Here is a 144,179-nt window from a genome sequence, read left to right on the forward strand (position 1 = left end):
TCGAGACAGGGTTTTTCTGTATTGCTTTGGAGCCTGTTCTGGAACTAGCTCTTGTAGAGCAGGCTGGTCTCGAACTCACAGAGATCCACCTGCCTCTGCCTCCCGAGTGCTGAGATTAAAGGCTTGGGTAACCAACGCCTGGCGTGCATGCTTTTAATCCCCGCTCTTGGAAGGCAGAGGCAGGTAGATCTCTGAGTCTGAGGCCAGCCTTCTCTACAGAGTGAGTTCCAGGACAGCCAGGGCTACACAGAGAAACCCTGTCTAGGAAAAAAAAAAATCATTCCCTGCTGCACTAATTCAGATCTAGGTTAGGGCCGGGCAACTGTCTCTGGAGGGTCTTGCCTGAGCAGGCTCTCTGATAGGCTGACACTTCATGCTTATTCCTGCTGTGGTCAGTAACTTTGAAATAAAACATATAGCCAGGGAAAGGTCCCACCTCCTGAGCAGGGGAGCCTCGCCCCTCCTGACTGTGAATGCCTCTCAGCTCAAAGCAAGATTAGGAGAATCCAGTGTTGGCAACAGATAAAGGATCCGTGGAAGCAAGGCAGCAAAGGCCCCCGGAAATTTACATAAGCCTGGAGATGCAGCGGCTCAGAGTGGCAGAAGGGGCCCTGAGAGAAAGCAGAGCAGAAGAAAACATCTGGAATGGGTGGTGAGGGGAGGGCCGAGGAGCTGCAGAGGGCTAGAGCAGCCGCCTCTCCACCTACAGGACAATCGCACAGCTGCCAAAGCAAACCCTTGCGCAGCTGGCATTTCTTGTATTGTCATCCTTCCCTCCCAAGGCTGCGGAGCCTTTGAAGTTAGCCTCGGTGAGAAAAACTGGGAGGATGTGCACCCAAGATGCCCTTTGAAAAAGCCTTCAAGGGAGCAGCTAGGCTCCCTCCCAAGAAAGCAGTTGCAAGGTGGTGTGCATGTGAGGGGGGCACAGCCCAGACAGGCTGGCTTAACACTATCTAGATCTAGCTTTCTTTTTTTTTCAATTTTAGAAATAATCTTATTTTACATATCATTCCCCCCATTCCCTTGGCCTCCCATGCTCCCCACCACCGCCCCAACCCATCCCCCACCCACTCCCCCAAGGATAGTGAGGCCTTCCATGGGGGATCATCGAAGTCTGTCACATCATTAGAGCGAGCTTTCTTAAAGTGACAAGGCAAGGCGGACAGCCAGCCTCATGGGCCTCATCCAGTTGGAAACATACATCCCATTTCCCTCCTGCAGCAGTCGAGAGGGGGGAACACAGAGAGAGAGAGGGAGAGAGAGAGAGAGAGAGAGAGAGAGAGAGAGAGAGAGAGAGAGAGAGAGAGAGAGAAAGAGAGAAAGAGCCGGAGACTGCTCCCAGCTTCTGAGGACTTCCCAGTGGCCTAGAAGGGATCCAGGGTATTTTACATGTATAGAGAAAGGGAGAGAGAGAGAGAGAGAGAGAGAGAGAGAGAGAGAGAGAGAGAGAGAGAGAGAGAGATCCAGTCAATATGGGAGCTCATGAAGCCCATAGCTGCAGTTGGGGGCTGAGCCAGAATGGGGAGCCTCTGAAGGTCACCCCACTTCCAACAGGAGCGAGTATCTGGATTTTTGTGTTCCAGGAATGAGGCTGGAGGGGGGAGCAGTCTGTGAGCCCACTGTCTTCCCTTCATGAGTTCACCAAGGACTTTGAGAATGTTTCCCACAGGCACCAGAAAGGGGAAGATTAGGAACTCTGAGGAAGAGGGGATGTCCCAACAGAACTACATTTCAGCTTAAGAAGTACCGAGAGATCACTGGCTTCCACCCAGGCCATCCAGAATGCAGCACTGAGAGTTGCACAGTCCCAGACTAAGGCTGTTCAGAGCCCCAGGGCGAGCGGAGGAGGCACTTACTCAGGAGAAAAAGACAAATTCACTTGTCAGGGTCACCCAATTAGACAGGCCTAATGAAATAGATTCTTGCATAATGAAGAAGCATTAAGAGGTGGTGGCCGTGGCCATCTTTGTCGTTTTCTTCTGATTCCTGTTCAACCATGCAGAGGTGTTCACAGACTAGCACAATGCTCCCAATGGCATCAAGGGTCATGTTGGAATAGTCAATGAGTTACAGTACCCTTAAGTGTGTAGTATGTTGTTTTAAACCAGTGGTTCCAGGGGCGCAAGAGTCTCTCAGGGTTTTTTTCTTAATGATATTAAACATGTTTTGCCTTTTTAATTCTCATGTTTTCACGTTGGAGTTCTCCAAAAGGCTGCAAGACACTTCATGCCATCATGGCTCTGAGAGCTGATGGGAGTTATGCTTATGTGTTTTGTTGTTGTTTGCTTTAAAAACACGCCAATGGCCGGGCGGTGGTGGCACACACCTTTAATCCCAGCACTTGGGAGGCAGAGACAGGCGGATCTCTGAGTTCGAGGCCGGGCTGGACCGACAGCCTCCAAAACAATACAGAGAAACCCTGTCTTGTAAAAACAAAAACAACAACAACAACAAACAACACGCCAATGGGGGCTGGAGAGACAGCCCAGCAGTTAAGAACACACTGCTCTTGCAGACGACTCAAGTTCAATTTCCAGTGCCCACATCAGGCATCTCACAACAGGATGCAACTGTAATTCCTGGGGATATGTCTCCCTCTGCTGACCTCTGTAGGCACTGCATACACATACACACACCTGTACACAGACACCCATGTGCACACAATTTTAAAAATTTAAAAGTTGTTCCAGTATTAGTTACAATACACAAGTATTGAGAGACTTTCTCCACAAGAGCAAAGGCCTTTGGAGTCCTCAATAACTTAATAACTTAAAGGAGTCTTAAAGCCAAAAAATGTGAGCACTCAGGCCCAGGTGACACTGTGAATTCTTTGCATTAGCAACTCAGTAATAGACTTAGCATTGGAGCAGCAAAGGGTTTTATTTTTAAGAAAATATTTAATGTAATTGGGTCAAGTTTACTCAAGAAATCAAAAGTCAGTCATATTTAAATCTGATTTTGAAAGTTATCATGCATTGTAATTTATATATGCAAGTATCTAAGAAGGAAACATCCTTTTAACATAAAATAACTGAATTTTTAGATATTCAGTAGCATACTCTTAAAATTAAAATGTGCAATTTGTGTATGTTTTGAATAAAATATTTAAATTTAACTCAAGTATTTACTAGCAGTTAACCGTAAATCAGGCAAAAGAAAAAAAATCCTCATAAGATGAGGAATTACTGTCTACAGAAATAAGCATGAAATGAGGAAACAATGTATGAAATAGATAATTGTTTACTAATTACGTATTTTTACTTCATTGCTCTTTTTCTTGATTTTACTTTATATGTATGAGTGTTTTGCCTACACATATGTATATACAACATGTGCATGGCCTGGTGCCCATGGAATCCCAAGGAGGGCATGGGATCCCCTAGACTGGAGCTCAGATGGCTGAGAGCCACCATGTGGAGATGGGAACTGAACCCAGGTCCTCTGAAGAGCAGCTGGTGCTGTCAGCGGCTGAGACATTTCTCCAGCGCCATTTTGTTACTCTTATAAAAATGACCAGCCCACCATCAGAATAGCTATAAATGTGCAGTAACAAATCCAGTCATTTTTTAAACTTTTACATACATATAAAAGCCGCAGCTCAACACCAAGTTTTGATCTCCCCAGCATAAAGGTGGGCTTCACATATGATGACCCTGCGGAGAGTAACCATACATCCCATCCAACCCTCGAGATGAGAGCTTCATAGTATGAGCTTCCCCGGGCCCTGAAGTTAGGGGGCCTCGTACACATTCAGCTTCTCACCCAATAACCTTCTGAGACAGTCTTCATATTTCCACACTGCAGGTGCATTCGCTGATCCATAGGGAGAGGATCAGTTTTACCCAGACTCGTCCATTCATCCCCTTATGCTGGGCTCGGGTTCTGTCACGGACTGAGCTGCATCAAACCCCGCAAAGTCTAATAGACACGAAGTAAACAAGTGTAGGATCTGAAATATCACAAAGGGTGAAGGCACAGAAGATTGAGGTTCGTTTAGCATTGGGTTTTTCTGAGTATAAACTAAATATAGTTAACATATGGAACTTTTAATTTTATGTTTTTCCTGTGTATAACTGTTTTTTGCCTTCAAGCACTAGGTGCAAGCCTGGTCCCCACAGAGGCTAGAAAGGGGTTCTGGCTCCTCTGGACCTGGCATTATAGACAGTTATTAAGTCACTGTGTGGATGCTGGGAATTGAACCTGGGAGAGCACCCAGTGTTCTTTCTCACTGAACCATCTCTAGCCCTTATATCGAGCCCTTATAAATCATTTTTTTAGAACCAAATAATGAGGGCTGGAGAGATGGCTCAGAGGTTAAGAGCACTGGCTGCGGGACTGATCAAGACCCCCGAATGTGAGTGTCAGTGAGGAGGCCTAGGTAATCTATTGAGCCTTGGGCAGCAGATCAGTACCCATCCCGAGTATACACGCGGACTTTGGACTCCCATCCAACAATGTGAGGTGCACTCTCACCCTGAACTCTTGGGGGAGGGTCTAGGCCATGCCCTATATGAAATGACAGACTATGGACACCCCCATGGAGGGCCTCACCCTCCCTGGGGAAATGAGGGGATAATGGGGGGGGGGTTGAGGGGAGGGCACGGGAGGAGGGGAGGGAAAGGGAGAGGGCCCTGGAACTGACTTGTGAAGCAACCTTGTTTCTTATCTAAATTTAAACTGAAAAAAAAAAGAGCACTGGCTGCTCTTCCAGAGGTTCTGAGTTCAATTCCCAGCAACCACATGATGGTTCACAACCATCCATAATGAGATCTGGTGCCCTCTTTTGGCCCACAGGAATACATGCAGACAGAACAATGTATATATAATATAAATAAATAAATCTTTTTTAAAAAAGAACCAAATAATGAACTTACAAAGAAATAAAACACCTCTAAATCATCTGCAGCCCACTATTCAGAATAAGATGCCTTAAAATGTACAAGAGGATATTTCTTTCCAGTTTGTTTGTTTTGTTTGTAAATGCACACATGCCCATGCCCAATTACACACACTTGTAAAAACTTGATGGTAACATAGATCCTGTTGTAGTCTGTCATTCTGTGACCACCTTCCCACTTGAAGTAAATTGGAGATAACTGTCTGAAATAATGAAACAGCATTCCAATTCCATGGATGTCCCCTCTTATTGAGCCTCTCCTCTGTGATGAATATTAGACAGTTATTCTTTACATTTTCAAAATCTTGGTGTACTTATTTCGTTATTTTCTTGGGGGAAAATGATGATACAAAGTTTTGGGGTCATTTAAAGTCTTCTGGTGTCTTTGCCAAACTCCCTTAACAGCGGTTGTCTGGCTTCGAGTGGTCCTGGTTATACACATTTCGGAAGCCCTCTGCCTGTGCGGCATGTTATCACTCTTGCCTTCTTTTCATCTTCGCCAGTCTCGCTGGCCACTGTGATAGCTCATAACTATTTAATTTGTATTTCTCTGATTGCCAGTGAAATAAAATATATTTCATTATGCCTGCTGGCCACTTTCATTTTTTTAATGAACTGCATATTTTTATAGCCAGCACCTTTGCCTGTTTTCAAATCAAGATGAGTGTCATATTTTTAAAGATGATTTTCAAGAGTTTCTTTAACCTACTTTAAAGCCTTCGAGTTACTTTCAAAAGTACATATTTTCTTCCATACTAAGAAGTCTATGTATGTGTGGTGATAGATGTGTGTGTGAGTGTGAGTGGTATGTGTGTGTGATGTATGGTGTGTATGTGAAGTATTATGTGTGTGAGTGTGAGTGGGGGTGTGTGTGTGTGATGTATGGTGTGAGTGATGTGTGTGTGTGAAGTATAGTGTGTGTGTGTGTGAGTGGTGTGTGTGTGTGAAGTGTGGTGTGTGTGTGTATGTGTATGTATTGTGTGAGTAGTATGTGTGTGTGATGTATGGTGTGAGTGGTGTATGTGTGTGTGTGTGAAGTACATTGTGTGTGTGTATGTGTATGTATTATGTGAGTGGTGTGTGTGTGTGTGTGTGTGTATGCAGGTGTGCCTGAACGTGTGCTTGGGGGCCAGAGGAGGGCACTATATTTTCCTCAATTACTGTCCACCTTATTCCTTTGAGGCGGGGTCTCTCCCTGATGCTGGATCTCTCAGTTTCTTACAAGGCTGGTAGTCAGGAAGCCCTTGAAATTCTCCTGTTTCCCCAACAGTGCTGGGGTTACAAGCGTGTGTGACACAAGGCTTGGCTAGTTTTGAGGGTGCTTGGCTCTGAAGTCAAGCCTTCATCATTGCACAAGTGCTCTTAATCATCGAGCCCTCTCAAGTGGGCAGATATTAATGAATAATCAAATGTGAAAACACTGTAGAGAGAAGGTAAAACTGTCCATTATCTCCCCATATTATCTTTCTCCTTAAATTGTACAAACTAGACTCAAATCTCTTCCCTTCTTATCTCCACACTGTAGCTCTCTCAGCTTCTCAGTGTGTCTCCTCTCAGGGAAAGACTTTTCCATAGCAAAGATCCACGTGAGGAAACTATGTAAAATTCTTAATTAAATTTTTCCCATTAAACTTTCCATTTTTTCTTAGAAGATAAGTAAGTGTTCAATTTTATATTCTTCTGATAATTATATGCTTTCACTCTTGACAATTAACCTCTCGATTCATCTGGAATCTATAATGGCATATGGTGTAAGGCAATGATCTAATTCAGTACTGACTAAGTGATGATCCATAACATATATTGAATTATTCAACTCTTTAAAACTGGCTTCAGGAGCTGGAGTGGTAGCTCGGTGGATGAGAGGGCAAACTGCTCTTACAGAGAACCTGAGCGTGTCTCCCACCACCCACATCGCACGGCTTGCCTGTAACCCCAGCTCCGGGATGCAATGTCCTCTTCTGGCCTCTGCAGGCACCTGTACTCACAGGCACATACATGCACAAATGTACATGATGGGAGATGTAATTCCGTAGATCTGTCTCTTATTGGTTGTTGAATAAAGCACTGTTGGCCAATAGGGAAGCAAGATAGGTGGGACTAGGAGTCAAGGAGGATTCTGGGAAAGAGAGGCAGAGTCAGACATGATGTAGCTGCAACAGGAGTAAGAGGTCCGGACCCTTTTCTCCGGTAAGAGAAATACTTAGATTAACAATTATGGGATAAATACTTAAGTCAGAGATAGCCAGTAAGAAACCAAGCAAACGACCAACAGCTTCATAATTTTGGGGGGGGGGAAATGGTATTTGCCTATATAAATATTAAAATAAAATACTTTTTTTTTTTGGTTTTTACGAGGCAGGGTTTCTCTGTATTGTTTTGGAGGCTATCGGTCCAGCCCGGCCTCGAACTCACAGAGATCCGCCTGCCTCTGCCTCCCGAGTGCTGGGATTAAAGGCCTGCGCCACCACCGCCCAGCAACAGCTTCATAATTAATATAGCCTCCTGTGTGTTGTTTGGGGGACTGCAACGCAGCAGAGCCCAGGCAACTGGCAAGAAAAAAAACTACATTCTACACATACACATAAATAAAAATAATGAAAATAAATCTTTAAAACTGGCTCAGAAGTTACACTCATCCTTTTATCATTTTTTCTGTGTGATATCGGCTTGACAACCTTTAAAAACTCCAAGAAAGTAATACCATCACGAATCCTTTTCTAAGCATGTCACAGGCAGAATGTATTTAAAACGCATCTGGCCCTAAATTGTATTACCAGAAGAACACGGATGACCCTCACACATAAATGGACAGGTATAAAAATATTATATAATTTGCTCAGATATTTCACAGAAGGAAGACCATGCCTGACAGCCAAGAAATGCTTGAAAGATAAAACCCTTCATGGGCAGTGGTGCAGGGACAATGGTTACCATCTTAGCTACTGCATCTTCTTTAAAACATGTTCTGGCACCACCTGTTAAAACTCTCTGCTGGTCTGTGGAAGTGAGTGCAAACTAGTTCAATCGATTCAAAGAGTAATTAGACATTACTTGATAAGGCTATTCATCCTTCATAATCCAGCAGCTCTATTTACGACTATTTTCCCTAGAGAAGTGTTTGCACACCTCTCAAGGAAATACATGTTAGGACGTTCTGCAGTACTGTTTATAGTACTGGAAAACTGGAAGCAACTTATGTGTTCATTAATTGGAGATCCAGAATATACATCTATTATATCGTGGTGTGTCGCATTTATTGCATTGCATTATATTGTACTGTATTAGTGAACTTCCGTTCACTGTGACAAAATACCTAAGACAATCTAATTTTCACAACGGGGAGTGGAGGCTGGAGATGCAGCAGTGTCTAAGAGCAGTGGCTGGTCTTCCAGAGGACTCAAGGTCAGTTCCCAGTACCCACTTGGCCAGCACTGACCTATGAGGAAGCATTAACATGCCATAGTGCAATGAAGAAGAAACTGTCCTCATGGCAGCTGGGAGGCAAAGAGAGAGAAGGAAATGGCATGAGCTCCAAGATCCCCTTCAAGGGCTCTAGAAAGATCTAACTTCCTCTCCTGTCTATTACAGGCCCCACAGTCTGCCAGTGGTGCCCCAGGCTGGCAGCCAGACTTTCAACATGGGGTCCTTTGGGAGGATGCTTTCAATATAAACTCCAGATGTAGGTTGAGAAAATGTTTTCTACCGAGTCAAAGAAATCATCAGACTCAGGGCCTTGGGGAGCTGCTGTTGACGATGAGTCACCAAAAATGACTGTATGGAGGTTGACTTTTCGTTTCCTAAAAAAAACTGGACATTAACAGAAAGTACATGCTATTTTCCCACTGGGCTCCAGGAAGAAAAAGTCAGTTTTGCCAAAAGATGTTAGAATTGTTATAAGGTAATAAGAATTGCATGGTTCACATTCCTTTTATGTCTGTGCTTTCAGAAGGCCGAGGGAATGCACAATTAGTTGGATTCTGAATCTTATTTTAGATCCTAATCCTAGAAAACCACCTTCTGATGGATTCTTTATGTTATTGCGTTTTCATGTATTATTTACCTGCTCCATTTGTGTGTGCTCAGTCTTCCCGGGCTCCGTGTGGAATGAAGTGCGGGTTAATGTGATAAGCATTTCATTGTTGGGTAGGTCAGCGGGTAGATAGATTTATGAAGCACAAGGTTATATTATTAATTTCTCCTGAGAAATATAACTACCAAGTAGACTGAGACATTTTTTCATCTGCTCAATACATTTGCCTGACATAGGAAATCATTCTTAGGAAAAAAGCATTCTGGGGACTAACGAGATGGCTTGATGGCTTAGAAATACAGTGCACTTGCAGATGGCCCAGCTCCCATGTGGGCAGCTCACAACCCCTTGTAATTCTAGCCCCAGTGCCTCTGATATCTTTTCTGGGCCTTCAGAGGTACCCACACACATGTGACACACATTCACACAGGCACATTCATACACATACATATAAAAGTTAAAAGTAATGTTCTAATGTCATCACAAGCCCCAAACCTTTAAACGTTCCACATTCTCTTTGAACCTACATGAACATTCTAATCTGTGTGTCTTTGGTGCCCAATATTAGCTCTTTGTCTTAGCCAAATTGAAAAATCAGCAGTTCTCTGAGCGCACCCCACTTCCCAAATTCATCATTTAGAAATATTGGGTTTTTTGTGCTTCCCCCACAACAGAATGCTATTTGTGCCAAACCATCTATTTCAGAAGTAATTTAGAAGTAATAACAGATATTCATATTAACCTACTTAATTCTATACAGCTCTATATAGACAAGTGTTAGTGATCCCATCTTACAGACCAGAAAAACAAGCACAAGCAGGTAAATAACCTTTCCAAACGTAAACAGCTCAGGAGAGATGGAGCTGAGATAAAACCCAGCCCTAACATTGTGCTCTAGCCAGCGACTGTAAAGACTTTCCTGACTGTCGGCCCTTATGATGGAATGTAAGCATCCCATCCTCACAAGCATCTGATACTGATGTCTGCATCTCTTATCTTGTTGAATAGGAGTTGATATGTCTCTGCTTTTGTAGTAGGCAAGATCTCCAGCACAGAAGGAAGAGACTGTATGCCAGCTCAGTTGCTTATCACATATGTGGCTTTAGATAAGTTGCTTAACTTCTTAGGGCCCTAAGTCCCTCAACCAGGGTGTCCTAGTCAGTGTTCATTGCTGTGAAGAGACTCCATGACCATGGCTACTCTTATAAGGGAAAGCATTTAATGGGGTATGGTTTACAGTTTCAGGAAGCAGGGCAACACTTATGCAGACATGGTGCTGGAAAAGGAGCTGAGAGTTCTACATCTGAATCCACAGGCAGCAGGAAGAGAGAGAGAGAGAGAGAGAGAGAGAGAGAGAGAGAGAGAGAGAGAGAGAGAGAGAGAGAGAGAGAGAGAGAGAGAGTCACTGGGCCTGGCTTTAGCATGTAAAACCTCAAAGCCCACTACCAGTGACACACTTTCTGCAACAAGGCCACTAATAACCATGGTGGTTTGAATAGGGATGGCTCCTATAGGCTCATCTATTTGGATGCTTGGTCACTAGGGAGTGGCGCTACTTGAGAGGGAGTAGGTGGTATGGCCTTGTTGGAGTAGGTGTGGCCTTCATAGCATTGGAACACTAGGGCACAGAGACTGTGTGAATCTGTAATATTTGCTTACTGGTGTTCTTTTTTGACATTCTAGCAAGTACCCAAGCCATTCTTGCACTTAGTGGGGGCAGTGGTATTAAACTTTGGTTTATGGTATATACCAGAAATTCTGTCACCCACTGCCAGACTTGACCCTCAAAACTCCCCCTCAATATACTCTGCACGATTTCTCCTTTTATACACTCTTTCAGGGTACAAGAAAATACACTACAGCTCTAGAACATGGAAAAGCCACTAGACAAAGGGAATCAGGGTCCCTGAATGGCAAGTGGTTACCCACTCCACCTCCATTGCCACGGGACTGGAAAATGACTATGAATTAAGGCTTATTGAACTCAGCTGCAGAAAACTGGGACGTGTAAGTTAGTCTTATTATGCCTTTCTGATTTCACTGAAAAAAATCCCATAATATCACCATCATTAGGTTCTCTATAATCCCAGAATCCACATTCTGCTTTTTAAAAGTTTTATTACATTTTTACATATTTGTTTTGGTGAGTGAGGGTTGAAGGTATGCATGCCACAGCTCATGTGTGGTGGTCAGACCACAACTTATGAGAGTTGGTTCTCTCCTTCCACCACGTGGGCCCTGGGGTTAAATGTGGGCTGTCAGCCTTGGTGGCAAGAGCCTTAACCGACTGAGCCATCTTGCTCTCTCAATATTCTGCCTTTCTATAGCTCATGAGTTTGCTGGTTATAATGACTCCTTTGAACCTTCAGTCCTTTAGTCATTTAGTCTTTCACTTACTCTCAGGAGAACGCTCTGCTTCCTGTAACACAGGCAAAATAGGAGCCATGGGACGGTCCACTCCCAACCTTCTACTGTCCAGGCAGTGAGCTGAGAGCTACACCCACTCTCCTCTTCCCTTCCTTTGTAAGAGAAGAGGCTCTTCTCCCCAGGCTCTGGACTGTTATGCTCAGAGCCACAACCAATACCTGTCCCTTTTCTGTCTTCAACCCTCAGCTATTCCAAACCTTTGAATCAGCATTCTAACATGCCCTAACATTCCCATCTTAAAGATAATCGAGACAACTCTCTCTGGAACCCACTATGACCTCTACTTCTCAGCTAGGACTCCCCCCCGTTCACATCCAGGGTTTTGAAGAGTGTTCTGCAGCCTTTGGCTACTTCATCTTCCACTTACTGCACCACTTAGGCAAATCTAGTTTCCATCGATGTCACTCTATCCAAGGACTCTGCTAGTGACATTCAAAATCCCTCCTCAGTCATCAGCTCATGACACTCCACACAAGTCATTCCCTTTCTCCTTCTAGACCTGTCTTCTTCCTGTCTTGTATACTCCCTGGGCTTGATGGGTTTGTCCCTCTCATCAGGAACCCTGTTCTCAGACATCCCTCTTACCTGTTACCCTCTTCTCAAAAGACCCCAAGTATCCCATAGACTCAGTTACCACCTCTATCCTCGTAACTGTCAACAGAACACCTTGAGTCCTCAGCACCCGCCCACTAGCTTCCAGATTCAGGCATCAAGCTGGCTTCTCCAAAGCCCCAAAGAAATCTTAAGCTCACCCAATAAAAATAAACCCAACATTATTATGTGTAGGGAGAGATCTACATACCCATAGTGCTGACCGGTCACAGGTCATAGAACGTACAGGGTATAAAAGAGCTGGGGAAGGAGACCCTTTCTCTTCTAGGTTCTGGTTGCAGCCTGGAGAGCATCATGCAGACCTTTGGTTCTTGGCTTTCTTGGCTTCTCAGGTAAGTGATTTCTCCCTCAATAAGATATCATAGGACATCTCTTAAGGCCCAGTAATCAAGGGGGTAGAATGAAGCCTTGACTGGGGACAGTCTTCACAAAGTAATCAGGGTAAAACAGGAGTGAGTGAAGATTCTCTGCCAATATAATTGACGTCCTTAGAAAAGGGGAAATTTCACCAGGCATGATGGCTCACTGTAGGGAGAGATCTTACTAGGTACCTGTGTCACTGACCACGCCAGTTTGGGGGTGGCCACAGGTTCGTACGTGGGGAGGGATACCTGTAGATACTTGGAGGCTGAAAGCATGAAGCATGCTATAAGTTTGCACTCAGACTGTGCTTTAGAATGATACCGTATTTCAAAAATAGCGAAAAGGTGGGGCAACAGGGATGACAGGGAAGACTTTGGACACAGAAGACTTTAAGATGAGTATAACCATTATAATTGATAAATAAATTCTTCTGATAGCCAATCTACAAGATAAAACTAATGGCTGATGTTTCCAATGTACATGTTCATGGTTAAATAAACTTCACTGCTTAAACAAAGATTGTTAGCTTGCTATCTTAAAATTCATATTAACTCTTTCTGGCTTATCTTTACTTTTATCAGGTATGTATTTATTACTAATAAATATCTTTTTGTAAGGCTTGGAATTTCATGCATACATGGCTAGATATGTTCTTCCCATCAGAGTTTTTGTAAAGCAATTCTGTATTATTCCGTGGTCTTACTGCCATGTGAGCAGGTTAAAGCATCCATTGGGCACTGTGGTGGTTTGCAGTATATGAGTTTCTCAAATAACACTGCTATGGATGTTTTGTCTCCTGGTGCACACGCCCTAGACTTCCTTTAACATGTGTCAGTGCTAGGTGTATGTCGAGGACATAGCTAAGGGTAGACTCACTGCCAAATGATATGTCTACTAACTGGTCTCACTGATGCCAACATCTTAAAATCTGGCAATGTCTTGGCGAGATAGTGAAGTAACTGTAATTCCTTTGTAGTTCTACTAAGAGTACAAAATGGCACAACCATCCCAAACAGTGGTGCCCAGCAACAGATGGCATTTGTTAAAGGAACATTTCCCTTCAAAGCTGAAGGGACATATGAGTGTGATGGTCCTGGGCACAACAAAATGGGACCATTTGTGAGCAATCTGTGAGAGGCCCACTGCTCCCTGGGAGTTGTACACTGAGGCAGGGATGGTGGCCTTTGGGGTCATAGAGAGGCCCTAAGGTCAGAAGAGCCTCCTAGTTGGGAAAAACTTACTTCAGTAAGCCGCCTTGCTCTAACACCGGGAACAAGGGGTTCTCACTGCCCCCTGCACCTTCTTCCTGCACACGGGCCCAGCCACACTGCAGCTCAGTCACACCTTCCAGCCCTGACCTCTCCCCACGAAGCAATCAGCTGGCTTGAGAACAATGGTGTGTGTGACCAGAATACAAAGTGTTTCTCATTTCACTATGAGTAGACAGATGTTGTGTTGCGAACATCCCAAGACTGGCTTCTCCCTTCAATTTCCTTACGGCGTTTTCAGTAAACAGAAATTGTTAATTATGGCAGTTAAAGACCAATACACAAAATGTTACCAGTAACTTCCGTTGTTATTGGGGACAGTTTAAGGTGTCCTTTATTACCTAGGGAAAAATAGACCATATTCTAGATTTCTTCTGTTTTGTCTGTCACATTTTGAGACAGCCTTACTGGTATATATAAAATTTATACGTGTAAAATTACAGCTCTCTCATACTTAAGTATATATTCTCAGTTATATAGTCTAGTTAGAGAACATTTGTGGCATCTAAATATAAACTGTGGCTTGTTAGTACTTCCTGTCTCTCCTTGCTCTTTGTTCACGCTGAAGTCTGAAGGACATCAATCTACTCTCCAGATCTATAGCTTCACCTGTGCTGAGTGTATCATCTAACTGGGATCACACAGAGTGTGGTCAGTTGTGACTGGCCTGTGGGGGGCACACCCAGGATGTAGCATGTGCCAGGGCTTCTCACCTTTTTATGCCATCTGACACCCTACTGTGTGGAGCATACCTTCTCGTTTATCCGTTCATCGATCATGGATGTGGGCTTTCTACGTTTTTCTGGCTATTTTGAATACTGCTGTTATAAATGCTCACATACTAGCTTTGTGAGGACTTACACTCCTTTTTCCTTGGATGCACACAGGGGTGGAGACACAGGTCAATGGTAACCCCAAGTTTGATGTTTTGAGCCCGCATCTCTTATTCTGTCTGCAGATACACCATGTTCAGTCTCACCAGCAATGAATGAGACCTCCAATTCCTCTACTTTTTTTTGTTGTTGTTATTCCAGTAATCATAGTGGCGAAGAAGCTGTATCACGTTGTGATTTTAATGTGAATTTCTCTAAAGGTCAAACTTTGTTAATTCTTTTCATGTAGCATTTGCTTTTTGTTTATTCAGATAGGGCCTTGTGTAACCCACGCTTACCTTAGATTCACTACACTGACCTTGAATTTGATCCTCCTGCCTCTACCACCCAAATACTGGGATTACAGACAAGGTACACTATGCACTACTGCCCATCTCCAGCTCTTAGTGAACATTTGCATATGTCCTTTTGAAATTCTTTGCCCATTTTTAAAAGCAGTTTGTATTTTAATAATTGCTTTAAGAATTCTTTAAATGTTATGAATGTGCAACCCCAACACCCCTTAGTCTCTTAGTACATTTTTTAATGTAGGTGCATAGTCTAGGTAAGTTTTTCAAGCATACCTTCTAGTTCAGCACTTTTCTCTTCAGCTATATCTTAATATGCTATTCAAGAAAGCTAAAAATATGACCTTACATAAAATGATTTCAGTGAGGCCATTTCATACTAAAGATAAAGTAATTACAATTTAAAATTTATATAAATGTCTTGCATTTAGATACACATTTCTCAAAATTACTTGAGTAGTACTTCTAAAATCTGTACCTATGCTATGTATAAGTGATACCAGCCCTTGTGCAAAAAGATTAAAATCTTAGCCTTCCCAGCCAGCATGGTCAGCCCTGCCTACAACTGGTCTCAGAAGATAGAGATGACAGGATCATGAGATTAAAATCAGCTTGGGTTACATAGTAAGACTATCTCAAAATACAAACAAACAAAAAATCATAAAATTATTTAAAGTCTTGGATTTTTGGTCCTATTCAGAATCTGTTCCAAAGACCTAATAGTAAATAAGCTGGAGGGTAAAGTGGAGGTTACAATAAGTTCAAGCAAGTGGAAAATAATAATTCAATAAATGTCCACTTAAGGATCATTTCCTGATTTAATAAGGCTGATCTTCACATACATTTTTGAGAAACCAATGTCACCATTTTGTAGAACAACTTTGTGGTGTTCTCAGCTTTACATAGGCCTTGTTTGTGACTGGTGACCTACATGGCTGTTTGGTCTGGCTGTCTTTGTTTCTGCAGTGGAGAGAGAGAGCGTGCAGGCATCAAGGACTGTGAAGTGTCACAGTTGTTACCAAGGAAACTTAGATGATCTTCCCTTGAGGAATACATTTGAGAGCTGGGTTTTCTCTGGGCTAAAGGGATATTTTAGCACTGAGCCCAAGAGAATGACTTTCAGTTCTAGAGTTTTAGTGGGCAAAGTGATTAGAGATAAATGTGCCATCGCTGGTCTAACTCTGCTCTGAGCACTACCTTACGAATACTGCCTATGGGGCACACTTGGTGTACACGCTCTTTTCACAGTCCCTGGTAGCTTCCCCAGGGGTGGTGAAGAGACGTTGGCTCAATAAACATGTTTTACACATCTGAAATGTAATTGTGATTTTTTTTTCTCAAAGATGGTTTTACAGTTTTAAATCCTTGTTAAAGCCCCAGTCTGCTTTCATGGATGAGGGACTCACCATCCAATGCCATTCCTTGTTTGTGTATCCTGCCAGTTGTTAAAAATTGACCAGAGGCTCAAGATCACTTTCGTAAAGAGAAGTAATTATAAACTATATCATAAATAGGACAATTTGGGAAAAATTCATAGGCGGTGATCAAAATCAGAGCAAATGGAACAAGAATCTGTATGTGCTGGTTCAAGACGATGCTTAAATGAGATCATTTCACACACGTGACCCAGACGAAAATGAAAAAGGGAAGCAAACGGGATGGAAATATTTAATCCAATTTTCTTGGAGCAATAAACTGTTTATACAACTATTTATTCCTTTATAGAGGGTTCTAAATTTTTCCCAAAAGTCACATGAAGCCAGCAGAGCTTCCCCACAATTTTCAAATGAAGAGTGACTTTCTAGTGAACTAATGGAGTTTTTTAACACAAGTTCTAATGATGACCTTTTGGAGGGAACAATGTATTTTGTCATGAAAGTCAAAAACCAATGCTTCTAGGATATTATCCATAGTTTTATTCCTCATTGCAAAATTAAATATAGGCAATAGTACCACCAAGTTTATAATACTGTTAGGTACTAAAATATAATGTTTGAAAGAAAATACTGGACTATTAATATTCTTTTATCAAGTGGAGCCACTGGATTTTTCTAAATTCATTTTACATGCATTGGTGTTTAGCCTGCATGTACGTCTGTGTGAGGGTGTCAGGTCCCCTGGAACTAGAGACAGGCAGGCGAGAGCTGCCATATGAGTGCTGGGAATTGAACCTGGGTCCTCTAGAAGAGCAGCCAGTGAGCCTAATCTCTGAGCAATCTCTCCAGTCAAAGCCACTATATGTTATGTGACATAGAAACATTGTCACATATTCCTGGTGGATGTTATTTCAGCTGCATGGGGCCTCTGATCTTATAAGTATGAGGTGTTTATGAACATCCAGGCTGTCCACTCACGAGCGAGAAATGCTTGGTAATGCTTATTCCTCATTGAAATCCTATGATACTAAAAAAGAGACATTTCCATTGCTTATACGTTCTTCTGTGAGAAGTGACATGTCCCAGGAGTCACTGGGTCATTGTTAACAGATATGGGCATCTAGGAATGGGGTGTTATATTTTACCCCAGAATTCCTTCATTCACAGAGCATTACCAGTCATCATTGACTCTGCTGCTCTTGACTTAGAGTTAAATGGGAACAATGGAAATTATAAATGTGATCAGATTATATGGGCTACTGATGACATTGTGTTGCATGTGTATTAATCAGTATTCTGTCACTTTAACAAATACTTGGGGTGGTGGGGGGGCACCGTAAGAGAAAGATTTAGTTGTTATTCAATTTCAGGGGCTATGGTCCGTCGTCACTCTGCACAGGTATCTGTGGGACTGTGATGAGACAGAGCATCGTGGGTGGGTGGAGAAGAGGGGCTTGGCAGAGGAAGCTGCTCGCCTCACGGGGGGAGGAAATCGGAGAATAAAGGAGATGAGTTGCCAGGGTCACAGCATCTCCTTCAAGGGCATGTTCCCAAAGGTACAACTTCCCACTACTTCCCAAAACACCAAGCCTTCAACATCAACAGCTGGGACTTGCAGTACATTTAAGATCCAAACCATAGCGGCATGATACAGGGTGGGAGAGTGAGAAATAGCTAATCTATTCATAGGAAAAATACCATAGGAAACACTTACAGAGATGTAATTTTATTCAAATATATTCATATGAGCTATATAGGGAAGCATTTCTGCTTTTATATAACACTATGTATGTGGGTGCCCAGAAGGATTGAGAGGACTCATGAGTGACTGATCAAGGACACTTTTAAGAGTGAGAAGAGGCACTTGTAATAATTTTAGAAGTATAACAGATGAACTGGGAATGTGTGGTTACCCTGCTATAGGACGTAGCTGCGGTTTCAAATGAGTTGTTGAAATACTTTATATAATAACAAGAGATCCTGTAGCATTAGACTATCATTCATGAACTGAAATTCAAGGATTCTAGATACTGAGGATAAGCTACTAATGATTCTTAGAAATAAATGACAGCATAGGAACGTGATATTATGCCTTAATAGTTTTCTAGAGTAGGGGAGGATTGAGGGTTGAACCCGGAATCTTGCACTCACTAGGCAAGTGCTCTAACACTGAGCTACATTGCTAGCTCAGAACTTCAAGAGAATAAATAAATAATGACATACATAGCTTGGTTGCCAACCATTGCAAATTTTTTAACCCTAATTCACCCTATAGGGCTGTAGTTATCAGTCCCAAGGCAGCTGGCTGTGTGCTCTGTGAGATGAACTTGAGATATCCAGGGTTCCCTTTGTGTGACATTGCTTGATTACCTTCCTGCTGACTTTGTCCCATTGTATGATAGCTTGCTGCTGACTGTCCAATTTCCCCCTGCAAACTGTATAGAAGACAAAGCTTGTACAAGACCCCCAGTCCTAGCTTTCCTAACATCTTTATCTTCTCTGTCCCTGAAAAACAACCTGCTGGCCTGGGTCAGTATCTCACTGGCTCTCCTCTTTATAAGAAAACACTGGACAAGGCCAGGGTACTGCGTACTGTGGCTCCCATTCCAGTGGGAGTCAACCACCCAGGGTCTGCCTGCATCCTGGTCCCTTTCTCTGCCCACGTGACTAGGTAGGCCTGGACCTGTCTCCAGCCCTTCTTCCAGTGCCCTGCAGGCAACCATCTATGACCTGTGGACTGCACAGTGCACATCCCATCCCAAAGGGTGTCAGCTCACCCAGAGACTGCCAGCGTCCAAGTCCCATTCTCCACCCATGGGACAGGCAAGGTAAGCATGCCTTCTGGTGCCCTGCATAGAACCATTGGAGATCTGGGGACTGCACACTGAGGATTCCATCCCGACAGGGTCCAGCCTACCCAAAGACTGGCAAGGCTCTGGTACTAGGACCACCTCTATCCATGCAAGAGGAGAGCCAGCAGAGTATTGGACCTGCTTGTACCCACTGGAAGGGAGCCGTGATCACGTATCCACCAGGAGAGAAAGAGACTCCTTCTGCACCCACTGGAAGAAGTGATGGGAAGGAGGCAATAAAAAAACACACTCAGCAACAGAAAAACCAATACAACACCACCAGAGTCTAGAGACTCTACACCAGCAAGACCTGAACACCCCAATGCAGATGAAGCAGAAGAGAACGACCCTAAAAACAACTTCATGAAAATGATAGAGGCCCTCGAAGAGGATATGAGAAAATCACTTAAAGAAATGGAAGAAAAAACAAACCAAAAAATCCAAAAAAAATGCAAGAAAGGGAGGAAAAGACAAAGCAAAAATTACAAGAAACAATTCAAACACTGCAAGGGGAGAAAGCTGAAATAGAGAAAATAAGAAAAAAACACAGTCTGGGATAAGGGGGAGCTCTTGAATCCCAGACTGATGGCTGAGAGGCCAACAGGGGACTGATCCAGACTCCATGAATGTAGTGCCAGGGAGGAGGCCACAGAAATCACTGGGGCCTTGGGTAGTATATCAGTGTTTACCATGGTGTATGAATGATCTTTGGGAGCCCATTCCAAATAAAGGGATGCTCTCTCACCCTGGACATATTGGGAAGGGTCTAGGTCCTACCCTGGATGAAATGACAGACTTTAGAGATCCCCCCAAGGAGGGCCTCACCCTCCCTGGGAAATGATGTGGGGATTGGGTGGGGGGATGGGGGGTTGAGGCGCTGGTGAAGGGACAAGGGAGGAGGGGTAGGAAAGGGAGCTGGGACTGACATGTGAAATATTCACGTTTCTAATTTAAGTGAAAACATATATTGAGAGAAAAAAACACAGTCTGAAAGAATGCTGGAAATAAAAAAGCTGGGCAAGTGATCAAGTATTAAAGATGCAAATATAACCAACAGAATACAAGAGATGGAAGACAGAATCTCAGGTGTTGAAGATACACTAGGAGAAATAGATTCATCAATCAAAGAAAATCTTAAGTCCAACAAATCCCTAACATAAAATATCCAGGAAATATGGGACACCGTGAAAAGACCAAACCTAAGAATAACAGGTATAAAAGAAGGTGAAGAAAACCACCTCAAAGGGGTCGAAAACATATTCAACAAAATCATAGAAGAAAACGTTCCCAACCTAAATAAAGACTTGCCAGTTAAAGTAAAAGAAGCTTAAAGAACACCAAATAGGGTGGACCAGAAAAAAAATTCCCCTCACCACATAATAATCAAGACCCCAAACATACGGAATAAAGAAAGAATATTAAGAGCAGCTAAGGAAAAAGGTCAAGTAACATACAAAGGCAAACCTATCAGAATTACCCCTGACTTCTCCATGGAAACTCTGAAAGCCAGAAGGTCCTGGATAGATATTCTACCAACAATAAGAGACCATGGATGCCAGTCCAGACTATTATACCCAGCAAAGCTTTCAATCACTATAGATGGAGAAAACAAGATATCCCATGGCAAAACCAGATCTAAACAATATGTATCCACTAATCCAGCACTACAGAAAGTTCTGGAAGCAAAACTCCCACCCAAGGAAGTTAACTACAACCAGAAAAACATAGGCAATAGATAAGCCAACTTTACCAAGAGTCAAAAGAAAAAAGAGGTGAAAATCCACACACAATTCTATCAACAACAACTCCAAAACAAACAAAAATGAGCAATAAATGGTCATTAATATCCCTCAATATTAATTATCTTAACTCGCCCACAAAAAGACACAGGCTAACAAAATGGATTTGAAGACAGAATCCATCCTTCTGCTTCATACAAGAAATAAACCTCAGCTTTAAAGAGAGACATTACCTCAAATGGACACAAGAAACAAGCTGGGATAGCAATCCTAATATCTAACAAATTTGACTTTAAACCAAAATCAATCAAAAGAGATAAAGGAGGTCATTTCATACTTATCACAGGAGAAATCCACCAAGATGAAGTCTCAATTCTGAACATCTATGCCCCAAATACAAATTCATGTTCATAAAAGAAACATTACTAAAACTCAAATCAAACATAAAACCTCACACACTTATAGTAGGAGACTTCAACATTCCACTCTCACCTCTAGACAGGACCTCCAGACAGAAATTTAACAAAAAACAATAAAACTAGTAGAAGCTATGATGCAACTGGTATTAACAGACATCTATAAAACATTCTATCCAAACAAAAAGAATATACCTTCTTCTCAGTGCCACATGAAACTTTCTCAAAAATCAACCACATACTCAGCAACATATCAAACCTCAACAGGTACAAAAAGTGGGAATAACTCCGTGTATCTTATCAGACCGCCAAGCTCTAAAGTTAGAATTCAACAACAACACAAATTGCAAAAACCCTACAAACTCATAGAAATTGAATAATGCCAATTGCACCATTCCTGGGCCAAAGAAGAAATTAAACACTTCCTAGAATTCAATGAAGACACAACATAACCAAAATTATGGGACACTTTCAAAGCAGTGCTAAGAGGAAAGTTCATAGCACTGAGCACCCACATGAAGAAACTGGAGAATAGTTACACTAGAGAATTAACAGGACAACTGAAAGCTCTAGAACACAAAGAAACAAACTCACCCTGGAGGAGTAGATGGCAGGAAATAATCAAATTGAGGGCTGAAATCAACTAGGAAAACAATACAAAGAATCAATGTAATGAAGAGTTGGTTCTTTGAGAAAATCAGCAAGATAGACAAACCTTTATCCAAACTTACCAAATGGCAGAATGTGAACGTGCAAATTAACAGATATGAAAAGGGGGACATAACAACAGACACTGAAGAAATCCAGAGAATCATCAGGTCATACTTAGAAAATCTGTACTCCAGCCAGGCCGTGGTGGTGCATACCTTTAATCCCAGCACTCAGGAGGTAGAGACAGGCAGATCACTGTGAGTTTGAGGCCGGGATGGACCGACAGCCTCCAAAACAATACAGAGAAATACGGTCTCATAAAATCAAAAAGAAAAAAGAAAAAAAAGAAAGAAAATCTGTACTCCATAAAATTCAAAAATTTAAAGGAAACGGACAATTTTCTGGATAAATATCACTTGCCAAAATTAAATCAAGAACAGATAAGCAATTTAAATAGACCTATAACCCCTAAGGAAATAGCAGTCATCAAAACTCTCACAACCGAAAATAGCTCAGGTCCAGATGGCCTCAGTGCAGAATTCTACCAGAAATTCAAAGAACAGCTTATGCCAATTATCCTCAAAGTATTCCATGCAATAGAAACAGAAAGGTCTTTACCAAACTCTTTTTATGAGGCATCAATAACCTTGATACCCAAGCCACACAAAGACACAACTAAGAAAGAGAACTTCAGACCAATATCCCTCATGAACATTGATGCAAAAATACTCAATAAAATACTGGCAAATCGGATCCAAGAACACATCAAAATCATTCACCACGTCCAACATACAAAAATCCATCAATGTAATCCACCATATAAACAAGCTGTGAAACAAAAATCACATGATCATCTCCTAGATGCTGAAAAAGCCTTTGACAAAATCCAACAGCCCTTCATTATAAAGATCTTGGAGAGATCCAGGATAACAGGACATATCTAAACATAATAAAAACTATATACAGCAAACCAACAGCCAACATCAAACTAAATGGACAGAAACTCAACACAATTCCTCTAAAATCAGGAACAAGACAAAGCTGTCCACTCTCTCCATACCTCTTCAATATTGTACTCAAAGTTCTAACTACAGCAATAAGACAACAAAAGGAGATCAAGGGGATACAAATTGGAAAGGAAGAGGTCAAACTTTCACTGTGTGCAGATGATATGATAGTTTACTTAAGTGACCCAAAAAACTCTACCAGGGAACTCCTACAGCTAATAAATACCTTCAGCAAAGTGGCAGGATACAAGATTAACTCAAGAAAATCAGTAGCCCTATTTATAAAGACGACAAAAGGTCTGAGAAAGAAATCAGAGAAATATCGCCCTTTACAATTGCCACAAACAACATAAAATACCTTGGGGTAACGCTAACCAAACAAGTGAAAGACCTGTATCGCAAGAACTTTGAGTCTTTAAAGAAAGAAAGATCTCACCAGAAAATGGAGAGATCTCCCATGCTCTTGGATAGGTAGGATCAATGCAGTAAAAATGGCAAACTTGCCAATAGCAATCTACAGACTCAATGCAATCCCCATTAAAATATCAGCACAATTCTTCACAGACCTTGAAAGAACAATTCTCAACTTTGTATGGAAAAGCAAAAGACCCAGGATAACCAAAAACAACCCTGTTCAACAAAGCAACAGCCGGAGGCATCAGCATCCCTGACTTCAAGCTCTATTATAGAGCTATAGTCCTGAAAACAGCTTGGTATTGGCACAAAAATAGCAGGTAGGCCAATAGAATTGAACTGAACACCCAGATATTAACCCATACACATACAAACACCTGATCTTTGACAAAGAAGCTAAAAATATACAATGGAAAAAAGAAAGCATCTTCAACAAATAGTGCTGGCATAACTGGATTCTGACATGTAGAAGACTGTAGATAGATCCATGTCTATCGCCATGCACAAAACTTAAGTCCAAATGGATCAAAGACCTCAACATAAATCCAGCCACACTGAACCTGTTAGAAGAGGAAGTGAGAAGTACCCTTGAACAAATTTTGATACTGAACATAATTCCAGTAGCATAGACACTGACATGGACAATTAACAAATGGGACCTCCTGAAACTGAGAAGCTTCTGTAAGGCAAAGGACACAGTCAACAAGACTAACCCCACATCGACAGAGGGCTCATCTCTAAAATTTACAAAGAACTCAAGAAGCAAGTCTTCAAAACACCAAAGAATCCAATTAAAAAGTGGGGTACAGAACTAAATAGAGAATTCTCAATAGAGGAGTCTAAAATGACTGAGAGATACTTAAGAAAGTGCTCAACATCCTTAGCCATCAGGGAAATACAAATCAAAACAACTCTGAGATACCATCTTACTCCTGTTAGAATGGCTAAAATCAAAAACACCAATGACAGTTTATGCTGGAGAGGACGTGGAGAAAAGGGAACATTCTTCCACTGCTGGTGGGAGTGCCAACTTGTACAGCCACTTTGGAAATCAGTGTTGAGATTCCTCAGGAAAACGGGACTCAGTCTCCCACAAGACCCAACAATTCCACTCTTAGGCATATATCCAAAAGATGCACATTCATACAACAAGGATATCTGTTCCACTATATTCATAGCAGCATTATTTGCAATAACCAGAACATGGAAACAACCTAGATGCCCCTCAACCAAAGAGTGGATAGAGAAAATGTGGTACATTTACACAATGGAGTACTATTCAGCAGAAAAAAACAATGGAATCTTGAAATTTGCAGGCAAATGGATGGCACTAGAAGAAACCATCCTGAGTGAGGTAACCCAGTCACAAAAAGACAAGCATGGTATGTACTCACTCACATATGGATTTTATACATGGATCAGGGGAGTGACTGCCTATAATCCCATGGCCAGGAAGTCTGGGAAACAGAACTTTCATCCAGTGACTAATGGAAGCAGAGGCAGATACCCACAGCTAAACACTAAACTGAACTCCTGGAACCCAGTGATAAAGAGGGAGGACTGTTGAGCAAAGGGGTCAAGACTGGGCTGGTTTAGCCCACAGAAACAGCTGACCTGAACAAGGTGGAGCTCTTGGACCCCAGACTTATGGCTGGGAGGCCAGCATGGGACTGATCCAGATCCCCTGAATGTGGGTGTCAGTGAGGAGGCTAATCTATGAGGCCTTGGGTAGTATTTATCCCTGACATACAAATGGACTTTGGGTGCCCATCCCACAATGAGGGATGCTCTCCCAGCCTGAACTGTTAGGGGAGGGCCTAGGTCCTGCCCTGAACGAAATTACAGACTCTGGAGATCCCCATGGAGGGCCTCACCGTCCCTGGGGAACCGAGTAGGGATTGGGTGGGAGATTGGGGGGCCTGGCAGGGGGGTGTGGGGGAGGAGGGAAGGGAGAGGGACCTGTGATTGACATGTGAAGAAAGCTTGTTTCTAATTTTAAAAGAAGAAGAAGGCACTGTAGGTCGGTAAGCAAACACTCCCTTCTTCTGCCATTTTGCCACGTCCTGGTTTTTGTTGTTCGTTTCATTTTCAGTGGAGTCAGACCAAGTTTGTCTGAACTAAGCGAATCAATAGTCTTATTTATTCACAAAGTGACAGTTTTATAAAGCCATATGACCCAGTTTTAGCAAATGAGATGACACAGAATGCTCTAGAATGGTAGGATTCTAGGGAAATTTCTTTAGGTAATCTAAAGAGAAGAGGGGGGGGGGGGAATGGTCCCTTCTTCAGTTCCTATCAGGATAGGATGTCTTTTGCTCCTGAGATTAAGAAAGTACTTTCCTTTTTCTCTCTCTTACACATTATTCACATTTTAATTAGTAAACAAAGCTATGGGTTTCATTCTTGCATGCTCATGCACATATATCAATTGCCACGCTTAGGGTTTTTTGTTGGTTTTTTTGGGGTTTTTTTGTTTTTTATCTTACTTTATTTTTATTTTTTTATTTTATTTTCCAGTTTAAATTTAGATAAGAAACAAGGTTGCTTCACAAGTCAGTTCCAGGTCCCTCTCCCTTTCCCTCCCCTACTCCCGTGCCCTCCCCTCAACCCCCCCCCCTTATCCCCTCATTCCCCCAGGGAGGGTGAGGCCCTCCATGGGGGTGTCCATAGTCTGTCATTTCATATAGGGCAGGGCCTAGACCCTTCCCCAAGAGTTCAGGGTGAGAGTGCATCTCACATTGTTCTATGGGAGTCCAAAGTCCGTGTGTATACTTGAGATGGGTACTGATCTGCTGCCCAAGGCTCAATAGATTCCCTAGGCCTCCTCACTGACACCCAGATTCAGGGGGTCTTGATCAGTCCCATGCTGGATTCCCAGGCTGATGCCTGGGATTCAAGAGTTAACTTTTGTCTGGTCAGCTGTTTCTGGGGGTCCACGCTTAGTTTATAGTCAGTCAGGTACCGCTCTAGCTCATCCCTCCTCCTCCGCTTGCTGCCCTACAAATAGTTCCCCTCCTGCTTCCATACTGAGTGCGTGTGCGTGTGCACGTGCTCAAGCACACGCAAGTCTGCGCATGTGTATATGTATGCACATAGATATGTATGTGTGTGTGCACATGGATATATATGTATGTGTGTGCATATAGATATGTATACGTTTGTGCACATAGGTGTATATATATGTGCACATAGATATGTACATGCACTTATGTGTATATATGCACATAGACATATATATATAAATATTTAAATATAGATCCCGGGGACGTTCATGTTGTTTTTGAAATTTTCTGTGTCATGCTTTTTGAAGTGAGGATGACTGAGGACAAAGTGGAGAAGACCCCTGTGCTTGGTCACCCTGGGACCTACTTTGGCATCTCTTGTTGTGTCTACTGGTTTCCTTTGTGGTTTTAGTTATTGTGAGCTGTTCTTCTATTGCTCACACCAGGTAAACTCCTGCTGCAGTGCAGATGGCATAGGACTAGAAAGGAAAACGCTCTTCAACATTGGATCTCTGTGAGTTGTTTTCCCACCTTTTCTTCACAGACTAAGAAAGCATCAGTCAGCAGCCTGGAGGTTGCCCTATATGGATAAATGGAGTGAAGAAACTAACAGATATTAACTTACTATTTCTCTGCCTTTGAGTGTGCCATTGACCAACTGCAAAAATGGTAAAAGGAATCACTGTAACACCTATTCTTTCAGCAAGATGTAGAAAAAAATCATGTTAACACAAAATCAGTTTTGTCACAGGAGGGGAATGAAAATATCAAAATGGCCCGGGCATGATGGCACACGCTTTAATCCCATCACTCAGGAGGCAGAGGCAGGCGGATCTCTCAGTTCAAGGCCAGCCTGGTCTACAGAGTGAGCTTCAGAACAGTCAGCACTACACAGTGAAACCTTGTCTTGAAAACCAAAAAAAAAAAAAAAAAAAGGAGGAGGAGAAGGAGAAGAAGAAAGAAAATACCAAAATGGGTCATGGAGAGCCGTGTTCCCCTTAATTGGGTGTCATAGCTCATTTGTAGCCTCCTATCTAAAAACAAACCCCTCACAGACATGAAAACTTCCTCACAGACTGGGGGCTGCTGACATGGACTCAGATTTATTACTGGGTCCCAGGGAAGATGCCCTGGAAAACAGCCCCTGCCCCCTTACTACACAGCAGGGACTCCAGCAAAGAAAGCCACTGGTCAATGCTTGAACCCATCCTTCTTCACACTGTAATTTTCTAAAATGAAAATGTGTCTTAAAACTAATGCATTGTGTTTGGTGTGATGTTATGTCATTTCTCATAAGTGTTGTAATTTTTAAAAAATGGTGCATGAGAGAAAGACACCATGTGACAGAGTTCAAGTGGACAAAGTTTAAGTGGAGAGGTTTTTTTTTAATTAGGGAAAAAGATCCTTAAAGGGGGAACAGGGAAGGGGGAGACTGGCCTCTGGGGACAGGAGCAGTGGGAGAGAGGAAAGACAGGCAGACAGAGAGTGAGAAAGAGAGAAAGGGAGAGAGAGGAAGGGGGGAGGGAGGGAGGGAGGGAGGGAGAGAGGGAGGAAGGGAGGGAGGGAGGGAGGGAGGGAGAGAGGGAGGGAGAGGGAAAGAGGATGGGAGGTGGGCAGGGACCTTTAAAAAGGGAACACAGTGAATGTGCACAGATGGTGCTCTTAGTGGCAGCAGCTGAGGGTGTATCCTGTCAGAACTCCAGGGGCAGGCCAGTATAGATATCTAAGTACTAACAATAAGCTGTTCCTAAACCAATGGGTGTCACCAGAAGTGTGGAGACACTTGAGTGAGCACTGATCTTGGATGACAATCCTGCTGGTCAGCCAGTGACTTCCACAGAGCCTTTGCTTATGAAGAATCTCTCCCCTAGGAACAATATCTATAGAGCTGGGTGGCTCAAGAGGTATGACATCAGAAAGGTCTCAGGTAGATTATAGCAGCCCCTTGATGGGGTTCTGTTCAGTGTGAAACTCCTGGATTTTAATGCCATTCCTTTAGGTCTTAAAAGTTCATCTTATCTAAGAGTTTTCAAGCTAGACTGCAGCACTCAGGAAGCAGAGTTTGAGGTCAGCCTAGTATACATAGCAAGTTCCAGGGCAGGTAGGGGTTACATTGAAAGACCCCTTCTCAATAAGACAGAAACAAAAACAGTTTCTGATGCATGATATTCAAAGTGTGCTACAAGAGAACTCTTTATTTCCAAGTTAACCCTCATCTCAAGTACCAGTACATAAACATAAAGGCGTCCTCAGTGGGTGGAGCTTTGTGATAATAAGTACTGTTTGGGGAACTTCTAGACTGTCTGCATGGAACCAACTTTGAAAATCTGCTAAAATCAGTGTATGGAAATGCAAAAGCTGTGAAAGAGAAGTCACACTTTCAAGTTTACCCAGTCTGATGACCTTTTACTAAGGAGGAAGGAGACTGAGGCTCAGAGGAATACAAGGCTCAGTCAGCAGTGCCCAGGCTAGGTTTCGAACCTGGTCTGAGACACTGGTTAGCAGCTCCTCAAACAGCAGGGCCAGCTGCAGAAGGGTTAATTAGCAGAACTTCCAGCTCTGAGTTAACCCTGTTGCCTGTCCTGACCCCATGCCTGATGGAGGGTATCCTTTTGTATGCTGTGAATATATATGTTTCTCTTATTGGTTGATAAATAAAAATATTTTTGGTCAATGGACAGGAAGAATTTAGCTAGGTATGAATTTAAAAAAAGGAGGCAGGGAAAGGACAGATGCCGTGTATCAGCCTGGAAGTCAAGAGGCCTGGACCTCAGTGGTAAGTGAAGGCCACATGGAGATACACAGATTAATATAAATGGATTAATAATTAAGAGAAAGCTAGTTGGGCCAGGTGGCAGAGGCAGGTGGATCTCTGTGAGGCCAGCCTGGTCTACAGAGCGAGTTCCAGGACAGCCTCCAAAACAATACAGAGAAACCCTGTCTCGAAAAACCAAGAGAGAGAGAGAGAGAGAGAGAGAGAGAGAGAGAGAGAGAGAGAGAGAGAGAGAGAGAGAGAGCTAGTTAGTAAGAAGCCAGTGGGTAGAGAGACAACTGATCCAGTGGGACCGAGATAGAGAAAATCTCCTTCTACACATGTCCTCAAAGGAAATACCTGCCTTGCCACACTCCCTGGAGTTTTTTGTTTTGTTTTGTTTTTCTTTAATTTAAATTAGAAACGTTTGCTTCACAAGCCAATCCCAGCTCCCTCTCCCTCCCCTCTCTCCTGCCCCCCTTCAACCCTCTTCCACCCCCTCCCCCAAACCCACTCCACTCTCCGAGGAGGATGAGGCCCTTCATGGGGAATGTCAAAGTCTCCCATATGATCTGGGGCAGGGCCTAGGTCCTCCCCCACGTGTTCAGGCAGAGACTGCATCCCTCCACATGGAATGGGCTCTCAAAGTCCATCTGGATGACAGGTCTAAATGCTGATCTATTGCCCAAGGTCCAAAAGAATGCCGAGACCTTCTCACTTGACACCCACGTTCAGGGGGTCTGGATCAGTCCCATACTGGCCTCTCAGCTATCAGTCTAGGGTCTATGAGCTCCCCCTTGTTCAGGTCAGCTGTTTCTGTGGGTTTCACCTGCCAAGTCTTAACTCCTCCCTCTCTGCACCTGGGTTCCCAGAGTTCAGTTCAGTGTTTAGCTGTGGGTGTCTGCCTCTGCTTCCTTCAGCCACTGGATGAAGGCTCTAGGATGGCATACAAGGAAGTTGTCAATCACTTTATCAGGGAAGGGCATTTAAGGTAGCCTCTCCACTATTGGTTAGATTGCCAGTTGGTGTCATCCTTGTAGATCTCTGGACATCTCACTTGTCTCCACCAGCTGTTTTCTCCCTGTAAAAGCAGACCATTTCTTCTCAACAAACCCAAGAGAGCCTGTGGTTCTCATGCAAAGCAAGGTTGTATGACTGAGTGCCAACAAAGATGGATGCCCAGCCTTTCCTTCACCAAGAGCCCTAAGGGTGTGCACCCTGGAATGGCTGGCTGCTGAACTTCTCCCATCATCCTCCATCCTTTACTCCTAAGAGCCATCTCCAAGACACAGCAGAAACCGACAAGTTAGGTATACTCTAGCTCTGTGACTCGAGCATATCACATAGCCTGACGCTGATGGCTTCAGTTGTAAGATGGGATAACAATGATGCCAGACACTGTCTCCTAGAGCTGGTCGTGCTGGCTAGTTTTCTGTCAACTTGACACAAGCTAGAGTCATCTGAAAAGAGGGAACCTCATTTGAGAAATGCCCCATCAACATCTGACTATAGTGGGGCATTGGTGGCGCTCGCCTTTAATCCCAGCACTTGGGTGGCAGAGGGAGGCGGATCTCTGTGAGTTCCAGGCCGGGCTGGTGTACAGAGCGAGTTCCCGGACAGCCTACAAAACAATACAGAGAAACCCTGTCTCATAAAAAAAAATCTGACATTTTCTTTATTAGTGATTAATGGAAAGGGCCCAGCCATTATGGGTGGGGCCTTCTCTGGGCTGTTGTCTTAGGTTCTATAAGCAGGTTGAGCAAGCCAAGATGAGTAAGCCAGTAAGCAGCGCCCCTCCATGGCCTCTGCATCAGTTCCTGCCTCCAGGTTCCTGCCCCATTTGAGTTCCTGCCCTGACTTCCTTCAGTGATAGACTACAATGTGCAAGTGTAAGCCAAATAAGCCTTTTCCTCCCCAACTTACTTTTGGTCGTGGTGTTCTGTTGAGGCAACAGAAGCCCTCACTAGCATCATGGTTTTATGTAGAATGTGCACTTCTTAACACCAGGACTTGAGAAACTGTCTTTTGCATCAGACTGGAAGGCTGGGAGGAAAGCACTTGGACTCTTCTGTAAAGCACAGCTCACCAAGCAGAGGTAGACTTGGCTAAGACAACTTCCAGCTAGCTGCTGTGCTCTGGTCCTCCTGACAGAGCTGGCCAAGTCCTGAAGGCTGGCATGCTGACACACCAACTCTGCTCGGTAAAACAGCAATCCTTTGGATAGTGAAACCGTCATTAGAGCCAACTGTGTCCTGTGAGCTGCTTTTGTTCTCAGCCTTCCAAGCGGTGCAGGACTCACTCACCGGGTAGATGAAAAAAGACCTAGACCGCCACATGCCGTATCCACCTTCCTGAGAATAGGTAAGGTTACTATGAAAAGCTAATGCTAGGAGAAAAGGTGTTTTAAACATTTCCTCTATTTCTAATGGGAAAAATACCGTGCAAACAAACCAAAGGCTGCTTGGCAGGCCTGACAATAAAGGGTTTCAGTTGGACAGTGCTAGAAAGATTATGACTGTAAGAAACAGCATTAAAAACCAAGAAAACTGAATGTGAGAGTAAAATATAATATTTGGTCGGGTTGGGTGGTGGAGAAGATGAGGGTAGTGTCTTCAGGTGATAGACTATTAGGCAGGAAATGTCTTCAGGAATCATGTTGTTTTGCTTAAAACTGCACTTAAAATTGTAGGCAGAGAGATGGCTCAGCAGGTAAAGGCGCTTGCAACAAAGTCTAATGGCCTGAGTTCAATTCCTGGGGCTCACACAGTAGTAGGAAAGAACTGAGTCCTATGACTTGTCCTCTGAACTCTGTGTTGCGACTTGTAGGTACAGGCACATAACACACGCACACAGTATAACAACCAATAAAATATTTCTTCCATTGTAAGCAGGGCCAGGTGTGGTATGTCTTTAATCTTGGGAGGCTAAGGCAGAAGGATTAGAAATTTGAGGTCACTCTGTGTTACATAGCAAGATCCTGTCTGAGAGATTTTCTTTTTAATCTAACAAAAGTTACAGACGGGAAAAACAAAACCTGAGAATGCCCTGAAAACATAACCTATGACTGTCTTTGTTTCCTACACACTGTACACATGCTCAGATCTGTTGCTAGCTTTCTGTTCTGGTCAGTGTCTTTCTCCACAAGTGCACCAAAACGGCCATGTTTGGATTACTAGAGTGTAGAAAGCTACAGCCTAAGTGTGGCATCCGGCCGCTGTTTTTGCTTTTCTTTTCCTGGCATTTTCTCAGGTCTTCTTTGTCCTTTATCCTTCAAGGTATACGTGCTATAGTCAGTTTCTCAGTAAAAGGGGATGGGGGAGCCCCACCAACATTGTGACTGGGTTGGTGTGATCTAGGCCAATAATTTAGGGGCATTCAATGGCTTTAAGACAAAAAACATAGCTGGGCAGTGGTGGTGTATGCCTTTAGTCCCAGCATGTGGGAGGCATAGCACTTTTGTTGATATTTAAACTAGTCATTTTTCTCATGTTCTTAATGCATCTGTTGCTAGTGTATAGGAATGTAGTTCTTGTGAACTACAGATTCTTTTGGACTTTCTATGTAGAGTACCATAGAGCAAGCATTATGAGTCATAAGAATGTCATATTTTAGATAAGGGCAGTCTTACTACTTCTTGGTAATCCACATACTTTTCACTTTCTCTTTTCTTGCTTTTTTTTTCCTGATGCTGGAGATTACATAGAACCAGGGCCTTATACATCAAGACAAGCACTCTATTACCAAGCTACATGCCTAGCCCTCATCTGGTACTTTTAACTTAATGTATGTTTCATTTTATGTGTATGCATGTTCTGCCTGCATGTGTAGATATATGTGCTCCTTGTATGTGTCTGTGGATGGTTATGAGCCATTTTGTGGGTGTTAGGAAATGAACACAGGTATTCTGCAAAAACAGCAAGTGCTCTTAACTGCTGAGCCATTTTTCCACCCTCCTAACTTAATGCTTTTAAGTTCAATATTCTATAAGTATCTCTTTTATATTAAATAGATATAGTAATAGTGAATATTTTGTCCCATTTAATGGAATGTTTTCATTTCCCATGCTCATATATGATGTTTCAGGTGAGTTTTAATAGAAACGATAAAGTTAAAAAGTTTCTTCTATTATTAGATCAAAGATTTTAATCATGGTATATTGAATTGTATCAAATGCCTTTAATATTAGACATTCAGATGATCATGTGTTTCTTCTCATGAAATAATAATATGGAAAATTAAATGTTGCAGGAGAATTGTTCACACTGCCACTCTGCAGTGCCAATAAAGCTAATGATTGACTGACCAGGATTAGCCATAGGGATATTGGAGGACTGAGGAAATCGGAAGAGAGGGACAAGGAGAGAGAGAAGGAGGGACAGAGGCGGAGTCCCAGAGCTTTTAGATCTGGATAGTAGAGTCAGCCAACCATCTCTCTGCTGTTGCCCGGATTTATCTGGTTTTTATCTCAATTTTTCATGGCAGTGCAAACAATTCTCCTAAAACAATTAAAATAATCAATTCTTATCAGAACTATATTTGGGTATGCTTTAGGATAAAACAGTGAATTACATAGGATTCTACACAGTGTATAAGAACCCTGGTCCTACTACCTCTTCCTCCACAGGTGGCATTTTCAACAATGTATTTTATCTTAGCCTTTATTGAATATGAAGTAGCATTTCATCATTTATATAATTATGAACTTTGTAGTTCCTGCTGGGACTAAAACTAACACAATTCAACCAACGTAGGGTGAGTTTGTTTCATCCTGATTTCTGGAAGCTGGATCAACTTGCATGACAATAGTTCAGTCCAAAGACAGTTTGCCTGCTCTCCCAACCTTCTGTGGCCGTTCCAAGGACTTTGAGAACCCATTACTCACAAACCACGTCAGTGATGATTTGTATTGTGTTTGTCTGTAATGAATAAAATAGTAACTTTGTGTGCTTCTAGGCTTTCTTTTTAACCTTGTAGAGGTTTTCTCATGATGAAAAACATGGGCCACAGCCTGGCTTTGAATCTTGCTTCTGGCAACTGTTAACGTGTATGACTTCAGATAAACTCTGATGTTTTCATGCTGTGGAATGGGAACTGTGGTAGGACTGCAAAGCAGAATCACTTTGATAATAAAATCAGACAACACACGCAGAGTTTAAGCCACTGTCCAGATGACAATACGTGCTCATTCAAAGTTTGGTTGTTAGGTTGAGCATGGTAGTACATGACTTTTAATTCTAGCAGCAGGAGTCAGAGGCAGGGGGATCTCTGTGAGTTCAAGGCTAGCCTGGTCTATATAGAAGTTCCAGGTCAATCAGGGCTGCATGATGAGACCCTGTCTCAAGAGAAGAAAAACAATAACGGTTTTGTTGTTATTATTTGTCAAAACACTCTGGACACCGATTGCTTTGATTAGTGAAGAGAAATAAAGCAATCAACCAAATCCCAGGAGGTCTGGGAAAATTTAGAAAAAAACTAAAAACAAAATTTTAGAAACTGGAATGTATGTCAAAAAAGACAAGGAAAAAAAGATTTGACTTTAGTCTCAAGAAACTGAGAATAAAGAGATCAAAAGGTCACTATCTTTCTTGACCCAAAGACATAGCCCCCCTGAAATGATGGCTACAGAAAAATTATCAGATTACAGAAAACCGTTACTTAACCAGTGGCCTGGAGATAGCCTAAAGTAATATGTCTGGGAAAGGTATTGAGATACATAGAAAAGAGCAAATGGAAAGGAAAATTATTGACTTTTATCCAGAATCATACAATAGCCAGAGATGACACTGTGTGGTGGTTTGAATAGGAATATCCGCTATAGATGTCTCAGAAACTCAAGCTAGGCCTAGTGCGTCTTAGTCTCTCCCTGCTGCCCTCGGATCAAGATGCAGAACTCTCAGCTGTCTCCACAGCCCCATATCTGCCTGCATGCTGCCATGCTTCCTGCCAAGGCGATAATGGACTAAACCTCTGAAACTGTTTTCCTTTTAAAGAGTTGCTATGGTGTCTGTTCACAGCAACAGAACCCCTAAGATACACTGTGACAGAGCAATTGGTGAGGAAAGCATGGGTGGACAAAGATGTTTTGTGACCATTGATTCATTTATTGACTCATTCATTCAACTATCTTTCATTGAGTATCTACTGTTGACTGCAGTGTTAGCCAAAGAAATGCCACTGTCCACTCACTAAAGGAAACATTTATAACTCCAACGATTGTTTTCAAACTGTCTGAACATCCGGCATTCAGACCTGTCTTCCACCTGCTTCAGGGATCTCTGCACCACACCGAAAGGACAGAACCTGAGCCTCCATCTTGAACTGCCATCTATGTCCACATGCTTAGTGGAGGAAGCCATGTCTATTGCTTTTAACTTCAGCAACATGGCAGAAACATCCAGAGAGCTTTCCGGCCCACAGGTGTGGGCACAGTGAGATCACCAATCTAGACCACTCCATGGGCAGAAGAGAGGTTTATTGCAATATGAAAATGCCGTGTACTAGCTCTTGAGCAGACAGGATAGTCTTGCCAGTTTTAAAGAAAGCAGGTAGCTGCAAGGGTAGTGGGAATTGTGCAAGCCAGAACAGCCTGGGCATGAGTGTGGGGCTTAGATATGTGTGTACAGCTAGGGAGTGTACAGCTAGGGAGCTAACTGCCCTATTTGCCAGAGGCAGGAAGATAAGGGAAGTAACTGAGACCCTTTTCACAGGTTTCTGGGGAATGCTGAGTGTAAGCTTTTATCTATCCCCAGCAATCCTTCTGCTTACCCTGTCAGAGCCCAGCCAGAGCTGAGCTCAGACTGTATTTGGGACATTGTACCATGGCACTGCCTTTTAGAGGGTTGGGAGTTGACCCTATGACCCAGCCTGCTTTCCAGATCGAAGGACTTAGGATCCCTAAAGGCATGACCCAGAAGTGACCTAATTACGATGCCGTCTAGAGATGCAGGAATGTTTTTTTTCCTCTGCCAATTAAATTCAAGAAAGAAGTGTTGCCAGAAAGTCATAGAAACCCCAGCAGAACCATCATGATACCCAAGAAATCAGGGTCTTATTCATAAAATAATTTTTGTTCATTTTTTTAAAATTAATTTATTTTTTACATTCCAATCCCACTTCCCCCTCCTTCCTTTTCTCCCACTCTGTCTACTCCCCTTGGCCCATCTGCTCCATGGAGAGGGTAAGGCCTCCCCTAGGAAGTCTACTAAGTCTGTCCCATCATCTAAGTGAGGCAGGACCAAGGCTCCTCTCCACCCCCACACCCCTGTGTCTTGGCTGAGCACAGTATCTCTCCATATAGAATGGGCTCCACTAAGTCAGTTTGCACACGTAAAATAGGTTTTTGTTTGTTTTTGTTTTTCAAGACAGGGCTTCTCTGTGTTTCCCTGGCTGTCTGTAGACCAGACTAGAGATTCATCTGCTTCTGTCTCCCAAATGCTGAGATTAAGGATGTGTGCCACCATTACCACCCAGTTTCATTCATGAAATAATTTAAGGATGGACATAAACAGAAACTCAAGGACAATTTAGTAGAGCATAAAAAGAAAAGTCCTAATGGCAGGCAAACTAATCTATCAGCTGTCTGTAATCGAGGAGGAGGGTGAAAAGAATGAACAAAAACTGTGCTTCTTGGGATAAGGGGACAGGGAGGTCAGCCACCTAGCCCCAGGCAGCTAGCTACAGGTCTTCATAAAGTTGGGACTCAAAAAGGCCTGTCCTCAAAGCTGAACCTCATGGTGATTTGGCTTGTAGGGACAATACTAGGATGTTAGAATTCTGAGAAGGAAAAGTACAAAACTAGTTACATTACTGAATAAGAGTGGCCCTCCAAATGGATGGCACTAGAGGAAACCATCCTGAGTGAGGTAACCCAAAAAGACAAACATGGTGTGTACTCACTCATATATGGATTTTAGATACAGATCAGGGGAGTCTCAGCCTACAATCCCAGTGCCAGTGAGTCTGGGAAGCAGGGAGGTTCCCAAGAGAGATGCATGATACCCCAGAGAAATGGAATGAGGCAAGATCTCCTGAGCAGATTGGGAACATCGGGGGAGAGGAGAGGGAACCAGGAAAAAGAGAGGGAGATAAGAGGAGGGGAGAAGAAGGTGTGGGGGAGCAGGATGGTTGAGTCGACGTAAGAATAGAGGAGAGCAGGATGAGAGATACCGTAATAGATTGAGTCATTATAGGCTTGAGGAGAGAGCTGACACTAGTGACATCTCCAGAGATCTACACCAACTGGCAAACTAAGCAATAGTGAAGAGACTACATTAAATGCCCTTCCTTAATGGTAATGTTAATGGCTACCTTATATGCCATCCTGGAACCTTCATCCAGTTCCATCTAATGGAAGCAGAGACAGATATCCACAGCTAAACACTGAACTGAACTCCTGGAACCTAGTGACAGAGATGGAGGAGTGATGACCAAAGGGGTCAAGACTATGATGGTGAAACCCACAAAGACAGCTGACTGGATAAGGGGTCGCTCTTGAACCCCAGACTGATGGCTGAGAGGCCAACAGGGGACTGACCCAGACTCCATGAATGTAGTGTAAGTGAGGAGGCCTCAGAAATCTCTGGGACCTTGGGTAGTAGATCAGTATTTACCATGGTTTATGAGTGATCTTTGGGAACCCATTCCAAATAGAGGGATGCTCTCTCAACCTGAACACATGGGGAAGGGCCTAGGTCCTGCCCTGGATGAAATGACAGACTTTAGAGATCCCCCAAGGAGGGCCTCACCCTCTCTGGGGGAATGATGTGGGGATTGGGTGGGGGGCTGGGGGGCTGGTGGAGGAACAAGGGAGAAGGGGTGGGAGAGGGAGCTGGGATTGACATGTGAAGCATTCATGTTTCTAATTTAAATAAAAACATTTTAAAAACTAGCCAGCACCCAAAGTGAATGTGAAAAAAAAAAAGAGTGGCCCTCTAGGGGGCTGGAGAGATAGCTCAGCAGTCAAGAGCACTGGCTGCTCTTCCAGAGGACATGGGTTCAACTCCCAGCACCCACGTGACAGCTCACAACTGTCTGTAACTCCAGTTCCTGGGGATCTGATACCTTCACACCAATGCACATAAAATAAAGTTAAATAAAATATATAGAGAGGCCCTCTAGCCAGGGTTAGCCGTTAATGGAGGAGACAAGTGTTCATCTCCACCTAGAGAAGATTCTAATCTTTGCAGTTGGTGGAATCTGGAGAGAGCTACTGAGTGGTCACTGCAGGAACAACATTGTGGAAGGAGTGTTGAATACAACTAGACAGGGCAGGCTGTGGCGGGAGGAAGACCTTTTGGTAGACATCTACAGTCGACCACACATTGCTGGGGTCACGTGCGCACGAGGCAGAGTTATGCTACGTCTCCTTCACATCACATATTGAAATCCTAACCTCCAGCACCTCAGAATGAGAGTTTTTGGAGACGGGAACTTTAAAGCGTTGCCTGGGATAGGCATGGGCTCATGGCACATGACAGGGCCCGTGTGCCCTAAAAGAAGCAATCGGGATAAGCTACACAGAAAGGAGAAGCACTGTGTGGAAAAGTCCGGCATCGAGGGTGAAGGAGAAAATTCAGAAGACATCAATCCAGACTGCACTGTGAGCTTGGATTTCAAGCCTCTAGCCCAGCCCTTCTCAACCTGTGGGTCACGAGCATCGGAATAGTGTTCTGATTGTCTTAGTGTTATCATCCAGGCAGATCTGGCCCCGCCCCTTGAGGACCTGGCAGAGTCCTAACCCCTCCATAAATGGCAAGCAGTACCCTGTGTCTTCACACAGGCGCAAAGGTTCCTTCAAGAGACAAGCTCCACGTACTCTCTCTCTCTCTCTGCAGATTCTCTGGGTGTGTGTGTGTCTCTTTTTCTCTCTTTTTCTCCCCTTCCTTTCCTTTCCCTCTCCCTTCCCTTTCCCCAGTGAAGCTTCTCAAGTCACCTCTGTCTGCTCGGTCCCATGCGCTGCAAATCATAGCACTTAAGAACCCCCAATCGTAAACTTACTTTCGCTGCTACTTCCTAACTGTGATTTTGCTACTGAGCGGTGTTGAGAAAGAACGGCTGCTCTAGCTGTGAGAAGACTCATTTCTATGACTTAAACCCCCACTATGTGAGGCTTCGTCGTGACGGCTGTAACAAATTAGTGGGGGCCGTATAAGCGCCATGCTGACAGTTTAGTTGTCAGAATGTCTCTTATTACTGCTGTTATTATTACTAAAACACACGGCAGATACTAGTAGGCCCAGATTTGAATGAACAGTGCAGGTGCCTCGACAAACCCCTGGTACAGGGCACTAGATATTATTCACAGCCCTACAAGAGAGTGCTGGGGTGGGAATCTGAAACATCGTCCAGAAAATCCCATTTTGAAAATGTGGTCCCAGCTTTGTGGCACTGCTTTGGGAGGTTCAGGAAATGTTGGGAAGTAGCGCCAATGTACAGGAAGGAAGTAGGTCGCCAGGGGCAGGTCCTTGGGAGTGTATTATCCCTGCTTGCTTCCTGTTGCTCCCTAGTGGGCAGTGATACATACACAGTAGGCAATGGGATCTCACTGCAAAGCCGCAGTGTTGGGAGGAGCTGGGAACAGAGGGCAGCCTGCTGCGTGTCCCTCGGGACTATGAAAAGAGTTTGGATCTGGGGAGAGATGCGCTTAGGGCTGAGTTGAGGACATAGGTCCCTCTGGTCCTCTTCAGGGCATGGAGGCAGACCGACCTGCCATGGGAAGAACGTGCTAGCACTAGTACCGGCTCTCCTCAGCCTCCCTTCCGGCTCCAGGGTTTCCGGCCTTTCCTTAGCTCTTTCCATTCCTGTGGTTGTACTTTCCATTCAGACCACTGCGACCAATGCAAGGATGACTGCGGGTCACGGTGCCCCTGAGGAATGCCTGGCACAGACCACCCACCACAAGACGCCTCCAAGTTCCTGAACAGCTGCAGCCTGGCTCCTGGCCGTGAGACCTGTCAGAGGGGAGCTGATGTGTCCCAGTGTCCGCTGATTCACCTCACCCAGAACTAAAGCGGTGCCCAGCCAGTATAGCCTCCAGTGTGCCCTTCTCTGTGTGGCATGGGGGCTCCTCCCTCTGGAAGGGTCTGGAATGTTGTTTCCCTGAGCACTCCCAGCTTATACAGAAAACCCCAGGGTTATCTCTGGTCAAAGATCCAACAGCTGGGTTCCCACTGTCTGAGCAGAACAAAAACTTTGACCAAAGCCACAGTCACCCAACGATAAGCGTGGGATCTGCCCTGTGGGAGGTTCTGTTATCTAGAATGCTTTGCCTTACCCCAGAGAGAAAAACTTATCTGAGGGGCGCAGTAAGCATGTTTTATACTTCCAGATAACAAAACTTCCTAGAGACTCCTGCACATCGGCAATGGCTCTCCATCCTTCGAACTAGGGGGAAAGAAAGCAGTGTGTGTATCTTTGTTTTCTGTGGCTAAGAGGAAGTATTTGAGTGGCGGTGGTGGGAGGAGTATTTGAGAAGCACTTACAGGAAAGTGTGTGCCCCTGTCCTGTCCTTAGCAGGGAGAGCTTCAGTGAGCTGTGAGTGGGGACTGTCTCCCAGGAGGCGGGGCAGAGTTGAAGTGTGTCTCAAAGGCCCTAGAAAGCTACTCCCCGGTCTCTACCCCTCCCGGGAGAAACCCCCTTCTCTGATACATTACTTCAGTTCTTTTCAGTATGGGCTGTGTCTCTGGGAGAGACAGAGTGGAGACCCAGGATTCTACTCATCTAGGAAGCAGGAAATGCCATGAGCACTAAGTCTGACCTGAGGCTTCGATGACAAGCACCGCATCGAGCGGTCACAACGTATCTCCACAAAGACTGCTCTTTAGTTCACGGTGGGGAAGATATTCAGGGGTCAGTTTCAGAGAGCAGTGACAACTGATGGGTGGCGTGTGCCTCCCAGTGAGGCTCCTGGTGACAGAGCCAGCTTCGTGGACAGAACACAGGACCCCAGCCCGATCACAAAGAAACAGCTGCGAAAATGAAGACGGTTGTGTTTTCTAAGGGAATGGCGCATGTGCAGGAGGAGGAATTCTGTCTTCAAAAATGTCAAGGTCACTCTTGGAGGATGGAGGGTATCGTCACAGGTGAAGCACTGTGGGAGGAGACTAGGGCGTAGTTTTGAGCCTTCTCAACTTTGGTGTGACCTGGAACTCTCGACAATTTTCAAGTCTTCATTAAAACAAGCCAGTGTCATAAAAGACAATGGAAGCTGCTGTTTCAGATTAAGAGAGACTGGAATCAGAATGTCAGGGTAGCTGAAAGCACATGTCAGCATAAACTGACGGAGTTGATGTCTGTGCTGGGGTTACAGGGAGCAGATGCTGAGGTATTTAAAGGTAGAAGGCCACGATACAGCTTACGTTTAGTTGATTCATAAGGAACTGAGAGGGGCTCCTTGGGGGTAACAGTTTTCTGGAGAAGGGAAGAAGGCACGAGCTCCCTATGCCTGTGGAAAATCTTTCTGCCAGAGACATCCATGTACATGCTAAGGTTGGACTCACCAAGTTCTCCGTCCTGAAGAAAGGGCCTGACATACGGCGTGAAGCCTGGGTTCCAGTTGGAATCTGATGTCCTGGGAGTCCCCAGTAGACCCACAAGCTGAAACACCCTCCCAGTTAGCCCCCCAGGAGGAAACCCAACACACAGAAACTACAGCCAAACAGGGCTGTTGACTAGTGTGGAGCAGTGGTTCTCAACCTGTGGGTTACCTTAGCTTGCATATCAGGTATTTTACACTACAATCCATAACAGTAGCAAAATTATAGTTATGAAGTAGCAATGAAGTAATTCTATGGTTGGGGTCACTGCAGCACCAGGAACTGGTGTCTCAAGATTAGGAAGGCTGAGAAGTACTGGTGTGGAGAAACCCAGGAGGGTTGCTCCCAATGGTGAGCCGCCTGAAACCTGCACTGTCAGAAAAGGGGGTGTGGAGAGATTAGAGCCAGAATCCAAGTCAGAGTTGTTTGTGCCCCAAGTTCAGCCACCTGATGTAAGTTGTGGGCTCTGGGAGAGGGGGGCAGCCCTCTATAAACAATGCTTAGTAAGCCACGGGCATGGGGACAAACCCTCCTGCTACCTGCACCTCGGGTTCCCTGCCAAGGTCTTTCAGGTTGAGAAAGTTTACAGAAGTTTACGGCTCGGCTCCCAGGTGCAGAACAGGCAGAAGGAGGAGAAGCGGGGAGACACTGCTTTCTCAAAGTCATCCATTACCTCTGGCTCTTACAACCTTCCCAACACATCTTCTGTGAAGGGCCCCGAAGGGATGGCGTGATGAAGACATCCCATGTAGGACTGAGGAGCAATTCTCAGTTAGTGAAATGTCATCTGTCTGTCATCTGCCTATCTATCTATCTATCTATCTATCTATCTATCTATCTATTGAGACAGGCTTCACTATGTATCTCTGATTGTCCTGAAAATCACTATATGTAGACCAGCCTGGCCTTGAACTCACAGAGATCTGTCCGCCACTGCCAGTCTAGTGCTGGAATTAAAGGCCTGCACCAACATGCCTGACCCCCGAAATAGTATTTTTTAAACTCCTTAATTTTTAAAAATAATTTGCTTTTCAGAAAATAAACAGTGATGTATGGCGGTGCTGGGGTACACTTAGGGGCTGAAGGTTTGTACATGAGGCCCTAGGCTCAATCCCCATTAATGCAAAAGTAAATAGAAAGTGAACCATAGGGAAATTAGAAAATAATACAGTAGTGACAATGAGAATTGTTGGAGAAACTATTGTTTTCCAGGAAATAGAACAGTTTAGCCAAAAAGCTGCATGTTTCTGAATGTCCCAGCAATACAGGGCACATTGTGTGGGTACCCAGTGGGAGCTCCCACACACACACAGACAGACAGACACACACACAGAGACACACATGTACACACACATACACACACGGACACAGTCTGAGGTGGGTACAGAGGCAGGACAATGAGGGCCTCTGGGTCAGAAAGACACTCACACGGTGAAGAGCAGGGGTGAAGCATTTGACAACGCGCCGTCCCTTACTCAAGACCAAGGCTGTTAGAGGTGGTGTACAAGTATTGTCAGCTGTTTGCTTTGACATCAGGATGAGTAGACAGGAAGGGAGCAGATCTCGTTTCAGGCCTTTTATGACCGAGATGCTCTCTACACAGCTCACTGCTCCACTATTACCCAAAGACAAGAGCGGTCCTGGACTCAGAAAACTCATCGCTGCCCTCTGGCTGTGCAGTGCCCGTTCCCGCCATACCCAGCTCGCTCCTCCATGTTCTCCTCACAAGGACTTCCCCAGCAAACAGCGCTCTTTCACATCCTGACCCTGGAGCTCAGGCAGACTCCGGTCAAGTGCCTTAACAAAGGGACAACAAAATGCCTTCATTGGGATTTCTCTCTTTCTCCCAGAGCAGCTCAGGACCAAGGGGCTCACAGCTGGCAGATAGCACTGTACCACATGGCCATCTGGGGACCAAAGCTCCCAATGTCCTGTTTCTTCCCCATCCCCTGGGATGAAGTCTTGTCTGGCAGACAGAAGAGCTCCACGGGAGGGATTCTGGGAATGGGCTATGCAATCCATCCGAATACATGTTCTTCATGATGGTTAGAAGTTTCTGCCCCTCTCAGTGACTTTTATCAGTCTGGATTAGCCTCTGCTGACCTTGGGCACTTTCCCTCCCTGCCCTTGGTGACGTAATGAAAATGAGCCTCCTCTACGCCTCAGCCTGGCATTTGTTAAGTCCTTTGTGTTGTAATTATCTGTTTACAGCTTGGGCCCCGTGAGCTGAAGCAGAAGCCAGCGATAAATAACTGAAATCACTACTGCAGTTTAGCACCTTTTATAGCATCCATAAAACCTCTCGGTTATTGCAGCCTTCACTTGGTCACTGCCTGTGAAGAAAAGCTGTAGATAGCCCTGGCCACACTCTTTCCGAGCTCTCAAGACAAAGAGCTTCTGTGACGAGGGCACGGCTCTGTTGTCATTCCTCGCTGTGTCCCCTCCACACTGGCAACATCGGGAGTGGGCATCCCTGCAGCTCCAGCTGCTGTCATCTGTATCCCAGATGAAATTTGTACGCTGACCAAACATTGGCAGCTCGTTTGTGAAGCCTATGGTGCGGAGAGCGTACTTCCTTTGACCAAGGACCATGGATGGAGGTGCTGACTGAATGTGTGTGGAATGCGGGACTCATTGGCTTGGCAAATAAATGGATTGATAAGTGATGGGACATAAGAGAATCTGGTTATTTAGTTGACATAATCACTCAGCGGCACCTGCAACTTCCTGAGTTCTTCCCTATATGAGATAGTCACAATCGTGCTAACCTGCTAATCCTGAATCTAAAGAGATGCCAGCATGTATCTTATTACCAAATCACATGTCTGGTATATGTGTGTGTGCGCACGCTCAGAGTGATGGATATTTTAGGATCACCCTAACAAAATGAATCACTTTGAATAACTCCAAAATAGCAATAGAATTACAGCAATTTATGCCATGATTTAACTGGAGGAGAAAATACCATTGCTGAATGCAGCTGGAGACTCTCCTATTCATAGAAGCTCCCTAAGGTTTAGCTATGGTGAGTGAACAGAAGGCAGGAGGAAGCCCTGTCTCTGTTTTCTGGAGACTGTAAGATGATAAAATAAGATGCTCAATATTTTAGCTGTGAGGCAGTTGGAGCCTAAACAGGATTTGAACACATCTGGATGAATCTGGTGAGGACAGACACATCCTGGAGTTCCCATTTCCATGAAAAGAGCAGCTTGTGGGATAGAGGGAGGGAGGGAGGGAGGGAGGGAGGGAGGGAGGGAGGGAGGGAGGGAGGGAGGGAGGGAGGGAGGGAGAGAGAGAGACAGAGAAAGAGAGAGAGAGAGAGAGAGGCTGGCGTGATGTCCCTGCCCAGCAGCTGGTGTTCTGTGAGTAACGCAGAGGACATCTGCTGTCTAGTGAAATGGGCTTACTACAAGGAGAAAGAAAAGGTGACCCTCTGGGCTAGAGGTAAAGCCAAGCGCTATGCTGATGTCACCCCTAGACTCACTTTTCCAGTTCACGTTTACTCCGTTCTGGAGTGGGTCTAGGCAGAAGCTGAAGCCTGCTTTGGTAGCCTGGAAGCGAATGGACCAGTAGCTGCTGATGGAGAAAGAAATGGCTCCTTCTGCTTCTGCCAGGATGTCACATTCACAGGTGAGGAACAGGAAAATACAACCCAATAGAAATGGCAGCAAAACACAGTGGCTTTCACATTCCACACAAGTTTGCAAACCTGTTCTAACCGGTACCAAAATATTGCTAGCGTCTTTATCCCCATCCAGTTCCTGCTCACATTCTGCCTTTCTGCTTTTTTGTTTGTTTCTGACTTGTTTGTAGCTTGCACTAATCCCTTTTCTCTATTTCCCTTTGGCCTCCAGAGAAACTCACGTAGCACATCACCACTAAGTGCACAGTAATAAAAACGTACAGGCTCCAGAACGCTCACCAACACATAGGTCTTGTGTGCAGTTGTGTCCAGCTAATGAGAGATAGGAAGGAAAGAGTGGAAAGAAAGCAAGATGGACAAAATAGACTTTTTCCCTTTTAATGAGCAACTATACTCTTTCCTATTAGGAGACTGACTCGAAATGTTCAAAAAATTACATATAAAATTCTTCTCTCTGCTATCTGAGGTGGCTTTATCCTAAGGTGACTGACATAGTCTGGAAGTAAGCAGATACGGTAGACGCTTGCTATGTAACCTACCGGCGAGTGGTTTACAGAGCTAAGGGACAATAATCATGCCAAGGGCGACTCTTGGTGGCGGTGTCAGTGAGTCTGTGTTGACTGTCTTCCTATGACCAGTACTGGGCAGCGCCCCCTGCGGCCATGTAGTTTCTCTGGCCAATGAGGCTATATGCAATGCTATTAAAAATAAGACCTTCATAACAATCTCACCTGGTTCATATGGCCATCACAGAAAAGAGTATAGACATTTCTTTTTTCAAAAAAGTTTAAAATAAGACGACCATACGCAACTCCACTCTTGTCTATATAGACAAAAGAAACAAATCAATATCAAAGAGACATCTCATGTTCATTGTACTACTCGCAATAACTAAGACATGGAAACCACCCAAATGTCTGTCCAAGAAAGAATAGATATAGGAAATGTATTATCTTTTTCACTTTGTTTTTGATTTGTTTTTCGAGATAGGGTTTCTCTGTGCAGAATTCACACTGTAGACCAAACTACCCCCAAGATCCACCTGCCTCTGCCTCCTGAGTGCTGCGACTAGTGTACGCCACCTCCTCTCAGCCTAAAAGGCAGTATCTTTATATGGTGGAATACTGTTCAGCCTTAAAGAAGAAAACCCTGACTATCATGACACTGGGCTAAATGAAATGAGCTCAGAGAGTAAAGCACTGTATGATCTCACATGTGGAATGTTACAATCTCAGACTCAAACAAGCAGACACTGAAAGGTTGGTTACCAGGGCCTGGGGCTTAGGGGCTGGGATTAGACAATGAACATAGTTTCAGCCAGACCAGCTGAATAACTGTAACTCTCTACCTGTAACATGGAAAAACAGTATCGTCCCCATCTGTGGTCCAGGGCATTTGTGATGCTAAAAGAATGTGGGAAAAAAAGCACATGATGCTTTGTACTTTAGCCTCAATGTGCGGAGTTTAAGATTTGTTATAGCATAATAATCAAATAAATTTTAAAGAAATAGAAAAAAGTAGTGGATACTCAATAAATTATTAATCTGAATCATTTAGCTATTGCTGCATAATAAATCACCTCAAAAATAGTGTGACAGAAAACAACCATTGTTTCTTGTAAGACACAGTTGTCTGGAAGCTCCTCCCATCGGGAGCTGGACTCCCGTCACGTGGTGAGGCAGTGACTGGAGGCGGGGCTTCTGATGCAAGGTGAAATGGGCTTTTTAGAGTCCAGCAGGTTGTAGGCATTATTCAGGACACAGGGAAACATCACCATGCCAAGTGTCATGATTTTATTTCCTTTGTGTCACTTTCTGAGTGGCATTTGTTGTTTTGGGATGAACCTATTAATGTTTACCTTGATGGAATCAGTAAGTTGTTCCTGTCCTTATTTTCTTCCAAGTTTGCCAAAAATGTCTTGGTGCTTCTTTTTTTTTTTTCCAGGCTTGCCTTGAACTTACAGAGTTCCCCATGCTCTGCCTCCTGAGTGCCGGGATTAAAGGCGTAATCCACCACCACTAGGCAGAGTCTTGACACCTCTACAAGAACCATTCCTTTCTTTCACATAATTTCTAGCTCTCTTCCTGGGAACTGCATGTATTTATGCATTGCTTTCAATAGTGAGTTGCAGGACTATTTATTTCCTTATCCCCTCAACAAATGACATAGCAGTGTTCATAAAAGCTTTTAACTTAAAATTTTGTTTTAATTATGTTTAATTGTGTGTATATATGTACATTCATACATGCATACATATGTGTGCACATGTGTTTGTGCGTGAGTGTACAGGTACCCTTGGAGGCTCAAGGTGCCAGATCTTCCTGAAGCCAGAGGTAGTTCTGACCTCCTGACAGGAGTGCTGGGACCTGAAGCCTGGTCCTCAGAAAGAGCAAGATGTGTTGGACTCCCATCCAACAATGAGAGATGCACTCTCACCCTGAACTCTTGGGGGAGGGTCTAGGCCCTGCCCTGAATGAAATGACAAACTATGAACACCCCCATAGAGGGCCTCACCCTCCCTGGGGAAATGAGGGGATATTGGGGGGGTTGGGGGAGGGCATGGGAGGAGGGGAGGGAAAGGCAGAGGGACCTGGAACTGACTTGTAAAGCAACCTTGTTTCTAATTTAAATTTAAAAATAAATAATAATAAAAAAGAATGTTCAATAAAAAATATATACATATGTATAAAAAATTTTTTTAAAAAGTGCTCTTAACAGGGAGTTGTCTCCCTACTCACTTCCCTTTTTGTTGAGGCTCTAACTAAGTAGCCTAATCTGACCTGAAACTGGATATATAGACCAAGTGTTCACCAGCGGGGAGCGGGGAGGGGGGAGGGAAGGACTTTAATAAACAAAGGACTGAATCCTTGAGATAAGGAAATATAGGAAAAACCAAGCATCGTGTTCACAGCTGCTTCCTCTCTGAGGCACTTTCCAACCCAAAGCGCAAAGTGGACCCCAGGGAAGGCTGGCGACTCCGCAGAGGTAGAGGTCAGAGTGCAGAGGTAGAGGTCAGAGTGCAGAGGTAGAGGTCAGAGTGCAGAGGTAGAGGTCAGAGTGCAGAGGTAGAGGTCAGAGTGCAGAGGTAGAGGTCAGAGTGCAGAGGTAGAGGTCAGAGTGCAGAGGTAGAGGTCAGAGTGCAGAGGTAGAGGTCAGAGTGCAGAGGTAGAGGTCAGAGTGCTGGCTGTGAGCCTGGCTGGCATCTGTTGATGGAGCCACTGAACCGAAAGGAACAGCACACAGCAGCCCCACGGCTACTCCCTTGTCTGTAAGCGTGCTTTTCCTGCTTGTATGTCGGGTTCCACGGCTATGCCTGGCGCCCCAGGAGGTCAGAAAAGGGTGCCGGATCTCCTGGACCAGGAGTTACAGTGGCTGTGGGCCACCATGTGGGTGCTGTGAACCCAGCCTGGGGCCTCTGTAAGAAAAAAAGTGTTCTTAACTGCTGAGCCATCTCTCTAGCCCCAAAAGTCTCTGTGTGAATTTTTTCAGATTTATTTTTACTTATGTGTATGTGTCTGTACATGCCACGTGTGTGCACCAGAAAACAATGTTGGATTCCCTAGAACTGGAATTACAGATTATTGTGAGCCTCCTGATACGGGTGCTAGGATTCAAACTCAGATCCTCTAAAAGAACAGTCAGTGCTCTTAACCACTGACCCATCTCACCAACCCCAACAGGTCTTTCTTAAATAACTTTTAGATATACAGTATGCTTCTAACCTTTTTCTGTCATGGATCTCATTAAGGATTGTTCAAACACATTCTTTTAGGTGTCTGTCAGAATTATCTGTCTGTCATATTATTTCTAGACTCAAGAATGGCCTCCAATGATTATTACTTCCTGGTAGCCATGACCCTGGGCAGTAACCTCCTATAATACAGAGAGCTAAGCCATGTCACCAATAAGATGCAGTCAAGGTCACAAGAGACATTGCAGCTTCCACCTTGCTCAGCCCTGGACTATTCATCGTGGAAGATGCCAGATGCCATGTCTTCAGAACGCAAGCAGCCCTGTGGAGATGCCTACGATGTGGAAGCACTGAGGTTTGCTGCTGCTAGCCAGCACCAATTGGGTCCTTGAATCTGCCACTGTGGAAGCAGATCCTCTGGCCTTGGGCAAGATTTCAGATGACTGCAACCTTGGTCTATGTCTTTGAAATGGCCCATGTCTCAGAGACAGAACTGCCCGATATTTCAGCTCCAGCATTTCTGACCCATAGAAATTATGCATTCGTGTTTAGTGTGTCTACAGATCTAAATGTTAGCAAAGGGAAGACTAGGAGAAGTGAAAAATATCACTGCAATGAAGAAATCGTTGACAGAAACCCAATGAGCTTCAAGGACAGGGCTGGTGAGAGCTCAGAAGGAAAATAGCTTTGGAGACCAAAGGAAAAGAGATTTCTGTTGTAATAGATGGCAATAGAAATTTAGGAGCATTTACTATAAGACAAGTACAGAGAAAAGGAAGGAAGGAAGGAAGGAGGGAGGGAAGGAGGGAGGGAGGAAGGAAGGAAGGAGGGAGGGAGGGAGGGAGGGAGGGAGGGAGGGAGGGAGGGAGGGAGGGAGGAAGGAAGGAAGGAGGGAAGAAAAACATGGAGTGAGGAGATAGACAAGTTGGTAAAGTTTTTGCTATGCAACCATAAGGACACAAGTTTCATCCCCAGAAATCAGTATTTAAAAATTAGAATATGGTGATTTCTGCTTTCCATCATAACAGTGAGAAAGCAGAGAGAGATTTCTGGAGTTTGCTGGCCAGCCTAGCCTGCTGGTTCAGTTCTAGGCCAGTGAGTGTCTCAAAAAAAACACAACCAGCACTGCCTGTCTTCTTCACCTCTATGAACTCCACCTTTGGAACTGTAAGTCAAAATAAATTATTCCTTCCATTAAAAAAGAGAGCTGGCTGCCCGCTGCCTCCATTACACAAGTGCACGCACCCACACACACCACACACAGCTGCATCTAAACAGCTGGATGGTGTAGCTGACAGAGTGTCACACAGACTGGTTGGAGTCTTCCTGCTCCTTAGCAGTATGTGAGAGGGTGGTAAACTGAAGAACTCTCAACCAAAGGAGACAAGACTACCTGATTCCAAAACTGTCCCAGTGACAGGCATAAACTGAAGAACTCTCAACCAAAGGAGACAAGACTACCTGATTCCAAAACTGTCCCCGTGACAGGCATAAAAGAGTAGCACGGCTTTCAGTCAAAGATCAACCCGGAAAAACACGATTTGAGGATGAAGCGGAGGTAACTGATGTCACAATTTGTTTTCATGATTTAGAAAATGTTCAGCAAATACTTCAGAGAACCACAGACTCCTGCAAAACCCAAGGGCATTGTCCTTCCGCTGTTTCAACAAAACCCCACTGTAAGGAGAGACTTACCTCAAAGAGATGTACTGGTGCAGCTTTTGCCGAATGAATCAAGCCTTGTGCAGGTAACGTACAACGTTTGGGAAACGTCCATCACCAGAAACTCTACAGGTTGAAATGAAGGTATGGAAACCATAAGACATTAAAATGAAAACCCACCTTCAGATACATAGACTTTAGTAGGCAGGGAAGAGGAGGAGGTACCTCTCCACTGCAAAAATATTGGCTACCTTTAATGTAGTGAGAAAGATCAGCAGGCAAAACAGAAATACCGGGTCTCACAGCCTAGAGCCATGGACAGCCACTCCTATGACAGGGCCAATTTGAATCTGAATTAGAGCATTTCCGGCATTTGTCTGGTTGGACTTCAAACTGCCCTGTTTCCCATTCAAAATGGGGGAATCCACAGCAGCCATTCTGCATGGCCCATCATTCTGTGTCAGCAGTGGGAGGGGCAGAAGGCATGTCTCCTTGGTCACAGATCTCCAGGTGCAGAGGGACTGAGACACTGAGGGGCCTCATCTGCCCCTGGACCCAACCCAGATTATGGGATTCTGAACTAAGCACAGAAAGGATGGGTGCATTTTGCATGTGTGAGAGACAGGAATCCCGGGGACTGGAGAACAGACTATAAGAACCAGCCGCCTCAATCATCCTTAATAATCCTAACCCCCTACCAACGTGTATATAAAACTGATCTATGCAACCAACAGGGGGCACTGCTGGCACATCGGTGGCTGTAGAGGGCTCACCGCTCTCACACTGGGGTCTCTGATAACTTACCGTGGGGGAAGCCCCTACCTCGTGATGAGGACACTCAAAACAGTCCTAGGGAGAGGGGCAGGTGGGGAAAGATGGAAAATCCCCACCAGCAACCAGCACTAACTCACCAAGCCGGCTGTGTGAGAGTTCTTCAAAGGCGACCCTCCATCCTCAGTCAAGCCTTCCCATGACCCCAGCCTTGGTCAGCATCCTGACTGGACCATCACGATGGATTCGGAGACAGAGTAATGCAGCCAAACTGCTCCTGAGATCGCTGGCCCACAGAAATTAGGTAATAAATGCTTATTGTTTTAAACCATTAAGTTTTAAACTATGTTTTAATTGACGGGTAACACAGCCTTATTTCAATTCCCAGCACCTAAATAAAAAGCTGAGCCTAGAGGCATATGGCTATAACCCCAGAGCTTGGGCAGCAGAGATGGGGAGATGCCTAGCACTTACTGGCCAGGCAGTGTAGCCAATTAGTGAGCTCTAGGTTCAGGGAGAGCGCTTGTCTCAACATATAAGAGAGGAGCTAAAGAGATGGCTCAGTGGTTAGAACACTTGTTCCTCTTAGATGGGTTCATCTTTCAGCACCCACAAGGTACCTCACAATCCTCCATATGTCCCGTTCTCAGGGACCCAATGCCCATTCCTGACCTCTGCCCTCTGCAGACAACAGGTACACTTGTGGTATGTACACACACACACACACACACACACACACACACACACACACACACGCAAAACACTCATACACATGGAATAAAAAATAATCTATATTTAAAAGTAGAGATCAGTTAAGAAAGACATACACACACACACACACACACACACACACACACACACACACATCAAGTGTGCTTAGAGACAGTGATGAGAGAAAAGCTGGAGCTACTTCCTGATTGCATCCTACCTAATTCCACTCGTGTTACAAAGAAGTCACACAAATTCACCCACTAATTTTGACTGCAGAATGCATGAGCACCACCTGTGTAATTCTTAAGTGTGTGTGTGTGTGTGTGTGCGTGTGCTTGTAATTGCTCGTTGTTGTAGGGAAGTTGTTGCTGAGTTTGAAACCACACAATTAGCAGGGAGAGAAGGACGAAGCAGCCAGTGGTGAAAGCGTGAACCTGACCAAGCTCACGTGTCACCGGGGTCCCCACAGCCTCTCATGCCCCTCTGACATCTCCAAGAGGAATAGGCCAGTTCTCTGCCACACAGCACTCTGCTCTCCCAGGCACCGTTGACTCACTTTCTCCAACATAACACAGTCTGTCGTCTGAGCAGACCCCTCACCCCCAACTGCATGTTCTACCGCCAAAGCCTGGTTGGTTGGATTGTTTCTTGATGCTTAAGGTGCAAGGTTCCATGTAGTTATGCCTCCGCTCCGCATGAATGCAAGAAGACGCTGTGTGACGCACAGACTAGCCACAGATTTGGCCATCCTTGGCCAGTTGCCTTAGCCCATGATGAATTCCATCAGTGTCAGGTCCAAAGAGCATGCCCCCAAAAGGGCAGGCCCACTGATTCCTCCAAAATTGAGTTGAGGCCAAGCTCAAGTTGGACTACAGAAGGATTTATAGTGGCTAAACAAAAGTCAGCATTCCTCAGGGACTAATGAAACCTATTCCCATCTACCCAAAGGAAGTATTTCCCTTAGCTCCAGCAAAAGGGACACATGGCTCTCCACTTGACATATATATTTGTGACTATCAGCACTTCAAAAGTCCATGCTAGCTTTTCTCACCCCCTCCTCAACCCCAGACTCCCTCGGGCTCACGGGTGTCCCTCCCCACAGCTACTCCCCCTTCTTACAATCCAGCTGTTTTATAATCTTCTAATCACTATTTCTCCCGGTTTCAGCACTACTTCCGCTTTGTTCCACACTGTTTCCCCTGTCTCTGCCCCCTGTCTTCCCCCTCTCTTGCAGGGAGCCCCTAGTCATGTCCAGTCTACTCCGCGCTCCTCACATGCCTCTGGATGTTCTCTCTCTCAGATCTGCGATAAAAACCTTCCCCTTGACCATGCCATTGGAGTGGCCATGTCCTCAGTTGATTCAATCATCTGTGTGCCTCTGCCCGTTTAACCCCCCGTCCCCTGAAGGGGACACCAACACAGAGAAAGGGGGATGCACACATGGGGACGAAACTAAGGGGCATGAAGGGGACAACAAGGGAACATCACCGCTGGAGCTGCAGGGACTGTGTGTACCTCATCTGGCCTGTTAGACTCCGCTCTCCAGGTACCAAGAGCTAGAGTAACGTCTCATGACGTCTGACCTTCCAGCCTCATGAGACAGAAATTCCTAAGGCTACTGTGAGTTAAAGTGCAAGGCTGTTTTTGACCTCTGCTGGGTAAACTCTTACAAGGAGCCTTTATATTGGGTTGTAGTGAATTGTGTGGAGATTGTGTACCAAATAAAGCTCCTTTCAAATAAAACAATGACACGGGATGATATCTGAGGAGACCCTGCAGGGACTATACATGGGACACTGATTGGGGGGACGAGATTCTCCCCATGTAAGGCAGACAAACTGCCTGAAACTAAAATACAGAGCAGCTTGTAATTTTAAGTTTTTAAATTATAGTAAAATCAAAGTAATCTTAATCTCTGTGCTTTCTCTAATGTGTATTGGAAAGATTAGACTCTGCAATTTTAGTAGGTAAAGGGGACTTTCCCATTCTTGGATGGAGAGCACCAAGCCAGAGGGCACTCCACATTTGTCTGAAGTAAACAGCAACCTGGCCTTGCAAGAAACAGAACACCTGAGTTTTCGGTGGTTACAGAGAATGCTGAGAAAGTTATCTTCAGCATTCCTCCAATAAGGAAGCTATTAAAATGCTACTTCCTAGACTCTCCAGGGTGTGGGTTTCCTATCACAGGCTCATAAGTCTTTGTAGCCACTCACCTTGTCTCATGAGATATTAAAAATTTCTCAAAAACAGATTTACAATTGATTATATTGCAGATTAATGTATAGCACTGTTGATAAGGAATCAAAGGGAAGACTTTAAATGACACAAAATAAAAAATGGTGTATTGGGATCTAAGAAAATATTTGAAGGTCATAGCTCTGTAGGCAACTCCAGAGTAACACGTGGAGATGAAAAGGAGAGTGGATAGAATCCTTCAGGAGCTCAGATGATTTCGTAATTCTCAATGCTAGCCTTGCACATGGACTTGGGATGTCACTCAGTGGGCAGATGGCTCGCTCGCCCAGCATGTTTGATGGCATAGGCATGTGGTGGCATTTGCCTATAATCTCAGCACTTGGTAAAAGGATCAAGAGTTCAAGGTCATCCTCAGCTACAGAGGAAGTTCTAGGCCAGCCTGGGCTATATATGTTCCTTGCTTTTAATCAAAACAACAATGATCAAAACAAAACAAAACAACAACAAAAAAAAAAACAGCAGCATACATCTGAGGCTATAACCAAGTTACATTCAGACTCTACTATGTGGTTTTCACTGAGCAGAACAGTGGGTAAACCCTGAAAGAGCATATGTCAGCCCAGAGAAGAGTCTGGAAGATGGCATTCTTGTAGTCTTCTTAGCCAAAATAAACAATGGCCGAGTCAGATCAGCAAACACAGAAGAACTGACTGCGGGCCCTGAGACCCCCAAATGCCAAGCTGCAAATGACTTCTCAAAGCCACATTACATACTGACTGCCTAACGAATGAGGCACATCTAGGCGCAGACTCGCTTTCCTAATTAGGTTTTGCTTGTGGTAATAGTAAAACTTGCCTGCATTCCCCAGTCACCTCTGGAAGAGAGAGTAGCTGTAGGAGCCTGATGGGTAACAAGATAGAAAACAGATTGAGGATGCCCAAGTGTGAAGAGTTTTGTAATGAAAAGATTAATATCCGTGAGTTTATAACATCACTTCTGTTTCAACCCTCCATTCCTTCCCCTGTGCTTTCTTTTTCTTTTTGAGAATGTGTAGAAGGCTCATTAGAAGTACAGAAACAGGGCCTGGGGGATGACTGGGCGACTAAGTGTACAAGTTCCTTAAGCATGAGGACCTGAATTTGGATTCCCGGCACTCAGGTGAAAAACAGGCATGGCCTTGCACACCAGAAGCTTGAGTGGCAGACAGCCTAATCAAAAAGCACTGAGCTTCAAGTTCAGTGCAAGAGACCTGTCTCAAGGTAATAGTGTGGAAAAGGACAGAGCCAGATACCTGATGTCCTCCCCTTGCGTCCCCAGGGCACGAGCACACCTGCACATACAAATGTACACAGGACAGACAGACACACACACACACACACACACACACACACACACACACGCACACACACACACGCACACACACACACGGATATGTGTATTGCAATCTTCATGAAATCATGGTTTGTGGGAAGGGAAAGAAAATACTATAGTTTATTGATTCCCTTCAAAAGGCTGTATCACATAAATTGTTTTTATCTTTGCTCAAACACACACACAAAAAGCACATATTATTACTCTAGACGTGAGAAACCTGATGTTTGGAGATATTTACATAATGTACAAACAGTTCAACTTTTAATTTGAATTAAGACCTGCAGCCTTTCCAGTATATAATGGCTCTAGCCTTTTGTATTCCCGCCTGTCAACCCCAGTGAGTGGGGACCAGAAGTCATGGGGGCCACTGTTTTGGATTCGGCCCCAACAGATTGGACCAAACCAGAATGTAGCTGCTCCTGTTGAATGCTGTAGAATCAAAGTAAAAGCTCAAGGAAATAGACACTTCCCTCCAAAGGGACCAGATTTTCCTGAAAACAAGAAATTCCGGTCTGTCTGAATCAGCAAGAAGCCCTTGGTTTTAACCTTTTCCATAGCAGCAGCCCAGAGGATGCTACACTGCAGTAGCGGCTCTACACTGCAGAGCAGAGAGACCAGCTAGTCCAAGGCTAGGGTAGTGTTCATGGGAGAATGAGCTATGGGGGGTATTGGTGGACGGGATGTGAATATTCAGGGTGGGAAAAACAAGCCATGAGGGGAGCAAGATGCTCTTTGTGACCTGGAGGAGGAGAGCAGAAAACGTAACCCCCACGGTCACCAGGTGGAGAAGGACGGTCCATCAAGCCCCATGATAGTTCCGAAGGACTTTATGGGAATAAGAAATCTAGGAAGAGGCCCAAGTGCAGGCTGGGGCTTTGTAGCTGAGATTAAGAAACTATCTTGAGGTGGCCAGGAAAGCAGAAGTAAGAGGACCTTGTAATAATCAATCTTAGGAGCTAAGACACACAAGTCAGGTTATTTATTTGGTTGAGGTAACCGGAGAAACTCATCCAAGTGCATATGTTCCCACCAGCAGTAAGAACGGCCCAGACATAGAGCACCTGCCTGGGAGCATTTGAGTCTGTTGGTTACAGGTTTGGGTTGTGACATCAGGAAGGTCAGGGCAGGAAGCCCAGCCCCTTTGGTGCTTGCTGTGTGACTTCAGTGTGTGGTTGGGAAGATTAGACAATGTTGTGGAATAACCTTTTTGTACACTGTGACGGTGTATCCTTCTGAATGGTCTAATAAAAAAACTGAACAGCCAGGCAGGATTTCCAGGCACAGAGACCACTGGGAAAAAGGAGACTCCAGGAGTCACAGATGGAGCAATATGGGCATTATAGAATAAAGGTAACCAAGCCATGTAAAAGAATGTCCACTAAAAAATACTGGTTAATTTAAGTTATAAAAGCGGGATAGAAACACATGCAAGCCTAAACTAAGCTTTCATAATTAATAAGTCTCCATGTCATTATTGGAGAGCTGACAATCCTGATGGAAGAAGTCCAGTTACAACATAGCAAGTGTGTCTGCTTGCCATAGCATGGGGTCTGGTTCATGCTAAGCTTAGGAGAGAAGCCTTAGCTGCCACCAGGAGAACTGTTTCCTACCGCGCTCTTCTGACCCCTAGAGAAGTGAACAAGGCGCTGAGGGAGAGGGCGGCACCCACGTCTCAAGTCAAAGTCAAACTGCTGTGTGGCGCACCCAGTACTGTGAGCGAGTGCCCGCCGAGGCCCTCCGTGGACACAGCTGTTGGTCCTTGACTCTCTTAAAGACAAGTCCTGGTGCTGAGCTGAAGGAGAGCCCAAAGGGGACAGGGCCATTCATTGGAGAAACAATACTCCACAGAGCTCCCCTCCTCCCAACCGCCCCACATACCCTGTGTCTCCACAGCTGCTGCCGTGATGTCTGCTTGTGACCCACTACAGTACAGAAATGGCCCACAGAGTAAGCAGGGTCACTGCAGGACCAGATCCAGACCGAGACCAGAACGCACCTATGCACTCTTGTTCCCGGCATCGTGGGTATTTGGGACCTAGTCATTGCTAGGCCAGACTTCTCAGCAACAGAAAAGTGAGGAAAATCCCACAGAGTAAAGCTGCCATGCAACTCTGCTAGAAGGACAGTCATCTTGGTGGATGATAAGACCCACAACCATTGCCTCCTCGAACACGAGAAACAATGTTGCCTGCAAATCAAAGAGAGGCCAGGGTGTATGAAGTCACAACACATGTTATCATTGCAAGGTGGATAGCAATGATTACAGCTGTCAAGAGCAAGTGGAAAACATAAAATGTTTCATTGTTTGGTTAAAAATAGCTATCTGAGCCTGAGCGTTGGTGGCGCACCCTTTAATCCCAGCACTCGGGAGGCAGAGGCAGGCGGATCTCTGTGAGTTCGAGACCAGCCTGGACTACCAAGTGAGTTCCAGGACAGCCTCCAAAGCCACAGAGAAACCCTGTCTCGAAAAACCAAAAAGAAAAAAGAAAAAAATAGCTATCTGAGTTTGCCTAGTGACCAGTACCTACAATCCTACACTGAGGAGACAAAAGTGCAAGGGCAAGATTTTGAAGCCAGTTTATGCTACATAGAAAGACCCTGTGTCAACACAAAACACGCTCACAGGTGTACGTACATACACACATACACACACACACACACACACACACACACACACACACACGCTCACGCTCCTCTGAATCCAATAAAGTACCGTCACTTTGACTCCCTGATCTAAAATGCAAAGACTTTTGAAATCCAAACATAGTTATAGATCCAGGTATGTTTTACTTGGGTCTATAATTAAGATGTAGCCTCCTGATAATACCCACAAGCCACTGTGTTTAGAAACAGAAGCATCAAAAATTACAGTTTGCAAACTTTTGTCGGATCTTTCCCTATTGTGGCCCTTTGCCAGCATTCTGTCATTTAATCTATAGAGCCAACGTGACAGCTATACCAAACAAGAACTGTTTGTGGCAGGGGAAAATAACCGGTACATCAATCTGTCAGCATATGCTCACACACTCATTGTTGGTTATTAATATTTACTTGGCTTAACTGCCACCATCATTGACACCATTAGTGCCTGCGACTAAGTGATGTATTTGAAGAGTCAAGTATTTGGCATTTTGCAGCTGGGGCCCAAGGATAATCAAAACGCTCATATACCCATGCATGGTCTCCATAACATATCAAGACAACAAATCATTATGCCAAGACAATGAAACCACAAGGCCAACTCTGATTCATCACTTTCATAATGACATTTCAGGGCTATAGCCATTAACTTTTGTTAAAAGTGTCTCCAATTGCTATTTGGAGGATTTTTTTTCCTGGTGAACATTCAGTTACAGTTTCTGATTTATGACGGTTTAACTTGATTTCTAGACTTGACAGTGGTATGAAGGCAACATGCATGTTGGTGGTGGTATTTTTTTTACTCTTTTGGGGGGGGCCGGCCACCTGGCTTCCAAATAAATCACACATGGAATTTTATTCTTCCTTAAAAACACCTGGCCTTAATTGTCTTGTTTCTTGCCAGATTTTTTTTAAATTATCCCAACTAACTTTTGCCTCTGGGTTTTATCTTTCTCTTACTTCTGTAAATCTTACTTTTACTCCATGCTGGCTGGGTGGCCCCTAGCATCCTCCTCTCCTAGTTCTCTCTTGCTCCTCCCTTCCTTTTCTAGTTTCTTCCTCTCTTCCCAGATTTCTCCTATTTATTCTCTCTGCCTGCAATCTCTGCCCACCCTTTCTCCTGTTTTGCTATTGGCCATTCAGCTCTTTATTAGACCAACTGGGTGTTTTAGACAGGCAAAGTAACACAGCTTCACAGAGTTAAACAAATGCAACATAAAAGAATGCAACACATCTTTGCATCATTAAAACAAATGTTCTACAGCATAAACAAATGTAACATCTTAAATTTCCACAACACATACATTCAACAGAAATCCCTGGAGTTTTGAATGTTGAATTTTCCCTGGCTGGCTCTGTGAGGTCATATTTCAGTACAGGGCAGCAGTCACAGCTCCCAGTCAGCCATGCGACCATGAGAGTACACTGTGCTTCTAAATACAGTTTTAAATAGTCAGAGTTTAAGCTTCCGGTGGGGTTGTCAGGACATAATAAATCCATCAAAACTTGAGGATCATCTGGACACTTGTGTTGTGGCAGAGGCTGCAGAGTTTTGGGGGAACCCTTAGATCCTAGCTAATGCTGTAGGAACTTTAGTGTCCTGTGCAGATTCTCTTCATGGATAAGGGTACCTGTCTCCTGGCTGCTGGGCAGGGTTTACTAAGGATGCCAGAGACCTGTTCTGAGACACTTGGGAGCCATCTTGGCTGGAAGCTGTGCCATCCTCACTTATCGTAAGTGGGTCAGGCTCCTTTCTCTCAAGGGAGGGACCACCTCTGTAGCATAGCTTCTCCTTGTGTCCGCACTGGAGCTAGCCTCACATGGATACCACATTCTGATATACCTCCCATCCCCTAAGGCAGTCTAGTTTCCTCACTCATTTTCTTGGGAGAAGACCCAGCATCTTAGTTTGGTTTCTCCTTCTGTGGTAAAACAGAAAAATGACCTAAACAAACTTGGGAATGAAAGGGGTTATACTTCCCTATCACAGTGCATCAAGGGAAGTCAGGAACTCAAGGCAGGAATCTAGAAACAGGAACTGAAGCCAAGACCGTGAAGGAATGCTGGTTATTGAGTTCTTCCCCGTGGCTTGCTCAACCTGCTGTCTTATACAACCCAGGATCACTTGCCTTGGGGTAGCCCTGCCTACAGAGGGATGGTCCCCTCCTATACCAATCATCGATCACGGCCCTCACAGGCCAATCTGATGGAAACAATTCTTTAATTGAGGTTCCCTCTTCCCAGGTGACCTGAGCTTGTGTCAAGGTGACAAAACTCTGCTTGGAAAGAGCCCAACTAAGCTCCAACACTCAGAACTCTTTTCCCAGGGTGGGACCATGCTTCTGTCCCAGACCATGCCCTTTCCAATCCTTGAGGCAGGGACATGATGGGGGATGTCCTTCTGTATGTCTCTCTTATTGGTTGATGAATAAAACACTGTTTGGCCAATAGAGGCAGGAAGATAGGCGGAACTGGTAGATGAGAATTCTGGGAAAGGTAGGCAGAGAGGCCTCAGAGAGGCATGCCATGTAGAGACCAGGAAGATGGGATGAGCCAGGTGTTTTCTGGTAAGATAAGGCTACATAGAAATACACAGATTAGTAGTTATAAGTTAATAATTAAATCAGAGCTAGGCAATAAGAAGCCTTAGCTATCAGCCAATAGCTTAATAATTAATATAGTGTCCGTGTGTTTATTTGGGGCTAAGAAGGGCAGAGGGACCTGGTGGGACAAAACTTTATCAACAGGTACATATTTTCCCTTGTGTCCTTCTAGATGCCCCCCAGACACCCTAAGACACCCAGATCTCAGGAATGTTTCACTTATGTCGAGCACCTAGCTCAGAATTCTTTGCAGTCCCAGCCGTCCTATGAGTCAGCTAACAAACAAACCAAACCCCAATATAAACCCACAATAGTAAAGAAACAATTAGTGCTCACTAGATGAAACCGATATGAAGTCATAGCACATGCCATCCCCATTTACAGGAGAAGTGGGAATTAAGACTAACCAGGAACACCTGTTTTAAGCCATCAGATTGGGGGAAAATCCGACATGATTTTCAATCTATTAGTGGTGGGTTCCTTTTTTTTCTGTTACAAATTGTTTCTCAAAAAAAAAAAGCCACTCTGAGAGTCCACCTCTGGGAAACGACCCTGACACAGCTCTCAAAGCCCTTCGGAGCCGAGAGTGAAGGCCTGTGCGGGACTGTTATTAGCCTGGGCTTTCGCCTCCCTGAGAAGGTTTTGTGCTTATCGTTTTGCTCCTTAGGTCACAGAGAACCCATTGCTTGCTTTGTTCCTTTTGTCCTACCCCAGCAAGAGTCATTACTGTCAGCTTTTTCTTTCACTGCCCCCCGAAACCTGTCTCTCTGCAAGACCACAAAACACCTTCCTGATTAAAAACGTGTCCGGCACGCTTTCCTTCCCATACCACTGCCAGGCGAGGTTGGAGGGGACAGGCACTTCTTCCCGCACATTGTCCGTGGTAAGTGTCTGTTTATCTGTTTCCTTCGGGGATCAACGCGATTTCTGTCCCCACTTCCTCTCTCCATAGAGGCATTCACTTCTTCAGCTCAGTGGTGTCACGTTAGGCCAGTGACAAGGGGTGGCATTGGTCACTTCCAGTCAGAAGCTTAAAGACCACCGTCAAAGCCAGCTGCAAAGTTAGCACGAGTCAGCAAGGGTCTTTTCCTTCAGCCTGCGCCCTGCCAACAAGGCTATCCTAACTCGGAAACGCGAAGGGCTGTGTGACGTAGACGAACAAGGCCCTGTGGCCGAGCCCCTCCTATTTGCAGTATGCTGCCAAACTTTCTAAGAGGGTCTTTAAATTCAAATTCACATCATTTCTGCCCCCAATATCACCTTTGCTGATGTAGAATCATATGGCTAGATAGAACTTTTCCTTTTATTACTCTTCTCTTTCTATTTTTATTAGGAGAAAACACTTTTCTTCATTTTATTCATTGGGGTGGGGAGAACACGAATGTTGTAGACTAAGCTCTCTTGATCCACCATGTGGGGATTGAACTCAGGTCTGGCGGCAGACACTGTTAACCACTGAGCAGTTCTGCTGGTCCCTCTATTCTCTTTCTGAATTATTCAGTACAAAATCGATGACATAAAGCCAAGAAGGTAGTTGTTGGGTGACTAGGAAGAAATGCGGTGGCCCAGAGTGAGGGGCCGGCACCTAAGGACAGTGCAAGCACTTGATCAGGTGAGTGAATACAGCACAGACTGTGGGGCTGGCTTTCTCTCATTAGAGAAGGGGATTACCATAATGGCAGGGGAGACTATAATGGCCTGTTTAATGGGACCGGAATTGGAGATGTGCTAGGATAGTGGCTTCTCAAATGAGATGCTTCCTTTTTAGCCTGCTATGCATGACCAACAAATGGAAATAAGATTGAGGATATTCAGCATGGGCTGTTTCTGTGGTCTGATATTTGCCCCCCCCCCATGTATATGTTGAAATTCTGACCTTCAAGTTGTTGATATGGGCAAGGCAGGGCTTTTGGAAGGTGTTAAATATAGTATCTTTTTTTCTCTTCTGGAGGACTTACCACCCAGCTTCAAAATGAATCACACACGGAGGCTTATTCTTAGTTATGAATGTTGGCCTTAGCTTGGCTTGTTGCTAGCCAGCTTTTTTTTTTCTTGAAATTAACCCAGCTCTCTTTTCCCTCTTGGCTTTTATCCGTCTTACTCTGTGGCTGGTCCCTGATGTCCTCCTCTCCTTGTTTGCCTTCTATTTATATTCTCTGCCTGCCAGCCCCGTCTATCCTTGCTCCTGCCCTACTATTGGCAGTTCAATTCTTCATTAGGACTACCAGGTGGTGGTGGCACTCGCCTTTAATCCTAGCACTCAGGAGGCAGAGGCAGTAGATCTCTGAGTTCAAGACCAGCCTGGTTTACAAGAACTAGTTCCAAGACAGCCTCCAAAGTCACAAAGAAACCCCGTCTCGAAAAACAAAAGAAAACAAAACAAAAAAAAAGGACCACCAGGTGCTTTAGACAGGCACAGTAACACAGCTTCACAGAATTAAACAAATGCAGCATAAACAAAAGTCACATACCTTAAAATAATATTATATCACAATTAGGCCATGAGACCAGGATAACCATGAATGGGGTTAGTGTCCCTAAACAAGAAATTATTAGAACCTATTTGCTGCTTCCTCAGAAGACACATCTGGGAGGAAATGGAGCATCCCCAGATACTAAATCTGCCAGACCCTTGATCTCAGACTGATCAGCCTGTGAGAAATCAATTTCTGTTGTTAAAAGGTACCCAGCTCACCGTGTTTGTATCAGCAGCTAGAACCGACTAAGACAGCATGCTTCAAAGTCCAAGGAAAAGCAGAAATCACAATCTGATACACTGATGAGCTCACCTTCAGAACAGTTAGCAACACAGTGCTTATTCCTAAAGAGGCGGAATCCTTCCTCGTAATGAAGAGTGCGTTTTCCCTTCGCCCACAGCCCAGAAGGGTTTTATGCATCTCTATTAAACTGATTTCCCAACAGCAGGATGCCCCAGTGTATCTAATAATTCATCTGCAGCAGGAAGCATGAACTCTTAAACCTGGGATGCACATGCATATAGGACAGATCTCACCTCTTTGGTGTCACTCAGTGGTCTGCACACATTTGTCTCATCTTTCCAATCTGTTTTTTTGTTGTTTTTTGTTTTTTAGGAGGATAACAAACTTTGAGTGTCAAAGTTTGGGGCTCATTTTATCACAGTGGCTAATATACTTTTACATTTTGTAGCGACCTCATTAAGATAAAGGACTCCCTCCCTCCTCCTCCCTTCCTATTCCAGACAGTCCTAGCTGGTCTGGAACTTGCCCTGTAGACCAGGTTGCCCTTGAGCATCTTTCACAGAGATTTATACCTTCCTTTGCTTCCTAAGCCACTGTACTTGGTTAAGGAATTTGGCGTCCATGGGGCTAAATCCCCAGACCGTCTGCTTTGATAGTTCAGCATGGAGGGCAAGAGCTTAACGGAGCTGGAGAAGAGGCTGCCGGAGTGTGAGTGTCACCATTAAGCTAATGGTTATTTAGGACCAGGAATGTATTCCCTGTGGAAAAGGGAAATGAAAGACCAGTGGTGGCAGAAATGTCAAACACAAACTCTATTCAGAGGAAGCAGTTTCTTCGCGGGACAGAGATGAGCGCTCACGCCTTGGACTCGGCTCCCGATCGTTTGGTTCAGAGCAGGAAGATGTGAGGTCAGTCCTTGAGGACTTGGGGAGTATCCTTGCCCCCATCGGATCTTCATTCCCCGATTGTCAGGAAAATCATCTGTGAAAGGCTACGTGACCCAAGAGAGAACCGGAGGGCAGAGACCTGAGCCATCTGTGACCACTGTAACTAGGCACCGAGCACCTGTTTGGTATCGGATGCTTCTCCGGAGCCCGAAAAGTCAATATAAGACATGGGCCTGCTCTTCAGGTGAGAGGACCGACAAGTGAGTCATTGTGATTTGTGAAGTGAGCAAGACACAAAGGGGCAGAAAAAAGTAGGGGCTGACGAAGGCTGATGGTCCGGGGTGGGAGTTCACAAGGGTGCAGCCTTGAACCTGCATGCTGAGTGACAAGGAGCTGGCTCCTGAAGCCTGGAATTTGTTTGTTATTGTTATTGTTGTTGTTTCTTTATATTGCTCTGACCAGTAATTTTTTTAATGGCAAAGGATAAAAATCAAAAATACAGCCTTCTTACAAAACATCCAATAGCAAATAACTGCCGTATCTAGAGGTGATACTTCCACAGTGATTGACACCTCCATAATTCCTTGTCTTCTGTATTAGTTACTTTCCTCATCACTACCGGGGTATACTTATTGTGACATATGCCACAGATACCTGGCAGAAGTAACTTCATGGGGCAAAGACTGATTTGGGCTTAGGGTTTCTGAGGGATTTCAGTGCATCGTGGTGGGGAAGGCAAAGCCAAGAAGTTTGGTAGATGGCAATGGAATCATGTGACAACCGGCCTTCACGGGGTGATAGAAAAGGAAATAAGTGGGTGTAACCACTGACAGCCCACCCTTGAAGACCTATCTGCCAGCAACCTCCCCAAACAGCGCACCATCTGAGGACCAAGTGTTCGGACTTGTGAGCTGTGGTGGGATTTATATTCAGATAATGACATTCCCTTCTATGAATCCTAATGCAGAACTTTACTCATACCACATATTTACAACTTTGTGTTATCCCTTCTCCAAATGATCCTATCACTAATTAGGTTAGGAAATTAATTATTTGATAACATCTTAATGTTCCACCAAACAGACTTCTTTGTAGGCATTATCTATTATGGCTTTGCTCCATGTTTTCAGACACATAAAGGATGTTTCTGTGTATAACCTTTTTTTATGTTCTAGAAGTTGAAATCGCAGGTTAAAGTTTATAAAAATTATTAGCATGCCTGATAACTATCTATATTGCTTTCTAGGAAGGTTGCGCCTGTACCAATTTAAATTACCCTTATCAATGTATGACAGTGCCTTTGTTACTAAACCCTTATCAACATGGCAGAGAAAGTTTAAAAATAGGTTTTCACAAAATAATTTTTCACTAAAGTGAACTAATATTAGATGTACCACTCATTGAAACAGTATCACTTTTTAATTTGACAGGACAAGTCTGCATTTCTTTTCTCCCTCATAAGATTAGATGTGTTCTTACACATACTAGATGGTTGAACCTGGCCGGGGGTGGGGCTGTCGGCTCTTATCAAAGAGCAATTGGTCTTTAAAAGTCAATGTGTACACTGGGTGCTGATGGCACACACCTTTAATCCCAGCGCCCTGGAAGCAGAGACAGATGGATCTGAGTTCAAGGCCAGGCTGGTCTACAGAGCATGTTTCAAGACAGCCAAGGCTAGACAGAAAACCCTGTCTGGAAAAAAGAAAATTGTAAGCTGAGAATATTTATTGCCTCCAGTTTGTTGTTTCCTTCCAATCAAGGCTTTGTGGCCAATTTTTTTGTGGATGTGATCAGTTGTTTCAGTCTTTTCCTTTGTGAGTTTGTTCGGAGAGAACTTGAAGCAGTCTGGGGCTGGACTTCGTCACACAAGCCTGACATCCCAGCTACACAGGAGGTAAGGCAAGAGGACATAAGCCTGACGGGACAGTGGAGTGAGCTTGAGGCAGCCTAATGAAAACCTGTCTTGAAATGTTTTATGAAAGGACGAGGCCTTTGTTAGTGGTAGAAGGTTTCCATAGGCTACTTAGACGTGTGTTTGGTTGGATATTTTCTACCTATCTTTCTTTTTGACTTCTACATTAATCCCACTATGATCAAAGAATATTATTAATGTGATTTCTATAGCCCTAAACTTGTTATAGAGTGTTTTATGGACTAAAACGTGTATCCCGCTTCTGCTGATTAAAGTATTCTATAGGTACCATTAGAGCACATTGGTTGCTATTTCTCCATGCTTTACTATCCCACAGCCTGTGTTTTCTACCAACTGTGAACGGGGTGCAAGCGAGGGTTGAAGAGCTCTCCAGCAGAAACCCTGAAATCCTGACTTTGGACGCCTCACACCCGCATAAAAAAATCAGGTGTGGCGGCATATGCCTGTAACCCCAGAGCGGAGAGGCAGAAACAGGAGGTTCCAAGGCTTGCTGGCAACCCAGTCTAAGTTTAATCAGCAAGCTCCAATTTCAACTGGAAACTCTCTCTCAAAAATTAAGATGGGGCATTGCCAGCCTACAATCCCACCACCAGAAAGCCTGGGATACAGGAAGGACCCTAAGAGAGATATGCATGGTAACCCGGAGAAGGGATAGGGAATGTGATCTTCTAATTGGATTGGGGGGGGAGAAGAGAAGGGCAGAAGGAGATGGGAAAAAGAGAGGGGTTAAAGAGGAAGGGAGAGGAGGACATAGGGAGAGCAGGAAGGTTGAGCCAGAGTAAGAATAGAGGAGAGAAGGATGGGCGATATCATAATAGAGGGAGCCATTATAAGTTGGAGGAGAGATCTGGCACTAGTGAGATCTTCACAGATCTACAAGAATGACACCAACTGGCACTAAGGCTACCTTAAATGCCCTCCCATGATAATGAGATTGATGACTACCTTATATGTCATCCTAGAACCCTCATCCAGTGGCTGAAGGAAGCAGAGGCAGACACCCACAGCTGTGAACCAAATTGAACTCCTGGAACCCAGTTGCAAAGAGGAGAGATGAGCAAAGGAATCAAGATCAGGCTGGTGAAACCCACAGAGGCAGCTGACCTAAACAAGGGGGAACACATGGACCCCAGACTGATGACTAAGAGGCCAGCATGGTACTGATCCAGACACCACCACCACCGAACCTGGGTGACAGAGAGGAGGCCTTGGCAATCTGTGGGACCTTGGAGAGTAGAGCAGTATTTATTCCTGGCAATCAAATGGACTCTGGGAGCCCATTCCACATGGAGGGATGCTCTCTCAGCCTGGACACATGGGGGAGGACATAGGCCCTGCCCTGGAAGATATGACAGACTCTGAAAATCCCTCATGGAAGCCCTTGCCCTCCCTGGGGAACAGAGAGGGGATGGAGTGGGGCGGGCGTTCTAGGGATTGGGGGGCTGGAGGAGGAGGGAGGGAGAGGGAACTAAGAGTGACATGTGTAAAAAGTTAAATAAAAAATTAAAATTAAGATGGATCTAGGTGGAGTGGCATATACCTTTAATCACAGCACTGAGGAGGCAGAATCCGAAAGCTCTGTGAGTTTGAGGCCAGCCTGGTCCACCTAGAAAGTACCAGGCCATCCAAGGCTACATAGGGAGACTTTGTCTCAAAAAAAAGGAAGGAAGGAAGGAAGAAAGGAAGGAAAAGGAGAGCAATTGAGAAAGACACAAACAGCAACCACTGCCCTCTAGACTCACACATACCCACTTGCTCCCCCAACATATGTACATGCACATGAACATACACAGAAAGAAACGGGTACTATCTGAAATTACATAGACACTGAAGACTTTTAAATTTAATGTTAGTGTGGCATTTCTTTTTTTTCCATTCTTCTCTATATAAGCATATGAACTGAGTTTGAGTAGGCAATGTATAGTTAGGCCTTTAAAAACAAAACAAAAACAAGGAGGTCAGCCTGGTCTACAGAGCAAGTTCTGGGACCGCCAAGGTTATCCAGAGAATCCCATCTTGAAAAATAAACAAAAACCAAAACAACAAAAACCTCCCATTCATGTCTTTTTGTTAATATAAACCATTCACCATTAAACTTCACATGAAAATCTCATAAGGTGCCTGGAGTAAGACAATGGACAATGTAGTCCCCCCCCCCCACCGCCTCCCCCAGATCAGGACCTTAATAAACATCTCATTCTCATACGAGTCTGTCCTTAGCCTAGAGAATCATTCAAAATTACCATTAAAGTGTGAATACGTGAGTGCGAATGTGTGTTAGTGTGTGTGTGTCTGTCTGTCTGTCTGTCTGTGAGCGCGCACATGCAGAGAGCAAAGGACAATCCTCTGGAGTCAGTTCTCTGCTTCACCCATGTGGTTCCAGATCCCAGCGTATGTACTGACAACAAAGGTCTTTACCTATTGGTCCACTTCTCCTCTTACTTTTCGATAGAGTCTCTGACTGAAACTGAACCCGGAGTTCAGTGAGTGGGATAGGAGCTCAGTGGCTCTGCCCACCCCTGCCTCTCAAATGCCCAGATTACAGATACATGCTGCTGTGCTTGACCCTTCACGTGGGCGCCTGGGATCCAAGGTTCTGATTCCTGCATGACAAGTGCCCCACTGGTTGTTACTTCTCCAGCCGCTCAGCGCTTAATTCTTCATAACAGCTGTCACACATTTTATTATTTGCATACACACCTGCACGTAGGTCACAGTGAAGGTCAGAGGTCAACTTTCAGGAGTTGGTTGTCCCCTTCTACCGAGTAGACAGGGGTCCTGGGGCTCAAACTCAGGTTATCAGGCTTAGTGACAAACACCTTCACCTACCGAGCTGACTCACTGGTCCAGCAGTTGATGGATGTCAGTGGCAGTGTTTCCTCTAGGACTCTGGTGTGTCTAAGAAGACCAGCTATTTTCAGATACACGACGATAGCATAAACATTCTGCCTAAAAAGCATTATTTAAATGATCAAACAAGAAAATCCTTTCAAAAATCATTGGTTGGGGCCAGAGAAATGACTCAGTAGTTAAAAGTGCATAGTCTTCTTCCAGAGGATCCAAGTTTGGTCTCTAAATGCCTGCCTGGCAGCTTATAATCACCTGTAACTCCAGCTCCAGGGAATCTAATGCCCTTTTCTGGTCCCCACAGACACTGCACCGATACACACATACACATACACACACACACACACACACACACCACAAAAATATACGAAAATAAAATCTGAATGAGTTTGTTTCTGAGGCACCAGGAGCATACAGTCATTTTACACATACAAGAGCTGCTACAGAGCCACGTATGAGGAGCAGAGTCAACAGGGAATGATGAGAGAGGCAGAGTGGCCTTAAGAGCATCTCAGAAGCTTAACAGGAAGTTCATGGGGTTTTTTTGTTGTTTTTGGTTTTTGGTTTTTACGAGACAGGGTTTCTCTGTATTGTTTTGGAGGCTATCGGTCCAGCCCAGCCTCAAATTCACAGAGATCCGCCTGCCTCTGCCTCCCGAGTGCTGGGACTAAAGGCGTGTGCCACCACCGCCCGGCTGTTCATGTTTTATGCCCATGGTGCCTCCCTCTATCCTGCTGGTGTCTTTGTGTCTGTCTAGCTAAAGCTGCTGGGTTTACACAGCTACATGATGTCACACTGTGTCATTAGCACTAAAGGAATCTTACAGCTCCTCCACTCCTTACTTCCTCCTACCTCCATAAGTGAGTAAAGGATCCCATTCAAATTAGACATACAACTCCTCTCTGGACAGCTCTGAGACAGTCTCTTACAAGACACACAGGACTTCATAAATGGAAGACCTTGTTTATGTTACTGTAAAATCCAGTCTCCAGCAAAACTGCACGAATTAAAGCTGTTATACCCTGGCTTAAGGACAACTGTATCAATCAATGGCATAGAATTGAGAATTTAGAAATAAAAATATTTTTAAAACGGAGAAACTGGGGCTCAGTGTTCACTGAGATGACTCAGTGGTTAAGAACATGTACAGCTCTTCCAGAGGGCAAATATTTGGTTCCTAGCACACTCATCAGGCAGCTCACACTACCTTTAACTCCAGCTTCAGAAAGGTCAGACAGCTCTAAGAACCCACACACACTTACACACACGCACACACAGGCATGCATGCACAAACACACACACACTCTCAAACACACATGCAGGCACGTACACACACATGCGTGCATACACACCCCAATGGGATACAAGAGCCAAATCAGTAACATTCAATGATGAAAGCTGGAATTGTAAGACCAATCATGAAAAACATACCTAAGTCCACACAGGTACAAACAGAGGAGAAGTGGCAGATGCTATGTGCAGAATTCTGATAACATGCCCATGTTCTCTCCTGAGGTGCCACATAACTCCGGAGGTCTCACTGTGGGCTGTGCATGGTAACTTCCCTGCAGAATATTGTATGAATGACACAGGTGTGGGGGGACAAACTGGCAGACTGGAGATCAGGAATCCATGAGCAGGATCAATATTAGGTTTTGCCAGCTGTGTGTAGTCAAAATGGCATTGTACCTATGCAGTTTTTCCTCCTTAAAACACATAACCCCAGTCTCATCATGGGGGAAAACCCAGAGAAAATTCCAACAGTAAATTCTGCAGAATACTTGACTGTCACTCCAGGGAGGGGTTGAAAGACTGTGGTGGTCCAGCAGGTACTAAGCACCCACAAGACCTGAACTTAATCACCAGCAGCACACAAAACCAGCCCCGACCCCAAAATATCCTTCATGCAAACTGTCAAGATCACTGAGAACAAAGATCCAAGCTTGTTACAAAGAAGAGGACACCAGGACAGCATGATAAATACAATGTGGCATCCTAGATTCCGGAACAGAAAAAGGGTATACAGTGGAGTGTGGACTATCGAAATCTTAATAGGGCATAGGCTTTAGTCAGCAACAACACACAATAACAGCCCAGTAATTACAAATACATGATGCTAATATATGATGTTAATAATAGAGGAAATTAGGTTGGCAGAGTTTCTGTAAATCTAAAACTGTTCTAAGGGGAAAGGTTTATATTCAAAAATACAGAGCTGGTGCCATGGCTTGGTAAGGCAAGAACTGACTTCCAAAACTTGTCCTCAGAGCTCCACAAGCAAGGTCTGGCACACATAGTCACATGCGTGTGCACATGCACACGCACACACACGCATACACACACAAAAATAAATAAATGTAATGATTTTTTAAAAGATACATTAGTCTTATAAACCACACAATTTTAAAGTGGGCAAAGATTTGAGTACACATTTATCTAAATGCAATGCACAAGAAAGATGTTCAGCCTCATCACCAATAGGGACTCTCAAAGCCAAGTCACAGGGAGTTGCCACGCATGGTGATTGCATGGCTGTAGCAGAAAAGATACAAATGAGGAGCATCAGCCCAGACAGGGACACATGCAAACCCTGGACAAGGTCTAGAGGGAATGGGAAAGGCATGGCCTATTTAAAAAATAGTCTGTTAGTCCTCAAAAGCTAAAACACAGAGATGTAATGCCTCCCAGCGGTTCAGGCAGGTATGGTGGTGCATGCTTTTAATCCAGCAATCAGGAGGCAGAGCCAGGATCCTATCCCTTTTTCTGCTTGAAGTCTGTGAGAGTTCAAGGCCAGCCAGGGATACCTATCGAAACCCTGCCTCAAACAAGCAAAGCCCAGCAGTTCTACTCTTAATGTTCAAGAAAATTAATAAATGTATCATGAACATGAATATTCAGAACACCATTTGTAAGACAAAAAAAAAAAACAAATTACCCAGAGACTGATATTTGGGTTCAAACTTCAAGCTGAATATCAGAAAATCAAAGCATTCTGCCACTAGCTTTTACTACTACCTCAGGCTTAAAGAGCTGATCCTGTCTCCAGGAGCTCTCATCAAGCCTCGGGCTGTAACCTCTCCTCAGTGTGGCTGGAGAATGAATGCCTCAACTGAGACCTTGCTTGGGATTAAAGGTGTGAGCTCTAATTCTCTTTTAGACTAATTCATTCTTGTGTAGATCTGGGTGGCCTTAGACTCACAGAGATCTGTCTATCTCTTAATCCTGAGCCCTAGGACTAAAGGTGTGTAGCAGCATCTCCTAGCTTCTGGCTGCTGGGATTAAAGGTGTGTATCACCACTGCTGATCTCTATAGCTTGAGGCTGACTTTGCTTTTCTGCATCCTCAGTCAAGCTTTAGTAAGTCATACTATGTCATGACTATGTCTCTCAAACCATTTACATTTTACACATCATTAGTGAGTTCCTTTTCTGAGTCTGGTAAACAATGAAAACTACAACTATACTATCTAGTCTTCAACTCCCTCAGAGACCTGAAAAGGAAATAATATTAACTGAGCAAACAGGAAGTATGATCAAGCGACTTCTAAAAATTTTAAGAAATGACAAAAACAGCTGGTTGCCTGGACAGTCACCCAATGTTGCTCTACAATGTTGGGGCATCCATTTTCCGCTTATAGGTCTAGCATCTCTGGCAGACTTTTCCGTGACGCAGGATTTTCTGAAGGGCTGTGCCATCTTGTCTTGGCAAGGTTTTGCAGTCACTCTTTTGTGTCCTGTTTGTCCATTTTGGACAGCATACGGTCAGCAGTCGAGGCAAGGGCCCTGTCTTTCCCAGTGGCTTACTTTTGCCACGCAGAAAGTAAGCTCCACGTAGAGTTTCTTTGACGCCCACCATCTACTCTGAAGTAGACAGGTGTTGCCAAAAGCAGACATGTTTCATTGTCATAAAAAATAACTTATGTTATTAAAAACATTCTAAATGCCATATTCTGTAGATATCTGAAGTGCTTGAAGATAACTGTCTTCCTAAAATATATCTCTGTTTGACTTTGAAAACATACCTAATGTGATTACAAGTTTGATTGTAATAGGTGACTAGTTACTCCCCTACATTTCCTTATTATCTTAGATAGTTGGCAATAATAACTTTCAAGAACTAGAAATTTACATTACATTGATAAATGAACTGCATAGGTACAATACTTTGAACTAGATTAGAAAAGCATGTACAGTATGCTTTAACAAATTAATTTCAAATTTGCATCAATATACAATATTTGTATACAATATACAAAAGTCCAATCCCATGTAAAATACCTAAAACTAGTAGATGCTTTTTAAAAGTAGATTCAATAACCTACCTTTTCATCTCATTGTATCTATACTTTTTAAAAGTAGACTCAATAATCTTCCTTTTTATCTTATACCTATATCCTGCCTTTTTCTTTTCAAAAATAGATTCAATAATCTGTCCTTTCATCCATTCATATCTGTATCTTTTTTTAAATAAAAATCTTGAATCTAATTCCCTTTGTTCAACTTTCTTCCTGACTTTAACCCACAACATTTTGCTATCAATCTCTTTAAACAATGACAAATATCCATAACCCACTGAAAGAAAAAAACACCCACCCCCACCTCTTGGGATGTGGGCATCGAGGCTTAAAGTTACTTCCTGCTCTCTGGGGGTTACTGCATCTTTAGGGAATCCTGAAAAGAAAATTTTGGGTTAACTGCCAAGCTGTATTGTTTTTTGTTCCAGTCTCTGGGAAAGTACAGGGTTTGTCTCAAGTCCTGGCCAGCGTAATCTGTGAGGCTAGATCATCTCAGGAGCCTACTCGAAATTTTTCTGAGCAGAGTTGTGAAGCTGGATCATCTCAGTTGACCTCCTCAAAATAGTTCTGAGTACTTCATAGTCCAAATTGATCTCCTGTTGTTAATGTTCAGCTTAATGGTATTATCACTGTACTGGTAAAATTGTTGTGGGGTTCCATCTTCTTTGTTTTTTGAGACAGAGTTTCTCTGTGTTAACAGTCCCGGCTGTCTTGAAACTCACTTTGTAGATCATGCTGCCTGAAACCACTAAGATTCACCTGAGTCTGCCTCCCAAATGGTGGTATTAAAGTTAGCTGTGACTTTCACCCAGCTTGGATTCAATCTTTTTGAAGACTTCAGAGATCCCATTAGGTCAGATTACTTCTTGTCTTGGTAATTCTTGTTTGTCCAAAGATCTTAAATTCGTCAAGATAGTTTAATTGTTTTATTTTTCTGGAAAGACAAAAACAAAACCCTTCCCCAACCCTAACTTTGGGGAGGTTCCTAATCTAATTCTGATGAATTTTGATCTACAACTTCTAAATTTTTTATTTGAGCTTCTAAAGTTCTTCTTTCATCCAGAACAATATGTTTTCTTTCAATAGGCATCAGGTTACTTAATTGTTCTGGGAAGGTGTTTCATTCACAGTTGCAGGAAATGAATAAACTGGCTTTGGCATATAGGCTTTTTATAGGTCCCTCAAGGCATTTCAGTGGCAATACAATAGTCCTTAAATATCTGTTTTTCTTCTGTTCCATATCAGGTGGCTCTTCTGACATGAGACATATTTTGATCTTTCTTTAACAAGTATGCTTGGGTTTAGAGAAGGAGAGAGCCATTCTCCAACTCCAAAGCCGGCTTTTAATCTTTAATTGGACCAGGACTACAATAGAACCATTTGCATTATATGTCTGTAGAGAAAAGCAGAAACAAACATTTGGGAATATCCAGGAAATTTTATCCTGTTGTAAATGTGCTATACCAAAAGACCAATTTACAACTTTCCTTGGGACAATTTTTCTGTATTATTTGTCCTTTTCTTCAGATGTCTCAATTGTCCAGTGGTCTCTGGATTCCTTAGCTGAATCCATTTGTTCTCCAAAATGACAAAAATAAAATCCTTCCCCAACCCTAAATTTGAGAGAGTCTCCTTTGGCAAATTATATCTGATTAAATGAAAAATATTTGCTAGCTTTATAGGTTAGTTTAGATTAAATGGCCATGCTGCTTGATGAACTATCATCTCTTCTAATTAAGAGGTTTCTTGTTCAAATCAAATCTTCATCGATTTTGATGGTATCCATAGCTTTTCTTTACCTGTGGAAACAAAAGAAAAAACCTCTTCCCCAACATAATACATGTCCTGGCTTCCATTGAGCAGTCAAGACATCTTTAAAGTATATTGGCTGATTTAGTTCCGTAGTTTTTTTCTATTATCCAACGTCTCTCCATGGCTGTTACTCCTTTCTCATTAGCATTCAGAAAATTCAAAGTTAATAAGGTACTATGCAATCTATTTTTGGGTTCTTTATCATCCTTTTCTGTTTATAGGAAATAAAAACATTATTCATAGTCACCCCAAAATGGTAGCAAACAAAATATCCTAAACTGATTGGATATATAGTAAAAATCTGCTGCCACCACAGATTTTATGGGACATAAAAAGCTAAGAAAGGAAATGAAGTGCTGATACACACTAATGACATGGGCAAAGCTTGAAGACGCTGTGCTGAGTTAGAGGAGCTGGGTATGAAAGACTGTGGGCTGAGATGTTGTTTGTATGAAATGTCCAGCTGGTTAATCAATCCATAGAGAATTAACTAGATTGTGGTGGTCAGAGGCTAGGGCCCAGCAGGATGGAAGTAACTGTTAATGTTTACAGTATTCCTCAGGCAGGGAAAATCTGGATTTAGTGGAACAGCTTTGGGAATACATCAGCCCACCTGGTTGTGGGTTAGAAATTAATGAGTCAAGTGATATGACGGACTTCATTCCATTTTCTTTCTAAGGTGTGAAGATCAAACATATGCGATTTGTAGAGAAATGGAGGGGTAGGAAGGGAACTATTGCCGTCTAGAAGGGAACAGTCCGGCACCTGGTTTAGGTAGAACCGACGTCAACCCCATCCGGCAGAAGACAACGAAAGGTGAGGTGAAGACTGTCCCCTTTTTATGGGGAGGGCAAGTCCGGGGGCTCGGAGTCATTGTCATTCACATAAGACAATGCAAAGTCCACTTTAGAAGACTATATGATCATTCCACTGGGGGTTAAACTATGAGAAAAAAAAAAGCCTGGCCTACTATGTGCTTCATTTCCACAGCTGCAGATAGCAGCAACCAACTGCCAACGAGTTCAACAGAGCATGAGAGCCAAGTCTGAGCCATGAGGACCTACAGAAGACAAAGAGCCAATGGGAGCTTCTAGGCACGGTGTACATGACAGCTGTGAGAGCCCGCACACAGTGTGGCATCATGACACATGAAGCCCCATGCACTGCAGAGCTGTGGGACCTGGGAACCCGAGCGCCCTCCCTGCGTGTGCAGGTGCTGGGCGGGGGGAGCGCGGGTGGAAGATGGTGGTGTGCATCGGGAAGGAGCAGTAGGTCGTCAGCTGAGGAAGCGAAGGGGTGGCAGTGGTGAAGGAGTCTAGTCTAAGCAGCACTGAGCCAAGGCAGAAGAAGTGCTTCATGCCCAGGGCTCACTGCTGGAGGAAGAAGCTCGGCTGGTGGTGACTACAGAAATCATAAAACATTTCTGTCACCGCGACAGACAAAAGCCAAGAATGCACGTAAATAGCCTAAAAGCCTAGAAGTTGTTGGTTCATGTGACCCCCACTGAGATCAGCTGAAGCAAGCACGTTGGTGTCACCAGTGAAGGGGCTCTAAGTAGAGAAAGTATGTCTGCAACAGATACGGAGCCAACTACAGAGGAACGGCAAGCCAGAAGAGCAGAGTTGCCTAGCCTCAAGCCTGGGCCAGCTGCAATCTGAAATCAGTCACCTGTTGTCAATGCATATTGGTCAAGGATCTCTTAAGGAACAGAACCAATGGGATGACTTATATATCACACACATGAATACACACACACAATAACAACAACAACAGCAGCATCTGAATCTAACCTGGGAAACTGAGCATCCAGTACTGGCTCATCTCTGAGCCCCGGGGGAGGGGGGGGAGGCGCGGGCTCTCTGTAGTCTGAATAATCCCACAGTGGGGTCTGCTCAGTCCCCCAGGCTGGACGCCTCCGTAGTCCCAATCTGCCGCTGAGGTGGGAAGTTCCTGGAGAGCTGCTGGTCCTTGTCTCTGATGGGAGCCAGGAAACGCTGGCTCTGGTAGCAGTGACGGAGGCTCAGAAGGCCCAGCAAACCTAAGGCAGGAAATGTTCCTATCTGTGCTGCAGCCAAAGGTGCCGCCTTTCTATCAAGCTCATCAACCAGGTCTTCAGCTGCGGCTCCCAATGCAGGTGAATCTAATTGTGTCACCTTCACGTTAAAACCAACCATAGATGTTTCTGGTACATGGGCCTGTATTAGTCATCTTTTTTGTTTAGGCCAAATGGGTTTTAATCTCTGACTCTGAGAAGTGGAATCTGTCTCGGGGATGAGTTGAACCACTACCTTTGCTGAAAATGTTAACAAGTTGTCTTATATAAGCACCGTGTCAAGCTTTTTACACGAGTTTGGGGATGGGAACTCAGGTCCTCATGATTGCACAGCAAGCACTTTCCAAAGGCATCGGATCGTTTCCCAAGCCTTTGGATTTTCATTTGAATTGTCAGTGGAAGAGAAAATAATAATAACTTGATAAATAAAAGGCAAATCAACTGTTAAGTTATTAACAGCCATTATCGTTATTTTTGAATTGACAATTTAGTGTCAATTATGACACTATAGTATTGAGGATATTCCCTTTGTACTCCCACTCATATAACACGGTTTACCTTAGATCCAGGTATGGAGGCCTAAGTCCGTAAGCCCAGCACTCAGAAGCAGGAGAATCCGGAATTCAAGGTCAGCTTTAGCTACTTAGTAAGTTAGAGGTCAGCCTAGGCTACATAAAACCCTGTCCTAACCAAAAGTAAAGCCAAACTAAATCTCTCCTTAGCCATGTTAGAAATAACATCTGATGGTTCATTTTCAAAGGCATCTGAGCCAGCTAGACACGAACAGAGCCCACCGGATTCCCGCAAACACCTGCAGGCCTACGATTCCCTCCCCGTGCATCTCCGCTAAGCTTTAACTCCACTGAAGTAGGAGTTCAGAGAAGAACCTTGCCAGCTGCCAAGCTTGTCCGCAAGGCCATGCACCTCTTAAGCTTTAAAATGCAAATGTAAAGTGTAGCGATGAACCCACGCACAGTTTTTGTTGAGAAAAAGGCGCACATTAACGACCGTACGAAAGGTAAGGCCCAGGGAGTGTGTAAGACTGCAACGCTTCTCGTTTTCAAAGCAAAAGTGGGGAGGAGTCCTGTGTTTGGGCTTATAAACTGTTCTCTATGGCAGAGCCGCTCACATGTCTTGCTTCCACCTCTCTCAGGCCCCGGGACTCTTATCATGAAGTGAGGGTCTTTGTCTACCACACCGGAGAAGCAGAGATGCAGAGGCTAGGCTGAGCAGTAGCCGCTCTCTGGCAACACTTCCCTGGGTCCTCCCTGAGCCTCTCTCTGAGCGGCTGAGAAGGACTGTGGAACCACACACCAACGCCCTCAGCTCCGATCACAGCACAGCTATGATGTGGCCTCCAGGGCGATTCGGCTTTGTTTATCTGGTTCCCTCCACAGCCATGCCCACTTTCTTCCTCTTCTCAAGTCTCCAGCTAGTGTATGTTCACTCTCACAGATGAACTTTCAACAGCTTTCCAACGAATCTATCTCGTCGTCTGTGTCTCTGTCTCAGTCTCTCTGTCTCGTCTGTCTCTGTCAACATCTCTCTCTCTCTCTCTCTCTCTCTCTCTCTCTCTCTCTCTCTCTCTCTCTCTCTCTCTCTCTCTCTCACACACACACACACACACACACACACACACTATGCCTTCCTTCCAGTCAATGAGTGTGGTGGTTTAAATAACAATGGCCCTCATAGGTTCATATATTTGAATGCTCTTTGATAGGATTAGAAGGAGTAAGAGGTGTGGCCTTATTGGGGGAAGTGTGTCACTGGGGTGGGCTTTGAGGTTTCAAAAGTCCATACCAGCGCTGGCTCAAACAAAACTAACAAACAAATAAGAGCCCCCACCAGGCCCAGTCTCTGCCTGAGGATCAGGATTTGCTCTCAGCTACTTATTTCAATGCCATGAATGCTGGCATGCTCCCACCAGGCCCCCGCCATGATAACAGACTAACCCTCTGACACTATAAGCAAGCTCCCCCCATTAATAAAATTAAAGAGCCAAAGGTAGTGGGGGTGAAACCATTTTGGCTCCCAGAAGAAAGGACAGAACTGGGCTGGACACATCATTTTTTTCCTCTCAGACTCATCAGTTGTTATTGTAATAATAATTATTCAAGTTATGTAACTCTCTCCATTCTGAAAGCAGGAGAGAAAGATGGGGCCAGAGGCCAGGAGTTAAGAATTGGTACCCTCAGGTAAACCTGGTGACTGCTCAAGCAGCTTGCCTTTGTGGTCTAAAGCTCTGAATCATGAAGCTGTATCTTCTCTTTCCTTCCATCCTTTCCATCTTCCTCCTTCCCTCTTTGTAGCCCAGGCTCACCTTGGACTTGTCCTTGTGCTTCAGACTCTTGCAAGCTAGGATTATTGGTGTGGACCATTATGCCTGATAGAGGCTACATTACCTACTCAGATACAGCAGGGTATTTCCTACTGGGATACAGCAGTGTGTTTCCTAGTTAGATACAGCAGGGTATTTCCTACTCAGATACAGCAGGGTATTTCCTACTGGGATACAATAGTGCATTTATTTCCTATTCAAATATAACCCTTTAACCATGGAAGATACTTTCTAAGATCCACAAACAATGTATACTACCAAACTCTATACATTCCATATGCTTTTCCTGTATATACCCCAATAAGCAACTAAGGGACAGGTTGCAGCATATATTGTGTGGGCACGCTGGATAAAGGGAAAGTCATGTCCCTGCTGGGGAAGAATAGAATGGTACAAGATTTTACAATCCTACTCATAATTTAAGACTCATGAATTATTCACTTCTGGGATTTCCCACTTGACATATCTAGGTAACTGGAAACTTATAAAGCAAAGCCATAGTGGGGGGAGGGGAGTATAACTAAAAGTATCTCTATGTGATGCTTTGAAGATATTTGAAAGCTATATGAAAAACGAAAGAAAAAAAAGCCTGGGTTCATGTGCCACTTGCTTCACACTGCATGGAAGGTATTGGGTTTTACCTAATTTGACAGCATTAGAATTTTTTTTCTAATGAAAATTACGCCTAGTTGGAATGTATTATCTGTTTTATCTTTGGAGGCCTTTGGACCCCTTCCCCATGATAGACCCCTTTCCTAGAATTTCAGTTACTGCATGGAAAGGTAGAGGTAACTAGACTTGGTTAAGGCTCATCAAGGGAAAACTGCTTCTTCCTGGTAGAAACTTCTGGCCCTGGGCAGAGACACAGCAGTCTAAGCAACCCAAAGCGTTATATAATGCTGTGTCCTCCTTTTAAGAGCAAAACCAACCGACACTGGCAATCGTTTGACCAGGAGTCTACAACCAAGTCCACCCTGCTTCAAGAAAATCTGACCCACTTGCAGGCATGCTAAGAAAGGGAAGAACTGATTATCACTTAATGATAGCATGTTGTGGTTCTAATAGGAATGGTCCCCATAGACTCCTGTGTTTGAATGCTTGACCCACAGGAAGTGGCACTGTTAGGCAGTATGGCCTTGTTGGAGTAGGTGTGGCCTTAGAGGAAGTGTGGCAATGTGGAGGCAGGTTTTGAGGTCTCATATATGCTCAAGCTACACCCAAGGTTCTACATAGTCTCCTGCTGCTGCCTGCAGAACAAGATGTGGAACTCCCAGCTCCTTCTCCAGCACCATGTCTGCCTGCACGCTGTCATGTCTCCTCACCATGGTGATAATGGACCATGAAACCTCTGAAACTGTAACCCAGCCCCAATTAAATGTTTTTGCTTTGTAAGAGTTGCCCTAACGAAGACAATGTGCCTATTTCTCTGTTTTTCTTTCAGATACTAGCCAAAAACCTCAATGTGTGTCCCCTGGTACTCTCAGATTTTTCACTTTTTCTATGAAGCATCCCCACCCTGATGCCATACTCCTGCTTCCCAATGTCCACTACAAAGGAATGGCTTCTTCCCCTCTTCTTTGCCATTCCCATCATCTGGCCAGCAGCTAAGACTTACAGCTTATCTGCCCTGTTTTCAATGAAGTAATAAAATTGCATTTCTGAATCTGTTTTTAAATTCTTTTATTAACAAGACTAAAAACCCAAAAGGGAACCTTGTTTCCTTAACAGCAGTGATATCTCTAGGATGTTTTTAGTCCTTCTGCAGGACCTGCGAAGCTTGTCCATCAAGAGAGTATAAGGCGGGGGCTGGAGAGATGGCTCAGAGGTTAAGAGCACTGACTGTTCTTCCAGAGGTCTTGAGTTCAATTCCCGGCAACCACATGGTGGCTCACAACCACCTTGAATGAGATCTGGTGCCCTCTGCTGGCATGCAGGCAGAAGACTGTATACACAATAAATAAATAAAATATTAAAAAAAAAAAAGAGAGAGAGAGTATAAGGCAGCCAGGCGGTGTTGGCACTTAACTTGAATCCTCAGAGGCAGAGGCAGGCAGATCTCTGTGAGTTCCAGGCCAGCCTGGTCTGCAGAGTGAACTCTAAGACAGCCATAGCTACACAGAGAAATCCTGTCTCTCAGAGAAGTTGGGGGAGGCAGACAGGGAGGAAGGGACAGAGGGAGAGGGAGTAGAAAGAGGGACAGGGAGACGGAGGAGACACACACACACAGACACAGATACACACACAGACACACACATAGACATAGACACACACACACACACAGGCACACACATAGACACAGGCACATACATAGACACAGACACACACAGACACACACAGAGACACAGACACACACACACAGACACACACACAGGCACACACACAGACACAGATACACACAGAGACACAGACACACACACAGACACACACACATAGACACAGACACACACACAGACACACACACAGACACACACAGACACACATAGACACAGACACACACACACAGACACACACACAGACACAGACACACATAGACACTCACACAGACACACACACAGACAAACACACACAGACACACACACACAGACACACAGTCACAGACACAGACAGAGAGAGTAGATGGGTACAGAAGAGTGCCTTAAGGAAGATCCTAGGATCTCATATGTGGTCAGAATAATCAGTTCTCCACACTTGCAGCTATTAAAGATGGGCAAATAGCCTCTAAGACATTCTGGGAGAAGCCATGGTGAGTAACATTTATGACATACAAGAATGTCTTCTAGACCAGGCGGTAGTGGCACACACCTTTAATCCCAGCACCTGAGAAGCAGAGGTAGGCAGATCTCTGAGTTCGAGGCCATCCTGGTCTACAAAACTACACAGAGAAACCCTGTCTCAAAAAAAAAACAAAACAAACAAACAAAATAAGAATGTCTTCTGTGGACTACAGGGCATGTCCTCTCCACGCTGGAACCGACGTATGCTGTGCTGATCACCAACAAACAACAATGCGGATTTACTCCGGTTCTTCTGTGGGTCTGCAGATGGACTTGCCCTCAGGGATACTGACCAAATGGGGCAACTGTAATAGCATTCTGTAGCTCTTACTTGACTCTGCTAAGCCAGTGTTCAGGACCAGGGAGACAGATTTTTAAGTTCTCCTGCGTTGGATTTGTTTACTTTTTTATTAACTTTCAAAACCTTTTCTACCCAGATTCCCATATTTCTAATAGTCTCTCTAATGTGTCAAACCAAGTATATATTTAAAATGAGTACTATAAATAGGTCGTGAGGGACAGCCAAGTGAAATGTCACCAAGTCACAGTGGCACCAAGCAAACATTCAAAGAATAATTGACTCAAAGTGCTTCCTTGATGGGCTGAGGCAATGGTGAAATGAACTTAATGTTCTGAATTCAAACAAGGCAGTTAGGACAAGTGCCCTTCCCTACCCCCTGCCCTTCTTCCTGGGGAAACCAGGTCCTCCCTGACTGGCCTTGTCTGTTTAAATAGCAATAATTACAAGAAAGCCTCAGAACACAGCCAGAAGGACCCTTACCGTGGGCCCCTTGGCTGCATGCCTCCCAGGGCTCTGGCTGTGCAGGCAGGGAGGCCATTTACCCATCCCCTACCTTGAAAAGGTGGCTGGCTCCTAGGCCAAAGGAATTTTGTGACATCCATCTGTATCTATGTGAGCTGACAATTTATGAAACTGGAATTCCACTAACTCTTTCATTCACCTCTTTCCTGAAAGTGTGGTGCTAAAATGTTAGGATTTTGTTTTATTATCATAGTAAATGGCACATGTTTTCAAATATGTTCTATTTAACAAAGTTGAATGGTTAGGAACCCTCCCTCCATGTCCAATTTTATATGTGTATTTCATTGTTCATTTTATAAAAGGCCAATAAGTAAAAAGTAAACAAAGTAAAACCATTGGTACATATACCCAATCAAAGACATGTAACCAGACCCGAAGAACTCTTACAGGCCAGGCAGTGGTGGTGCATGCCCTTAATTCCAGCACTTGGGAGGCAGAAGCAGGCAGATCTGTGAGTTCAAGGTCAGCCTGATCTACAGAGTAAATTTCAAGATGGCCAGGGTAACGCAAGAGAAATCCTTTCTCAAAAACAAAAGAACCCTTCCAAATCCCAGTGAGGTAGTGCAAGCCTTTAATTCAAGCCCTCTGGAGATAGAACAGTGGACCCTAATTCAAAACAACAAAATCCAGAATTTACATAATCAGACACTTGTAATCCCAACACTTGGGAGTCAAGAAAATCAGGAATTGAAGGTCATCCTAAACTACATAGCAAGTTTGAGGTTAGATTGGGGTTCATGAAATTCCAAGAAGCCAGAAAGAGGCAGATGTGCAGAGGAGAAGGTTCAGTGGGCAAGACCTTTCGGTGACAGGAGATCCCTTGGAGTCCCTGTGAAAAGCAGGGTGTGGCTGAGTGTGCCTGTAACCCTAGAGCCCAGCGGCAGAGGAAGGAAGATTGCTGGGGCTTGGTGCTGTCAGTGTTGCTCCAGGCTCGTGATGGTTCGCCCTTATCTATGGGCATGTGCGCACACACCACACACATGCATACATACACATGTGCACGCATGCACGCACACACACACACACCACACTACACACCAAACACACACGCCATCAAAAAAACATTAAAGGAAAGAAAGATGGACAAAAAGCCTGACCAGCTTCACAATGAGGATGCTCAGACCTAATCTATGAAAAGGTGTTAAATCTCATTGGCATTTAGAAAAACCGTCTCAGCAGTGAGGTAGTCAGTACCCCACAATCAGCAGTGTCCTGAAAGAGTTGAAGGAGATGACTGAGCGCAGTGGTCTGCATCTGTGGCCCTTGACTCCTTTTCTTCTTTATCACATTGGGGTTGCTTCTTGTTTATGAACAATATGAGTTTGGGCTCAACTTTTTCCAAGAGGTCACATTTTGCCCAAGCCATTTGCTGAAAAGCCATCTTTCCCCCCTCCACCTTATATTTTTGCCATAAACGATGTGATCATAAACACACTAGTCTCTTTCTGGGCTTTGCATTCTATTCTATTGGTTTGTTTTCTAGTTACTGCACCCAAACCTCGCCATTTTAAAATTCTCAATATGCTTAAATAAATCCCAATGCTTGGCCAAACAAGTTCTCTATACAAATTATATTTCATAAGTGTCTTTTCTATCCTTAAATTTTTATCTCCATATATAATTAAATCACTGCTACTCTGTACAATTTCCATCACCATTTTGATTAATATTGCATTGAATTTTGTATTTTAAAATAAGGGAATTTAGCCAGAGCCTTTTAAATACAGTAGGCAGTACATCAGTCTCATAGCCTTGAGGGTCACAAGGAAAAAAGGGAATTTTATATTAGAAAAAAAAAGAACTAAAGATAAAACAGCTAAGCACAAATCTTCAGAAGAACTAAAAAGAAAGAAATGGTAAAGATAAGAGAATGAATGGGACAGAACAAACATTCAAGAGTATTGAGGAAGCAAATGTTGGTCCTTTATTAATGAAATTGAATCTGTTGGACCAAATCAAGATGAAAGCATGGTAAGATTGGATGACCTCACATCATAGTCTAAAACACTACAAAAAAAAAGATAAGCAGGTGTTTTTGAAGTTTCTGCAATTATATTTGAAAGTCTGATTTAAATGAGCAAACTTTACCAAAAAGTTCAATTTAACAAGTGTGTAAAAGCAAAGGTCCCATTGCCAGAGGAGTAAGACTCCATCACACCTGGAAAAGGCACCCAGACCTCTGCAGAGGTAGCAAAATGAGCTGTTCAAACATTCAGGCAGGAACAACCCCAACCTTCCAAATTCTTCCTGAGAACAGACAATGAGGAAAAATCTACAACTCTGTGGTAGTTTGAATGATAATAGCACCCATAGGCTCATACATTTGGAAGCTCAGTTCCCAGTTGTTGGAGTTGTTTGGGAAGGATTAGGAGGTGTGGCCTTGATGGAGGAGGTGTGTCACTAAGGGCTGGCTTTCAAAAGAAAGAAAGAAGGGTTTCAGAAGCCCACACCATTCCTCTATTCCTCTTGCTTGCAGATAAAGATGTAAATTCCCAACTGCTTCAAAATCATGCCTGCCTGCCTGACTGCCTGCCTGCCTGCCTGCCTGCCTGCCTGCCTGCCTGCCTGCCACCATCATGGTGGTCATGGACCCCAGTCCTCTGAAACTATAAGCCTCTTCTTTAAATTGTCTTGGTCATGGTGTTTTATCACAGCAAAGGAAAAGTAAGAAAAACACTCATTCTGTAAGCATAGGAAAATTAGACAAAAATCCAACAAGAGGCCAACAAGATAACTTAGCATGTAGGGGCATTTGCCACCAAGCCTGATAACCTGAGTTTGTTCCCGGGACCAATATGGTGGAAAGAGAGAACTAACTCCCCAAAGTTGTGCTCCAACCTTAACATGGGATGCAAGGCATATGTACACATACAATAATAATAATAATAAAAGAAGGCATGTATATGATACATACACATATATGAAGACAAAACACCCACACACATTACATACATACATACATACATACATACATACATACATACATACATACACAGATGTTGACCTTGACTTAAGGGAAAAAATGCAAGTTTTCGGTAATAATGAAGGAAAAATTTTTATAGAAAAATGTCACCAAAGACACATAGAAGGAATGACTTGATTGGAGTCCTTTATGCAAGTCTCCATGACACAATCCACACAAGAATGCTCAAGCACTACGTAAGTCGTCACTGGAGAAGACACAGACATAGCAAAGCGCCCCCACAGATTGCCTGCTTATTGCAAAGAAAAAAAAAAAGGCCACAGTGAAGAAGCCTGACTCCATTACCTCAGCCAAGGGATAAGGTCCAGGGTACGAGCTTGCTGGTGACACACTATGTAACAGACAGCACCATCTAGGAAGCTTAAAGGAACCCTCAGCAAACCTTAGGCTACATGTGTAGCCTGTTGGAAATGAATTGGAGATGATGCAGCATCGAGTTAATGGATGAGGAAGATCCTAGGCAATGTGAAATAGTAGAGCTGTTATGACTTAGAGACCAAAGGAAACAAGATTTTGAAAACAAAGAATGAACTACCAATACTATTCACACCAAGTAACCAAAGTTTAGTGCTTTACAAGATTCACTATTGCTTGTTTGTTTCTAAGTAGCTCTAGAAGTAATGTGTAGTCGAACATGGTGGCACATGCTTGGAATCCCAGCAGTCAGGAGGTTGAGGCAGGAGGACCATGGATTTGAGGTCAGTTGGGGCTAGAATGAATTTCAAGGCCAGTTTAAGTCATACTGTAGGACTGCCTCAAAAAAAAAGTTATAGAAGACTTACCTTTGATGTGCAAGGCCTTGAGTTTGATTACCAGCAGAAAGAAAGGGAGGGAAGGAGGGAGGGAGGGAGAGATAGAAGGAGAGGAGGAAGGGGAGGAGGGAGGGAGGGAGGGAAGGAGAGAGGAGGAAGGGGAGGGAGGGAAGGAGGGAAGAAGGGAGGGAGGGAGGGAGGGAAGGGTGAGGGAGCAGGATGAAGACAGAGAGGGAAACCAAGATAATGAACGTATAAAGTGAGGTGCTGATCCTTTACATTAGAAACAAGACTAACACTGGACATTCAGATTGCATAGTTTTAGTTATATAAACTATCTAATAATACTTGGAGTTTAGAGAAGTTAGAGTTTCAAGAAATAAAACTTTTACTTAAATTTCTACTTAAAGCTAAAACATTCATTATATTGTTGTATCTGAATTTTAACAAATAATTTTTGTTTGTTTTTCGAGACAGGGTTTCTCTGTATTGTTTTGGAGCCTGTCCTGGAACTCTCTTGGTAGACCAGGCTGGTCTCAAACTCACAGAGATCCACCTGCCTCTGCCTCCCGACTGCTGGGATTAAAGGCATGCGCCACCAACTCCTGGCTAACAAATAATTTTTAAGGATTTATTTATTTATTATATATACAGTGTTCTGTTGGCATGCATGCCTACAAGCCAGAAGAGAGCACCAGATCTCTTTACAGATGGTTGTGAGCCACCATGTGGTTGCTAGGAATTGAACTAAGGACCTGTGGAAGAGCAGCCAGTGCTCCTAACCTCCGAGCCATCTCTCTGAGCCCTTTAACAAATAATTTAAAAGAATTTCCTGAAGGGGCTGGAGAGATGGCTCAGAGGTCAAGAGCACTAGCATCAAGTCCCATTCCCACTACACGGAGGCTCATAGCAAGCTTTAGCTATAGTTCCATGGGATCCGATAATCTCTTCTGGCATGCAGACACACATGCAAACAAAACACATGAAATAAGCAATTGTTTGAAAAGACAACTTTTTAAAAACATCAAAATTTATACTCAAATTTCATCTTTGATGAATATATTTAAATGTATGCAAGTATGGTGGTTTGAATAAAAATGGACACCCATAGCCTCATAAGGAATGGCACTATTAGGAGGTGTGGCTTTATTGGTGGAAGTGTCACTTCCTTGAGATCTCAGAAGCTCAAGCCAGGCCTAGTGTGTCACTGTCACTCCCTGCTGCCTGCGGATCCAGATGTAGGACTCTCAGTTATCTCTCCAGCACCATGTCTGCCTGCATGTGCCATGCTATCCACCATAATGGACTGAACCTCTGAACTGTAGCCAACACCAATTAAATATTTTTCCTTTATAATAGTTACCATGGTCATGGTGTCTCTTCTCAGAAATAAAAACCCAAACTAAGACAACAAGTATTTTATAATACTTGAAAATCTTCAGAAAAAAAAAGACTTCTAAAGACCATGGAATAACTGGATATATAAAAAGCAGAATAAAAATAAATAATTTAGATATCTGAAACAAAGATACAAATATTAACCAAAGACATGTGTCTCTCTCACTCACCCAACCCCCAGGTACAATTCAGACATTTGTACCATCCAAATATAGTCTTCTGACATTAGCACTTCATCATATAAACACTTCTTTACTAAAGTGAGAAAATGGAATGTTTTTATCAGTTTAATTAAAACATTGTATGACTAAACATTATATATGGGTCTTCATTTGAACTCTTCTCTTAAACCCTACAAACATTAAAGGTGGGTGTGCCTGCAGTTTTCCTAATTACAAGAAAAACTTAATAGATAGATAGGTATAAAAGAAATTACAGGATGCACATGTGGATCACTTGGAGCCGGAACTTGGATCCTAGTCATACTACCTCCTCTGATAGGAATCCTTATGCAGAGAGAAGACAATATCTTAGAATGGATAATTTTACCACACAAACAGAGTAAAAATTAAAGACCTATGTAGAAAAAGCTTTGTGAATCGATTCTGAAAGGAAAACTGAAACTTTGTCAATTAATAGGAATAAATGCAACAGAAATTGTGGTACCTTTTACTAATGCTAAAATTTCCTCATTATGGGCAGAAAATGAACATTGGCAAAGAGCTTGCAGTAATTTCTTGGGAGAGATTAACAACAAAGCAAGAAACTTCAGTTTGTAAAAAGAACTAATGGAATCCTTCTTCACAGTGTACAGGGAACACCAGTTTCTGGAGCCCCTACATTCGATAGTGATGCAAATAAATCACAAAGGCAAGTTATAAGTCAGGAAAAATAAGTAAAGTGGCTCAAAGTCCTTATGATTCAGTTCAAAAATCAGAATGATATGCTATTCTCATATCATATAGTATTATTGGATTTTCATATAGTTACCTATTCCCAATATGCAGAGTTGTTTTACATATTGCAACTGCTGAACTTATTCCAGATGAATCAGAGTTAACTTTGTTATTTATTCAATTACAACAAATAATCAGAAATAGAAATCATTCATTGTATGTGACACACATCAGATCCCATACAGATCTACTAGGCCCTCTAGCACAAGTTAATGATGAAACTGATCAGCTATTGGTAGAAAATGTGGTAGATGCCTCAGAATTTCATAAGAAACACCATATTAATAGCAAAAGTTTGAAGAAAGATTTTATTATTGGCAACAAGCCAAGGAAATTTCTTTCTTGTTCTTTGTATAACCAAACTCTACTACCTACAAGAAGTAACCCAAAGAGTACTCAAAGAAATGAAATTTGGCAAATGGATGTTTCATTTTACAGTTTGGAAAATGAAAGTATGTGCACCATACTATAGATACTTTTAAATATTTAGATATTTAAATAGACAAGTGATTTACTTTCTGAAAAGACTGATGCCATAATTACAAGTTTATTAGAAGTTGTAACCAGCTACCAAATAATGACATGGAGACTTCTTATTATGAAATCTTAGCCTGTAACTTAGGCTTGTTTCTTACTAGTCCTTGTAACTTAAATTAACCCATTTATATTAATCAATGTTTGGCCACATGGTTGTTACCTCTCATCATGCACATCCTGCTTGCTCTGCATCTCCTGGCATTTCCACCTTTCTTCTACCCAGAATCCTCTCTGCCCCTAGAAGTCTGGTCTAACCTTTTCTTGCCTAGCTATTGGCCATTAAGATCTTTATTACACCAATCACAGCAATACATCTTCACACAGTGTACAAGTATTCCACAGCAAGAAGTTATGGCCATTATGGAAATGCCTGTAAAAATTAAGACTGACAATGCTCCAGCATATGTCTCTACCAAAATGAAACAGTTTCTTGCATATTACAATATAAAGCAAATTTCAGATGTTCCATGCAATCCTACAGGGAAGCAGTTATCGAAAGATCTAATCACATTTTAAAATATATGCTTAATAAACAAAGGGATAATAAAGACCCCCCCACAGATAGATACAATGCTTTATTAACTTCAAATTTTTAAGTGCTAACAAGAAAGGAATGACAGCTGAAGAGAAACATTAAATCAGTCTGTATATTTTAAAGATGTGTTGAGCTCAAAATAGACAGCAGGATATGTATTACTTTGGGGAAGAGATTTTGCTCTTGTTTCCATAAGAGAAGAAAAGCTAGAGATACCATCAAGATTAGAGTCAAACAGGAGAGAACTCTTGATTGGTAGAGGTGATAGTTCATCAAACAGCTTGGTCATTCAATCCAACTAAGTCACAAGACTAACAAATGCCTTTCATTTAATAAGGTATGAAAAAACATTATTAAAAGATATACCTCTTCGGGCTGGAGAGATGGCTCAGCGGTTAAGAACACTGACTGCTCTTCCAGAGGTCCTGAGTTCAATTCCCAGCAATCACATGGTGGCTCAAAACCACCTTGAATGAGATCTGGTGCCCTCTGCTGGCATGCAGGCAGAAGACTGTATACACAATAAATAAATAAAATATTTTTTAAAAAGATATACATTTTCTGTTGCAAAAAAAAAAAACATTTTGCTGTAACAAAGATATAACCTGCCCAAGCAACTCCCAAAGTTAGGGTTGGGGCAGGGTTTTGTTTTATCTTTCCAGGAGAATAAAAACTTCCAATTAAAGAATCTGAAGACCACAGAACAAATGAGATATCTGAAGGAAAAAGATGAATCGTCCAGAAAAAAATGTCCCAAGAAAAAGAGTAAATTGACCTAATGATATAACACATTTCCAACAGGGTATAATTTCATACATCTTACCAAATGTTTGTTTTTGTAGCTCTATACAAACATAAAAGGCAAATAGTCTTTTTGTGTTCTCAATTCAATTAAATATCAAATCTCACTTTGGAGTTGGAGCGTGGCTGTCTCCTCTAAATCCAGGAAAATCCAAAATCAAGGTCTCTGTCAGAAGACCGGCCTGGTACAGGACAGAACAAAACAAAACTTAAGGGACTATCCTATTGCCACCAGTCTCATAATCCTTTGGTTTGATTTTGACTCTTTAAAACTTTTCTTAAGGTATAAATATTATCTCAAAATCTGTAACATTGTGTGTGTGGGTGTGTGTGTGTGTAAACTACTTGTCAGCATATTAATAGTCATGTACAGAACTAATTTTAGAAATAAGCTTCATCTAGCTTCCTGTACATGTATTTGGGTTTGAGTCTGAAGCAGGTAATTAGGAACTAAGTTTAGTTCCTGGATGTATTTAGCAGATTGTGGTCCTTTAACCTCTGGGAAAATTTTTCAGTGAACCATGACCATTTCTGGCAGTGACCTTTGAGGTCTCCAAGATGCTGTGGCCCTGCAATAGTAAATCCACCTGGACTGTGGTAATACCAATTTGACAAACACCACCCAGGGATGATAGCATAAAGGGGTAGATTATTATATCTACTTTTAGACTAAAAAACAACTAGTTTCAAATATTTTACATTAGTATGAACTTCTGTATGATTCAAGTTTAAGGTTATTTTTATTACAACATGCTATAAAGCATTATACCTATGCAACTCATTTAACATTGGACTGTAAAGTTCTAGTCCTTGAAAACTATTACAAACTACTTGGATAACGAAGATAACAAACTTACAGTAAGGGTTTAGATGTATACATAAATAAGCTTTATTTAACTTCATGTGTTTTAGATAGGTGGTCTTCAAACACTGTAGAAATCTACAGAATATGGCATTTAAGGCTTTTCACAACAGTGAGATACATCTTATTGTGGCAGTACCAATATACTTCAGAAAAGATGATGGGCATCAAAGAACCTCTATATGGAGTTTGTTTTCAAAATGGCAAAGCTAGCCATTGCACAAGAAACACCCCTTGCCTCAACTAATGACAGTATGCTGTCTAAATTGGACAGGCCAGGCACAAAGGAAGATAACTGCTGAACTTTGCCAAGACAAGGGAGGTCACTCCTTCAATATTCCTGCTTCACATAAAAATCTGTCAAATATGCTAGGTCTGTAGGCTGAAGACGGATGCCTCAATGTTGCAGAGGAAACAGATGATTACCCAGGTGGCCAGATGTCTCTATCATTTCTATAATTTTAGAGGTTGCTTGCCCTACACTTCCTGTTTACTCAGGTAATACTTATCCTTCTCAGGTCTCTGATGGGAGTTGAAGACTAGATAATAATGTCGTTTTGTTACCAAATTTAGAAAAGAAACATACAAAAGAGATCTAATTTTTATTGGGTTGAAAGACATAAAATCTTAAGTTGTTTAAGAAAATGTTTAACATCTAGAAAGATGCTTTTAGGTTGGTAAACAAGTTATGATAGAAAGTTATTTAGGTAAAAAACTTTGGGCTCAGCAAGATAGCATATAATAAGAGTATTTTCTCCAAATTTGCCAAACACAAATGCACTGAACATTATGAATGTAATTCTTACTTGATAATTGTTCTTACTATATATAGCTTTATACTACATAATTTTAGACAGTACCTGATAATTGTTATTGTATATAGCTCTACTTAGAGTTATTCCCTTTCATTTTTAATTTAGAGAAAAAGGAGGAAATGTTGTGGGATATTTGATCACACTGTAAAATGGCCACACTGTGTTAATAAAATTAACCTTGGATCACAGGGTGGAACCAGTGACTAACTGACAAGAATTAGCCATAGAGAGTACACAGGACCTGGGAAGACAGATGGAGAGGCACAGGAAGAAGTAGGGAGGGACTTAGAAATTCACATCCTTTTTGGTTTGGGAAAGGAGAGATGCTCTCTTGCTGGGTCTCCAGCCAAAAAGGGTCAGCTGGTTGTTCTTGGCTTCTCTGATCTAGCAAGTTTGAACCCCAATATCTGACTCCTGAGTTTCTGTTGGTAAATAGAAGAACTCAGATAGAAAACAACAAATGTGAATGACTGTTTTGCCTGCCTTTATATCTGTTTTTTAAATGTGTGTAATGTCTGCAGAGGCCAAAAGAGGGCATAATATCTCCTGGAACTGAAGTTTCGGGACAGTTTTAAACTACCAAGTGGGTGCTAAGAACCAAACCTAGATCCTCTGGAATAGCAGCCAGTTCTCTTAACCATGGGGCAAATTCTGCACCCTTATAATTATTGATTTTAAGAAGAAAAAAAAAAAACACTACAACCCAAGAGTGCCAAACCACTCATACCTACTCAAAGTTTTAAATAGTTAATACGATTAGAAAACATATTGCATGTAAATCCGTGAGAAAATCAGATTCACCACATCTGAAAAGCTTGGGATTAGGTTTCAGAGAAATCGACAATGTGAATGTGTTCTCATTGTTCAGTTGTTTCAAATACAGCCTAAACATAACTAATTCCCCCAGGAAGGCAGGCACTAAGTATGTGAGTTACCATAGATCACTTCAGATTCTCTGGATGGAAGGAATTCAGAATATTTTCTTCAAATCCATGGAAAGGCTCAGCGACTTGTAGAAATAGCAACAGCCTAAGGAGTGAGGGCTGAAGTCACCTGGATCTCATCAACATTCCTTTTGGTATCTCCAGCCACACAAACTGACAGATTGCTGAATACTTCCTGTCCCACATCTAAGCTTGTCAATAATGAATAAACCATCTTCTGATTTAGATACCATTGGGCTCCCACACAGAAACAACACAGCCTCTCAGTCAGGAGGATCTCTATGTGTTCCAGGCCAGCCAGAACTGCATACTGAGACCTTGAATCAAAAATAAAATAAAATAAAAATCACACAAACTTCTAGTGGGGGGGGGGTAGGAACAATAGGAATAAAAGGAGACAGAGCTGTCCCTCCAGAAGAAAAGGAAAGTGTTAGAAAAACAAAACCCTCTAGCACTACAAGGAAAAGTCTGTTTAGTCAAGACAGAATAGAGTCCTTTCTAGAGGACTCTATTCTGTGGAGATGGTGTCTGCAGTTGCCATGGCCTCCCAACATTTTCATTTCTGAATGTTTTCACTCATCAAATAGATATAGGACGTCCTGGCATGGTAGCCAAGCATGGTATAATCAAATGTCATGTGGCTATTTATCTGATCACCTCTCACAGCCTCGACACCCAGCTGGTGACCTTCATTTTAGAATACTGACTCTCCCACTCTTCACGATTCCAAGGTATTTTTAAAAAGTAAATTACATTTTATAGATGAGTAATCGAAGTGCAGAGGTTAAGAGATTTTCTTCAACTCGGTTTAGTGGTGCACGTTTTTAATCTCAGAACTCAGAGGGAGAGACAGGTATTAGGGGTAAAGGCATGTACCACATGTGGTAAACTGCATCTAACTCCTTCAACCTAGGTGCTCTAGAAAAGATCTTGTTGGGCAGTGATGATGTACATATTTAACCCCAGCACTCAGGAGGCAGAGGCAGGTGGATATCTGAGTTTAAGGCTACCGTGGTCTACAGAGAGTTCCAGGACAGTCAGGGCTACCCAGAAAAACCCTGTCTTGAAAAAAGTTTTTTTTTCACTTCAAGTATAAGTTGCCTTTGCTGCCCTCAGCCAATGCATATATCATATTCAAAAGTCATAAAAAGAAATACACAAAAAATAGAAATACATGAAGACAGTATCCTCCACTGACATGAAAATATACTTGACTTTACACTATCCACAATTTGTGGGTGAAAAAAAAAATTCTAATTGAAGCCAATAAATGACCAATCTGTGAAAGTTTAATGCTAAACATATAGTGAATGAGCTCTTAAAGATAATAGGAAGAAGCAATCTGCAGTGCTGGGAAACAGCTCAGCAGGGAAGTTAGTTCTGTACAAGCGTGAGGATCTGAGTTCAGATCCCCAGCCCCACATGAAAAAGTCAGGTGTGCCAGGAGGGGGTGGTGCATGCCTTTAATCCCAGCACTCGGGAGGCAGAGGCAGTCAGATCTCTTTGAGTTCGAGACCAGCCTGGTCTACAAGAGCTAGTTCCAGGACAGCCTCCAAAGCCACAGAGAAACCCTGTCTCCCCCCCCCCCCCCCCCCACACACACACAAAGAAATAAATAAAAAGAAAGAAAAAGTCAGGAGTGGTGATGTATGCCCACAGGCCAGCACTGGGGAGTTCAGGAAGGCAATTTTAGAAACAAGCAGATTCCTGGAGCTCTCTGATCAGCTAGACTAGCAGAAATGGTTGGCTTCAGATTCAATGAGAGACCCATCTCATGAAATAAGACTTGTGGGGATGGACGAAGTCCTGAGTAAAGAGACAATTAAGTCCTGACATTGTTTGACATGAGCACTACCTCATGCCCATGGGAATGGCAAAGTCTTTCCCTGGTCCATGTGCAGATGTTGTAATTGTGTACAGAAAACGTGGACTGCAGATTCCTCCTTTATGGTGTTTACAGTCTGAGACTGCTCCCCTACAAAAAGCTCACTGCTGAGATTAGCCAAACCTGCTTCCTCCTTTGCTTATATACAATAAACTTGCCTCCTCCATTCAGATGTTTAAAATAAACACCAACTTTCTGGGCTTCTCGGAGTGCATATCCATCAGAGTGCATGGTCCATCCAATTCCAGCTTTTCTGGACATGTGTCTGTCCTGTCTTCATTTCCTCATCACCGCCGGCTAAGTCCAAAGCTGTGCAGGTCAAAGCAGAGACTGACTCTGGCCTCCATATGCACATACATTCATGTACACATTCAATGCATACACACATGAACACAGAACACCATATACATACACATGTGCGGCGCATACATGCACACAAAAAGCCTGACAAGAAAATGGGTCAAGAATATAAACATTAAAAAAACCAAAAGACTAATAGGCAGAAGAATAAATCTATTCACACTTATGAAAGTATGTTCAAAATGCTACCATACAATTAACTATATATCAGTACTTACATTAGGTGTTAGGTAACAAAGGCTCATCATTCTAAAATTCAGTTTTTATTTGTGTATGTATTCCCACAAGTGTGGGTGCCCACAGGGGCTCAAGGGCATCAGATGCCCTGGAGCTGGAGCTGCTGGATGTTGCCAGCCATCTGATGTGGGTGCTGGCAACCAGGTCCTCTGGAAAGCAAGCTCTGTTAATTGTTCAGCCATCTCGGCAGCCAGCTCAACACTGTTCGTCCACCTGATTTTGAGGAAGAGCATCAACCACATCTCAGCACAGTTCTTGCTACGGCAACACAGGCTTAATCCCAATCTCTGCCTAGGAGTCAGCTATGCCGCAATCTGCCTGTACCCAGGTGAGGACAGAACCCCTTTCCACGGTGCTCCAGCTGCTTGCCATGCTCTGGCTGCTTCACACATGCCTTTGAGAAGATGTTTATCTCACTGCTCATCTCTTGCAGTGGTTCTCATCAACCTTCCTAATTCTGCGACCCTTTGGTACAGTTCCTCATGTTGGTGACCCACAATCACAAATTCGTTATTACTTAATAATTATAATCTTGCTACTGTTATGAACCATAATGTAAATATCAGATATGCAGCCCACCCAATCCCAAAAGGGCTGCAACCCACAGGTTAAAAACCACTGATTTATTGTGCTTCCCCAGCAGACCCTAACCTCCATAAAGTGCAGGCACCTGTTCTTTCTAGCACATGTCCCATATATGTGGCATGTACTGTTAATGAGCAGACAAATAGAACCAGTGAAGCTACAAATGTAACTCATATTTACTTCAGGGGGAATGTACAGATTTATAATGGCATTTGTGGATTTGTGTAAAGCTATACATATGTATAACAATATTCCTGCTAACCTAGTGATGAATCAAGACTTGCTTTTATGGGGCTTTACGAATGCCTGAAGGGATCAGAGAGATGGCTCAGTGGTTAAGAGCACTGGCTGCTCTTCCAGAAAAACCTAGGTTCAATTCCCATGCACCCACAAGACAGTTCACAACTATCTAACTTTATCCTTGGGGGATCTTACACCCTTTTCTGACCTCCATGGACACCGAATACATATAGTATATGCTCCTAATCCCAGCACTTGAAAGGTAAAGGTAGATACATCTCTGTGAGTCAAGACTGGCCTTGTCTACATAATGAGTTCCAGGGCAACTTGAAAAACCAAAATAAATAAATATAAACTTAGAAAAAAATGTAAAGTGCTTTTGAAGATTTAAAGTATTTGCTAAGAAAAAAGAAATGCCGGAAAGTACACTTAGACTGTAACTCATGGAATAACATCTTTGGACCAGCACAAGAACAAATGAAATCAAATGAAAAAGGAGCCAAAACTTACCAACAGTGTGAAAATGTATAATCAAAAAGTTAAACAGGCCAGGCAGTGGTGACCCATGCATTTAATCCCAGCACTCAGGAGGCAGAGCAGGCGGATCTCTGTGAGTCCTAGGCCAACCTGGTCTACAGAGGAAGTTTTAGGACAGTCTCCAAAGCTACACAGAGAAACCCTGTTTCTGGGGGTGGGGGGATGGTTATTTTCATCAAGCTGGTCCATTAGCAATTGACAGCTTGAGCAAAAAGAATGTGTGTGTGTGTGGGGGGGGGTATGACAAAAGAATTCTTTGGTCACCTAAAGCTTGGTGAAATGGAAACAGAAAAAGGATATGGAAAAGAAGGGGGTCAGAGAAGACGAGAAAATAAGAGGAAAGGGGGCCAAGTGATGGGCGCATGGGTCCTAACACAAGGTACAAAAGAACCACGTGACACTTTCCATTAATAATGTGACTGAGTTGAAGACAGGGCAGGTGGAAATATGTATTTACAAAGACTTATAGGAACAGCAGTATACAGGCATGGACAAATATGCACTTAAATCTAGCTCCATCTGCTAAGAAAACATACAAGCAATGATGCTTGGTAACCAAAGCATATCAATGGTCCACATCCTGGATTTTCAAGGAAGCAGAGGTACATGGAAAAGATTAATTTATGGGATAGAGTAGGCAAAGTACAAGATGAGCCAAGATGAATCTAGGAAACCTATATGGATCCCAAAGTAAATTCCATTCAAAGAATGATTTCAGACATGTCAAAAAGGAAGTCAGCCACGTTGAAGGCTCTCACACCAACCAAACCTGGGCGATACAAGGACCAAAGAAAGTCTGACAGTTAAAGATTACCAGTTAGGCAAAATAGAAACCAGTCTATTCAGAAATAAATGGAACAAGAGAATGCTTTTTTGTATGAATGAATACTTGCCTGCATATATAAACATGCACCAAGCGCATGTCTGGGGGCTGCAGAAGCCAGAAGATATGGGCTCCTCTGGAACTGGAGTTACAGCTGAGTTGCTGTATTGTGATAACATTATCTATCTAGGCATGTTTCCCATTTGTTAAAGCCCAACTCGAAGTTAACGTGAGAACTGACAATGGAGTCTATAGTGGTTTGAAGAACAGATCCACAGGCTCACAAATTTGAAAGCTTGCATCAGGGACTGGCATGATTTGTGAGGGATTAAGAGGTGTGGGCTTGTTGGAGGAAATGTGTCACTTAGAGTGGACTTTGGGACTTCAAAAGCTCAAGCCAGACCCAGTGTCTCTTCTGATGCAGATGTAGAACTCTCAACTTCTCCATCACCATGTCTACCTGCTTGCAGTCATGCTCTGTCATGACAATAAGAACTAAACCTCTGAGACTGTACGCAAACCCAATTAAATGCTTTCTTTTATAGGAAATGTTGTGGTCATGGAGTCTCTAACAGAAATAGAAGACTAAGACCTCAGAGCCCAGTGATTAGACTTCTTTACAACTTCGAAGTCCCCATGACCACATGGGCACCTTTTATGTCATTTTCTCAAACTACAGTTCGTGACTCAGAAGGGAAGGAGAGAAGAAAGTCTGGTCTAGAAAACCTCAAAACTCACATGCTATATTCCATAACTTTTTAGTATATACATATATAGCTGGGGCCATAAAGCAAAAATATTTTTAAATATTTGCAGTGAGAAAAAATTTGCAAAACAATTTTTATGCTTTCATCTTTTCTGCAAGACAGTAGCAACCATCAGGTACATCTCACCAGACTCAACAAAAGGAACAGCAACCCTAGTTCTAAATTGCTCTAAAACTGCTCTTCAGATACTTGTCTGAAAGTGAAACTCGATGTCATTGAAAACCTCAAAAGCCCACTTGAGAAAGAACACAGCACTGCTGTCCAACAGAACTGGTTTGGAACTGGTGGAATGCGCTATCTGGAGAGTGTGGGGCAGCCACTAACCACACAGCAAGCACGTGAGATGGGGCTGTCCAGTGAGAAGTTGGCAGGATAGATACAAGTGGTTGTTATACAGCACAGACCCCGGCCATCATACTTCCTATCACTGTTTCCAAAAGCACTACCTGGATCCCAAGGATTTCTGTGTGCGTCACCTGGTGACACCTTAGAAGGAATCACAGGTCTGAGTCAAAGCAGTCAGGTGCCTGGTGTTCATGGTAAGCACTGAAACACACAGGTCCATTAGAATTGTTTTCAGAGGTGACAACAATTAATCCCTACTACCGTATGGGGGAATATATGAGAAGAGCAGTCATTGACAGACTAATTCTCTAATTTTTAGGGTTGAAATTCCATACATAACAGCCAATGGGAAAAGGACAAATGACATTCAAGTACCTTCCCAGAAATGTAGACTTTAGGTAGCTTTAAAGAACCAAAACCCCCAGTTTGGAGACAGACAATACCGACACAGTATTTTCTGCACAAGTTGTACCTTGAAATTTCCATCAATATCACATGTAAATTGAGAAGAGATATCACTACGCAACTTTTAATTGCCCTTTGCCATTTCAGAGTAGCTATATTCAAGAGTTGTCATGATGACAGTAGATGTACTACAATTACTAGGTGACTATTGATATACTTGCTGAGATAAAAATCTTATTAAAGCCCCATTTTTCTATACTATTTTTCAATCAGGGAATCTCACCCCCCAATCCCCAAAGCAAGTAAGGCTGGGCATGATAGAATATGCCTTTATTCCCAGCACTCTGAGGGAAGAGGCAGACATCTGAGTTCTATGACAGTCAGGGCTGCAAAGTGAGACCAAGTCTCAAAAGGGACAAATAAACATACAAAAAGCAGGCAACATAGGTGTGCTAGTACACTTGGAAGGCCCAGGAAGGAGAATCACTTTTTTTTTTTTTTTTTGGTTTTTTGAGACAGGGTTTCTCTGTATTGTCTTGGAAGCTGTCCTGGAACTCGCTTTGTAGACCAGGCTGGCCTCGAACTCAGAGATCCGCCTGCCTCTGCCTCCCGAGTGCTGGGTTTAAAGGGGTGAGCCACCAACGCCCGGCTGAGAATCACTTTAACACCATTCTGGACCATGTAGAACCTAGTTCAAAATAGGAAAATAAAGAAACCTACAAACTAAAACAGGTAATAACCAAGATCTACTATTCATTCCAAGATAGCATTTTCCTTTTTACAAATGGGTTGCTGGGCAGAACCACCGATTTATTTACTGCCACCTCAACCAGGGAGCCTTACTTGAGACTATAAATCATGGCAGATTTGTATCTATGGAACTCCTAAATAATGTGTATTCTCAACCATGGCATGGTGAGGCTTAGGGTAACATATAACACATGTAACTTCATTCTATCAAAAACTATGAGATCTCTCTCTCTCTCACTCACTCACTCACACACACACACACACACACACACACACACACACACACACACACACACACGAGAGGTGGGCAGGAAAGGAGGAAACATATGCCTCATGATAGATGAAGGTTTGTAAGTGGGATTAGCATGATGTGGATGTTAGTACAGTTGGAGCAAAACAAATTATCTCCCTTATACAGATACACCTTCATGAAGGTCTGCAGAGATGGGAAGCACTGCACTAAACGATAAATGCAAACACATGCCAGGGCAAAGAAAAAATACTGCTTTTCATGTGCAAGATTATTAAACAAGTCTAGTAAGATAGATTGTGTCCAAAAGAAAAAAACGTCCACATGTACACGCACATACATCTAGTGTATGCATAGGGAAATCTGTTACAATGTCAAGAAATGCCTTGAAATAAGCAAAACTAAAGCACACAGAACCTATCTTCTACCCTCTACAAGAAAAGTGGACATGTTTTGTCCAACATTAAAAATCAGAATTCAATACTTGGAATTGGGGACTAGAAAAAAAAAACCTGAGGCTACCTTCAAAACTTTATTGTAGTATTGCATTGATGTGTATTTCATGTTGTAATTACCAATTTGACCTGTGTTCTTGATTTTGCATAGAGGATGAGCGCTGAAGAACATTCAGTTGCCTCCCCCTACATGACTTGAGTAAGGCCTTCTCTGAGAAACAAGATGGACATCAGCACAGACAGCACTAGCAATCATACACAGAAGCTGGTATGTGCTTGGAAAGCACTCAGGGAGGCGTGGTCTATGTAACCTAGGTTGGCCTCAAACTTGTGGTCATTCTGCAATTATAGGAATGCATCCACCGGGCCAGCCCATTTACCCTTTAACCTTTTAGTGAATTCCAGCATTCAAGAACTTCAGTTCCTATCAACCTGAACACTTTGCCATGATGACTTTTAACTCCTGTTACTTTGCCTCATTGGTCATTTGCTATTAATGTAGCTGGTTCTTCATTCAAAAGCAGTAAAATGGAAAATGTTTATATGCCCAGCTTACTAGCTAAATATAACTGAGAGAACACACTACAGCCTATTATATCTATTCCTCTTCTGGAAGTATGTGATTAAGGGTCACTGGAGATAATTCTAGGGCTCAAATTCACACGTCACATCTGACAAAAGCGTGTTATTTAACTATTAATGCATGTTTCTTTCCTTTGTAAAGTGGAGAAATGATACCTCCATATATTATGCAGGTCAATGCACATGTGACGTGACTGCAGCGCTGCTTAACAATTAGCATTATGTAAGTGTTGTGGCTATTTCCTGTGTAGTATACACCAAATCCTTCTGTGGAATTAATGCGTCCATTACAATGCTGTGGGACAACTTTTTGTAACTGTAAAGACCTGTGTCTGCCTAAGGCACCTTCTGATTGGTTTAATAAAGAGCTAGGCAGGAGAGAATAGGCGGGGCTTCCAAGTAGAAACTCAGGGTTAGAATCTAGGCACGTGGGAGACAACACTGAGACATGGAGTTGGGCATACACAACAGAGGTGTAAAAAGGCACATGGAAAAATGTAGATTAACAGAAAGAGGTTAATTTAAGTTATAAGAGCTAATTGGGAACAGGCCTAAGCTAAAGGTCAAGCTTTCATAATTAACAACATCCAATAGAAAGACCGGCTACATTACGATTCAACCATTATAAATCATTTCAATTTTCTATTACAAAATTACATCCTATTGAAAGTTTTCAACTTTAGAACTGTATTTTATGATTCTTTCTCCAATTCTTAAAGTTAATAGTCTTACAATTGAACTACACCCTAGGAATATGAGCATTCATCTCTAATAGATACAACTATTAGACTCCTATTTGTTGGTAACAGTCTCATCACCAGCAGTTTCATAACTACACATGCCATCATCACCTCCAGGTGTCCCACCTGGGCCTTATACTCACAAGACAGCTACGAATGCAGCCCAACCAGATCACGTCATGTTGCAATATCAAAAGATGGAACATCCCTGAATGACCCACGCTTACAGTAGACATTAGGTACAGAATGCTGAGATTATAAACATTGCTATTTCTAGAACACTGAACAGGGACTATTTGTGACTCAAAAGCAATCAGTTGGCAATCTGTGGGACATCTTAAAAGTTTGTAATAAAAGCAACGCTATTTATTTTAGAAGGATCTTTATCAAGTTCATCAGTGTGAAAAGGATGAATTCATAATTAACCACTTAGAGACAGCATTTCTCTCAGCTACTGATTTTCATTCTGCTACTGTAGTTCAGCTCACCCTTGGTTCTACAGTAGTCACACCTCATTTCATAGGACCTGAACTATACAATTGTGCATTGCAGACAATTGCTTTAAAATGATACAATGAAAAAAATAGAACAAGGTTTCAAGTTTACAGAAAGTCATACTGCAACAATTGACCAATATAAATAGCTCTTAACACTTGTTTATTCTGTTTTATTCAGATAGTAACACTAAGATACTAACATATGTTCCCCTATACTCTCCTTAAGCTAGTTTTCTGGCCTTTAAGTAAAAACATCTCAAAGTCAACAATTAGTTTTATAGCCACTTCTTATCAAATGGTGATACACCAAAATCCCAATTCTCATGAATTTTAACATATTCGAAGTATATTATTTAACCTAAGACTGAAAACTGTGCCTTAACTTTATTAAAAAAGATAGCCACATCAATTTAAGTACATATGTGATACTACCTATTCAATTTATTAAAAATTGTAATAAACATAATAATAAACTAGTGCTCCAAACTTAGGCTGTGCATGGGGAAGACACTATAAGAAGACACAAGAGACTGCCTTGGCAATATGAAGTACAGATTCCTTCTACAGAGATGGAGAAATAAAAGGACAAATCTAGTTGTCTAAAAGACAATTCACTGTACACATTTTATTTACAGTTTTGTACACTGTCTTAATATGGATGGGACCGCTTTTCTACGTGAGCCATTTGTAACCAAAGCAAATACCCTAAGTAATACAAAGTGTTAAAGTACAGCGTAAAGACACAAAAACAGACATACTAATTCTAGGTAGGAATGTAATTATGGTGTTACATTTTTATAGTCCACAATTATGTTTAGGGGTCACACAGACATAAGATCACTGATTTCAATGAAATGCATAAATTTGTAGCAAAGCTTTGTAGTTACAAAAAAACAAAAAATTACCAAAGAATGCACAAATTTAATGTTTATTCCACCTTTCTGTCATATTCCTGGATCCTTCACCAATGTTACATGAGGAAAAAACAAAAACAAAACAAATGAAAAACTGAAATCAGAATCACTAATGTTATCAAGGAGGGAAGCAAATAAATTAAACTCTAGCAGCCATCAGCAAGAGGACAGCAAGAAGAATGCTGGGAAAGGAAACCAGGTTGCTAGAAAACTGTACTCAGACTCTCACCAGCAAATCACGCTCCTGCACGGAGTGGAACAGAATCAGGTCTTTTCCTGCTAAGGTAACAGAAATGCAAGTTCTTTTTCAAATACTGTGGAAAGGCAAATGTGTGTATCATAGTAATTCTAACCAGCTGTTACAGTGCGGGCCAGGAACACATCTGCGGTTCTGGGTGACGGATACTGTAAATCTTTGATTGGGATAGTGGACACACTAGCAAAAATTGGGGGTAGGGGGGAAGAAATAAACACAGAGGTACAAGACAAAGGCGAATGAGACTTCTCTTATATCTTAGCAACATTTAGATGGAATCAAACTTCAGTGCAGTCCACTCTGCTTGGACGAGGCTTTGGTTCAGCTCCCAGTCTCGATTGCGTGACGCAGTCTCCTGTGAGAATACTCAGGTGTCTTCTTAAACAACAAACCTATTTTTAGTGGTGGAGCCGCTCTTCGTAGCTGTGTCTGCGTGGGACTGATAACCAATCACTATCTTTGGAGGAAGTCCTAACCTTTCCTTGTATACCCTCCTAGAAGACAAAGGAATACAAGGGTCATTAATTCTTCATCAAAAAAAATTTTTTAAGTATTTGATAAATTCATCATATGTTAGTCTTTACATGAAAAATGCTCACACAGGAAGCAAAACAAAATATTGGCTCATTTTCTTTCAGTATAACTAGCAAAATTAAAAATTAGCATTTACTTTCATAGCCATACTTTGTGAATATTACCATCCCACCAGGTCTGTATGGGGTACTACAGTTATTATTATTAAATCAGTAGTGAACAAAGCAAGATCAGTTCATGAGCTCACAGCACTTGTATTACTAATCAATAATTATAAATACCTATGATGAAATAGTCACATATCTTCTTCATTCCTCTATCTAAAAAGTTAAAACTAAGGTGGGTATATTGTCACAAGCCTGGAATCCCAGAATCCATGAGATTAAGAAGGAAAAAGCCAACGTGGTTTACACAGCAAGACACTATCTCAAAAAATAAAAAAATAAAAAGAAAATTATTATTTTACATATGAATTCTATTCTGCCTACGTACTAAACTTCACAATGCAATTCACAAATTAGTTGTGACTACATTAAGAACAAATGTAGTGTGTACTAAACAGTGTTAAGTATGGGCTATATAAGTCAGAGGATCTGATCTATAGTATTAAGAGAAATCTCCCCTTAAAAATCCAAAAGATGGCTGGGCATTGTGGTACATGCCTTTTATCCCAGCACTTGAGAAGCAGAGGCAAGTAGATATGAGTTGGAAGCTAGCCTGGTCTACACAGTGAATTCCAGGGCAGCAAAGGGTATGCAGAGATCCTGACTCAAAATAAACGGATGGCTGGACAGACTGATCAGTGTCAAGGAGTTAAGTTTAATCTTCAGAGAATGAAGCACATCGAAAGGCTAAGAAGAAACAACAGAAAGCTATAGAAAAAACAAAAGCTGTGTAACTATGTATTCTTTGTTTTTTAGACTATTTTTTTATTTTTTATTTTTTCAGTTTAAATTTAGGTTAGAAACAAGGTTGCTTCACATGTCAGTTCCAGGTCCCTCTCCCTTTCCCTCCCCCAACTCCCGTGCCCTCCCCCAGACCCCCCATTATCCCCTCATCTCCCCAGGGGGATGAGGCCCTCCCTGGGGTGTCCATAGTCTGTCATTTCATCCAGGGCAGGGCCTAGACCCTTCCCACAAGAGTTCAGGATAAGAGTGCATCTCACATTGTTGGGTGGGAGTCTAAAGTCCATGTGTATACTCGGGATGAGTACTGATCTACTGCCCAAGGCTCAATAGATTACCTAGGCCTCCTCACTGACACCCACATTCAGGGGGTCTTGATCTATGTATTCTAAGCGATTATGAAATAAGACTGAGGAAACACATGAAAATGAGCACAGAAGTCAGAATTTAATTCCCAGGGAAAAATACCAAAAATGAGCAGAAGGACCTAATTTCAGAGAGTTACTTTCCAGAATTTAACTTCTTCTAAACTGCCTCCTGAGTGCTGGGATTACAGGCATGCAGCACCCACGCCCAGCAACTGCAAAAGCATTTTACAGAAGATAAACACATTCAATATCAACAGGGTCCAAACTTCTAAGTGTTCGTGAAAACACTTACAAAGAAAATATGAGCTCTCAAATTCCTAAAGCTGGTTGAAAAAGACTTCCAGATTTAGTTAAATTAATACTGTCAAAGAAGTAGGTAGGTAGAACAAAGAAACCGCACCCTATGTGTGTGACTGCGTCTCTGTTTTCACATTCAGTCGTCCATATTGCTATCTTATCGCCTTTAGCTCTAACATTAACAACAGCTCCACATACATCATCACTGTAGTCATCAAAAGATTCTCCAATAAGGCACAGCAGCTGAAAAGATATAAAAATCCAAATTACATTAGACACATCATCAACAACACAGAAGAAAAGCAAAGGTCTCTTTTCTAGGTGTACTTTATAAAAACAAGGCAGCTTTTAGATAAAGAGCTGACTTCTTAAACTGGTCAGGCAGAGGCAGCATTGCCATGTTTGAGCCCATTTTGATCTACACAGACAAAAACAAAGCAAATGAATAAAAAGACATTGATTCTTAATTTTTTGTTGTTGCCATGTTGGGGGGATGGAGACAGGACATGCACACGATGGCAAACCAAGAGGACAATTGCAGCAGCTGGTCCTGCCCCCTTCCACCATATAGGTTCTGGGAACTACACTCAGACTTGACAGCAAGCACTCTCACCTACAGAGCCACAAGTCAATTTAAGAACTGACTTAGGTGGTTCACACCTTTAATCCCAGCTCCTGGGAGTCAGAGGCAGGCCCTCCGTGAATGAGGCCAGCCTGCTTTATAGGGCAAATGCCAAGACAGGATACAAAGCTAGAGAAACCTGTCCTCAAAAAACTCAAAGAACTAACTTTTAAAATGTCTAAATTTTACGCATTTATAGTTTTTTCCCTTGGCTTTAAAAAATTCAAATGTTTTAACTTTTTCTGCAAATTGGACACTCACAAAAGTGATCTCATTAATATCCATCTGCTCCACTGCTTAGTTTGTTGGCAAACAGTCATTAGCAAGATGACTGAAATAGCTACTTATGCTCCCATTTAATTGCCATGTTCTAACAGTTTCACAATAGAGTTCATTGGCATTCAGCACATTTAACATTGCTGAGCAATTGTCACTAGAATCTATAGCTATAATTGTTTTTAACTTACAAAATTGAAATGTTCTTTTCCTATGGCAGTGGCACTCAACCTATGGGTCATGTCCCCTTTGGGAACTGAAAAACCCTTTCAGAGGGGTTCTTAACACAATCGGAAAACACAGATATTTACACTTATGAAGTAGCAACAAAAATAATTTTATGGCTGAGGTCACCACAACATGATGTATTAAAGGGTTGCAGAACTGGGAAGGTTGAGAACCACTGTCCTATGGGATTCCAAAATGGTACTTACTCATTCTCCTCCAAAAGCATAATTAAATTTTTGCTTTAAAATATTACTGATACACATATATAGTAAGTGCTTATTCACTTGTAAACACTAACTATAAATCAGGTATTGATTCCAAATGGTTTTTTAAAAAAAGCATTAACTATGAACTTTGCTCCCAAAAATTAGGATCTAGAACCTGAAAATGCCTATAACTTCATATTTAGTGTAGCTCATAAAACCAAAGTGCTAAAGTACCATATCAAAACGCATAAGCTAAATAATATTAACTAATAAATTTTACTGTTTGATTACACTGATTAATTAACTGACGGGGAGAGCTGATTGTAGAAGGTAGAGTTAATGTCCACTTTGTATCTGACTTGTAGATAATAAAACCATTCACCAGACTCACATGTACGATATTCACATGTCAGAAAAGGTACTTGTCAAACAGCCCATGTATATAACAAGGCATTCCAAGGCTGGAAGTAGGAGGATCCTGAGCTACAACCACAGCATAGTTATGTAGTAAGACACTGTCTTTAAAGAGCAAGACTTGGTGCGGGTCAGCCAGCAGGAAAGGCCAGTCACCTAGGCACAACTAAACTTCCCTTAATTTTTCTAAATGTGTTTTTATTTTATAGATATTTCTAGATTAGTATTGAAGGTGGTGGTTTCACTACACATCTGCATACGGTGTCATCGGATCTTCTCGTTTCCACTTAACACAGCTGATTCCCCAGATTCCCCATCCGCATGCAGTGCTTCCCTTTTCTACGCCTTTAGCCCATCCTTGTACTTTCCTATTATTTCCAACCCTCACTGGCCCTGTTAGTAGCTGTATTTTAAACCTAAGTTCTACATATGAGAGAAAACATGACATGTTTCTTTCAGAGTCTGACTTAATTTACTTAACACGACATTTTCCAGTTACATCAAAAAAAAAACAAAAAAAACAAAAAACACCATAAAATGCTTCAGGTATTTGCATATCATCCTTATGATACTAATTTCTATTTTGTTTCAATTTTAGTGTATATAATGCCACGTAAGCACCACAAGGATTTTTCTAGAACAGGTAGGCTGAGTGAGCCAAAGAAAACCCATCCTGAAGCTGGTCTGTAATTTCAAAGCCTTACTGTCTCTAGCCAAAAGCGATCGAGATCACTTCGTCTCTGCTGTTTGTTCAGTGTAATCAGCCATCGTCCTCCCCGTTTGTTCTTCTCGTCTTCCCACATAGGCTCAATACCATCCTACAAAATAACAACTCAATCAGAATCAGCAAGCAACAACACTTTTATCCCCTACACCCCTGCGGCTGGCACACAAAAATTATGTGCCACGGGCATGCGACCACAGCAGAGTACCACTGCACCAAGTGTCACATCCTGAGGTTCCACTTCATCTGAAGCGCCTGAAAATTCCCAACAAGCAGACACCATTTAGAAGCTACATTAAAAATTATGTATACCAGCCAACTAATGTCCTATCCTAGCACCTGACAAAGGTCTATTTATAAATATCTTACAGTTTTAAAATTAGCTGATAGAAGTCAGACTACTCAAGTATATCCAGGAAAGGCTGTACAGGATTAGCAAAGCTCAAAGTCAATCCCAAGATGTGCCCATGAGTAATTAAGTCACACCAGACTGCTACACACTCAAGCCTGGCAAAGCCAACTGCCTGAAGCTGTAGCTAGTTTTTGCAAATACATGAATGATCTGATCCTGTAAGAAATACAAACAATCATTGACTAGGCATACCTTAAAAAGTGAGTAGTCACAGCCAGGCATTAAATTACTAGACAACTGGATATGGTTGTATAAACTAGGTAAAAGAAAATCAGAGTTAAGAACATAGTATGCAATGCAGGATTTGAGAGCTCTCTCTCTCTCTCCCTCTCTCTCTCTCCCTCTCTCTCTCTCTCTCTCTCTCTCTCTCTCTCTCTCTCTCACACACACACACACACACACACACACTTGGAAAACATGAAATAGATTAAAGTTTACGTATATTTTTCTTTTTGACTCTTAATTTTTGAAATGGACAAAACAAGTCTAAATAATGATTGCATTCAAGGAAATTTATAATGTAAATTACTACAAAAAAACTATCTGAAATGGCATTATTCCGACAAAAATATTTTTTAACTCAATTTATACATGCATGGCATGATTCAATCAACATTATCTCTCCAGCAAGTGTCCAAGCATAAGCTCCAAAAATGGTTCCAGGCCAGTCAGCACCTGGAGGTTGAGGAGCTCGGGTACATATCAGGCTCACAGCCATATACCAACAGTGGGACCTGTATTTCTGAGCTACTTCCCAAATACTTAAGCCATGGAACATTATTGATGCTCACTGCCTAAAGGCAGAAGACTGTATCACTTATCTCTTGTAGTCTCTCTCTCTTTTTTTAAGATTTTATTTATTTATTTGCTTATTATGTATGCTGTGTTCTGATTATGTGTTTGCCTGCAGGACAGAAGAGGGCACCAGATCTCATCATAGATGGTTGTGAGCCACCATGTGGTTGCTGGGAATTTAACTCAGGACCTTTGGAAGAGCAATTAATGCTCTTAACCTCTGAGCCATTTCTCCAGCCCCTCTTAAAGTGTCTTAAGAGTAAAATTAATTTAAACGTTGGTAACAGTATTTGCCTATCTCCAACATCAGAAGGCAGAGATTATGTTAGCTACACATCTGCAAACCTTCAACTATGAGAGGCATGTTCTCCTGTGCTGACTTTAATTTTGTCTAGGAATATTTCAGACAATTTTAAGAAAGAATTCTACATCTTTCTTATCACACTACACAGTATAGTTCTGTAAGAATAAGATAACATTATTATGTATAAGGCATCTAATGGTTCACTATTCCCAAACCACAACCATCAAGAATCTTAACAATCTGTTACAGAACCCAATGATTTCTCTTACTCTAACTTAGTTGTGCTCTATTAGAGGAAAAGTTAGAAACACCACAATTATATCAACTTGGCAAAGCCAAACAATCCAGATCAGGTGCAAATATGACTGGAGATGGATGGGGTTCAAGACCCTTCTTTTTTTTCCTTAGTAGGAAATTCGAGGGCTTCCTTCTGTATGTGTAAAGAAGGCTTCAGAGTTATTTAAGAATCTTACAATGAACAATTAGAGTACAAAAACCACTTCATGCTTTCAAGAACTCCAATTAACTAGACAACTACCTCTATTAATTAGCAGAACTTAAAATAAATTTGTATCATAAAAAGAAAATAGCAGAATGTTCTTAGTAGAAAACAAGTGAATTCAACAGTTTTATTTCTTCTATACTTTGCCTTTTTCAATGATGCAAAGTATACCAAATGTCTATTTACACACCAAGCATTGGAAACACACTGAATACTGACTGAGACCCTGAAAAGATATACAGCTATGAATTATAACTACAATCCATTCTCATGTGTGAACGTACACATGTAGATAGAGTTACATGAAAATGTTAAGAAGCATTAAATTCAACTTGTATATGAACCTAATATAAATATACAAGACTGGGTAACTTCGAGGTAACTCAGACTCTTTAAAATTATGTCTTTTATATCTTCCAACAGTGTCTCCTTATATATTCTCCAAGGAAGTCAAAACAAATTAACTTGGGAGGAGCTGGGATGCAGCTCAATGGTATAGCATTTGCCTATCTAAGCTTCTGAATGTGATTCTTAGAAAACACTGTTTCAAAACAATCAATTCAAAACTTCTAAGGCATAGGTGATATATGTCTGCTATGCCTTGGGAGGTAAAGGCAAGTTCTAGAATGCTAGAACATCTTCAATAGCTCAGCTACATCCTGTCTGAAAACAAACACAACACTTTCAAAGAATTTCAGTATCTATTCTATTTTTAAATCTTGGAAAAGTTTACAATTACAAGTCAAGAAAAGATTCAATTACTATTTCTTTCACAAATTACAATAAAATAGATGAACCAACACTATAGGCACCATCATTCTCTTGACATGTCTCTGCATTTTAATTTTGATATCCTAACCAGGGGAATTCCAAGTATCACACTGAAAACTGTTGCAGAGCCGGCTCCAGTACAGGTATGACACAAACATATCAAGGTGACTGCACAGGGGAACAGATTCTAACAATGTCAAAAAATCAAGACAATAAGAGAGGATTCTCACAGGAAGATGAGGAATAGAGACTATTCAAACCCAGAGGTTGACGCTAATGAAACGTTTTGTGCTGGAGATCAAGCATAGGGCTTTTGCATATATTAAACAATCTAGCAAAGCATAATAAAGTCAAACATTTGTGAAGAGACAAATGAACTTCATCTTTCACTTCATGAATAATAAAAAAATTATACAGCTCTAAAGTATAAGTATTTTCAAATAAAATTACTTACGCCCAAAAGTCTTCAACAGTATCAAACTTAGAGATCAATCGAAGGTTTGCTTGCCAAGTTTTGCTTTTATCATTTTTAAAAAACCAGAGTGCCCACCTAAAAATAAAAAGCCAATGTAAAAAAAATAGTTGGTCTATCTACATTCATAGCAGAATTATTTACCAGTCAAAAGGTATAAATGGCCAGGCGTTGGTGGCACACACCTTTAATCCCGGCACTCGGGAGATAGAGGCAGGAAGATCTGTGAGTTCAAGGCCAGCTTGGTCTACAGAGCGAGTTCCAGGAGAACCAGGGCTACACAGAGAAACCATCTCAAAAAAACGAGAGGGGAAAAAAAAAAAGGTGGTAAAAACAGGTCCGAGGAAATAGCACAGCAGGCACATGCACTTACAGTCAGCCTGGTGACTGAGTCTGGACAACTGGAACCCATGTAAGAGCCAATTCTGGTTTGTCCTATGACCTCATTTTACTTGTGCTGAGGCACGGGGAAAACTTTACATATGTAGACTTACACAAAAATAAATATATTCATAAATACGCTGGGGAAGCTGAAGGAGGTCTGACACAGGGTTTCTATGTGTAACCTTGGCTGTTATAAAATTCTTTGTAGACCAGACTGGCCTTGAACTCAGAAACCACTGCCTTCCTCCAAGCTAGGACTAAAGGTATATGCTACGTGGCTCTAAAATACATGTTTTAAAAGATGAAAATAGGGTTTGTTTGTTTTTTTCAACATAACGTGAATGCAATTAACATTACTAAGTTGTAGGTTTTAAAAGGTTAAGAGAGGCTGGCCAGGTGGCTCAGTGGTTGAAAGCTCTGGCTATTCTTGCAGAGGACCCAGGTATAATTCCCAGTACCCACATGGTGGGTGGTTCACAGCTGTCTGTAACTAGTTCCAGGATCTGATGCCCTCTTCTGGCCTGCACAAGCAGTAGATACACATGGTACACAATCATACATGGCAGCCAAAAACCACCCATACTCATAAAAATAAATCTAAAGTTTAAAAAATAAAACACAAAGGTAAGGTAAATTGTTGTTTGTACTTTACTATATACATTTAGAAGAACAATTTAAATTGGCAGTTTCTATTACAAAAGCAAACTAGTTTTCATTTAAAGAGTAGATGCATTTTAGTTGGAAAAACAGTTCTTTATTAGTGTATGTCAGGCCCTAGATTTTGATTTGATCCTCGCCATGATTAAAAATAATTAGCAATGTGTATCAACTACATAACAGATTCTCTGCAAAATACTGATAGCAGTCAAGAGTACAATTATTTAAAGATACAACAGCAGTAATTAGCTGAAAGGAAAGAGGGGGTGCAGAGAATGGGGAAAGCATTTCATGTGATGCTGTAGTGAAACACTAAAAAAATGAACAAACTGAGTTAAACAGATCTACATATATGCTTTAAAATAATGCATGACAATTTCTATATAGTTGTATATACTTCTGGCTCCAAGTTTTCTTCCTAACATAGTTTATAGAAGACAGACAGACAGACAGACACACACACACACACAGTTTCTAATGGTAATAAATTACTCTCTGAAATATAATACAGTCATCTCTCTGTACCCTTAGCTTTCACATCCTTAGACTCTAGCAACCTAAACATCTAGGGGATAATCACTTGTACCCATCATGAACAGATTTACCCTGTATGACACCACCGAAAACCACTCAAAGCGTCTCCACTGTGTGAGGTAGTGTCATCATTTTAAGTTAGGGACTTGCAACCTCACAAGTTGTACAACCAAACCTACAAACCTTATGATCGCAGCTGCACGTGGTGGCTCAAACCTGAACTCAATCCAAAAACTCAATGACTAACGCAGGACAACTAAAAGCATTCCTGGGTACCTAGTGAGTTCCGAGCTATGCTGGTCTACAGTGTAAGCACCTTTCTCACTAAAGTCCTTCCTGTTTACATGTCCTTTACATAGTCTACATGTAAAACACATCTACCGTTTAACAAAATGCTGTTTTAATGGGGATATAAATGAATCTTTTTTTTCCAATTTCACTTGAAAGACTGATACACTACACTTATTTCTTGGGGAAAAAAGAATAAACCTATGACTTAAAATTATGAGTGATCAGGATATAATTGTAATTATGGAAAGCTTGCAGTTGTTACAGTAAGCTTGACAATTTCACAAAACAATGGTATTTCTGATGAGTTTAGGTGATGCTTGATGCTCTAAATGAAAAGTGTCCACATTTTTAAGATCTGCATAAATTACTGAACTATTCTCAGAGCAATCAATAAAGCAACCTACAAGAATCATACACGAGTAAAAGACCTAATCCAATGAATTCCAATGTCCTGTCTTAGCATTACTGTAAGAACAGAGTAAGGCAGGAACACAAAAAAATCAACTCAGTACTACTGTTTTGTTTTAAGAGTTTAAAAGGAGCCGGGCTTTAGTCCCAACATGCAGGAGTTTTGAGGCCAGCCTGGTCTACAGAAAAACCCTGTCTCAAAAACAAAATCAACAACACAAAAGCAAAGAGTTTAAAAGGAGGGGCTAGAGAGAGAGCTCAGTGGTTAACAGCACTTGCAGAAGAAACATGTTTGGTTCCTAGCACCATGGTAGTTCACAACCAGTGTGTTTAACTCCAACTCCAAGGAATTTGACACCTTCTGGCCTCCATTTACATTGGAGACACATGGTACACTTGGAGGCAACACACTCATACCCATAAAATAAAAACAATGAATACTTTTTTAAAGTGAAAAAGGGTCCAAGATCAAATATTTCAGGAATTATTAAAAACAAAACAAAATGATACAATTATACAAGACATTAGCATGTTTATTTTTTAAATTACTACATGTAAAGTTGTACTAAGACTGACAGGAAATCCAGAAGTCATGGGGAAAATGGTATTTGCCTATATAAATATTAAAATAAAATACTTTTTTTTTTTTTTGGTTTTTACGAGACAGGGTTTCTCTGTATTGTTTCGGAAGCTATCGGTCCAGCCCAGCCTCGAACTCACAGAGATCCGCCTGCCTCTGCCTCCCGAGTGCTGGAATTAAAGGCGTGTGCCACCACCGCCCGGCAAAAAAAAATACTTTTAAATCCCATACAATTCCAAAGAACCTAATAAAAGTAAGTTGGAACTGCATTACTGATTTAATATTCCTACTATTTGAATACCTGAAAACCCACTTGAAAGATAATCCAAAAGGGAAAAATAAAAACACAGAACAGACTCTCGAAGAGAACACCACTAGTGACCAAAAGAAGATGAAAGTGTTCTGAAATGTAGTACACAGTAGGAAAAGCTGACTTCCCACTCCAGACTGGCACCCATCTGGGCACAACAAACAGCTCATGTACGTGGGCACATCCAACAGCTCTGTAGTGCACTCTTCCTTTAACAAAGGGAGGGAAGGCAAACATACTACCTGAGAAAGCAAACACTTCATACACATTATCCCCCGTTTGGTACTAAATCCTGTAATTGTTAAGGGTTTCTAAGAAAATATACAAACTACAAAATTTATGGTAAATCAAAAAGCATTTACAGTATTTTCCCAACTGGCATACTTTACAAAAAAAAAAAAAAACAATGAGCCGGGCGTTGGTGGCGCACGCCTTTAATCCCAGCACTCGGGAGGCAGAGGCAGGCGGATCTCTGTGAGTTCGAGGCCAGCCTGGTCTACAAGAGCTAGTTCCAGGACAGCCTCCAAAGCCACAAAGAAACCCTGTCTCGAAAAACCAAAAAAAAAAAAAAACAATGAGAACTTATAGAGAAATTGTAATCTCTCAAGAGTTCTCACAAGGACTGAGTATATCTGTTTACACTTTCCCATGATCTCACATTCTCTGCAGTAAGTAGGTGTGCTGGATTGCCCCCCTCCATAGACAGCAAAGGAGTGACTGTGTTCAGACAGCTAAAAGTAGACTAGCTGTGTACGTGAGTGTGTGTGTAGGTGCACCATGTGCACACACAGTGTCCAGGGACAAGTGAAGGCGGGACCGGATCCCATGAAACTGGAGCTACTCATGGCCGGGAAAAGCCATCTGAGTCCTGTGTCAGGAACCAGAGTCCTCTGCAGGAGCAGCTCGTGCCTGTAACCACAGAGCATCAACCCTTAGAGTTAGTGTTCATAAAATACCATGAAAAGAGCAAAAACTATGCTGTCCCCTTGATGTTCAAATATGACAATTAATTACAAACAGGCGGGCAGGCTTTCAAGTAAACTCAGTATAAAAAAAAAAAAAAAAAAGCCGGGCGTTGGTGGCACACGCCTCTAATCCTAAAGCACTTGGGAGGCAGAGGCAGGTGGATCTCTGTGAGTTCGAGGCCAGCCTGGTCTACAAGAGCTAGTTCTAGGACAGCCTCCAAAGCCACAGAGAAACCCTGTCTCGAAAAACCAAAACCAAAACCAAAAAAAAAAAAAAAAAAAAAAAAAACTGCCTTTGGCAAGCAAATATAGAAACCAGAAAGGAGACAGCCTCCAAAACAATACAGAGAAACCCTGTCCCGTAAAAAAAAAAAAAATAAAAAAAAACAGAACTGGACCCTCAGAAGTTAGTTCCGGTTATACTTTTTTTTCAGGTTCATGTACATTTCAAGTTTCCATTTTCTTCCCACCATCAGTAAAGTAAAAATGATTTTCTATATTACATAATCTGAAAACCCAGTGACTATAGAAAGCTAGAGGCAAAGCTAGAGAAAACCATATACCCACCGCCCATCTTCCCGTTGCACTGTTGATCATGAAAGCCTGCCTTCTTAGTTCCCCTCCTCCTAGAGAAAACCATATACCCACCGCCATCTTCCCGTTGCACTGTTGATCATGAAAGCCTGCCTTCTTAGTTCCCCTCCTCCTAGAGAAAACCATATACCCACCGCCATCTTCCCGTTGCACTGCTGATCATGAAAGCCTGCCTTCTTAGTTCCCCTCCTCCGTCTGGCCTCGATGTGCCACCCTCCCCTAGCCTTCACACCCCATCTCCCCTTTCTCGGTCTGCCTTGTTTCCCACTCTTGCTTCCTTTCCTATATGTCCTGTCCTCTTTTCAAATGCTCCAACCTTTCATTCCTCCACCTACACTTTCCTAAAAACTTTGAAAGGCAACAAAGAGTTATTTAACTGTCCAGCCCAAGGGAGACTGGGAAACCTTGAATAAGCCATGTTCCTGTGTATCTTTCAGAGGCATTCCTTCCTTCTCAATGAAAATCCTCTGTGGGCTGATACCTGAGCATATATTATCTAAAAGGAGTCAACCTTACTGTTCTGTTTAAACCCATCTTGTGCACCACACCCTTCTTACCTGATCAGAAAGCAGCTTACCTGTTCTGTAGAGGGTGTTTGATATAGTGCTCTGGGTTGGCAACCTCCTGATTAGATTCTGTTTTTTCCTCTTCCGCAGGTGGGGGATTAGTAGTAGGGGTGGTTTCCTAGTAGAAAATAATAAAGTAGGATTCTAAAAATATTTCTTAAACAAAACCACGACAGCAATACTATAAACAATTTTATACAATGAATAAGAGCAGATAATTTATAATTTCACAAGACTGACTACAGTCCAACCCCTGGAACAATCAGACCACTCTAGCTCTTCATTAAAACAGAAAGGCTTCTCAAATGTAAGTGTTTTTATAAAATCATAGATACCCTCTTATTTGCACATTTTTTAGATCAAAGATTATACATAAAGGTCAATGGAAGCCGGGCGTTGGTGGCCCATGCCTTTAATCCCAGCACTTGGGAGGCAGAGGCAGACGGATCTCTGTGAGTTGGAGACCAGCCTTGTCTACAGAGCAAGTTCCAGGACCAACTTCAAAACAATACAGAGAACCCTTTCTCAAAAAACCAAAATAAAAGAATACACCCTGGACTTAAGGCCACAACAAGCTACTAATGGCAGCCATGAGAGGTGGAAAAGAACCCAGATCCTCTGGAAGAACAGCAGCCAGCTCTTAGCTTTTCATTCTCTTTTAGAATTTATTTTTAGTTTTATATGCACTGGTATCTTGCTTGCATGTATGTCTGTGTGGCAGTACTGGACCCCTGGAACTGGAGTTACAAACAGTTGTGAGCTGCCTTGTGGGGGCTGGGAATTGAACCCAGATCCTCTAGGAGCCAGTACTCTTAACTGCTGAGGCCATCTCTCCGGCCCCTCAGCTTCAATATTTATTTACTTTATTCTTCAGCATTGGGTATCAAACCTAAGGCCTTGTATGTATGAAGCAACACTGAATTATACTCCCATTCTAACTTCCAGGTTTCAATTGACCCACAAAAAGAGATGTATGCTCTAAAAGACCTCAACTAGAAGCAATAAATACTAAATTTAAAGGGTGCTTTTTCTTAAATCAGCCTATAGCATGTACAGAAACTTTATTCTGAGTCCAGACACATCAGCAAGCATCTCTGAGTTCAATGTTATAGTGAGATGAGAAGCAAGAGACAGGATCACCCAGGGGTTGTGGGCCAGCTAGCTTTGAGTTTAAGATACACAGGTGTGAGCACAGACAGACAGACAGACAGACAGACAGACAGACAGACAGACAGACACACACACACACACACACACAATACGAGAATAAATAAACAAACACTATTTAAAAATAAGAGGCTGGTCAGACTGTTCCACAGGTAAAGGTATTTACTATCAAGTTTGTCAACCTGAGTTCGGAGACAACTGGTTCCTGCAATTTCTCCTCCTGACATCCATGCTCCCCCTATGTATGCACAAATAAGTAAATATAGAAAATACATAGAAGTCACTCACCATCAACTTTGCTTGATTTTGTTCACAACTGGATTACTAATGGCCAAAGTCCTTAACCAGAAATTATGAACTTAGTAACTGAATAAATTTAAACATTTATGTAAAATAATCAAGGCCTTAAAATTTACATGTAGTCAACTCCTTAAAACAAAATTCTTAGTTTCTCATTAGCCAATTTAAGTCTTAATAGGCCATAACTACTGAATGCCATTTACTCCCTGACTAGGTTAAAACTAGACAATGCTGTCCAGAGAAACTAAGGATTTCAGTGAGTTATTATTTAAAAAATAAAGATAGCTAGAATAGGAAGGAAGGAAGGAAGGAAGGAAGGAAGGAAGGAAGGAAGGAAGGAAGGAAGGAAGATTGGCCTTTGGACCTTGGGTGACAGTGCACCAGAGAAAATGAGTGGCAGAAAAGTGAGCCACAAAAACTATGTTTGGATCATTGGTCCTGGTGTGACTCTCAGAATGCCACACTCATAGTGTGATTCTGGGCGCTCTAACAGAGAACACGGAGTCAAAGCACCAGAGGCTTCCTTCCATGTTAGGGAAACTGAATCCACTGGAGGGAGAAGAGGATTCAGCTTTCAGAAACCAGAGAAAAGTCTTATCCTAGGAACACTTTACAAAGTGTTTAGCCTACACACACATGTGCATATGTATTGTGCCATGTTCACAGAAAGCAGACTCCCTAGGACTAGTTACAGATGGTGCTGGGAACCAAACCAAGGTCATCTGGAAGAGCAGCCAGTGCTCCTAACAGCCCTAATTTTATTTTTTTGAAACAGGGTCTCACTGTGTAGCCCTGGCACTATGTAGCCATAGCATCCTGAGTGCTAGGATTAAAATCATATGCCAGGACATACAGCTAAACACACTGATTTTTAAGGTTGCTTCCTTCAGAGTACAGATGGCAGAACTGCATTACATCTATATATTTAAAAAGAAACTTCTTAAAACGGGTATAGTGGTTTGTATCTGTAATTGAAGGACTTAAAGAGGCTAAATCAAGACTCAATGTTCCAAGTCAGCCTATGCTGCCTAGCCATTTTGAGGTCAGTCTTTGCAACTCTGTGAAGCCCTGCGTTAGAAATCAATGTACCCGACTGAGGCTGGCTTCCAACTGGCTATGTAGCCACTAACAATCAGGTCAGAGAGATTAAATACCCATGGCAAGTAAAGAAAGAGAAAAATACCTTCAGTTCAAGTGCAAAAGAGTAAACTTGATTTTCGATCAGTTGAAGTTACATATGTCAAATAAGGGGTTCAGTCCTATACTTTAGAGATTCCAGATTTAGTGAGCCACTGTACCAACAGCAGAAAGTTGAAAAGGAAAAAGCCAACAAGAGCAGGATAAATCTAACTATCTGCAAAAAACAACTCAGCCTTGTCAATATTCTGTAAATATTAAAACATGTCAACAAATTAATATTACCAAGTGTCATAGTCCTAATATATTACATGGCTAAGTGTTTCCATATTATGGTATTTTCTATAATAAATACAATAAAATTTTAATTCTCACTCTGATCACATCAGATTTTCACCAGTTCCCAAAACCCTGGCATGCTTGTTTGTGGTTTTAAATATTCAAATCTGTCGCCAACTTGCAATGTAAAGATGCATTTTTCATCTCCTCTGGAAATGAGGAATAGCCCTGCAAGACACTCAAGTGTGTCTACCACTACCTTCCCACCATAAATAACTGATGCTTCCTCTTTAGGAAACATCACTTAACCCTTCATCTTCATTTGAAGTATAAAAAATCCCTCAGTTTAGCACAAAGCAGTAACTCCAAGTGCAGCCCACACGACATACTACTACTGGTCTACCTCCTAGTGATCGTCTATGGGGAAGATAAGATATTGAAAGATTAAAAACAAACATTTGGGAATGTTTACATTTGACAGTAATAATATATCCACTCAATCAATCACATGCATTTTTCATAGTATTTATCATTTTATAAAAGCAGCACAACATTTTTTGGAGGCAAGGTTTCATGTAGCCTAAGCTGGTCCAAAATTAGGTAGCAAAGGGCAGATGAGAGTGAATTCCTGATCCTCCAGCCTCTACCATCCAAGTGCCAGGGTCAGATGTGCTAGACTAAGCCTAGCTGCACTCAACAATTTAAAGAACACAAGTTTTTCACTCCTATGTGGGACACCATGGGCTCAGTTCCCATCTACAGCCATATTATCCACAATGGAATCCCAGGTTTGCCATTCACTGTGTAATTCTGCATGACAATTTTCCTGTGCCTCACTTTCCTCATCATAAAAATGAGCATCATATGCCAAGCAGTAGTGGCTCATACCTTTAATCCTAGCAATCCAGAGGCAGAGGCACTGGCAAGCAAATCTCTGTGCGTCTGAGGCCAGCCTGGTCTACATAGCCAGTTCAGGACAGCCCAGGCTGTTACACAGAAAAACCATGACTTGAAAAACAAAAAAGATGGGCTCTGCAGCATTACTAAGTGGATTCACCACTGGGACTAGATGAATCAATAGATGAAAAATTTTCCTTCAACTCAGTCCACAATGAATGTACGCTTTACCAAGGAATAACCTAAGGGGATTTCTGTTACAGATCTTGCATTTCCTTGTTGATCTGGGATGGTTTCAGAATTATAAACACACACACACACACACACACACACACACACAGGTGTCTACTGAAGACACAGGCAATGGATCTCTCCTGGAGGTGATGGTACAAGTGGTACCAACAGACGCTGGGAAACAAACCCGGTGACTTTGGAAGAGCATTCTGCCCTTGCTCTTTTCAGGCCAGTCTCTTACATTTCTTAAAAATCAAGAAACTATAGTAGGTATTGGTGGCACACTTGGGAGACAGAGGCGGCAGATCTGTGAGTAAGAGGCCTGCTAGTCTACAGGGAGTTCCAGGACAGTCAGAGGTGCATAGGGAAACTGAGAAACTACAAACTATGGCTGCATGGCTTCGCATTCTGCAAATATCTGAGGTATACTGTATGTCTGGAGGTTTTCCTAGGTGTGCTATGATTCTTACAAGAAAAGAAATATTATACACGTTCCGCCCTCCTCTCCTGTCTGTATCAGGTCTACTCCATGCTTCTGCATAGCCAGTAAAAGGAAAAAACACTTCAGCCTTCTCAGAATAGACACAACCGTGAAGTCACTACAGTATATTCAAGAATACAGAAGGCATTCCTAAGTCCCCTTCCTGTTCTAAAGCTTTAATAGTTTTGCCCTCATTTTCGGTATTAATGAATGGCTAGAACATAATATGTAGCCAAACTATTTATTAATAAGGGATATTGAAGTCAAGCACCAAATTAAAGATCAAGGGAGCTAGAGAAAGAAATGAATTGTGCATATTCGCTCACCTATCGTCCTGTGGTTGCCAGCAATGCTGCAACTAACAGCTTCCATTTCCCAGACTCTGCCTTCACTACTACATCTTTCCCCTGATAACATGAAATGCAATCCCAGACCTACCAATTTCTGATGGCCTAGGAAAGATATTACAAAGCAGGGCCCATGTAGGGGAGAGGCTATAGCCCGGATCTAGTTGTAGCCACTATTTGAAACTTTTTAAGAACAGGAATTTAAATGACACAGACTCCCTATAAGCATCAATTTCTTCATTTACAAAGAGTTGTGAGGGTTTTTAGTGGTTATCCAACAGTCTGTCATGCAACTGATCAAAAACTGACAATTGCAATTAGTTATCAGTTCTGCTGGGTGCTTTTAATTTGAAAAACCAGCAGATGAGTAAATGAAGCATACCAAACAGGATTCCCAAACTCTGGGGTGGTCTGGCTAGTCCTTTCAATTTTACTATAAGGAAACATAAATTTAAATTGCAGAAGCTGAATCATCAGCATTCATATCTCTGCAACATCATTAGGAGAGGTGACCTAACCTGCCTGGAGCATGCTCTTTAAGTCACAGTCCCTGACTCAACAGTTCTAGCTACCCTCAAATTCACCCATCAGAGCATCCCAGCCAAATCACACACACGGCATGAGGCATGATCATCACACTCAAATGTCTCTATTGTCAATGCTTTTCTTCCCAAAGAAACTGAGTAATTGTGCAAATTCAATGACAAAGCCATAGACAAAGTACGACTAGTAAACTAGCTCAGTACCCCTCCGCTATCCCTTTCCTCACTGTTTCACAGGCTAATATTAAAAAGGAAACACTATTACAGCAAAGGGAGCTGAACACCTACAAGTTACAAACTTAACATGAGGACAGGTGAAAACCAGCGACTCTGTATGCATTATCCCTATACATTCAAACATCATAATGCTGAAGAAATGGCTCAGCAATTAAGTGCACCCAGAACTCATGTGAAGTGGTTCACAACCATCTGTAATTCCAACTTCAGGGGCTCCAACGCCCTCTTCTGGCCTCCACAGTCACCTACACTCACATTCACACACCCATAGCAACACACACATACACACTTTTTAAAAGGTAACTAGAGTGCCTATCTCATGGGTAATCAATCAAGTATTTTAATGAATGACTGCAATATTCTTTCAGAAAACTGTATAAGACAACAGTGGGAGTGGAACAGATATGAAAGTATTATACTGATACCTAATTTTTATGTGCTAACTTACAATGTGTATTAAAAACCATAGCACAAAGCAATCAAAACACACTAGTATACAGCAAGAGCAGAAAGAGGGAGAGAATGCAGATGGACAAACGGTAACTGATCAATGCAGCTCAAACTGGCAGCACCTTTAGAACTGCAGTAAACGGGGATGTTGAAGGATTCCTCAACTCCCTCTGCTACCTCAAGCTACTGGGATTGCTGCCCTGAGTTCAAAAACAAGTAACAATCTTGGAGGAAACAGGCAAAGTGTAAGTGAGTGCTCTTTCTCTTTCTCCTCTCTCCAAACCAAAGAGGCAAGTTATGATTTTACATGCACATAAACAACTAGATACCAATGCAGGCTAATATTGCTTAGTTACCAAGGTCTCAAAACCATCAATTTCCATGCACACTTATTAACTTATTCTGACAACTTCATACAAGTATATAGGTATTTTCATCCCCATTGTCCTCTCTTACCTCCCACTCCCAAATGAATAAGCTGTTCTTCCCAAGTCTCTCTCCTATTTGGGGGGGGGGGGGAGATCTGTTAACGTTTTATGACCCAACAGAATTGTCTACATGAGAAGGGAGGCAGGATTATATACTGGTATACTGGAGCACAGGAAATCTCATTTCCCTCAGCCCATGTACTTTACCTTAAAACAAAACAAAACAAAACAAAAAATGCTGACCTAACAAAGTGAGACGAAACCAAACAGGAAAAAGACAACAGGACACAGCAGCAAAGAGTTCAATGAGTCACACAAGTCAGAGGGAAGGGAGCCAGGAGCAGAGTGCACTAGGTAAGGGAAAGCAGCATGTGATTTAGGAGAAAAGTGACAAGCCATGTGATTTGATGGCAGAGCACTCACCTAACATCTGTAGGGCCCTGGGTTCAGATAACAGCAGTACAAAATTTATAAACTGCAAACACACCAACTGTGCTATGTCTGGCCCAGACCTTAATTTATAAATCACTCCTTTTGATGACATTAATGAAGTTTTTCCTTTCTGTTTCACTGGCCTATACATTCAGACCAAACAACCTAGCTCTAATCTAATCTTTTAAGGTAAGAATGGCCACTCCTACAGACTAGTCTCTATTATTGAAGTCTTGGCCTGGCCCATAAGACAAACAGTAGTGTTTGTCCTACCTCCTCAGGACATGCTCACAATTTTACTCACTGGCTTCTCCAGGAAGACCTATGCTACAAACTCTAGCAACTGAAGCTAGACTACAAGTCCAAAATTATACTTGAATTGTGTTTTTTCAGAACTTCTACAGCACCATATCTTTTTCTTAGACACCATGTAGGTTTTCAGGATTTTGTTTGGGTATTTTTGTCCCCAAAGTTAAACAGCAAGTCAGGTCTGGTGTTGCAGGCCTGTAATTCCAAAAGCTAAAAGGTGATGACAAGTTCAAGGCCAGCCAGAAGCATTTCAGACCCCGTTTCAAAATAAAAACAAAACTAATGCCGTAATGCTGGGCATTGGTGGCAGGCAGAACAGTGAGTTCGAAGCCACCCTGGTCTACAGAGCGGTGTTCCAGGACAGGCTCCAAAACAATATAGAGAAACCCTGTCTCAAAAAAAAAAAAAAAAAAAAAACTAAGGTAGACCTACTCAACAAGTACCTTAGACTCAATCTCCAACGTTATTAGTATTAATGTAAAATGGAGCTTGCTATTAAAAGATGAATTAAGGAAAGAATAAACAAATGTGGGGCTGGAAGGTGGGACACGCCTTTAATCCCAGCACTCGGGAGGCAAAGGAGGCGGATCTCTGAGTTCGAGGCCGGGCTGGTCTACAGAGCCAGTTCACAGAGAAACCTTGTTTCAAAACACACCCCCTACTCCCCAAAACTAAATATCTTATTCCACTAAGTAAAGCCTCCAGTACCCACTAATGGGTTACATCTGTTGAGCCACTGGACCAAGGAATTCCACACACACCCACCTCCACCCCAAACATCACAGGCTATGACCAAGGCTATTGGTGGCTCTCCACAACCTGATGGTAAGTAAGGCCCTATTGCTGAAGACAACACTTAAGTCATTGAACACAGAAGTCCAGCTGGTGCCTAACTAAAGTTTCACCCATACTGACTAACACCAGGGTACTGGAAGTACTCTGCACGGGTATCAAAAGATCAGTGTTTTATTCAACCTACAACAAAGGCACTTCTTCTTACAGTAGGTGAAAATTAACAGAGACCTATAACTGGACAATTTGCAAAAAACAAGAAACTTTGTGGAGCACTGTCCTGAATGGGATGTCCTCATTAAAGCCCTCCCCACAAGGCTCAAGGAGAAAAGTATCTTCAAGATGTAAGAGAATCGATGCACAAATGAACACATGCATGCATGAGTGTGGCAAGCATGAACTTCAGGGAGTAGCAGACATCTGCTCCTATCACTAGCCAAGAAGCTCTCTGCAATTGATACCGTTGGTAATAGGAAAATCAGTTTTTTTCCAACTGAATGTCACTGGGTATATTACTCCAGGGCAGGATCCATGTTCAGGATTAGTTGGTCAACACAAAACAAAAATTTTTTGTGAAATTTTTGTTTCCTTCTGCTTTATTTGGGCTTTTTTATGGGGGGGGGTATTGGTCTTTTACTTGTTTTGACTTCATTTTGGTGGGAGTTTTAAAGAACAAAGTTTGAGGGTTAGGAGGTGGAGAGAATCTGGGAGGAGAAAGAAGGGAGAAAAAAACATGATCAAAAATATTGTATGAAAAATAACAATAAAAAAAATCACAGGACAGTGTAGCACATGCACTCGGGAGGCAGATCCTCATGAGTGCGAGGACAGCCTGGTCTACGAAGTGAGTTCCAGGACTGCCAGGACAGTTACGGAGAGAACCCTGTCTCAAAAATAAAATCCATAGTAAGAAGAAAAGGAAAACAACTGTCACACGTCAGGATAGTAGGTAGTAGGTAGACACACGAGAAATAAGAATATGGGGCTGGAGACATGGCTCAGCAGTTAAGAGCACTTGCTGCTCTTCCAGAGGACCCAAGTTCAATTCCCAACATCCACATGGTGGCTTAAAACCACTGTTAGTCCAGCTCCAGGGAATCCAATGCTTTTTTCTGGCCTCCTCTGGCCGCACTCCTACATGCATAAATAAAAATAAAATACATTTAAAAGGCTTTTTTAAAGTAAAAATTTGACAGTGGAGTAGAAAAGAAAGTTGATTTCCTTAGTGATGGGTACTTGGTTACAAATTTATTACTATAAACCACCTATGTATTATTACTCTAAGCCATATGTGGATATTATGTATTTATATATACAATTTCCATTAATTTTTTTAGTTTGGAGAATAATATCAATTTCATACACTAAATTTAAATAATTTATCCAGCCAAATTGGACATCCCCAATTGTACTTTCAGAATTAGATCAAATACAAAACCCATATAACCCACACGGTAGAGACACCTCCCACCCTGTCCTCTGACCTCCTCACGACCCCCTTCAGCACATTACCCTCACTAAGTGAGTAAATGCATAAAATAAACATTACTAGAAAACAAGAAAAAAATAATATTTATACTCAAAAGGGCATCTGGGGATTAGGCAAGAGTTCTTTTTTACAATAAAAGAAAGGCCAGGCACAGTGGCACACACCTTAATCTCAGCACTCAAGAGGCAAAGGCAGGTAGGTCTGAGTTCTGGGTCAGTCAGAGATACAGTGAATCCTTGTCTCAAAAAGGTGTGTGTGTGTGTGTGTGTGAGAGAGAGAGAGAGAGAGAGAGAGAGAGAGAGAGAGAGAGAGAGAGAGAGAGAGAGAGAGAGAGAGAGAGAGAGAGAGAGAGAGAGAGAGAGGGCTTAGTGGTTAAGAGTACTGTTGCTCTTTTGGAGGATCCAGTTTCAATTCTAGCCCCCACATGGTGGTTCACAACCATTTGTAACTCCAATTCCAGAGAATCGTGTTACAAGAACCACAAAGATGGACGTATATGCATATGTATATATTAAAGGCTATTATGGGGGAAAACAAGACTCATGGATACTAGACAAGGTGTAACTAGTTGCAAATCTCTCCATTCTGCCCAAGGAAGCTTGGAACCAGCCACATGCTTTCTCACGTCACCTGACCCAGTCTTCTCCACCTAAGAGAAGCACAGGACCTCTGCCTCTCTCACACCCCAAGATAAGAAGCCATACCCTAAGACTGGTACCCCAAAGCTACAGGCAGAATGAATTCCCATAGCAGAACCCAATGCCCTCCAACCTCCACAGGCACCCACATACATATGACATACATTCACATAGATACATACAAAATAAATATAAATAAAAAACAAAATGATAAAAGACGGAACTTAGCCAATTACAGTAATGTATCTAATGTTTCACATTAAAAAATTCTTTTTTGGTTTACTGAGACAGGGTCTCTCAGTGTAGCCCTGGCTGTCCACTTGGCTCTGCAGACCAGGCTGACCTTGAACTCACAGGGCTCCACCTGCCTCTTTCCAATGCCTCCCAAGTGCTGAGATTAAAAAGCACACACCATCACTGCCCAGCAATTTTCTTTTTTAAAATTCACTGAAACTTCCCACTATAGTACAAAATATCTTAAGCAGCAAAAAAGTCAGGAGAAGGGAAGTGGTCACTTGATGTTCTAGACCAAGTACTAAAACAAATGACTATTACACAATGAGCTTTCCATATTTGTGGATTTTGTTATCAACAAACTTCAATAGAAGATATTCAAGGTAAGAGGCAGCTCCTGTTCTGAAAATGTACATAATTTTTATCATTCCCTAAACAACACAGGGCAGATCTTGCTCAAGTTCATAGCAGGATGTATTAAGTTACATACAAATACACTACTGCCTATGAGGCATAAGCTATCCCTAGGCTGTTTTCTTAATATTCTATGCTTTAATTCAACACGATCACGTACATAAGCATTGTCTTAAGAGTCTGTCTGCACAAAGCTGTAACAAAGCCCCTAATAAGCTTATCAACACTAAGCTCCCTTTCTCAAGTTACCCTGCATGCCCAGCAGATAGATGGCAGTGTGATGCTTATAAGCGTGTCCCTGACTGCCTTAAAGCTTTCCTCATCTATGAATGAAGAATAACTCCACTCATCTAACAGAACTGCTGCAAGCATTCTCTGAGGCCCAACACACACTAAGTTAGCAATTAATAAAGATTTGCCTCTAAAAATAGTAACTACAAAAGCAAACAGTTGTTACAAACAGACGGTGATTAAAAGGTCATTTTTTAAAAATTACTTGATTAGAACACTAAATCCACATTCCTGAAAATACTAGTCAGGCTTGTCATGATTCAACATAAATCCACTCAACATAGTGTGACTAAGCCTCCCATCAATTTCCATGGAATAATGTATTTTTTTTTTTTTTGGTTTTTCGAGACAGTGTTTCTCTGTGGCTTTGGAGGCTATCCTGGAACTCGCTTGGTAGTCCAGGCTGGTCTCGAACTCACAGAGATCCGCCTGCCTCTGCCTCCCGAGTGCTGGGATTAAAGGCGTGCGCCACCAACACCCGGCTGGAATAATGTATTTTTAAAAATACAATATACAATACACATACACACATTCAGTGACAACTACTTGTTTCTGACTATAAGGCAAAAAATGATTATTTTTTAGATGAAAATCAATCCTTTCTTTTCCAGATGTGACTAGACTCTGGTAAAACAGCAAAGGCGGGACAATACCTGAGGCTGCAATTATAGGCTCCCTACTGCTTGCTAACAGCCAAGGACTGACAAGAATTTCCCAGCAGAAGATGTGTGCATGCAGAGGTGCCTATATGCAGAACCTCGACTGAGTACAAACATTAGACCACACAAGTGACAAATACCATCTCCAAATACTCCATTCAGAAATCAGGATAAAATTAAGATATTTGGTTCCCATCTTTCACCCAGATTGAGAAATGTCAACCCATTCCCAGGGAAATTTAAATGAGACTATAGAAGCCATGCTCATTTCCACTCTCAGTCATCTCCCTGAGAAAGATGGCACAACTCAAAATGTAACAGAAGATAATCTCCAGTGTGGCAGAGAAGAAAAAGGAGAAAAGATTACTGCCACAACAGGTATGGGGCATGTCTCCTGTAAGTTCCGGGCTGCTGGCACTTCTACTGAACTTTATAGTTTTAGTCTTCAAGAACAGTAGTTCTCAACCTTTCAATGCTGTGACCCTTTATACAATTCATGTTGTGGTGATCCCCAGCCATGAGGTCATTGTTGTTTCTACTTCATACCTGTAATTTTGCTACTCTAGGAATAATCTACTTTCTGGTGGTCTTAGGCAACTCCTGTAAAAGGGTTGTTCAAGCCCCAGTTGAGAGTCACTGTCTTAGAAATTAAGTGTCATGAAAGTGTTAATTTGTTCAGAACTTTCTGTTCAATCTGGATTAAGCCACCTGAATAATTTTACATTGATTCTATATAACTGTGATGCATCAAGTATACATCCACATTTCTCTAAGTCAAATAATCACAGACTCAGAGTACAAAGTGTGAAGTGAAGTGTGAACAAAGTTACTAATGAAATGGGTTCCTGCTGGAGAAATGGCTCAGCAGATAAGACCACTGGCTGCTATTCCAGAGGACATGGGGTCAATCTCCCACATGGCAGCTCTCAGCTGTCTGTAACTCCAGGTCCAGGGGACCTGACACCCTTACACAAGCAAAACACCAATGCACATTAAATGAATAAAATGAAATGAAACATGGATTTTACTTTTAGGGGTAGAGAGACAGCCTAGTGGTCAAAAGCACTGGCTGTTCTTTCAGAGGACCTGAGTTTAATTCCCAGCACTCATATGGCAGCTCATGACTGTCTATAACTCCTATTCCAGGGGATCTGATATCCTGACAAAGACATACATACATGCAAAACACCAATGCATATAAAATATAAATAATGAAAACCGAATTAATCACTTAAAAAATCGTCAGTCTGCTTACCAATAAACAGTTTTTCGTTGATACATAACATTTAGTGCTTTTCATTGTTTAGAGCTCTTCAGACATATATTTATTTACTTAGTTCTCTGTGTGTGCACTTGTCTTGGTGTGGACCTGGAGGTCAGAGGACAATTTGCAAGAGTCCTGTTTGCACCATGAGGGTTCTATCGCTCAAACTCAGACCCTCAAAGGCAGCAAACACCCTGCTATCTATCTCAGTGGGCCTTTTCTCTTAGATTTTATTTTGCTTTGAGACAAGGTGTTGACATGCAGGTCAGGTTGAGCTCCAATTCAGTTTTCTTGCCTCCACGTTCTAGTGAGTGCTCAGGTTACAGGCAGGCACCACCACAGCTGGCTTCTCCATGTTTGCCAGTCTTATTTTTAAAAGCTGGGCTATGTATAAAGAGAGGAAAGATCTGGACTAGGTGTGGTGTTATACACCTGTATATCGAAACGCTGGAAAGAAAGGCAGAACAACTCCCACCCCAAGTTTTAGGCCAACCACCTTGATCTACAGAGTAGATCCAGTTCCAAGACAGACAGACAGACAGACAGACAGACACACACACACACACACTAAATTATAAAAACTAACAAATTGTGAGTTCAAGGCCAGCCTGGCCTACAAAGCCACAGAGAAACCCTGTCTCAAAAAAAAACTAAAATAAATAAAAAAATAAGTAAAATAAACTAATGAAGTGTTTTTTTGGGGGGGGGTTCGAGACAGGGTTTCTCTAATGTAGTCTTTAAATGACAAGAAAACAGAGCAGAAGAAAAGCAAGCTATCTAAAAGGAAAAAGAACCACTAGAAGATAGTTGAGGACATGGTCTACCATCTTCACTGGTCTAATTCTGACTTTCCGACAATTCCAAACTGAGAAAGTAGCCTTTGTCCACGGGTTCTATAAAGCAATATATTTCCTTTTTGAACTTATATAACTAAGTTCAAACACTTAAAAACACTGATTGAAAATGACTGATCATTTATGGATTTTCCATAGACTAAAAATCTGACAAATACTTATAAACAGTTGGATATTTAAGAAGAGAAAAATCACCTGCTCATGAGTAAGTGGTTCTCAACTTTCTTAATGCTGCAACCGTTTAACACAGTTCCTTATGCTGTGGTGTCCCCAACTATAAAGTTTTCATTGCTCCTTCCTAGCTGTAATTTTGCATTTATGAATCAAAATGTAAATATGTGTGTTTTCAGATGGTCTGAGTTGACCCCTATGATAGGGTTGTTTATCCTCCAAAAGGGGTCATAACCTACAAGTTGAGAACCACTGCTCCAAGGGCTTAAAATTCAGCACACACACAAAAAAAAATCTAAGGAAACTCACACACACTAAATGAAAACAATGACAAATAAGACTTACAAGCTTTAACAGTTCCTCAACTGCAATCCAATAGTAAAATAAATCAGCTGCTTTAAAAAAAAAAAAGATCTGAAACTGAATAAGCACCGGTGTAGTTTAGTAGAAGAATGAACTTACTGTACACCAGGCTCTGAGCTGAAATCAAGTTCCAGAAACAAATCTTTTTGTTATTGTTGTTTATTTGCTTTGTTTTTGGAGACAGGGTTTGTATGTGTAGCCCTAGCTGTCCTGGAACTCACAAAATTCACCTGCCTCTGCCTCCAAAGTGCTGGGATTAAAGGCATGGGCCACCACAGCCGGGCTCCAAAAAAGAATACTATATGACTAGTCTAAACAAATAACAAAAAAACCCAAGTACCTCAATGCCATTTTGCACACTTATCTCCAACTAGTTTCAATGCAACTTTCACAACAGGGTCATCACTAGGAGTATTTCAGCTCTGACCTGAACTAGGCTCATAAGAGCTCACAATGAACAAATACAGACCACATTTTGTACAACTTTGTGTTCTAAACCTCACTTGGTACCCCACCCTAAACGTATCAGCAGCTCTAAGTACTGACTCAGGACAAACTCTAAAGACACTAAGTAGACTATCAGAACTGTCAAGAATTCAAGTTAACTCTGTGAGTTCGAGGCCAGCCTGGTCTACAGAGCGAGTTCCAGGACAGCCTCCAAAGCCACAGAGAAACCCTGTCTCAAAAATAAAACAAAACAAAAAACAAAAAAAAAGTTCAAGTTAAATTTAAATGCTTCCCTCTTGTCATTACATAACACTGATATTCTAAAGTCAGTTAACTTCACTAACAACCGATAAGGCAGTTTTGCAGACAACCAAATTGCCAGGAAAACGGATGCCAATAAAAAATAAGTAAATTATGCCCCGCCAAAAAGTTGCCTTGAATTCTGCCAAGATAAGTCTGTTTTGCAAACTAATCAAAAATCTTCAATCTATAGGTGAGTTTTTAAAAATTTTTTAAATATCTGGTCACAATAGTCTACAAGCGTTCCTATGTGAAATGTTTCTGGTTGCTAGTCTACACCTTTAATCACTGAGATTTTAATCACACAGGTGTGACATTTCTTTAAAAACCTGGGATGGATGGCCAGCGACTCAGCAGTTGGAAAACCCAAAGCATGACAAAAAATAAATAAAAAACCATAGAACACCACTCTTTCTGCCTTCCGGGTAACTACCAACATGCTGCTCGTTGAGCATCTTGCTTCAATTTCGGAATAGTGCTTTAATTAAGAGGAAAGCAGTGTAGGGTGGGAGGAAAAAAAAATCAAATGGAAAAGCAGCACTGAGAGGCCGGACTCCAAACGGTGTCCTCTGACTTCCACACCCGGACCACGGCACGCGCTGCTGCCCTCTTATTTATTTTAATAAAGAAAAAATCTTGCAAGTTCCCATTTCCAGTATCAGCGTTCGTTGGATATCTTCCAGACGATCAAGTCGCCTAAGAGCAGAAGAATCTACAGAGTCGTCGGAGGCGTGCGCGCCGCGCCGAGAGAGATGAATGAATGGAAGCCCGGCGCGTGTGAAATGCAGGTCCCCGGCCAGCCGACCCGCGGCGGCGGCGGCGATCAGTAGGCCTCGCTCCTCCCCCTCCACTCCTCCATGACAGCCCAGTCCCGGTGTGGAGGGGCCGGGACAATGTGATCGCCTCGGCGGCCCCCCTCCCGGGGCCCCGAGCGGTGCGCGGCGCGACCCCAGGGCGTCCTCCCGACTCTACCCCGCAGCTCGGCGGCTCTCGGCGGGACGCGCTCGCCTTCTTGCCGCGCCCCGCCCGACCGGCCGGCCCCGCGCGCCCACCGGCTCCGCCAACCCACCCTCCTCCGCCGCCGCCGCTCGAGCGCCGCCCGCACGAGGACCCCGGCGGAGGGGCGCGCGCGGGCGGAGGCGAGGCGCGGCTGCCCCAGGTTCCCTCCGGCTCTCCCAGGCCGGTTCACCGCCCACCCGGCCCTCCGAGCACGGTGCCCGCTAAGAGCCCGCCCCGCGGCCCCCAGCCCCCGGGCCGATCCCCGCGCCGCCCGCCGGCCCGAGCCGCCCTCCGCCCGGCCGCACCGCGGGGCCGCGCGGCGCCCCTCCCCCACCGCCCCGGTGCCCGGGCCCCCACACGGCGTGTGCGCTCCACGCTGCCGCCGCCAGCCTCCCGGCGCCAAGGCTGCCCGCGGAAGGTCAGGCCGGGGGACAGGGGCCGGGCGCGGCCGGGGGCGGCGTGCGCGCCGGGAACGCCGTCCCGCGGGGAGTCCCTGAGCGGAGGGAGCCGGAGCGCGGGGACCTCGGGGGTGGGGGCCGAAGGCAATACTCACCGGTTCCACAGTCGCCATCTTAGATCGATCTGATCGCACAACCGCTCCTGAAGGGGGGGCGAGAGGAAAAAAATGAGATTCAAACCGGATTGGCCGGCTCCTGCCCACGTGACGGACGTGTCCGTTTGGCCCTGGCGGCGCCTGCGCAAGGCTGCAGCTGCGTGGGGACCGAGAGGCTTCTGGGAAGTGGAGTCTCTCTCGCTCGCTCGCTCTCGCGCTCTCTTCTCTCTTTCTCTCTCTCTCTTTCCTTAAGGCGAAGTTTTTTTTTCTCTTTTTTAAAAAAAAAAACTGATCACGTGGTCGCTGGCGAGGGTGCGCGGCTCCCGGCGCCGCGGGTGCTTGCGGCAGAGTAGGTTTTAGGCCTCTGCGGTGCAGCGAGCAGAGCTCCGGTCGCAGTCACTGCGGGGCATTCCTGCTGTGCCCTTTGTCGCCCGGTCCTCCCATCTTTCCTAGAAGAGTGGGAACTGCAGGCTCAGCACACGCAAGAAGGCTTCATTGGCTTAGCTGAGGTTCTAGGACAAGTTGCTTGTGTGTTTTTATGTGGTTTTCTTTTCGCCTCCCACCATTGTCTCTTGGTCTCAGAAAGAGGCGGCGATGGAGAGTCGTTGATGCGGTCTGCGTTCTCCCCGTCCCCGAGATCCACTAGCGCGGGTGGTCACTTGTTTCCATCGCTGCCCCAGCGGGTGGGCGGGCTAGCCCACGGTACCCACTCGCACGCTTGGGGGAGGGGGCGGTGCACGCGTCGGCTTTTCCCGTTCCCAGTCCTGAGATGAAGGCGTCAGGGTTGAATCTTGCTGGACGTAAAAAGTTTGGAAGTTCTGTCCAATCGGTTCCAGTATTCTGCTTGGACGTGAACGGAAATAGCCTACGTCCAGGTGCCAGCCAGGGAAGCCACTCGGGGCTCCGCTGACTCAGCCCTGGACTGAAGGTCAGGAGTCGTTAAGCCGGGTCAACTATGACTCTTGACGTTGACTCATGCTCCTTAGGCGAGTGACTTAATCGCCCGGTGCCTCAGCTTTTTCATTTATGAACCAAGGATGATAATACACTTACCTCACAAGGGTGTGCTGTGGGACCGACGGGAACCAGCTTTGAAAACGCTTGGCCACCTAATGCTAGGAGCAAGCGCGTGCCTTCCTAAGGACCAGCTGCCTCTGCCTCCGCTGCGGCTCTGGAAAGGTTTCTTCCTGATACAGGGCCTCCTGTAGCCCAGGCTAGCCACGAACTTGCGGTGTAGGGGAGGATGGCCTTGAACTGTAGGTCTTCCTGCCTCCGCCTTCCCCTAAAGTACCGGGAGTGCTGGTGCTTGCCGGGTTGGGAGTGGGGTAAAGCAGCGATAGGGATGGAACCCAGGGCTTCCGGAGCTCTTGACCAGCTGAGCTACAGCTCCAAGCCTTAACGTTTTAAGTTTGTCTTCTGTTTTCTTTGTTACATTGCCATGTACATCATCGCAGTTTTGAAGTTTCAAGACTTTTCTTCTTTTCGAATGTAGCTGCTGTCAACAGAAGCTTTATATTCAGGAAAATATGTTCATAACTTTTTTTTTTTTTTTTTTTGGTTTTTCAAGACAGGGTTTCTCTGTATTGTTTTGGAGCCTGTCCTGGAAAGCACTCTGTAGACCAGGCTGGCCTCGAACTCACAGAGATCCACCTGCCTCTGCCTCCGGAGTGCTAGGATTAAAGGCCACCAACGCCAGGCAAATTTCTGTTTCTTAATAGTTGTTATGAACAGGGCGTTGGTGGCGCAGGCCTTTAATCCCAGCACTCGGGAGGCAGAGGCAGGCAGATCTCTGAGTTCGAGGCCAGCCTGAGCGAGTTCCAACACAGCCTCCAAAGCTACAAAGAAACCTTGATTGAAAAACAAGAGAGAGAGAGAGAAGTGTGTCCCCACGCCGGCGTGCTGCATTTTCTTCTATGATACTGGGCTATCGTTTCTCTAGACAGTGTTGAGTAAAGGCTCTAAAGAGGAAGACAGGATCTCGTTGCTGTTTCCAGGCTGCTTACGAATGTTATCACCAGGAAAAGCAGCACAAGCAAGCTCTCTGTGCCTGCCTCCTTATGGTGTTGCTGTTGTCCGGAGCCGTGTCATAGCTATTATTGAGTACATAATGGATGCTTGGGTTGACTAACACATAATTGAGGTTGTATAAGAACTCAAAGCCAATTGCCTGTTCGTGTTTTCTTGTTTACCAGGATGGCAGAAGCGACTTAAATGACAACTTTTTAGTCAGTACCCGTAGATTCTAAAGTAGGTACAATTGTGCAAACTAAACAAATGTGTTACACTAACCAAAGTGTATTTCCTGTTGTTTGTAAAATGGTATCTAGTTCACTTTGGTGAAAAGACAGCACAGGGTGCCGGGAGTGTGGCTCCTTAAAGTGCTCACCCAGCTGGCAGGAAGTCCTGTTTTAGATCCCCAACACCACATGAACCCAGCATTCTGGGGGATCAGGACTTCAAATTCAGCTTCCTGGCAGGTTCCAGGCCAGCCAAGGCAACATGAGAATTTCTATTCAAGGAAAGAAAAGACAAGACAGCGTAAATATCCTGGATTTGTTTTTTTGTTGCTGTTTGGGTTTTTTTTGTTTGTTTTTTTTGGTTATGAGATGATGTTGTTGTAAAACTGTCCTGTATGGTGGGTTGTCTAGATCACACACAACTACTTTGGTCCTTCGTAGTATCACTATAGCTACTCCTTATAATCTTGGGCTGATTGAATGTTTCTAAGCATTAGTGAATAATGATGATATTTTCTCAATATGATATATTCCTTCGACTGGTGTATTACCAGTCTTTATAGACTTGACTAATGTTGAGAGTTCAGATAATCTAGTAGAACTCATCTTCAGTCGTTTCAGATACTTGGGAGTTTTTGTTCCCTGATTAGATGACTGAAGACATTATGTTGTTAAGACTTTTCAACTGTGCTACAAACTAGTCATCCCTGCTATGATCTGTATAAAACTGTTACTGCCAGGGTTTTCGTCCTTGTTTTTTGGTTTTTTTTTTTTTTGGGGGGGGGGGTTTCGAGACAGGGTTTCTCTGTAGCTTTGGAGACTGTCCTGGAACTCACTTTGTAGACCAGGCTGGCCTGGAACTCACAGAGATCCGCCTGCCTCTGCCTCCCGAGTGCTGGGATTAAAGGCGTGCGCCACCAACGCCCGGCTCGTCCTTGTTTTTTCTTAAGCACGCTTTAGAACATTCCATAGGCATCCATACATAGTTCCTGACAAGCACTAAGCAGCCATTTTTCTTAAGTAGGCTTTGAGACAGAAGGCATGAAATTGCATAATCAAATCAGTGTTGAAAGCTGAACAGAAATAATCTAAACCAACTTGTGACTACATCTTTTATGTCATTCACTCTTCCTCAAGAGTATTGCCTTCGCTATAATTTATGCTCTACTTTTATTATTGTAATTTTCCTTCAGGAAAGATTCAACAACATAGTATCTTCTACATGAAATTAGCTGTAGAATTACTTCTGTAGCTAAGAATGTCTAGGGTGGTGTCAAGCTCTTACACTACAACCCTGTTGCTCACTGTGTTGACCACGGACAGATGTTTTAGTCTGTACCTCATCTCATGAGTTAGATGGGGAAATAATATTCTTTATTTGGTTACAGTGAAGAATACTGACTGTTTCATGTAGTGTGTTTGAAATAGTTTTTAGAGCACAACAAACATTCAATGTTACTAATCATTAGAGTAATAAAATATTACACTGATGTAAATTTCTTGAATTTTCTTGGTCATATACTAGACAAGTGCTCCACCACTCAGTTATACGCAGCCCTCTTTTCACTTAGTGAGACAAGGTCTCACTAGCCAAGATCTCACTAAGTTGCCCAGGATGGCCTGGAACTCACAAAGTAGCCCAGGCAGAACTTGAATTTTCACTACTCCATGTAGGTGACATTATAGACCTTTTATTTTCCACCAGGCCAGGCTTCCCCCCCCCGTTGCTGCTGCTGCTGTTTTTAAGACAGAGACTCACTGTGTAGCCCATGCTAGCCTGGAACCGCCTAGTAGTCCTTCTTCATCTGGTTCCTGAGTACTGAGTGAGACTGAGTGTATGCTACCATACCTGGCAACATAAATTTATTCTTTTTCTCTTTTAGTAAAATGTAATGTGTTTAAGATTTCCTTTGTCAGGAACCAGTATAAGACCAAACCAGGACGGCCGTTGGTGGCACACGCCTTTAATCCCAGCACTTGGGAGGCAGAGGCAGGCGGGTCTCTGTGAGTTCGAGGCCAGCCTGGTCTACAAGAGCTAGTTCCAGGACAGCCTCCAAAGCCACAGAGAAACCCTGTCTCGAAAAACCAAAAAAAAAAAAAAAAAAAAAGACCAAACCAGGCCCCCTGAACATGGGTGTCATCTGGGGGGCTTGGGCAGTCCGTGGGTCCACTGGCAGTGGGACAAGAATTTATCCCTAGTGCATGAACTGACTTGTTGGAGCCCATTCCTAGGGAGGGACGCCTTGCTCAGCCTAGATACACAGTCCTGCCCCAAAAGATGTGACAGACTTCGATGATCCCCATGGAAGGCCTCATCCTCTCTGAGGAGTGGTTGAGGGATGGGATGGGGAGCTGGTGGGGTGTGTGGGAGGATGTGAGGGAGAGGGAACTAGGATTGATATGTAAAATAAGACTATAAAATATTTCTTTGTCTCAAGAAGCAACTGCTGCTTAACTTTTTAGGCTATTTCAGGCTTGTGTAAACTAAAGTGTCAGCTAACATGGATTGGTCTCCTGTTACGTGCCAAGTATTTTTCATATGCATTACTTCATTTGGCTTTTTTAAAAGTGTGACTGAAACACTTGATTCCTGTTTGTTGTTTAAATATAAACAGCAATTACTGTTAAGTGACATGTTGAAGTCCACAGATTCAGTGATGGGATCAAACGTTTTCTTCAATCCCAAGATGCATACTTTCCCAACATAGTTGCTTCCTTCTGATTAGGTCTTCCAGATGATGCTTATTTTTCTTTAAAATGTTAAATTGTTTTTAATGGATGATGTATAAGATGGGCGGGGCAGGAAATGAACGTGGAACCCAGAGGAGAACGTGGTGGAGTCTGCTCTCTCTTCCCACCACTCTATGTGTTCAGAGAATCCAACTCAGGCCATCAGGCTCCCCCAGCAACACCTTTACCCACTAAGCCTTCCCCTTGGCTCTCTTCAAAGCCTTTCTAATTACAAGTTGGTTTGCAGGCCTACCAAGAAGGCATTCAAGAGGCACTAATAATGGGAACTATGTGTTCAGTGAAGGCTATTTAAAGACACAGGAAGTATAGGCACTTCCTAGATTTTAAAAATCTGGTTGGTATATTAAGTCACGTACGGATAAACAATTCAGTGCCCACATAAAGACGTGTGACTAAGAAACGAGAGGACAAAGCTAACGAGCACCACGAGGCATCCTAATGATGAGTGGCACAGTCATGTAATTGCTTCCCTCATTTCAGTCAAGCCTCTGTCCCATGGCATCTGAGAGATGCCTTCCTTACTCACCCCTGTAAGCTAGCTTCCCCATTTGGCTGGCCCAACCCTGCTTTATTTTGCCCTTGCCCTGAGCTTGACGACATACCAAACATTCTTTAGCTATTGCTTACCTCTGCCATGAAGATGCTGGCTCCTTGGTGATCTGTAGGCACAGTGTAATAAATATTTAAAGGAAACTCAAAAGTCATTTTTCTTAAAAAAAAATCTAGACTTGGATCTAATAAAGTAGCTATCAGGAAAAATGCTTCAGCGTGTGTCAGCTGAGTCTCGTGTGTGCTCCTCATTCAAAGCAGCAGTCTGAGGCAGGAATGCCGGGTTGTCTGAGGTGGCCACTCTTAGCAGGTCTAAGAGATTGGCCAGATTCTAACTGGATGGACTGCATAATCAAGGTCACACTCCAAAACAAAGAGAAAAGAAATAACCTGTGGATAATGTGAAAAATTATGTAAGTAGTCTATTAGGCCAACAATAAGGTTAAATAAATGTAATTACTTTATTCAATTGAAACCTGAGGGTAGACCAGACATGGGGACTTAGTAATTGTGAAAGCTTGGTCTCAGTTTAGGCTTATTCCTAACTAGCTCTTTTTGTTTTGTTTTGTTTTGTTTTTCGAGACAGGGTTTCTTTGTGTAGCCCCGGCTGTCCTGTAACTAGCTCTGTAGACTAGGCTGACCTTGAACTTACAGAGATCTGCCTGCCTCTGACTCCTGAGTGCTGTAATTAGAGGCGTGCGCCACCACTACCCAACTCTAACTAGCTCTCATAACTTAATAACCCATATTTTTTAATCTATGTTCTTCTGTGGCTCGTTAATGCATCGCTCTGTACAGCCCAGCGTGCCTCCTCTGCATCTGGCTGGTGACTCCCTCTTCCTTCTTCCCAGCATTCTCTCTGTCTGGCAGTCCTGCCTAACTATTAGCCATTTAGCTTTTTATTAAATCAATCATAGGGACACATTTCACACAGTGTAAAGGAATATTCTACAACATTTCCCCCTTTTGTCTAAAAAAAGAAAGGTTTTAACTCTAACAATAAAACTATATACAATAAGAACAATTATCAGTAAACAATTATAATGTCCAGTCTATTTGCATTTAGCAAACTTAGAGAAAATATTCCATTATCTATCCTATGTTAGTCCAAAGTTTTATACCTGGACAATTTTTGTCATAGCTTGGATTACCATCCTAAAATTATCTTTTTAGACATTAAGACATCTTTTTAATAAGCAACTTAAGCTTTTATGTTTCTCATATTTATAAACTTTACATCTCTTATGTAAGTTTCTCCTTTGAATTTGCAAACAAGAAAAACCCATTTTCCTTGGTGTCTGGTCCCAAAAAACCATACCTGTATTCACACAAGTATGGACTGTATGTTGCACACAAGTCAGCCAAAAATGGTTTTTTGTTTTATGTTTGAGCAGGTAAACTATACATCACCTGTTTTGTAGGGGTTTTTAGGTTAATTTCTTTGTCTGTAGTCAGGATTTTCAGGAGGTTTCCCCCAATCAAATCTGCTCTCTATCAACCTTGAGTGAATTCACAGCCCTTCATTTTCTTTTTTTTTCTAAAGATTTATTTATTTATTATGAATACAACATCCAGCCTCCATGTGTGTCTGCACATACCAGAAGAGGGCACCAGATCTCATTAGAGATGGTGGTGAGCCAACATGTGGTTGCTGGGAATTGAACTCAGGACCTCTGGAAGAGCAGTCAGTGCTCTTAACCTCTGAGCCATCACTCCAGCCCAACAGCCCTTCATTTTCTATGGAAACAAAAGCATAACTTCTGCCTCTATGCAACATATTTTGATTTCCAACTTGAAATTAAGACTTTTAAAACATGTAAGTTAGCTTAATAGCAGTTTCCATAACCCAGTGTCTCTTAGCAGTTATTGTTTGCTCATCATCAGTCAGAGAATTTAAAGTCTTACTACCAAAAACAACAACAAAATTAAATTCTTAACAAGACACCATATAGGATCCAGAGTCTGGATCTTTACATGCTTTATCCTTTTTATATCATTTCATTCTCTGTTTAAAGACTTTATCTTATTATTTATAAACTATATTTTTATTGCTGTCTATACCCATTTTCTTATCTTTTTTTTTTCGTGACAGGGTTAGTCTGTGGCTTTAGAGGCTGTCCTGGAACTAGCTCTTGTAGACCAGGTTGGCCTCGAACTCACAGAGATCCTCCTGCCTCTGCCTCCCGAGTGCTGGGATTAAAGGCGTGCACCACCAATGCCCGGCTCCCATTTTCTTTTTTAAGTCTATACACATTTTTAAAAACATATTGTACTTTTTTAGAGGTTTTATGTGTCTAGACCTGGCTTTACTAAATATCAGTGTTCTCTGATCAGGTGAGACAAATCTCGAACTGCTGTGTCAGGCACTGGAGTGGTTCAGCTTAATGCATGATGGTGCTGGTGGATGACTGCAGCCAGCAGTCTCTGTAGACCTAGACTGCCTAAAAGACCTTGGTCACCAGGAAGCTGAGTCTGACACCATATATAGACAGATTTTTCTTTGTGCTGCCAGCTCACAAAAAATGACAACTGCCTGTACCTCCTGCATAGCTATTGGCTGTTTCTTTTTATTAAAGGAATCAGAGTGGCACATATTCACACAGTGTACAGGAATATTCCACAACACCTGTGAGAAATAAACACACGGGATAAAATCAGTAACCTTTAGAAAGAAACAGCATTGTAAACACATGTCAGGGGCAAAATACAACAATTGGATTTCAAGGTCTTAGCAATTGGGTCTTTTTTCAATGATAGAGTCAGATAACACTTTGCTCTACAAAATAGGACTGTTCTAAAGAGCCAAGCAGAGGAGGTTGCACTCATAGAAGGCTGTCAAAAACAGAAACAAGGCAAAAAGCAGATTGGTCACTTCTGAGCTCTTTGCCATTTAAGGATTCTCCATTGAGAATCTTCTCTGGGGTGACCCCAGAATGTGTCAAGCTAACAACTATACCAATCACAATGAATGCCTGCATCCTTAACATCAGAGTTTGAGAGACAATGCCTTTCACTATATATTCACGACATGGCTTAAAAACTAAGATAAGCTCGCTGGGCGTTGGTGGCGCACTCCTTTAATCCCAGCACTCGGGAGGCAGAGGCAGGCGGATCTCTATGAGTTCCAGGCCAGCCTGGACTACCAAGTGAGTTCCAGGACAGCCTCCAAAGCCACAGAGAAACCCTGTCTCGAAAAATCAAAAAAAAAAATCTGAAAAACAAAAGTAAATACCCATGGATGTGATAAATGGATTAATCAATTAATGGTTTATTTCAAGAATAGGTTTGCAATGGGCATAGTGGTGCAGACCTTTAATCCCAGCATTTGCAGCACTCGGGAGGCAGAAGCATGTGGATCTCTATGAACTTGATGCCAGTGTGGTCTATGTAACACAGTGAGACCCTGTCTCAACAAAACAAAACCAGAATAGGTTTGCTAGAAAAGCCAGTTCTCTAGATCTGTGCCCATTCCTGCTCCTCTAACTGTAATGCTTGAGTCACCTGGGGACTCTAACAGTATGAAGGCCACTACCAGATATGGCTCTGTGACCTTGGTGTGGGGGAAATGATCCAAAAAAATAAAAACTGTTTCTTTCTTTTTTTTTTTTTTTTTTTTTTTTGGTTTTTCGAGACAGGGTTTCTCTGTGGCTTTGGAGGCTGTCCTGGAACTCACTTGGTAGTCCAGGCTGGTCTCGAACTCACAGAGATCCACCTGCCTCTGCCTCCGGAGTGCTGGGATTAAAGGCGTGCGCCACCAACGCCCGGCTTTACAGCGTGATTTTTTTTAGAATAAATTTATATAAAGTGCAATGTACAAATATTAGAGATGCATTGAATGAATTTTAGCAAATAATAGAGTTGTACAATGCAAACAATTATCAAGATGTAAAATGCTGTGGAATAATCCTTCTGTGCATTGTAAATATGCATTGCCCTCATTGCTAATAAAAAACTGACTGGCCGATGGCTGGGCAGGAGACAGCCTAAGACAGAGAGAATGCTGGGATAAGGAGGAGTGGAGTCAGAGGAGTCATCAGTAGATGCAGAGAGAAGCAAGATGGGAATGCTGAGAAAAGGTACCACGCCACATGACAAAGCACAGATAAAGAATGAGTTAACATAAAATGCAAGAGCTAGCTAGTAATAAGCCTGAGCTATTGGCAGAGCATTTATAAGTAATATTAAGTCTTAGTGTGTTTATTTGAGAGCAGCTTCAGGACAGGAAAATTCCACTTACAGTAAAATGTTATAAAAACACAAGAAAAAGTCAAAAATATATAAAGTATTTCCACCAGCCCTCTTCCTAA

At 42.8% G+C, this 144,179-nt stretch overlaps 1 protein-coding gene and 2 long non-coding RNA genes across 3 annotated transcripts; 1 reads left to right on the plus strand and 2 right to left on the minus strand.

Annotated features, from left to right (window-relative positions):
* Positions 1-3,299: 3,299 nt before the first annotated feature.
* Positions 3,300-77,196, minus strand: LOC110343073. Its single transcript, XR_002385276.2, has 4 exons — positions 77,097-77,196; positions 51,430-51,575; positions 50,552-50,644; positions 3,300-3,949 (listed from the first exon to the last, which is right to left on the minus strand). It is a non-coding gene; the product is annotated as an uncharacterized LOC110343073 (long non-coding RNA).
* A 131-nt stretch (positions 77,197-77,327) lies between these two features.
* LOC121142313 lies at positions 77,328-81,363 on the plus strand. The gene is made up of 3 exons (XR_005879298.1): positions 77,328-77,440; positions 78,120-78,377; positions 81,142-81,363. It is a non-coding gene; the product is annotated as an uncharacterized LOC121142313 (long non-coding RNA).
* Positions 81,364-103,938: 22,575 nt separating this feature from the next.
* On the minus strand, positions 103,939-135,272 carry Eif4e (eukaryotic translation initiation factor 4E). The gene is made up of 7 exons (XM_040751719.1): positions 134,336-135,272; positions 117,639-117,745; positions 112,321-112,416; positions 109,687-109,750; positions 109,063-109,176; positions 106,716-106,855; positions 103,939-105,002 (listed from the first exon to the last, which is right to left on the minus strand). Exons 1-7 carry the CDS (start codon positions 134,351-134,353, stop codon positions 104,888-104,890), a joined length of 654 nt encoding a protein of 217 aa, XP_040607653.1. The 5' UTR covers positions 134,354-135,272; the 3' UTR covers positions 103,939-104,887.
* Positions 135,273-144,179: the final 8,907 nt, after the last annotated feature.

This window comes from Mesocricetus auratus, unplaced genomic scaffold (genome assembly GCF_017639785.1).
Source record: "Mesocricetus auratus isolate SY011 unplaced genomic scaffold, BCM_Maur_2.0 Super-Scaffold_100009, whole genome shotgun sequence".
Taxonomy (NCBI): domain Eukaryota; kingdom Metazoa; phylum Chordata; class Mammalia; order Rodentia; family Cricetidae; genus Mesocricetus; species Mesocricetus auratus.

What these genes read in the sequence shown, in the direction of transcription:
- Eif4e (XM_040751719.1), bottom strand. An exon ending in AAACACCCTCTACAGAACAG is followed by an intron (nt 112,417 to 117,638) that starts GTAAGCTGCTTT and finishes TTTTATTTTTAG; the next exon opens with GTGGGCACTCTGGTTTTTTA. An exon ending in GACGCAGTCACACACATAGG is followed by an intron (nt 105,003 to 106,715) that starts GTGCGGTTTCTT and finishes TTTGTCTTCTAG; the next exon opens with GAGGGTATACAAGGAAAGGT.